Source organism: Doryrhamphus excisus, linkage group LG2 (assembly GCF_037039965.1).
Source record: "Doryrhamphus excisus strain RoL-2023G ecotype Guam linkage group LG2, RoL_Dexc_Guam_v1.1, whole genome shotgun sequence".
In the NCBI taxonomy this organism is placed as follows: Eukaryota; Metazoa; Chordata; class Actinopteri; order Syngnathiformes; family Syngnathidae; genus Doryrhamphus; species Doryrhamphus excisus.
This window is the reverse complement of record NC_136358.1, coordinates 19,511,950-19,652,340: the sequence shown is the minus strand read 5'-3', so window position 1 is coordinate 19,652,340 and position 140,391 is coordinate 19,511,950. Positions and strand designations below refer to the sequence as shown.

The 140,391-nt window shown below is 44.4% G+C and overlaps 10 protein-coding genes and 2 long non-coding RNA genes across 24 annotated transcripts in view; 7 read left to right on the top strand and 5 right to left on the bottom strand.

Moving 5' to 3' along the window:
* Positions 1-32,077, top strand: part of iqsec3a (IQ motif and Sec7 domain ArfGEF 3a) — a 48,173-nt gene extending 16,096 nt beyond the window's left edge. The window contains exons 1-13 of one of the 8 annotated variants that reach the window (XM_078787540.1): positions 4,918-4,961; positions 5,279-5,385; positions 9,871-11,039; positions 15,137-15,298; positions 17,241-17,363; positions 20,176-20,342; positions 20,496-20,635; positions 23,813-23,938; positions 24,991-25,090; positions 25,190-25,348; positions 26,722-26,811; positions 26,880-26,926; positions 28,213-32,076. In XM_078787540.1, coding sequence (XP_078643666.1) covers positions 9,877-11,039; positions 15,137-15,298; positions 17,241-17,363; positions 20,176-20,342; positions 20,496-20,635; positions 23,813-23,938; positions 24,991-25,090; positions 25,190-25,348; positions 26,722-26,811; positions 26,880-26,926; positions 28,213-28,779 — 2,844 coding nt within the window. In that variant the 5' untranslated portion in view covers positions 4,918-4,961; positions 5,279-5,385; positions 9,871-9,876 and the 3' untranslated portion in view covers positions 28,780-32,076. Of the gene's footprint in view, positions 1-4,456; positions 4,962-5,278; positions 5,386-9,870; positions 11,040-15,136; positions 15,299-17,240; positions 17,364-20,175; positions 20,343-20,495; positions 20,636-23,812; positions 23,939-24,990; positions 25,091-25,189; positions 25,349-26,721; positions 26,812-26,879; positions 26,927-28,212 lie in introns of those variants that run through there. The other 7 variants (XM_078787516.1, XM_078787508.1, XM_058077793.2 and 4 more) reach the window with 7 other exon arrangements.
* Positions 31,481-40,984, bottom strand: slc6a1l (solute carrier family 6 member 1, like). Its single transcript, XM_058077800.2, has 15 exons — positions 40,833-40,984; positions 38,418-38,742; positions 38,228-38,359; positions 36,779-36,879; positions 36,592-36,701; positions 36,388-36,520; positions 36,066-36,200; positions 35,033-35,136; positions 34,833-34,957; positions 34,652-34,764; positions 33,930-34,061; positions 33,767-33,869; positions 33,594-33,694; positions 32,551-32,718; positions 31,481-32,450 (listed from the first exon to the last, which is right to left on the bottom strand). Exons 2-15 carry the CDS (start codon positions 38,656-38,658, stop codon positions 32,361-32,363), a joined length of 1,788 nt encoding a protein of 595 aa, XP_057933783.2. The 5' UTR covers positions 38,659-38,742; positions 40,833-40,984; the 3' UTR covers positions 31,481-32,360.
* Positions 40,985-41,881: 897 nt separating this feature from the next.
* LOC131132296 (uncharacterized) lies at positions 41,882-55,960 on the top strand. Of its 4 annotated transcripts, XR_013625151.1 has the most exons (5): positions 41,882-41,906; positions 46,266-46,349; positions 49,386-49,485; positions 50,811-50,919; positions 53,847-55,960. It is a non-coding gene; the product is annotated as an uncharacterized LOC131132296 (long non-coding RNA). The 4 variants fall into 4 exon arrangements; XR_013625145.1 differs by lacking the exons at positions 41,882-41,906; positions 46,266-46,349 and having other exon boundaries at positions 49,320-49,485; XR_009130346.2 differs by lacking the exons at positions 41,882-41,906; positions 46,266-46,349 and having other exon boundaries at positions 49,320-49,485; positions 50,811-50,938.
* LOC131132292 (sodium- and chloride-dependent betaine transporter-like) lies at positions 43,768-56,636 on the bottom strand. The gene is made up of 16 exons (XM_058077798.2): positions 56,610-56,636; positions 56,250-56,445; positions 53,818-53,952; positions 53,351-53,491; positions 53,136-53,253; positions 52,816-52,869; positions 50,783-50,912; positions 49,381-49,515; positions 46,236-46,339; positions 46,035-46,159; positions 45,843-45,955; positions 45,635-45,772; positions 45,461-45,563; positions 45,286-45,386; positions 45,071-45,217; positions 43,768-44,994 (listed from the first exon to the last, which is right to left on the bottom strand). Exons 2-16 carry the CDS (start codon positions 56,440-56,442, stop codon positions 44,839-44,841), a joined length of 1,893 nt encoding a protein of 630 aa, XP_057933781.2. The 5' UTR covers positions 56,443-56,445; positions 56,610-56,636; the 3' UTR covers positions 43,768-44,838.
* Positions 56,637-58,397: 1,761 nt separating this feature from the next.
* parp11 (poly(ADP-ribose) polymerase family member 11) lies at positions 58,398-62,836 on the top strand. The gene is made up of 7 exons (XM_078787563.1): positions 58,398-59,051; positions 59,877-59,997; positions 60,067-60,142; positions 60,214-60,286; positions 60,360-60,487; positions 60,671-60,822; positions 62,018-62,836. Exons 1-7 carry the CDS (start codon positions 58,926-58,928, stop codon positions 62,332-62,334), a joined length of 993 nt encoding a protein of 330 aa, XP_078643689.1. The 5' UTR covers positions 58,398-58,925; the 3' UTR covers positions 62,335-62,836.
* A 1,713-nt stretch (positions 62,837-64,549) lies between these two features.
* LOC131132305 (protein O-mannosyl-transferase TMTC2) lies at positions 64,550-85,833 on the bottom strand. The gene is made up of 12 exons (XM_058077819.2): positions 85,422-85,833; positions 75,892-76,474; positions 70,525-71,335; positions 70,338-70,452; positions 70,083-70,168; positions 69,091-69,275; positions 68,950-69,028; positions 68,689-68,810; positions 66,844-66,925; positions 66,474-66,588; positions 66,342-66,405; positions 64,550-65,120 (listed from the first exon to the last, which is right to left on the bottom strand). Exons 1-12 carry the CDS (start codon positions 85,502-85,504, stop codon positions 64,929-64,931), a joined length of 2,517 nt encoding a protein of 838 aa, XP_057933802.2. The 5' UTR covers positions 85,505-85,833; the 3' UTR covers positions 64,550-64,928.
* LOC131132312 (uncharacterized) lies at positions 68,215-90,790 on the top strand. The gene is made up of 4 exons (XR_013625135.1): positions 68,215-69,267; positions 70,340-70,915; positions 70,995-71,488; positions 90,522-90,790. It is a non-coding gene; the product is annotated as an uncharacterized LOC131132312 (long non-coding RNA).
* mettl25 (methyltransferase like 25) lies at positions 88,934-94,479 on the bottom strand. Its single transcript, XM_078787471.1, has 11 exons — positions 94,208-94,479; positions 93,817-94,124; positions 93,278-93,772; positions 93,064-93,211; positions 92,341-92,435; positions 92,237-92,266; positions 91,862-91,935; positions 91,635-91,728; positions 90,823-90,897; positions 90,510-90,581; positions 88,934-90,076 (listed from the first exon to the last, which is right to left on the bottom strand). The coding sequence occupies exons 1-11, from the start codon at positions 94,419-94,421 to the stop codon at positions 89,948-89,950; spliced, it is 1,734 nt and encodes a 577-aa protein (XP_078643597.1). The 5' UTR covers positions 94,422-94,479; the 3' UTR covers positions 88,934-89,947.
* Positions 94,480-94,729: 250 nt separating this feature from the next.
* Positions 94,730-96,437, top strand: ccdc59 (coiled-coil domain containing 59). Its single transcript, XM_058077987.2, has 4 exons — positions 94,730-94,918; positions 95,114-95,459; positions 95,532-95,640; positions 95,824-96,437. The coding sequence occupies exons 1-4, from the start codon at positions 94,792-94,794 to the stop codon at positions 96,001-96,003; spliced, it is 762 nt and encodes a 253-aa protein (XP_057933970.2). The 5' UTR covers positions 94,730-94,791; the 3' UTR covers positions 96,004-96,437.
* A 116-nt stretch (positions 96,438-96,553) lies between these two features.
* cracr2ab (calcium release activated channel regulator 2Ab) lies at positions 96,554-105,891 on the top strand. 2 transcript variants are annotated; one of them, XM_058077824.2, is made up of 18 exons: positions 96,554-96,721; positions 97,467-97,699; positions 97,771-97,882; positions 97,971-98,157; positions 99,455-99,601; positions 99,882-99,972; positions 100,033-100,128; positions 100,203-100,390; positions 100,464-100,535; positions 100,599-100,647; positions 100,722-100,804; positions 101,023-101,473; positions 102,566-102,701; positions 103,917-103,998; positions 104,149-104,263; positions 104,340-104,441; positions 105,575-105,651; positions 105,714-105,891. In XM_058077824.2, exons 2-18 carry the CDS (start codon positions 97,553-97,555, stop codon positions 105,799-105,801), a joined length of 2,223 nt encoding a protein of 740 aa, XP_057933807.2. In that variant the 5' UTR covers positions 96,554-96,721; positions 97,467-97,552; the 3' UTR covers positions 105,802-105,891. The 2 variants fall into 2 exon arrangements, with proteins under 2 accessions (XP_057933807.2, XP_057933806.2); XM_058077823.2 differs by having other exon boundaries at positions 100,930-101,473.
* Positions 105,892-107,128: 1,237 nt separating this feature from the next.
* prmt8b (protein arginine methyltransferase 8b) lies at positions 107,129-114,802 on the bottom strand. The gene is made up of 10 exons (XM_058077827.2): positions 114,423-114,802; positions 112,597-112,800; positions 112,040-112,195; positions 111,859-111,922; positions 110,047-110,189; positions 109,874-109,961; positions 109,686-109,801; positions 109,257-109,407; positions 107,328-107,449; positions 107,129-107,251 (listed from the first exon to the last, which is right to left on the bottom strand). Exons 1-10 carry the CDS (start codon positions 114,489-114,491, stop codon positions 107,168-107,170), a joined length of 1,197 nt encoding a protein of 398 aa, XP_057933810.2. The 5' UTR covers positions 114,492-114,802; the 3' UTR covers positions 107,129-107,167.
* Positions 114,803-117,428: 2,626 nt separating this feature from the next.
* On the top strand, positions 117,429-127,690 carry tspan11 (tetraspanin 11). Of its 2 annotated transcripts, XM_078787463.1 has the most exons (9): positions 117,429-117,570; positions 118,755-118,849; positions 119,277-119,468; positions 121,999-122,073; positions 122,137-122,241; positions 122,305-122,463; positions 122,574-122,660; positions 123,711-123,793; positions 124,598-127,690. In XM_078787463.1, exons 2-8 carry the CDS (start codon positions 118,766-118,768, stop codon positions 123,786-123,788), a joined length of 780 nt encoding a protein of 259 aa, XP_078643589.1. In that variant the 5' UTR covers positions 117,429-117,570; positions 118,755-118,765; the 3' UTR covers positions 123,789-123,793; positions 124,598-127,690. The 2 variants fall into 2 exon arrangements, with proteins under 2 accessions (XP_078643589.1, XP_078643595.1); XM_078787469.1 differs by lacking the exon at positions 123,711-123,793.
* Positions 127,691-140,391: the final 12,701 nt, after the last annotated feature.

The following is a 140,391-nucleotide window of genomic DNA, read 5'->3' as shown; positions in this document are numbered from 1 at the left end:
ACTCTTCATCCTTGTATTTAGCAAACATCAACTGCTTGTATTGTTTCTTGAATTGGCTCATCGTTGTGCATTGTTTGAGGTCCTTACTCAATCCATTCCATAGTTTGATTCCACATACTGAAATGCTATGCTAACGCTAACGTAGTCCTAGCATAGAAGTGTTTCAAATGTACTTCTTCCCTGAGATCATATTTCTCCTCTCTTGTAGAGAAGTATTGGATGACATTTTTAGCTAATTGCTTATTTTTTTAGCCTTATGCATTATTTTAGCTGTTTGAAGATGAACTATATCAGCAAGTTGAAGTATTTGTCATTTTAGAAATAAGGAGTTGGTATGTTCTCTGTAGGCGGCATTATGAATTATCCTTACTGGCCTTTTTTGCAGTACATTTAGCCAGTGAAGATTGCTTTTATAGTTATTAGCCCATATTTCCACACAATAAATAAGATATGGTACAACCAGAGAGCAATAAAGAGTGTGGAGTGATTTCTGATTATTGAAATATTTCTGGCCATCTTATGTTGTATATTTGTAATATGAGGTTTCCAGCTCATATTTTCATCTATTGTGATCCCCAGAAATGTATTTTCCTTCACTCTTTCAATGTCTACACCGTCTATTTGTATTTGCTGGTACGTGTCCTTTCTGCTGTTAGCAAACAGCATGATTTTAGTTTTATTTAGGTTCAAGGACAATCTATTAAAAGCAAATAATACCAGCTTTAAGTCTTTCGTGACTTTGGAGATATCATTGATGTACAAGTTGAACAGTTTTGGTCTCAGTATTGACCCCTGGGGAACTCCGCACGTAATATATGAACTTGCAGTCACCATTACACTGCCATGATGCATTGTGTACACCGGATTGCACCTCTATTATGGTCTGCCAACGATAGCCTAAGTCACAACTGCTCGTATACGCTCCCACGGCAGGAAGCGCATGGAAATGGCATGCGTGCCGTGCTGAATTTCACGCTGCGGCTGACCTTCTTGTCAGACCACCTCGTCCTGGTTTTCTGCCTTCTGGTCTCTGCCTCTCGTCACATGACAGAAAGGTGAGCGAGCAAGCTTCATCAGCGCCGCCACGCTCTGATGGCGAATGCTGAGTCATGCTTGCGGTGTCATTATGTCACTCCCAGGTGTCGCTTCCGCTCTTGCTCAGCGCCCGGCCTGTCATGTTGAATTATCTTTTCAACAGGCGATGGGAGAAAGACCATCGGTGCAGGAGGAGAAGCCCAACTCATGTCATTAATGCCAGCTAGTTAGCGGAGTTGCCGGTGCTCGTTTGTCGGCGCTCTTTCTCTCTCCAGGCGTTGTTGTTCCTGCTCACTTTGGGCACACAAAAGCTTGCAGGTTGAAAATAGCATTTGTAGCGCTCGCGTGCGCCCGCGTGATGGGAGTATGCGGTAATCTAAGACGTGCTTATCCCGTACCGGGAGTACACAGGTGTTCAAACAAAGCAAACCGCAGGGTTTCCGCTGTTGATAATGTCTTATTCCTGCCAGATGATGCAAATGCACGGGTGGTTTTATGTGTTTTGTACCATCCTCGTGAAATATGTGTACAATCTGTGCCTGCTCGTGCCGGTGAAAAATGAACCGGCTTCTGGAGGCGATAGATTTCACATAAAAGCACTCATTTTATCCTTTTACGTCACATCTTCTGCTCTCGCTGCTAAATAGTGTTATTTATGAGGCCACCCGAGCGAATGCACGTTATCGATCGGCGTCTTCATAACCGAGTCATCATGTTATGATGAATCAGGCGATTTTGCACACTTTGCATGGTCCCAGCAAAGAACAGAACTTGAGCTAGGCGTCTTAAAGCTTCTTCTTCTGTAATGACGCACTATAGCGATTACTTCTTCTCCCCCACGCTTTTGGGTGCGCCACACACCTTTGACGTCGCAGGACGTGTCATCGAAATTGTGGATGTTGTAAACATACACTTCCTTGTCTTTCACCTCCAATCAGGCAGGAATTTGTAATTTGTCGCTAAAGAAATGCTCTTGAAAAGTCAGCAGAAATGCTGCAAATGTTTAATAGACAGTACGAATTGCCTGTGACGAAATACATGTCATAATAATGCATCATGCAGTATTAGGAATTTTGAATTTGTCACAAAAGAAATGCTCTTGAAAATCCAGCAGAAATGCTGCAAATGTTTAATAGACAGTACGCATTGCCTGTGAGAAAATACAAGTCATAATAATGCGGCATGCAGTATTAGGAATTTTGAATTTGTCACAAAAGAAATGCTCTTGAAAATCCAGCAGAAATGCAAGAAATGCTGCAAATGTTTTATAGACAGTACGAATTGCCTGTGAGAAAATACATGTCATAATAATGCGTCATGCAGTATTAGGAATTTGGAATTTATCGCAAAAGAAATGCTCCTGAAAATCCAGCAGAAATGCAAGAAATGCTGCAAATGTTTTATAGACAGTACAAATTGCCTGTGAGAAAATACATGTCATAATAATGCGCCATGCAGTATTAGGAATTTGGAATTTGTCACAAAAGAAATGCTCCTGAAATTCCAGCAGAAATGCAAGAAATGCTGCAAATGTTTTACAGACAGTACGAATTGCCTGTGAGAAAATACATGTCATAATCATGCGTCATGCAGTATTATGACGCATTATTCTTATATATTATCATGATTAGCGGCTTGTGTTCGTGGTTTATTTGGTATAGAAATCATAATCATAATATCCCTTTAGTGTCAATTTGTGTCGGTAAAGATGCTAATGCTATTTGACAAATGCATGGACTACAGTCTCTGCGTCAGTAGTGCTAACCTGGAGGACCATCTCTCCAGTAGATTGCTCAATTCCCAGCAAGCAATGCCATTCTTAATGACTACAAATCAACAGAAGGTTGGACGGTTGAGGCTGAGCCGTCATTCGTCGCCGTCCTTTTAGAAGACATCTTCTGATATATGACCCCCCCAACCCCCTTACGCCGTGTCTATTTTTTGCTCACCTGCAGCTAAGTGAAAACGCAGTGTGCGACCGTACTCCGCCATCTATTATTCATCACACGTACGTCCATTTTAGAGGCAGCAGATCGCACTCAAGCCCATTAAAGATACTTCCCAGCTTCCACGCCGCCGTGTGTGATGAGACCTTGCAGAAGCTCCTGCAGGAGCGAAGGAAAAGCAGATGGATTCTCGCCATCGTACATATTTAGAAACATATTTATGAGGCTCCATCCAAGTTCAGCAACGGCAGATTTGATGTTGCGCCGTGCGTAGGACGCACCAGCAGGCCCGCAGCGCTTGGAACGACGTTAGGGGAGTCGCCTCCACTGTGTCAAAATAGCAACAGTACCGTGTGAAGAAGGGCAGGTAGGAAGAAGTGAAAGCAGACACGGCACAGCAACGGGGGCATTCACCAGGATTTTAACCGTGGACCCCATCACCGTGGACCGTGGACGCTGGGACGCAACCTGTACCTGTCAAATCACCTCGGCTATTTGTGGATACGATGACACTAATAATAACTATTAACTAATAATATTATGGTGCTGCACGTTGGTCGAGTGGTTAGCGCGCAGACCTCACAGCTAGGAGACCCGAGTTCAATTCCACCCTCGGCCATCTCTGTGTGGAGTTTGCATGTTCTCCCATGTTCTTGTGGGTTTTCTCTGGTTGACTCCGGTTTCCTCCCACATTCCAAAAACATGCTAGGTTAATTGGCCACTCCAATTTGTATGAATGTGAGTGTGAATGGTTGTTTGTCTATATGTGCCCTGTGATTGGCTGGCCACCAGTCCAGGGTGTAACCCCACCTCTCGCCCGAAGACACGCTGGGATAGGCTCCAGCACCCCTGCAGTAGAAAAATATTTTTTATATTATTTTCACTTCCCACCTAGTGGCCGATGTCCAGTACTACATTCACAATGGAACACTTCTTCTGCCTTGTGTTTGTATTTTAGTTGATGTATACTACTTTGTGTAAATACTTCATTTAGGCCAAGAATAAGTCATTTAATATTTGTAGTAATGACAGACGAAACAATTCATTTTCATGGTGTAATTATACAGAAAGTTGTAATGTAATAATCTACTGTGTATATAGTAAGCGTGGCTTTATTAAGTATGTATATCATCTATATCCACACACACTTGTATGAGCTGCATGACTGTCCCATTGTGTGTGTGTGTGTGTGTGTGTGTGTGTCACGACTGGCAGTCAATTGTGTTAAATCTACATTCTTTTCTGAAGACGTTGCTGCTCTACCCCGTCCTGTCCCCAAATCCCCCCCCACCCACCCACCCAACGTTGTGCAGCTGTATATTTTCCACCTTGTCTTTGTCAAGTGCGTAGACCGACCGGTCAAAATAGTAAAACGCCGGTTGGCTTCTTACCACTGCATCCCTGGAGAAGAGGTCAGAGGTCATGGCGGATGCAAGCCAGCCACCTCACTCTGCGTTTTCTCCTCCTTTCTGCAGCGACGACCTTTCTCCAGACCCGTCAGTGGGGGAGGAAGGGAAGGGAGGAGAGGGGGAGCTGCAGAGTGAGGCCCAGTCACAACCACGGCCCCAGGAGACTCCGCCCCCGCAGCCTCAGTGCGAACCGCAACCGCAACAGCCGCCGCCTGAAACCGAACCGGAATCAAAACCCGAAGCGGAAGCCGAGCCGGAGCCCGAAGTTGAAGCCTCGGGCGGGGAGGAAGCGCCGGAAGTTGGATCCCCCCCCAGTGGCGGGGAGGAAGAGCGCACGAGCGAGGAGGAAGCAAAGGAAAAGCAGGAAGCAGAGGATGATCAGGATAAAGAAGTAGAAGAAGAAGAAGAAGAAGATGAGGAGGAGGAAGGGGGAGGAGCTAAAGGAGGCGGGACGGCGAGGAGGGCCAGCCTTCACCACACCGCCTCGCCTCTGAGGGTGCAACGCAACGGGGCCGGCTCCCACTCGGCCACTTCCGACTATGAGCTCTCGCTCGACCTCAAAAACAAGCAGGTAGGGATGAACCTTGACGCGTGTGTGTGTGTGTGCGCGCTTGATCGTTTGTCGGGAACGTTGAAGTTTTCCATGGACTGAACCGAACCATCACCATTATCATCACCATGCCATGTTCTCATCAGCTGCGTCCCGTCACCTCGTTGTCTCTCCAAGGTGTCCTGACCCGAGAAGGTCTTTCAATGTCTTTCAATTAGTCGTTCTCAGCGGAAGTGTCGCCATCTTGTTATTAAAGCGTTGATGATTGTCTTATGGAAAATGTGCACATGCATTCCCATGCTCTCACGTGTGTGTTTCTGTCAACGTTGTGCCATCAGGGAAATCACACAATAGTCCATCTCCATTCCCAAGGACCATCAGTCATTTGCCGTGCATTGTTTTTTCTCACCCGACTAACCCAACATCCTTGGAGATCTCCGTGCAGGTAAGGAAGCGGAATTAGTCACCTATGGTAGAATGATGTCAATTGCTTGTTGTAGATCTTCAATGTAACATAGCTGCTTTATGTCTTTCACCCATGGAGGGGGGGTCACACTACCGTAAACGTATAGCGTATTTAGAAAGTATTCATGGAGATACATAGGTCTTCCATCTTCGAGAAGATGGGATTGATGGATCAATGACGTAGTGATTGGAAGCGCAGTGTTTGGTTGCGGTGTAGCAACCTCACGATTAACTGTCAATATGTTTGATTCCTACACTGCGTGGGTTTTCTCCGGGTACTACGGTTTCCTCCCACATTCCAAGAAACATGCTAGGTTAATTAGCGACTCCAAATTGTCCATAGGTATGAATGTGAGTGTGAATGGTTGTCTATATGTGCCCTGTCATTGGCTGGCTGACCACCAGTCCAGAGTGGACCCCGCCTCTCGCCCGAAAACAGCTGGGGTAGGCTCCAGCATCCTCCGCGACCCTCGTGAGGATAATCGGTAGAAAATGAATGATTTAATGAATTTTTCTTCAAGAAAGTAATAATAATATCCATCCATCTTCTATACTGTTCATCCTAATTGGGTCGAAGGGGTGCTGGAGCCTATTACAGCTAGCTTTGGGAACGAGGCGGAGCACACCCTGGACTGGTTGCCACATATCGACAAATAAAGATTGACACCCGCATTCATACTGATGGATAATTTGGACATGCATGTTAGGTTAATTACACGGGGAGAAGATGCCAATCAAACCGGAGATGTCCACAGTGACCGGGACAAAGAGGCTGAATGCCTGACAGGAGGGTTCACTCGCTCCATGTTGAGACGGATGCGGAGTGAACCTTTTGTCATCCAAGAGGAGGGAAAAAAAATGCATGTGGAGATGAACGGATTGATTCGTCACCGTGACGGGCCCTAATGAAACCGTCCTTGCCATTCCAACTGGAAAATGAAGACTTTGCTTGGGAATGACACTTGGACTCGCTTATCACTATTCTAAGCGCTGATGGAGAGATGAATCCAGGGGGGATCCGATCGATTCTTCAAGGGCAAACAGGCCTCCCACAGCCGTGTGTATACAGCAAACGGTAAACACTCCTTTTTTCTGAAGGAGCATAAAAGGGACACGTGAATATCTTAAGAGACTTCAAAGCTGCTGGAGTGGAAGATAATTGTACGGAAAAAGCGAGGTGAAAGGAAGTTCAGCATGATTACGGACATTTTATGTGATGATCCCATTTGAAGCTCATTCCTAACTCCAGAAGCTCCGACTTATTCCGGACACCGGCTACTGATTGATGGACGGCTCCAAAAACACACCGGTCTAGTCTATGAGTCCACCGGTTTTCTACTAAAGACGCCAATCGCTCGCTACGACTGCGTGGCGTTGGCTACGCGCATCCAAGAGGATCAAGCCCCATGACTAGCGCTCGTGCTCATTCAGATATCTCACGGCAGAGAAACATCTGCTTGATTAATGAGCTGATTATGCAACGACAAAAGTGGGACACACACATACACACACACACACACGACTAAAGCAGCCAAGCTGAGACGATAATTAAAATACTTGACGTCACCGTTTCGCCCAGGAGCGTCCGTGACTACACTGGAATGATTTGCTTGCTTTGGGAATTAAATCAAATGCGGCGCCGTTTCCTACTCCGACGGCGGGAGTCAAGAACACGGCTGAAACCTGCGAGGATTTATCTTCTAACATCAACCTGCCACACAAAGGAGGCTTTCAACCTGTGACCTTGTTGAGTTTTTGACCTTGATTATTTTTATATTTTTAGGGTCGCGGGTGGGGGGGGGGGTTGCGAGAGGGGCGAGAGGCGGGGCCCAGCCAATCACAGGGCACATATAGACAAACAACCATTCACACTCACATTCATACCTATGGACAATTTGGAGTCGCCAATTAACCTAGCATGTTTTTGGAATGTGGGAGGAAACCGGAGTACCCGGAGAAAATCCACGCATGCACGGGGAGAACATGCAAACTCCACACAGAGATGGCCGAGGATGGGATTGAACTCGGGTCTCCTAGCGGTGAGGTTGCTAGGTTAATTGGCGACTCCAAATTGTCCATAGGTCCATTAGTTTGGGGAAAACGTTATATAATATAATAAAAGTCATAACTAGGAGACGAAGACAAGAATAAATTCATAAATTTTCTACCGCTTATCCTCACGTGGGGTGCTGGAGCCTATCCCAGCTGTCTTCAGGCAAGAGGCGGGGTACACCCCGGACTGGTGGCCAGCCAGCCAATCACAGGGCACATATAGACAAACAACCATTCACACTCACATTCATACCTATGGACAATTTGGAGTCGCTAATTAACCTAGCATGTTTTTGGAATGATAATATTGTTTATCGGTAAAATGTGTTATTGTGACAGGCCTGGGTTTAATCCGCTTCACTTCCTGTCTGACGGACACCATCCTCCAATGCATTCTCTACTGTTTTATTTGACACTTTGAGTTTTTTGTGGAATCATCTTTTGGAGGTCCTAACAAGGCCTGGCCTCCAAAATGATGATCACAATGTTCAGGTGGTTGCAGGCAATTTGTGTCCAGTTTGGACATTTTGGCCGCACAACAAGCATCTCTACCTTCCCCGATTGCCCCGTTATTTCCAACGTACGCGGCTTTGATAGTACATTGAGTACGTGGACGCAGTTATCTCCCCAAGCCAAACCCTCCTCCACTTGTAGCTGTAATGAGGTTCAGAGCAGGAACAGAAATATAATCGTCCATTAAGTCTGAACGAGGTGGGGGGGGGGGGGGGGATTTCAAAAGATGTGCACCGCACAATGTGACTGACCGAGATAAGAGCTCGCACTTGGGTGTTTCCAAAGATACGCCCCGATTGTTCCGGGAAGCGCGCGGGGGGGGGGGGGGGGGGGTTCATCAAGTGTTTGAGCGCACGCCAGACGAGGACGGCTCTATTGCGTCTGTATCTGTTTCCCACAGCCATTTTTCACGGGCCAGATTAATGGCGGCTTGGCTTTCAGACAGTTTCTGTGGAGGACTCCTCTGCGGAATTTGCGGAGATTAAGAGTTTTGTTTTGCCCGGGGAACGGGTAGTCCGAACGTTGGGAGTCAGCTCCTCTCTTTTTCACTGTGATGGTGCAGATATGGAAAACAATGACTTTGCGGCTTTTCCCCTTTCGTGACCTCACTGTTTATGTTCTTTTCCTTTTTGCTGCTTTTCACTGTCAAGTAGACAAGATCAGGCCTCTTGGGGGTGTCACAAGATCTCGTAAAATTAAAACGTGACAAGAGTTTCCGTTTAGAAATAAAAAGCACTAGGCATGGGACAAGAATGAATTCATTCACTTGACTTCCACGTCCGAACAAACAGCGTTGCTCTTAGCACTGTGGTTCTTTTGTTCTGTAGAACAACGGCATGAACGGAGTGAGACCTTTCGTCAGTCTCTTTGTCTCAGTGGGTGCAGGCGGGGCCGCTAGCGTCCACACAAAGTGCAGGAGAGAAATAAAATGAGTAGGTTACCGGGACATAATTCACCCCGGAATGATCGATATGGGGGCGGCACGGCCATCTACTGGTTAGCGCACAGCTAGGAGACCAGGGTTCAATTCCACCCTCGGCCCGTGGGTTTTCTCCGGGTACTCCGGTTTCCTCCCACATTCCAAAAACATGCTAGGTTAATTAGCCACTCCAAATTGTCCATAGGTATGAATGTGAGTGTGAATGGTTGTTTGTCTATATGTGCCCTGTGATTGGCTGGCGACCAGTCCAGGGTGTACCCTGCCTCTCGCCCATAGACAGCTGGGATAGGCTCCAGCACCCCCGCGACCCTCGTGAGGAAAAAGCGGTAGAAAATGAATGAATGAATGATCGATAATGGGAGGGGTTGCCACCCGGAGGGGTGGGCGCAAGGGACGGGTTTTTTTTTTCCGCTTCCTGTTGTGGTTGAGAGACGGGGCTTTCATGTCTCACGTAGCAAAGAGTGCAAGTTAATGTTTGCAAGAAAAATCAAGTTTTCTCCCAAATTAATTGGACACTCCGCCTCAGAGTCCAGTTCTTCGGCGCTTCGCCGGTGACCCCGACGTGATGACGTTTACCGCTTTAGCGGCCGTCGAGCTGCTCAACGAGAGTCGTCGTCATCCACGCCGCCGCCGCTGATTCCCAGAACTCTGGCAATTTTAAGGTGGCGTTGTTAGCCATGTTCGCTGTAGCTCCGAACACTTCGGGACTACTGTCAAATTTTTGGGGTACCTCGTCAGCGCGGACGGTTCGACGCCACTGCTGTCGAAAGTGTAGGCAATCAATAGGCAATATGTTGTCATATACGGTTTACCTTTCATTGTACTTTTCTTCAAAGTCACATTAAAATCTGGTAGAAGGAACCGTCTGTACTCTGTACCCTAAAAGAGTCGTTCGTGCCCTCGTTGACTAAAAGACTTGAAACTGAGTCATCACTTTGTCCTCTCTTTCATTCCTTCCAGATCGAAATGTTAGAGCACAAATACGGCGGCCACCTCATTTCCCGTCGCGCCGCCTGCAAGATCCAGACCGCCTTCCGCCAGTACCAGCTCAGCAAGAACTTTGAGAAGATCCGCAACTCCCTGCTGGAGAGTCGCCTGCCGCGCCGCATCTCTCTGCGCAAGGTGCGCGTGCAGAACACCGAGGGCTTCTCGGCTGAACGGGCCCTGGCAGAAGGCTGCAACGTGGCGGGCATCCCCCTGGTGAGGTCGCCGTCGCTGCCCACCACGGTGGGCGGCTCCCTCACCGACCTGGAAGACTCTTTCACCGAGCAGGTCCAGTCGCTGGCAAAGTCCATCGACGACGCGCTCAGCAACTGGAGCTTGAAGACCATGTGCTCGCTGCAAGAGGGCGGAGCTTATCAGTTCAACGCAGTCGCAGGGGGAGGCGAGGGAGAGTCGGGCGTTCATCAAGGCCCGGTGGACCCGAGCGATCTGTCAAAAAGTGCGAGCAAGCTCATGATGGCGTTCCGGGATGTGACGGTCCAGATCGACAGCCAGAACTTCCGGGTTTCGTCTTCCGTCGTGGAGTCGTCCACTTCCGTCACGCTGGGAAGCTGCACTCAGCAAGACGGAGCTTCCATCACAGCAAACTCCGCCCCCATTTCCGAGCCCTCACTCGAAACACTTGCCCCCCCAGCCGCCGACTCCATAGAGCCCCCGCCGCCCCCTCTAGAGAACCCGCCTCCCCCGGAAATAGACTCGGACACATGTGATCAGGACGTTGAGTTCCCCGCTCCGCCGCCGAGCGAGGAAGAGCTCACGGGGGACGACCTGCCGCCCTTGACCCCCGTGGAAAAAACAGCTCCCCAGCCGCTCGCCGACCAGGTCGTGGTGGCGGCGCCGCCCCCGTCGGAGACCCCGAAGCCCCCCCCGGCCGTCTCCGAGCCGCTGGAAGTCAAGCGGAGCGGCTCGGAGACGGCCGACAACAGCTCCGAACAGATGAGCAGCAGCAGCGCTTCCACGGAGGCCCGCTCCACGTCGGAGGCCTCCTCCAAGGAGGCGCTGCAGGCCATGATCCTCAGCCTGCCGCGCTACCACTGCGAGAACCCCGCCAGCTGCAAGTCGCCCACGCTGTCCACCGACGTCATGAGGAAACGCCTCTACCGCATCGGCCTCAACCTCTTCAACGTGTAAGTAACCGCAGAACGCGTCCGCCTGCTTCAGGGTAGATTGTGGCGCCGCCGGCTCGCAATTAGTCGGATTAAACAAGACATAAATCCAGCAAATAACGATCCGCAAAGGCTGAACTTGTCATTAGCGGCCTTCTGGCCTGGGGGGTAATTAGAGACCGCTTTAGTGTCGCATGGATCATCACCTCGGGAGCTGGGCTCAAAACGTCCTTAGTCTGTCAAAGCTCCCGTCACAATATGTCGAGATGCACGGGGGGGGGGGGGATCCTTTGGGAGCGAACAAGATTTTGTGGAGATATTGCCCCAATTACGGTTTCTCACGCAAATCTGGAAGTGTGCGGCAAAGCCGATTAGCTAGTGCTTGTGAGCGTGACGCTGGAAACAAGCAGGATGCTGCATGATGCTTTTTGTAACGTTCAAGGCTCTTTTAACGCTAACATGGCTAATAATGTTAAAATTTATGGAGGGAACAAATTCTGGCGATACTCAGTCATGCGATGCTCATAGCGCCTCGTACTTTGGTATGTGACAAAAAAAGAACTATATTAGGAAAGCAGGAAGTGAACAAAAAATTAAAAAAAATAAAAATTAAAAATTAAACTATATTAGTGACACATTTTTTTTAAACTATTAGGAAAGCAGGAAGTGAACAAATTTTTTAATTAAAAAATAAAAAATTAAAAAAAAAATTAAAAAACTATATTAGTGACAAGAAAATTAAACTTTTTAGGAAAGCAGGAAGTGAACAAATTTTTCTTTTAAGTAAAAAATAACAAATTTAACTATATTAGGAAAGCAGGAAGTGAACAAATTTTTTTAAAGTAAAAAATTAATTAAATTATATTAGGAAAGCAGGAAGTGAACAAATGTAACAGTTAGTGATTGTAAAAGTACCAGATGGAGGGGTAGGATTTAATAAGCTTTGCTTCTTCCTACTCCTTTTGGACATGTGGAACTGTGAACTGATTATGGGATGCATTCAATTGTAATCTGATGCATGTTCAAATGAAATTAAACCATTACCATTTTTTATTCCACATTGAGCGTCACTAAATAGCCTATTCTTTGCTATGAAAGCGGCCTGGATTATTTATTCTACTACACCATCTGAGTGGCAGCCGCATCATGTCCTGTTTGTACAGTTTATTAAAAAGGTCATCGGGAAGCGTCCACAGGGGTGATATTCCACGATGATGAAAATGCAGCGTGCGTTTAAGCGGAGTAAGGCGTGTTTGCGGTCTGCCTTTTTGCAAAGATAAGCAGACTTTTAATCAGGCGGCTGCAAAGGGAAGAGCTCCTCGGTGAAAACAGACAAACCAAGCTCCAGGCTGATGAGAGCCTCTAATAACCGCAACAATGTACGCGCTGCATCTCAAACAGGCCCGCTCGCCGCAGGTTGTGACCTTTATCAGGTGATGTAAGAGTGGAATTAAAGAAAAGATTGCGTGCATGTGGGAAAGCCATGCGAGGTAAAGCGCGGGGGTCGAGGCGGACAAAGGGTAGCGACGCAAGATCAAGTTTGCACCTTGAGCGTGGACGGCATGACAATGACGGCACGGCGGGGGAAGGCGGGGAGGGTGGGGGGCGTCAAGGACAGGCAAGGGGGAGATGTAGCGGTCGATGAGAGGAGGCAGGTTGTATGTGGGTTTATGTCAAGGCGACACGTTGCAGTGTGTGTGAGAGACGTGCGCTTGTTTTTTTTTTTCATTGGCATGGAGTTCAATCAACATCTGAGTGGGCTGTGATGAAGTTCTAAGGATGAGTCAGCGTTAAATAAAAGATGACGCACACATACAAAGCTTTGCAGGTGTTCGCAGTGCTCCTTTTGACATTGTAGCACAGTAAATACCCTCTTTTTCTCTCAAATAGTGGCCCAGATTGCATATTGACTCAACTGTAGCGTGCAGGGGAGGGCAGAATACGCCTTTATTTGTACCAATACATTTTTTTTAGTACTTTTGGATATATTTCTAGCATTGTTTTCAATGCTAAATTATTTTGTTGATAAAAAAATGCAGTGTTAGCATACATATATTTGACTATTTTTGTATTATTTACTTTATTCAGCTTCATTTTTGGGGCGGTTTCTGGCTATAGATGAATATAAAACCTTTTTATATCGAGTAGTAAGGATAATTCATGGTGTTCTACCATATCTTATTGTGTGGAAATATGGGCTAATAAGTATAAAAGCAATCTTTACTGGCTAAATGTATTGCAAAAAAAGGTCAGTAAGGATAATTCATAATGCCGCCTACAGAGAACATACTAACTCCTTATTTTTAAAATGACAAATACTTCAACTTGCTGATATAGTTCATCTTCAAACAGCTAAAATAATGCATAAGGCTAAAAATCAGTCATGATGTGCTATATATATATATATATATATATATATATCACTATATTGACGGTTACTATGGTACCCATTATGTCATTGTATGGTCATATCACATCGTACTTCGGTATGTGACCAAAAAAAAAAATTAAACTATATTAGGAAAGCAAGAAGTGAACAAAAAATATATATTTTTTAAAGTACAAAATAAAAAAATAAATAAATTAAACTATGTTAGGAAAGCAGGAAGTGAACAAAAAAATGTTTTCAAGTAAAAAAAAAAGTAGCTATATTAGGAAAGCAGGAAGTGAACAAAAATTTTTTTAAAGCAAAAAAACCCCAAATAAATTAAACTGTATTTGGAAAGCAGGAAGTAAACAAATGTAACAGTTACTGATTGTAAAAGTACCAGATGGAGGGGTAGGATTTAATAAGCTTTGCTTCTTCCTACTCCTTTTGGACATGTGGAACTGGGAACTGATTATGGGATGCATTCAATTGTAATCTGATGCATGTTCAAATGAAATCAAACCATTACCATTTTTTATTCCACATTGAACGTCACTAAATAGCCTATTCTCTGCTATGAAAGTGGCCTGGACTATTTATTCTACTACATAGGGAACCAACGATAAATTAGTTGGGGTGTCTCAAGATGGCGCAAGATTAAAACAATATTTATTATTTTTATTTTGCACCAGGCCTGGGACGGGCTTGAGGTTGGGATACACATGGACAGGACAGATTGTATTGATGGTAATACTCCAAATTACATTTGTGTCGAGTTGTACAGAATTCCCACATTTATAGGCAAAAACTTCGGGTGTCCCTTCTTTATTTTTGCAGAGGTTAGCAACCCTACATTTTTATTTGTCCCTGTGATTTTATTACCATTACGACAAACTGAGTTTGCCAACCCTCATGAACTCCTCCAGAGGAGACCAAGAAGGTTTGGACTTCATAGTATTTAGCAGTAATTTAGCAGGAAGTGCCAATATTTACTTAGCAGTGCATGCGCCTCCTTTTTTTTGCGTGTGCTCCTAAAATATGAAGGGGCCAGGGGCCAATGTGCTCCTCGTAAAAGTAAGTCTGGACCTCTGGTAGAACATTGGTAGCACAGCAAAGCTATGTTTTATGCACTCACACAAACCTTGCCTGCATCATCCCGCCCGCGGTGCTAAATGACCCGGCAAGTAATTGCGAGCGCCGACATCCAGATGGTGAACGGAGGAAGCACATTTTCTCACGAAACCCGACACAGGAACCATGGAGGCTCTTGGGGGGTTTAGTAGAATTGAGTCGACAAGTCAGGCATTTACGGGCCCGAGTTTTAAAAAAAACTGAAAAATTGTGGTATTACCTCTCCTCGTGGCGTCATCACAAACGCTAATCACCATGTGGGATCATCCATGTGTTGCTGGGAAAACATCGAGTCATCTGCCAAGTTCGCTCGGAGAGTGAGAGAGAGAGAGAGACGGTGCAGTCAGGAGAGTGGGCGAGCTTTGGAAGCCGAGCGCATCGCAGCAGATGCCCGCCTTGTTGTCTCGCACGATGCGGTCGCGCTGCCATTTGCTCACATCTGCTCTGTCTGGTCCTCCCCCCCTCGCCCTTTATCACCCGCCATCCATCCTCACCTAGCTAGGGGCCATTAGCCGCGACAGGCCAGGCGCTCCGTTATGTAAAAGAACACAGTGGGGTGTCCCGTGTAATAGCCTGACTATTTCACCCACCATTTCTTCTTCTCTCGTTGCCACCTCAGGAACCCCGACAAGGGACTCCAGTTCCTGATCTCGCGAGGCTTCATCCCCGACACCCCCATCGGCGTGGCCCACTTCCTGCTGCAGAGGAAAGGTCTGAGTCGGCAGATGATCGGGGAGTTCCTGGGCAACAGCAAGAAGCCCTTCAACAGGGACGTACTCGAGTAAGTTCAGGGATTGACTTGATGCTTCCATGCGGCCACAGAGAAGATAATTATTGCATGCTTGGATGTGTGTGAGAGACTTGCACGCAAATAATTCCATGGGAAGGCCAACCAAGCCCAAAGTTACATTTGTTCACTTCCTGCTTTCCTAATATAGTTTAAGTTATTTTTATTTTTATTTTTATTTTTATTTTTATTTTTATTTTTATTTTTATTTTTATTTTTATTTTTATTTTTATTTTTATTTTTATTTTTATTTTTTTAAAGTAATATAAGTAGTAATATAAGTTTTTATTTTTTATTTATTTTTAGTTTTATAAGAAGTAATATAAGCAAAAAAAACAAACAAATAAATGTAGCTATATTTGGAAAGCAGGAAGTGAACAAAAAATAATTAAAATAAATGAATAAATAAATTAATTAAACTGTGTCCCCTAGCTGTGCGTCGCTCTCCCCTTCCACATCTCCTTCTGCATAAACACGAAACGTTGAAATGTTAAAGTCAGTGAAACAAATGGTGCTCATGGATTTCCCTCGCAGAGCTCTCGGCTTAAAATGCGCCGGCGTCTGCCTCCATGTTGCTTAACGACCTCGTGTGGCGCCTGCCAAGGCCGCTTGGTGAAAACGTACGTTTTAAAGCCCGGCAGCTGCGTGCCGCCCTGCCAGGTTGTGTATACTGCCATGCTAGCAGCACAGCGGAGTGGAGGGGGGGGCAGCGGCACAGCATCTTGTCTGATGTCATGTAAACAAGGAGTGACAGAGGAGGAGAGGGTCCATCAAGTGGCGCTCACTGCATGGCTGCCATTGTGTCAGAACGCTGTGGTTCATAGCGAGCGTGTTGCATGGAGGATGGATGTCCAATAGGCTTTCAAACCTGCTTTCACCTGCTCTGGTTTCACCTCACTATGAACTCATCAGCTTGGTTTTAATTAAGGTAATTAAGATTGACTTGTCAGCTGTGGGGAGGATTTTCCGCTCAGAGGGATTGGCCCGCCTTTCTTGCCAGCTGCATCTTCATCCTCCTCAATGCTCCTCCATCCTCCTCCGTCCTCCTCAATGCTCCTCTGTCCTCCTCCATCCTTCTCCATCCTCCTCAATGCTCCTCCATCCTCCTCAATGCTCCTCCGTCCTCCTCCATTCTCCTCCGTCCTCATCCGTCCTCATCCGTCCTCGGTCCTTCTGCATCCTCCTCCATCCTCCATCCTCCATCCTCCTTCATGCTCCTCCATCCTCCTCCTTCATCCTCTTTCGTCCTCCTCCGTTCTCCTCCGTTCTTCTCCGTCCTCCTGCATCCTCCTCCCCCATCTTCCTGCGTCCTCTTCCGTTCTCCTCTGTCTTCCTGCATCCTCCTCCGTCCTCCTCCTCCAACCTCCTCCATCCTTCTGCATCCTCCTCCATCCTCCTCCACCCTCCTGCGTCATCCTCCGTCCTCCTCCATCCTCCTGCGTCATTCTCCGTCCTCCTCCGTCCTCCTCCGTCCTCCTCCATCCCTTCCATCCTCCTGCGTAATCCTCCGTCCTCCTCAATGCTCCTCCATCCTCCTCTGTCCTCCGCCATCCTCCCCCATCCTCCTGCGTCCTCCTCTGTCTTCCTCTATCCCCCTCCTCCTCCATTCTCCTCCGTTCTCCTCCGTTCTTCTCCGTCCTCCTGCATCCTCCGTCCTCCTCAATACTCTTCCATCCTCCTTCGTCCTCCTCCATCCTCCTCAATGCTCCTCCATCCTCCTCTGTCCTCCTGCGTCCTCCTCTGTCTTCCTCCGTCCTCCTCCGTTCTCCTCCGTTCTTCTCTGGCCTCCTCCGTGCTCCTGTGTCCTCCTGCGTCCATGTGTGTTGAATTAAAGGGCCGCTCTTATCTCGCCGTAGCCGCATGGATTCCCGGCACACTGATTACAATTTGGCTCAACCCCCACCCTCGCCCGCCCCCCCTTCCCTGTGTTCAACAGCTGCGTGGTGGACGAGATGGATTTTTCCGGCATGGAGCTGGACGACGCGCTGAGGAAGTTCCAGGCCCACATTCGAGTCCAGGGGGAGGCGCAGAAAGTGGAGCGTCTCATTGAGGCCTTCAGGTAATTAAGTCGTTCCGACTTTGGAGATGTAAGTCAAGTTTCCTTATAAATGACAGCTTATACCTGCAGTACATATAAGTATACATACGTACATGCAAGTATATATAGTACATACTATATACCACAGTACTGAGTCCTCACTGTCCATTGGTCGAGCGTTGGTCGGCCTTTCTCCCTTTTTGAACATTTGACCATGTCTGACTTCTAGCGGTGTCACATGATTTCGTGTCACATGACCTTGCAAGATTAAAACCTTTCCAATGCATTGAAATTGACAATAATGAGGAACCGGAACAGATCAAATTCAGACAATACCCAACCGTAGCCAAGGCTAAAAAAGCCCTCACGATCCAACAGTGTGAGTTAACTGACGGCCATGGCTTCAAACATTAGCTTGCTAGCGAGCAAACCAGTTAGAAGAAGCCAACAACGTACCACTTCCACATTGATTGTGAGGACAACTTTACATTACTGATGCCTAGTGGCCTGAATACTGCATGTAACTTGTCTTTAAATATCATTTGACCAATAATTTGTATCGTTTAATTTATGATTTCATAGCGAATGAACCATAATCGAACGCCGACGTTGCGTGCGACGACTGCGTATCTAAAACGTAAGCCAAGACAGGATATCAGCATCCCAAATGTCTTCTTTCTCTACACTCGCAAATCTTCCACTTGCCAAAATAAACATGAGTTGAAACTGTCTGGCATCTTGGATGAACGACCACCTGTCAGTGTCGCCCGAGGCGCACAACGAGGAGGTAAACACAACGGGCAGAGAGAGAGAGACCTTGGCAGAGCAGCAATGCCCGGGCAGCCGCGTGTGAGGAGGCGTGAGATAGGACACAAACCGACGGGGAAATGAAAAGGGCAGAAAAACACAAGGGAGGGTTTATAAATAACCAGCGTTGCGTAACAACGTCCACTCACGCTCCGTGTCGCACCCTCGTTCCCTCACAGCCCCCCTGCCGGGCTCGGATGCGTCTCCTAAAACACACTGGGGCAGGAAGGGAAGTGTGTGTGTGGGGGGGGGGGGTCGTTGCAAGCATCAGTCTCTCTATTCCTGCTGCGTGAGTCTGCATATTCGCTGGACATTTGCATTTTTTTTAGCTAACATCCAAATATTGAAATGCTGAAACACACACATACGCAAAAAAAAAAAAAAACCCCGGCTGTGTAGTAATCAAGGTGCGGCGTGTAGTACAAAGTCATTAATGCGTGTATTTGCTGTAATATGAGCCTGAAGTCCCACGGAGACGTCGGACCCCAATCATGCAGCTCAGTGGGCCTGTAAAACGGTGCCGCAACCTCCTGTGTGAAAATGATTACTGCTGGAATTAACTATTACACACACACACACACACACTCCACGATCCACGTTGTAGTGTTGTTTTATTGATGCTCCGCACAGGCCCTGGTCATACTTTATGCATCCGACTTGCAATAATCCCTCTCCGACGGAAGCACACCGCGGCTCCACAAATGTGCACACTAACTCTTCGCTTCAGATGTTGGTCGTGCTTATTCCAGTTTCACGTTGCTGATTTTTTATTTATTCTGTCCGGGCGCTTACATAAAAGGTTTGGCAGTTTAACTGCAGCCGAGGACGCTGCAGATTTCATCGCCGCACGGGGAGTCGCCCAAAAAAAAACAAATTGCGAATGAGGTGAAAGGAGCCGTGCAGAAAATAAACTTCTTCTTTATTGCACCAATCCGGGATTCACGGTGCGTTCAATTCCCGTGGGACATAAAGGAGACGTATCATGTCCAACATATTCACATGAAGTCAAATTAAAGCCATAAATCGAAGGTTGTATGCCGTCCCGAGACACTCAGTTCATGAGACGAGACAATGCACAAGACTGGCTCTATGGGAACGACGTTAAAGAAAGAATATTATTATATTCATTCATTCATTTTCTACCGCTTATCCTCATGAGGGTCGTGGGGGTGCTGGAGCCTATCCCAGCAGTCTTCAAGCGAGAGGCGGGGTACACCCTGGACTGGTCGCCAGCCAATCACAGGGTACATAAAGTCAAACAACCATTCACACTCACATTCATACCTATGGACAATTTGGAGTCTGCGCGCTAACCACTCGTCCACTCGCCCATTATTATATCATTCATTCATTCATTCATTCATTCATTTTCTACCGCTTTTCCTCACGAGGGTCGCGGGGGGTGCTGGAGCCTATCCCAGCTGTCTTCGGTCACATTCATACCTATGGACAATTTGGAGTCGCTAATTAACCTAGCATGTTTTAGGAATGGGGGAGGAAACCGGAGTACCCGGAGAAAACCTGCGCATGAACAGGGAGAACATGCAAACTCCACACAGAGATGAACGTGGAATTGAACCCGGGACTCCTAGCTGTGAGGTCTGCACGCTAACCACATGACCGCCATGCAGCCCATTATTATTATTATTATTATTGTTGTTGTTGTTACTGTTATTATTGTTATTATTGCTATTTGTTATTATATTATTATATTATGTAGGAGAGTGGAATTGAACTCGGGTCTCCTAGCTGTGAGGTCTGCGCGCAAACCACTCGACTGCCATGCAGCCCTAATAATATATAATAATATTATTATATTAATTAACATATATCATGCACTATGTGCCTTTTATTTCTACTACGATACACTCTTCTACACTCTGTGTGTATGCTAGCGGCCCCGCCTCCACCCACCCAGACAAAGAGCTCACTCCATTCTTGCCGTTGTTCTTTGGAACCAACGCACCAAGTAGTAAATCGAAGTAAATGGACCTGTCTTCTTCTGTGTCTCCATGCTCCCCGACAGCCAGCGCTACTGTATGTGCAACCCCGACGTGGTGCAGCAGTTCCACAACCCGGACACCATCTTCATCCTGGCTTTCGCCATCATCCTGCTCAACACGGACATGTACAGCCCCAACATCAAGCCCGACCGCAAGATGCTGTTGGAGGACTTCATACGCAACCTTCGAGGTACACTGGAAAAACAGGTGACGCTGAGGCGGTTTAACATCTTGGTTTGGTCCTCCAGGATGCTCTCTGCTGACGGAAATCTCTCATTGCGTTGACATAAATGGTACAATCCATCGCCATGACACGGATGTTTGGTCTTCTCTTCCCTCCAAGGCGTTGACGACGGAGCGGACATCCCTCGCGACATGGTGGTGGGCATCTACGAGAGGATACAGATGAGAGAGCTGCGCTCCAACGAGGACCACGTCACCTACGTCTCCAAGGTGGAGCAGTCCATTGTCGGCATGAAAACGGTGAGAATTTGTTGTTTCCAGTCCAATTGCGCTCATTCTTGGCCCAAATTAAGCATACTTGGCATCGGCGGAGAGGTTCTGGCCGACAGCAGCTCCTGTGTGAAGGTTCACCGAACCATTGCAGTAGTATTTGTAGATGCGGGTAAAAGTATTTAATGAGCAGCAAAATGAACCAATCCAGAGGTACAACATACAATACAACAAAGAAAGGAACTAAATAGCAACAAAAACTTTTGACACTTTTAAAAACACTTAAATACAGAAGAGACAGACAACAATATTTAAAGTTACTCAAGCGAGGAGAGTGAAGTCTCTTTTCGGGGGTCCCTACTACATGGTCGTGCAACTCTAAGTGTGGGGGGGGCATTTGCACAAGCTGTATTTGTTTGTCTATGTATGTGTGTGTGTGTGTGTGTGAGAGTAATTACTTTTATTTTATGAGTTCTTATCTTGACACATTCTTGCAGGATTAACATGAGCATCCGCAGGGTTGCTGTTGGCGCATCCAGGCACCTCCAGGACCCGGGGGTCGCTGGGGGGGTCTCTGATCAGGGTCACAGGAACATTCCAAGACTTTCAATTGTCTAAGCAAATGGATATAAGGGTGATAACTAACATTATATTCATTCTATTACATTTTATTCTAACAACGCACAAACAGAGAACAAAATAATGTTCCAAAATAAGAGCGCGCACTACGTGACGCATCGGGCTACGCTGTTGAGGATTTATTACGAGTGCCTGTACACACGTTCCCTGCCAAGTCGGTCATCATTCAAGGCCTTATCATGATCACCTAGCCTAAGCAGTGCGAGTGGAGCACATTTGTTATCCATTAAACGGCAACGAGCACCTCAGCTCGTTACGCCAGCGCCGTCAAGTCATTAAGCGGCGGCTGTTTCTCGCTCGGTTGAGGTGAAAAGTCGTAATCTTTAAGCTTCTGTGTTTGTTTTGTCGACTCTGTGAGGATGGCGGGAATATGTCCTCGGTCACATGACTGCACGAAGAGCGTCTTTCCTGAGGATTCTCACATCGGAGCCATCCATCCTGTCATTCATACGAGGCTCCGCCCCACATCTGGTCACGAATCCATCCGCTTTTTAATGCGTCGTGTATTCCAAGATCCCAAACCGGCTCGGTGGAAAAAAAAAAGAGTTCATCTCTGCGACTTTGTCATGACTCAGTGACATTGAGACTCTTGATTGCTGCCATCTTACTCACCCCCCCACCCCCTGCAGTGTCTTTGCCCTGCGCTCGTGAGTGTGTCAGTGATGGATGGGCAGTCACAGGATGACAGAAGGAGCCAAAACATGATGGATCGCCGGGACAGGAAGTCAGGCGTCCTGAGCTACAAAAACGCAAGAAGATGAATTTGGTGAAAGCAAATATTTTTACTCTCCCGTAATGGCTTCCTCTCTCATAGTCGCTAGGAATATTTGAAGACTGGATTATCAAATATTTGAGGTCAATATAGTCAGCGTGTGTTTTTGCCAATGAACATTTTATGCTAATGCAGTCGTTTTTCCCATTTGGGCTCCTGCGGGGAAGCCAGCAGAGAACATATTACCCCATCACTCTCCAAAGGCAATGCTGTGGTCCGAGGCGTCTGTTGGGATGAACCTCAGCACGACCCCTTTAATGGAGCATGATGACCGCCCGGAATCAACATGATAGGATTAAACAAAGGAAGAGGAAGTGGCGGAGGACGCTGCCTGCTCTAGCTTCATCTGGCTTTGTTGTGATGCATTGTTCTGGTACGGTACGCGATGGTCCATTTGTTTACTTCAAACATGCTTCAAACGCCACACCGAGGAACATTAGAACACCATTTGAACACCATTCAGGAGCGGCAAGAAGCAGCGCTTATTTAAAGCTACGGTTTTTCTGTAAGTCCACTCCTGATCAAAATGTTAAGACCAGTTGATGAATTTAGCACGGTTGGATTTGGGACATTTGGGGATGGATTTCCCAATACAGACATCAGTTCCAGATCGTTGATGCCCTGCGTAAAGCCATCTTCAGCACCTGGAGGAACATTCCCACTGGCCTCCTGGAAACACTGGAGGAACGTTTCCACTGGCCTCCTGGAAACACTGTAGGAACGCTCCCACTGGCCTCCTGAAAACACTGGAGGAACATTCCCACTGGAAGAACATTCCCACTGGTCTCCTGGAAACACTGGAGGAACATTCCGACTGACCTCCTGAAAACACTGGAGGAACATTCCCACTGGAGAAACATTCCCACTGACCTCCTGGAAACACTGGAGGAACATTCCCACTGGAGGAACATTCACACTGGCGTCCTGGAAACACTGGAGGAATGTTCCCACTGGCCTCCTGGAAACACTGGAGGAACATTCCCACTGGAGGAACATTTCCACTGGAGGAACATTCCCACTGGCCTCCTGAAAACACTGGAGGAACATTCCCACTGACCTCCTGGAAAACACTGGAGGAACATTCCCACTGACCTCCTGGAAAACACTGGAGGGACATTCCCACTGGAGAAACATTCCCACCGGAGAAACATTCCCACTGGCCTCCTGGAAACACTGGAGGAACATTCCCACTGGAGAAACATTCCAACTGGAGGAACGTTCCCACTGGCCTCCTGGAAACACTGGAGGAACGTTCCCACTGGCCTCCTGGAAACACTGGAGGAATGTTCCCACTGGCCTCCTGGAAACACTGGAGGAACATTCCCACTGGCTTCTTGGAAAAACTGGAGGAACGTTCCCACTGGCCTCCTGGAAACACTGGCATCAAACATCCTCCTTTCCGACTCAACATTTGTATTTTAGGAGGGTTTTAGTGTTTTTTTAGCAATGGTCTTCAACTTGTGATCATGTGATGACCAGCCCCTGTCAGTTTACTGCTTGTTTGCAATAAGTGGCTTCCTCACTCCCATTTCTTCTTTTAGCATTTTGAAGCCAGCCTACGCAGTGTAAAGGAAAATCAAGGATCTAAAGCAGGGATAAAACTCCAAGGAAAATGACACCAAACAGGAAAGCAGTAAGTTAGAATAAGGCGAGACGAGCGGAGTAAAACTGTCAGCACAGCAGTCTCGTCTTCAACTTGCGGGATGCTGCACAAGCAAGTCCTCAGCGGTGTTCGGTACGTGCGCGGGGATTGATTAGTTTGGCCTGAATGTGTCCTCCTCTCCCTCCCCCTGCAGGTTCTCTCGGTGCCTCACAGAAGACTGGTGTGCTGCAGTCGTCTCTTTGAGGTGACGGACGTCAGTAAGGCCCAGAAGCAGGCGGCGCACCAGCGAGAAGTCTTCCTCTTCAACGATCTCATTGTGGTACGGAACTTTTTTAAGACGCTCCGACTCCTCGTTCTCCGTCGACAGATGACAGTTTAAACCTCCCCTTGCGTCAAGTGCGGCGGGCGTTGAGCGTTAAAGCTGCTTATTTTGCTCGCGGCACCTCCAGCAACTGCTTTTAGTTCCGACATCCCTGCACCATTCCGAAGGAGCAGCCGGAAGGTGTTTGACTCGGGCGTACGCCACAAAACAAAGGCATCATGTCGGGCGTGATTAGGAATCTCATTAGAAGTCACGTGGTGGGTTATCTTGCCGGAGCGCTTCGGCGGCCATCATTATGTAAAATGCTGATCTCGCTCTTAAGTCCTGTGTCCCCTTTAATTGGGGGCTGCGGGAAAAGAGGGGAAAAGGCACAATGGGAGCAGAATTCATTTGACGCCTTTAAAAAGTACGGGGAATGTCACCGCGGAGTCAGGTTCACGGGAAAACGAAGCAGGGATCGATGGGCGATCCATTTGACAGCTGCAGCTATCTAGCTAATGTTATCTACCTAGACCAGTTGTCTCAAACTCAATTTACCTGGGGGCCACTGGAGCTAGGGTCTGGGCAAGGCTGGGCCACATCAGGTTTTCAAAAAAAAAAAAAAAACGCATTTATTAAAAACATAAAAATATACAAACTTCTTCAGTGCTTTGGTATTGCGCAACTGCAGGGTCTTGAGACACATGCTAACTCGCAAACTAGAGAGCTAGCGACCTAAACGGTAGCCTTCAAGTTATTTCCTTTAAACTTAAATAGCCAAAAACTTACCACTTCCACACAGATAGGGAGGATAACTATTAACAGTTATTTAACCTTTAACATGAACATTAATCAAACGTAATAATTTTTTCGGGGTACATGATACCATACAGCATCCATATCAAACTAACATTAACTTTCATATCAAGGCGGGGGCCTCAAACTAGTGTCCTGCGGGCCACATTTGGCCCGCGGGCCGCGTGGCTGTCACGTTCACAAGGAACCATTTATACCCCCCCCCCAAAGCAGATAATAGTTGCATCCCACTAAATGAAGTCAATGTCCTGCAGATACTGAAGCTTTGTCCAAAGAAGAAGAGTTCAGCAGCCTACACGTTCTGCAAAGCCCTGGGACTTCTTGGCATGCAGTTCCACCTGTTTGAGAATGAATGTGAGTCACCGGGTCGGAACTTTGACGCCGCTCAAGAGTGCGGAGGAAAGTGCAGAGTAAAATAGCTTTTCGCTTCTTCTTCTGTTCTTCTCCCGTCAGATTACCCTCACGGCATCACCATCCTCTCGCCGTTTGGCTCCGACAAGAAGCAGGTGCTCAACTTCTGCGCCCAAAGTGCAGAGGAGCTGCTCAAGTTCGTGGAAGACCTCAAGGAGTCCATCGCTGAGGTGTCGGAGATGGAGCAGATACGCATTGAGTGTGAGTCCCATTTTTGTTATGTTACATCAGATATACTTATGCAAATTAATTCATTCGCGGGGGTGCTGGAGCCTATCCCAGCTGTCTTCAGGCGAGAGGCGGGGTACACCCTGGACTGGTGGCCAGCCAATCACAGGGCACATATAGACAAACAACCATTCACACTCACATTCATACCTATGGACAATTTGGAGTGGCTAATTAACCTAGCATGTTTTTGCAATGTGGGAGGAAACCGGAGTACCCGCAGAAAACCCATGCATGCACGAGGAGAACATGCAAACTCCACACAGAGATGGCCGACTGTGGAATCAAACTCGGGTCTTCTAGCTGTGTGGCCTACGCGCTAACCACTTGTTCGCCGTGCAGCCGGATTCAATACTAATAAATGAAATATTTTCATACTTATGGCATAGACGTCTAAATATGACTTTCAAGATTATTAGAGCCCTGTAGACATGAAATAACACCCCTATATCACCTTTTTTTCTGGACAGAGATGGCCGAGGGTGGGATTGAACTCGGGTGTCCTAGCTGTGAGGTCAGCACACTAACCACTCGACCGCCGTGCAGCCCCCAAACAATATTAGCATGTTTATTAGCATTAGCATGTTTTTGGAATGTGGGAGGAAACCGGAGTACTTATGCAAATATGATTTTTTAATTTATTTTCTAATTTTTAATCCATTTGTTAACATTGTGTAAATTATTGTGTAATTATGGTGTGTTTTGTGTAGAATTTTGAGGGGGAAAAATGACTTAATTCCATTTTGGAATAAGGCTCATAAGAAAATGTGGAAAAATGAATACTTGTTATCCCTCGTTACGTCGGGATTTGAATATCGACCTCACACTATTGCGGTTTTTCCATGTGGGGCATCATATTCAGAAAGACTTAAGGCTGCCAAGGTTTGTCAACAAAGACTTATTTATAAAATATTTATGCAAATAATTAAAAATAAAAAAATAATAATAAAAAATAAATAAAATAATAACATAAATACTTATTTTAAAACACTTTTAAAACATTTTTAATGCATTAAAAAAATGCTCTTTATGTTATCATTATGGGATGTTCTGTGTAGAATGTTATTTATTCCATTTTGGAATAAGGCCGCCATGCAACAAAATGCGTAAAATGCATTCCCCTACACCCGGGCGGCGAGCCCGGCATCGACCAACCAACATTACCCAGTGGCGGTGATTGGAGGTGGCGTGCAATTACCATGGAGTGTGGGGGTTAATTAAGAGGATCACGGCGATTTGCATTCCGGCGTCGGAGGCGACGGCATGCGCGGTTGCGTGTCGAATGTGATCACGATGATGACGCCGGCCGTGGCGGCGCGTGTCTTGTTCTCTCTCTCTCTCTGCAGGGGAGCTGGAGAAGCAGCAGGGGTCCAAGGCGCACTCGATAAACAACGGCACACAACTGGAACTACGCGGCAAACATGGCGGCACGTCAAGTAGACGCATACTCAGTATATTAGGGATATGAATATGTCAAATATTTATTATTTTGTGTCTTTTCTAGCAGGAATCCAGGAAGGCGAGGACATCGGCGGACACAATGCAGTAGAGGTGAGTGCTTAGCGACAAGGCCATGCCCCCGCTACCGCAGGTAAGTGATCGGACTAGTCCACTGAAGCTGAAATAGGGTAGAAAAAAACGGCAGCGACGTCCCCTTTTAAGGATCACTCCAAGTGGAATCATCACCCATCTCCATCCCGAAATACCCAGGCGACATCAAGATGGCCCGCATCACCCAGGAGGCTGTGGTGATGACCTTCTCCCCCATGGCGCCCCCTGGAGGTAGAGTGGCCAATCACGCAGCCACACGGAGCTCCATTAGCTATCCAATAGAAACCACCATTGAAGGCAATATATTGCTTTTATCAGCGCAATTCCGACAACTCGGAAAACCGTCCCCCCACCCCTGCGCTGACGACACCCCAGGTCAGCTTCCCCCCCCCCCCCTCCCGCCGTAAATGTCAACGGCTGGTGGGAATGAAACGTTAGCTGTCAAAGCGCATTCGTGTCGGAACGCAAAGGAAAGAGGAAGCGGGGGGGGGGGGGGAGGAAGGGTCCGTCTTCGGGCATGTCTCCACCCATCCATCTGCAATAAGAAGGAAGTTCTCGTGCAAGGTTCCCAAAGTGCTGCCTTGATGAAGATCCGATCGGATGAGACAAGCGGTGACGGACGGCGACCTCCTCCAGCATATGGCGTCTTTTAAAATCAGCGGCGCTCTCGTGCTTACCCGGCAGCATGACATGGAACGATGATGCCACCTTTGACCCCGCCCCCCCCCCTCCCCCTCCGGGAATGTTGGATGGGATCCGGAGTAAAAATGAGGATTTCCTGGTAGATTAGGAGAGCGTAGCAATGTGACGTTTGCATTGTGACTTGTTGCTTGTGGGCGTCTGTGCTTGTCTGCTCACCTCCTCTTTTTTCCTGTGTCCCGGTTACCCACCACCCCCAAGTGTCCCCCTTGTCGGCTGTCCCCATAGCGCCACACAGTGGTTTGGAAGGGCGATACAGGTGCCCTCAGTGTCCCCTTTGGAACCACCGGGCTCACCCTCCCCCCCTCCACACACACACACACACACACACACACACAATCCCATTAGTGCCCCCCCCGTCCCCCCTGTCACCCCGACCCCAAATGGATGCTCCTCTTCACAGCACTCTGGAGAACGCCACAAAGTGTGTGTGGGTGCCTGTGCGTGTGTGTATCATGACCTCACCACCACCTTCACACCCACCCCCCCACACCCCCCAAAAATGAATAAGAGGGCTTGACGGACCTTAGAGGAGGAACCGGTTTGATAACATTTGATGCTGTTCTCTTGGCTGTTTTCTAAACTAGGTGTCAATTCACAACAGGCTTCAGACGTACCAGCTCAGCACGAGTCCCGAGAGCGCGGCCCTTCTTAACCACCGGGGGGAGCTGCTCTTCCACCCGGGGCTAACCCAGGGCCCGGCGGCGCCTCCACCTCAACATCTGCAGCTGCGCTCGGCGGCCAGCACCCCCGCCCACCGGCCATACCCCCAGCCGCCGCCGCCATTGCCGCATCCGCCGCCGGCTGCCAGCATGGCCGATCTGCGGCCCGAGACGCTCATCCAGTGTCAGCAGATCGTCAAGGTCATCATGCTGGACAACAGCGGCCACGCCCGCATGGAGGCCTTCCTCAGCCACGCGCCCGCCCACCCGCTCCACCACCACCACCTCCACCACCAGCATTACCAGCTCAGCCAGTCGGCCACGTCCACGCCGCTTCGCTCGCCCGACAACTCACATGGCGGCGGGGGTGACGGCCACCAGCCCCCGCTCCCCCCACCGCCGCCGCCGTACAACCACCCGCACCAGTACATCCCCCCTGACCCCCGCCTCAGTCTACATCGGACCCCGAGTGGCTCTCGGAGCATGGTGTAAATAGAATCACTGTCGATCATGTACATACAGATGATAGATAGATATATGGATGGATGGATGGATGAATGGGTAGATGGATGGATAGATGGATGGTTGAATGGATGGATGATGGATGGATGGACGGATAGATGGATGGTTGAATGGATGAATGATGGATGGATAGACGGATGGATGGATGGATAGATAGATGGATGGATGAATAGATGGACGGACGGATAGATGGATAGATGGATGGTTGAATGGATGTATGATGGAAGGATGGATGGATGGACGGACGGATGGATTGATGGATGGATAAACGGATGGATGTATAGATGGATAGATGAATGGATAGATGGATGGATAGTGGATGGATAGATGATCAATGGATGGATGATGGACGGATGGACGGAGAGATGGATGGATGGATAGATGGATGAATGGATAGATGGATGGTTGAATGGATGTATGATGGATGGATGGATGAACGGATGGATTGATGGATGGATAGACGGATAGATGAATGGATGGATGTATAGATGGATAGATGAATGGGTAGATGGATGGATGGATAGATGATGGATGGATAGACGGATGGATGAATGGATCGACGGAAGGATCGACGGAAGGATGGACGGATAGATGGATGAATGGGTAGATGGATGAATGGATAGATGGATGGATGGAAAATGGATGGATAGATGATGGACGGACGGACGGACGGATGGATGGATGAATGGATGGATATATGGATGGATGGACAAATCACACTTCTATGCTTCTATTTAGGCAGATACGCTTAGATGAACATTTTAAAGAAAGAAGAAGAAACATGGAGCAAATACATATAGGACTTTACTTGACTACACGTGGATTTTCAAAACACGTTTTTAGAACTATTTGCCACTTTTAACTCTCGCTTATTAAAAGGCAGCAAACCAGGATGCAGGAGAAGATAATAACACCATCCTCCCTTCCTTCCCTCCCTCTCTTCCTTCCTTCCTCCCTCTTTCCCTTCCTCCCTTCATCCTCATCGATGACTCTTGTGCCAAAAATATCAACAAAAAAAGCCTCCACTTAAATAAAAAAGAAAGCTTGATTGTCGCTAGGGCTCCAGAAGAGAAGACTATGTCCTTGCTCCTCAAGGGATGGATTTATTTATGACCAACGGATTGACAACCGTTTGCTTCCATGCAAATTCAGGAGGACAACACATCTCTCCAACACGCTTGCAGGAGGAACTTTGATCTTACGGAGACTCACTGTGGCCGCCACGTTTCTCTTGCTTTTCTTCTCCGGCTCTTTTTGGTTTTTTCTTTGCTGTCCACTTTTGTCTGCGTGTTATCTTCCCCAATCTGCAGCCGTGCTTAGCTTTTGGTCTGACATTCATCCCAAAAGCTTGGAAAAAATACCAACACCAGCTTGTTGCCGCAGCTCATCTATTTCTGTTTTGCCCAAGTGTAGATTGTAAATATCACAGGCCTCCTTTATCTAGCCTCTTGATAATCACACGGAAATGATCACTCCCTTCCAGACCCGACTCGTCAACTCAAATGACAGTTTGACATTGTTAGTAGTGTCATGAGTGTTCCAATTTGCTTAACCCCAACCAGAAAAGCAGCTTCCAGACCCAACTAGTCAACTTTATTTACATTATTACAAATGCGATGATTATTTCAGTCAATTTGCATAACCCCTCCCTCCTTATAAGCCGCTTCCAGACCCGACTGGTCAACTTAATTTTCATTATCAGAAATGTGATGATTATTTCAGTCAATTTGCATAACCCCTCCCTCCCGAAAAGCAGCTTCCAGACCCGACTAGTCAACTTAATTTACATGATCAGAAATGTGATGACTATTTCAGTCAATTTGCATAACCCTTCCCTTCCGAAAAGCAGCTTCCAGACCCGACTAGTCAACTTAATTTACATTATCAGAAATGTGATGACTATTTCAGTCAATTTGCATAACCCCTCCCTCCCGAAAAGCAGCTTCCAGGCCCGACTAGTCAACTTAATTTACATTATTATAACCCCTCCCTCCCGAAAAAGCAGCCTCCAGACCCGACTAGTCACCTTAATTTACATTATCAGAAATGTGATGACTATTTCAGTCAATTTGCATAACCCAACCCTCCCGAAAAGCAGCTTTCAGACCCGACTAGTCAACTTAATTGACATTATTAGTGATGACATTATTACAAATGTGTTGACTATTTCAGTGAATTTGCATAACCCCTCCCGAACCGAAAATCAGCTTGCAGACCTGACTAGTCAACTTAATTTACATTATTATAACCCCTCCCTCCCGAAAAGCAGCTTCCAGACCCGACTAGTCAACTCAATTTACATGATCAGAAATGTGATGACTATTTCAGTCAATTTGCATAACCCCTCCCTCCCGAAAAGCAGCTTCCAGACCTGACTAGTCAACTTAAATGACAGTTTGACGTGACTGGACACACCCGTCCTCCACCAGTCCTGTCCAGTTCATGTAAAACAACCAGTTGGAGCTATAAACACACCCCAAAAGTGAAAGCGTAGGCAGATGAATGGGATTTATTTGTACTTATTGGCTTGATAAACATTACAATATGAAGTTTGCTGGCTTTGCATGTTATCCCAGAGTATGTTTTTGTGCATGATTGAATCAAGTGTGAGCACATGAAGGCTGAGGCCATTTGAAAGAAAAGATATTATTATTCTACCCCCCCCCCCCCCCCCAGTCAAACAAATACACTGACAGTAGGATGCACAGTGACTAATATCTGCTTTTTTTCTCCCCCGTTCAGTCGCCTTTTTGCTTTTTTCCGGAAATGCTTTACTTGTGTGTGTATGTGTGCGTTGAGGGGACGTAAGCACGGCAACCAATGTAGCATTTCGGGAGTCCCGTGAGTGGCGGACCTTCACATACAGGACACTGACCAAAGGGCTGTCCCATACAAATGCACTGCTTCATGAATGACTCCAAAATGTTCGGGAATGTTGATGTAAAGGGAAAAAAACCAAAAAAACAAAAAACACATTCATGATAGGCAAGTGGGAAAAGGGAGTGTGAGAGAAATGAGCCATCACTTCCCACAGTCAAATTCCACCCTTTGACCTGTCTCTGCAGTATATCAACATGCTATTAAATAGGATTCCAGTCCATCCAGCGCTATGTTGTGTTGCTTTAAACGCCCCTTCCTGCAGCTTTAACACCACAAAGCATTCCCAGATGTTTTTTTTTTTTTACACACATTTTAGTTCATGCATATGCAGTACAAGGTACAGGAATAAAAATACCTTCTATGTTTTCATTCAAAGTACACTTGTTGCAGTTCTTGACGAAAAGACAACTTCAGAAAAAAATGCATTTTTTTTCACACTACTTCATTTATCGCTATTCCATGTTTGCTTTAAACAATATCCTTGCTAAAAATAATCAAAATATTATTTAGTAACACAGTATAAGCAGCACATATTTACATTTTTCTAATTAATTGTTTTTGTGTTTTGTTCATTATGTAAACAAAAATAAGACACATAACTGACACTTTTTTTTAACACTGAAAGATTAAACAGAGGTTAAAGGTGAATATTTTCCAGGAGGGTTGCGGTTCTAGACGGGAGCTTCGCCAACAATTTGAGTGAAAAGGTCATGACCTGATGGTTTGTCGTCCTGCTGGGATGTTGTCATCCTCTTCCAGCGCTGAAGGTAAAAAGATAAACGTATTTTTGTACCACCTGACATGACTTCTTTTTGTTTTTTCATTCATCGCCATGTACATGACGACGACGACGACGCTAACCTGCTTGACGCTACCCGGCGTTCTGCAGAACATGTAGATGACGTAGCCCGGGATGAGAACCATGGAGGACATCGCCATGAACCAGCCGATGGTTTGGCCCCACAGCGGGTACACGTACTTGCCCAGAGTCAGGGGCGTCATCTCCACGGCGCTGAAGGTAAACACGCCCTGAAAGAACCGTTCAGGTCTCTTTGAAAAGTAGAATAGCGTCAGGCTGCCTTCATTCCGTGTTATTGCTTACAAAGCAGTGTGGTGTCAACCAAGGCTTGGCTAAGCTAAGCTTGGCTAAGCTAAGCTGCCTTCATTCCGTGTTATTGCTAGCTTTCCTCACTTAAATAGCAGAAAATAAATATTTTATATATTGATTTGAACTTTTAATTAAACAAACTTGCCTTAAAAAGCAGTGAGGTGTCAACCAAGGCTAGGCTAAGCTAGGCTAGGCTAAGCTGCCTTCATTCCGTCCGTGTTATTGCTAGCTTTCCTTACTTAAATAGCGGAAAATAAACATTTTATATGTCTATTTGAACTTTTAATCAAACAAACTTGCCTTAAAAAGCAGTGTGGTGTCAACCAAGGCTTAGCTAAGCTAGGCTAGGCTAGGCTAAGCTGCCTTCATTCCGTGTTATTGCTAGCTTTCCTGACTTAAATAGCAGAAAATAAACATTTTATGTTTCTATTTGAACTTTTAATCAAACAAACTTGCCTTAATAAGCAGTGAGGTGTCAACCAATGTGAAATGGCTAGGCTAGGCTAAGCTAAGCTAGGCTAAACAGGCAAAGTTTGACTTAGTTCAATTTGTAATTTTCACCTACATTGTTAAACATTAAAAAAAACTCCATATTAATAATTACCGACACAGTGAGCTGCTAAGCTAAATGCTAACACTAGCTAACTATATGAATCAAGTATTTTAGCTTAGCTCTAGCATGCTAGCATCCTTAAATTTAGGCCCACATAGAAGGCAGCCATTTGACACCCCTGCACAACCGGTAAAGTATTTTAATGCAAAGTATTTTGGGGTATTCTCACGTATCCCGACCTACCAGACAGATGAGCGGTGTGAAAAACTTCCAACAAAGTTTCCACCAAGCGCAGGGTCGGTAGCCGATCATGTCCTCGATGTCCTTATAGAACCTCTCAGCTCCTGACGTGAAACGTAAACATTGCGATTGCGGCACAGAGACGAGCGGTCGTAACAAGCCGAGATGGTTCCTACCGTACAACCAAGCGATGGAGACCGTCTCGAAGAAGACCAGGAAGAGGAGACACATCCCGCTGGCTGAGTAGTAGTCGAAGAGCTTGAAGACGTACAGGCCGCCCTGGAAGACGCACGCCGCGTCAGTTTGTCATCACGTGTGTGACGGCAGATGCTGACACACCTGTGTGATGTTGGAGAACCCGATGATGAAGGAGATGAAGCAGACGATGAGGATGAAGCTCTTCTTCCTCTTCCTCAGCAGTAAGGGATACTCGTCCATGAGAGCTGTGATGAAGCCTTCCACCGTGCAGAACTGATTGGACAATCACAATGGCTTTGTCTGCAGAGCCAAGCTAGGCTAGGCTTGGCTAAGCTGCCTTGATTCCGTGTTATTGCTAGCTTTCCTTACTTAAATAGCAGAAAATAAACATTTTATATTTCTATTTTAACTTTTAATCAAACAAACTTGCCTTAAAAAGCAGTGAGGTGCTAAGCTAGGCTTGGCTAAACTAAGCTAGGCTAAGCTAAGCTGCCTTCATTCCGTGTTATCGCTAGCTTTCCTTACTTAAATAGCAGAAAATAAACATTTTATATTTCTTTTTGAACTTTTAATCAAACAAACTTGCCTTAAAAAGCAGTGAGGTGTCAACCAAGGCTAGGCTTGGCTAAGCTAGGCTAGGCTAAGCTGCCTTCATTCCGTGTTATTGCTAGCTTTCCTTACTTAAATAGCAGAAAATAAACATTTTATATTTCTATTTGAACTTTTAATCAAACAAACTTGCCTTAAAAAGCAGTGTGGTGTCAACCAAGGCTAGGCTAAGCTAGGCTAGGCTAAGCTGCTTTCATTCCGTGTTATTGCTAGCTTTCCTTTCCTGCGCTATGTGTGTGTGTGTGTTTGTGTACCTGACTATCTAAGCCCAGCATCATGAGCATAGAGAAGAAGAGGATGGCCCACAGAGACGACATGGGGAGCTGGGTGACGGCCTGAGGGTAAGCCAAGAACGCCAGACCAGGACCTGTGGGGTTCCAACATGGTCGACTTTCGTTCCTTTTCTTTCCAACACGGGATTATCGAATACTCCACCTGAAGCGGCCAGCTCCCGCACAGGCTTCTTGGTGATGTTGGACATGAATCCCACAATGGAGAAGATAACAAAGCCTGCAAACATGCTCGTGCAGGAGTTGATGCAACACACGATGATGGAGTCCCTGAAATGGCCAGCAAGGATCATGAGAAGAAGACTATCTCTACTATTATTTTTTTTTTTTACAAATGGGTCGTACTTGTAGACGTCGTTATTGTAGCTGTTGTAGCTCCCCAGCGCGATGAGAGAACCCAGGCCCAGGCCGTACGAGAAGAAGATCTGAGTGGCGGCGTCTAGCCACACCTGACACACAGCAGATACTACACGCATTGGAATAATACTCCATAATCCAATAATCCATAAAAAGCACGGAACGCCACTTTTTTCTACACAAAATGTTCCATAGCGCTTGTCCTGACTGGAATGGCGGCTAAGCTGGAGCCTACGGAATATTCAAGACCAACAAAGAGCATATGGAGATACCTGACAATATTTCTTTGATTTTGTTTCAAATTAATTAACTTTTTTTAAAGAACGTAAAAATCACATTTCAGGGCGGCACGGCGGTCAAGTGGTTCGCGTGCAGACCTCACAGCCAGGAGACCAGGGTTAAATTCCCCCCTCAGCCATCTCTACCGCTTATCCTCACAAGGGTCGCGGGGGTGCTGGAGCCTATCCCAGCTGTCTTCTTGGGGCGAGAGGCGGGGTGCACCCTGGACTGGTGGCCAGCCAATCACAGGGCACATATAGACAAACAACCATTCACACTCACATTCATACCTATGGACAATTTGGAGTGGCTAATTAACCTAGCATGTTTTTGGAATGTGGGAGGAAACCGGAGTACCCGGAGAAAACCCACGGGAAGAACATGCAAACCGAGGGTGGGATTGAACTTGGGTCTCCTAGCTGTGAGGTCTGCGCGCTAACCACTCAACCGCCGTGCAGCCCCCCCAAACAATATGATCCCTGTCAATTGAAGTTGAAGTCAATAAAGTTGACTTTGACTTGACTTTGACTAGTATTGATGACTAAAAAATAGAACAAAGAAATTTGATTTTTACGTTCTTTAAAAAAAGTTAATTAATTTTAAACAAAATCAAAGAAATATTGTCAGTTATCTCCAATTTTTTTTGGGTCGATGCTGTGGTTTTATCCAAGAAAATCTACATTTAAAAAAAAACCGATTTATTCTGCATTTGCTCCTCCGTCAGTGCTTCGATTATGCGTACCTCGGAGCTTGTCAGCTTGTTGAAGTTGGGCGTGATGTAGAAGCGGATGCCATCGATGGCCCCCGGCAGGGTGACGCCCCGGAAGAACAGGATGAAGAGCATGAAGTAGGGATAGGTGGCTGAGAAATACACCACCTGAATTTGGGAACACATGAAAATATCCATCCCATGTCGATTGCTTATGTCTGACTCTGGACTCTGAGACACTCGGCTGTTGTGGAGGCTTTGGGACCATTGGATCATTCCTCTAAATCCCAGACCTACATCTTGGAGAACCCCCATTTTAAGTACACAGCAAGTTAATCGCAGGAGAACGTCTGACCTTCCCGGTCCACTCCACTCCCTTCCAGATTGAGAAATAAACGAGAACCCAGGCCAGTGCCAGGGTGCCCACCAGTGGCCAACGAAGCTCTCCTGGTTCCTCCAGACCGCCGGACAGCTGGTGCATGTTCCGCCTGCGGATGAAACGGCAGATGAGCGCGGGAATACCAATGATCTTCTGACATCCAGCGTGGCTTCCACTCACTCCCAGAACTCGGTGACGGCGCTGGTGAGGTTGGTGGTGTCCGCCAGGCTGTAGTTGCTGAAACATTTATCCGTGTTCCAGGGATTGTTGCAGTTTTGCCAGGGAAGCTCCTGCACGGAGGACAGTAAAAATTCGGTACATGTTGGAAATCCAATGGCATCCATTTTGTAACTGGAGGCTGCAGTACCGAACCGAAGGAGTTGAACAAGTAGTAGAGCGCCCAGGCGATGATGATGATGTAGTAGATGTTGAGCCAGAAGGACAGCACCACTGCAGCCAGACCGACACCTGCAGCGAGTGAAGATGTTTGATCCACCTCCCAATCCCACCTTCCTACGCTTAGTGACCCAAAGGACAAGATGGCGGATGCTAGCAGCCGATATGAGTTTCCTCCTTAGGGGGGCTGGGCTCGCCCGTACAGATAAAGTGAAAGTACTGTCATCCGGGAGAAACTCAGAGCACAACCGTTGCTCCTCCGTTCCTCCTGATAGGAGCCAGATGAGGTGGCTTAGGCACCTGGTCAGGATGACTTCCGGACGCCTCCCTGGGGAGGGCATGTCCGACTGGTAGGGGGCCTCAGGAGGGGGCCTCAGGGAAGACCCTGGGAACATCTTGGTCTCCCTGCTTAGGCTGCTGCCCCCACGACCTGACCTTGGAAGGATGGATGGATGGATGGAAGCAAGGTTGGATGGATGGATGGAAGGACGGATGGAAGGAAGGTTGGATGGATGGAAGGAAGGTTAGATGATGGAAGGATGGATTGAAGGTAGGATGGATGGATGGATGGATGGAAGGAAGGATGGATGGCTGGATGGATAGAAGGTTGGATGGATGGATGGAAGGAAGGTTGGATGGATGGAAGGATGATGGATGAATGTAAGGAAGGATGGATGGATGGAAGGTTAGATGGATGGAAGGATGGACTGAAGGTTGGATGGATGGATGGATGGATGGAAGGAAGGATGGATGGCTGGATGGATAGAAGGATCGATGTAAGGTTAGATGGATGGATGGATGGATGGATGGATGGACGGATGGATGGAAGGAAGGTTGGATGGATGGAAGGAAGGAAGGATGGATGGATGGATGGCTGGTTGGATGATAGAAGGAAGGATGGATGGAAGGAAGGTTAGATGGATGGAAGGATGGACTGAAGGTTGGATGGATGGATGGAAGGAAGGAAAGAAGGATGGATGGCTGGTTGGATGATAGAAGGATGGATGGAAGGAAGGATGGATGGAAGGAAGGATGAAAGGCTGGATGGATGATGGATGGATGGATGGATGGATGGATAGATGGATGGATGGAAGGAAGGATGGATGGATGGAAGGATGAATGGAAGGAAGGATGAATGAAAGGATGGATGAAAGGATGAATGGAAGGATGGATGATCGATGTATGAAAGGATGAATGGAAGGATGGATGATCGATGGATGGATGGATGGATGGAAGGAAGGAAAAGGATTGATGGATGGAAGGATGGATGGATGGAAGGAAGGTTGGATGGATGGATGGAAGGATGAATGTAAGGATGGGTGATTGATGGAAGGATGATGGATGGAAGGATGGATGATCGATGGAAGGATGGATGGACGGAAGAATGGAAGGATGGATGGAAGGCCATTTATGTTCATACCTTTCATCATCGGCATGAGCTTCCAAACTCCCAAGCCCCCCACGGAGGTGAACTGTCCCAGGGACGTCTCCAGGAAGAACAGCGGTATTCCGGCAAACACCAGCGTCAGGAAGTATGGGATCAGGAAGGCTCCTTGAATGGAATGAATGAATGATTTTGTGTTGCGTCCGGAACGATCTGACTTTGTTACCTCCGCCGTTCTTCCCGCACAAATACGGGAACCTCCACACGTTCCCCAAGCCGATGGCGTACCCCACACATGACAGCAGGAAATCGAACTTGCCCTTCCAGCTTCCTCTATCGGGGGGCTCCTCTTTTTTCTCCTCCTGCTCCATAGGGGGCGTCACCTGGTCCAGTTCCTCAAAAGGAACCGCTTGTTTGACGTCAGACGGGGAGTTTAGGTCCACCGTACTCTGTCCGGTCTTCCCCATGGCGGATCGGAAGGGAATGCTTTGCGTTGTCTAGCGGTTGTCAGATTCAAGTGGACTCGTTGGAAAGGAGTGAGAGAAGGAAAGCTGGGAAAAAACAAGAGTTTACTCCTAAACCTCCTGGCACTCGTGCACCATTGGAGACATTGCATGACTTATTATAATAATTACCGAACTGCTTAATTCCTTATTTCATGTAACATGCTATGTCAAGGAGATGCCTGAACAGTTATATTTACCAGTTGTAGCACAGCTGCACCAGCACTCGTGCACTCATGCATTGTATATCTTACGTACCAACTGCATAATCCCTTATTTCATGTAACATCTTATAAATATATAAAGTAAAGTCGAGAGGATGCCTTAACAGTTATATTTGCCAATTCTAGCCCAGTCTTGACTCCACTGGCACTCGTGCACCATTGGAGACATTGCATGTCTTATTATAATAATTTCCAAACTGCTTAATCCCTTATTTTATTTTAACATGTTATAAATATGTAAAGTAAAGTAAAGTTGAGGAGATGACTTAACAGTTACATTTGCCAGTTCTAGCCCAGGGCACAGCTGTACCAGCACTCGTGCGCTCATGCCTTGTATGTCTTATGTCCCAACTGCATAATCCCTTATTTCATGTAACATGCTATAAATATGTAAAGTCGAGGAGATGCCTTAACAGTTATATTTGCCAGTTGTAGCACAGCTGCACCAGCACTCGTGCGCTCATGCATTGTATATCTTACGAACCAACTGCATAATCCCTTATTTCATGTAACATGCTATAAATATGTAAAGTAAAGTCGAGAGGATGCCTTAACAGTTATATTTGCCAGTTGTATCCCAGAGCACAGCTGCACCAGCACTCGTGCACTCATGCATTGTATGTTTTATGTCCCAGCCGCATAATCCCTTATTTCATCTAACGTGCTATAAATATGTAAAGTCGAGGAGATGCCTTAACAGTTATATTTGCCAATTCTAGCCCAGTCCTGGCTCTACTGGCACTCGTGCACCATTGGAGACATTGCATATCTTTATTATAATAATTACCAAACTGCTTAATCCCTTACTTCATGTAACATGCTATAAATATGTAATGTCAAGGAGATGCCTTAACAGTTATATTTGCCAGTTGTAGCACAGCTGCACCAGCACTCGTGCGCTCATGCCTTGTATGTCTTATGTAACAACTGCATAATTCCTTATTTCATGTAACATGCTATAAATATGTAAAGTCGAGGAGATGCCTTAACAGTTATATTTGCCAGTTGTAGCACCGCTGCACCAGCACTCGTGCGCTCATGCTTTGTATGTCTTATGTAACAACTGCATAATACCCTATTTCATGTAACATGCTATAAATATGTAAAGTTGAGGAGATGCCTTAACAGTTACATTTGCCAGTTCAAGCCCAGAGCACAGCTGCACCAGCACTCGTGCGCTCATGCATTGTATGCCTTATGTCCCAACTGCATAATCCCTTATTTCATGTAACATGCTATAAATATGTAAATTTGAGGAGATACCTTAACAGTTATATTTGCCCGTTGTAGCACAGCTGCACCAGCACTCGTGCGCTCATGCCTTGTACGTCCTGTGTCCCAACTGCATCATAACTTATTTCATGTAACGTGCTATAAATATGTTAAGTAAAGACCAAGAAGATGCTTCAAATTGGTGTAACGGCCGTATTTGTCAATTCCAACCCAGATCACGTCCGCATGTGCACTCACGCGCTTGTGTTAGTACGTTAGTTACCTGATTACACAATGCTACATTTGATGTCTGGATGACATCATAGGATCAGAGAAGGCTGGTACACCGAGAGGAAAGCATTGGAAATGATTGATCGGCCTGGAAAATGTTCACATTTGCCGCTTGTATTTGTAATTCCCGTTGTTTTATTTAGAAGATGAATTGTTACGTCATATACACACAGGTTATTAAGATATGCCTTTATTTATTATTTATACATATTTATACCTGTGTGTGCTCTGGATAGGCGATGCACTGTGTAAAATCATTTTTCATGTCCCAACAATATGAAACGATCCTGAGGTAAATTCCAACTGAAAGGTGACTTTTTGCATGATATTCCCCCCCGCCCCCGAATTAGTGTCACCCCTCATTAACATAAAAATGTTGTCCTTTTCAGCCCCGCGTGATTAACACCGTACCTTGAAAGACGTCCACCTCATCAGCTCTCTCCCGGGAGTGGATCCAAAAGGTAAACCAAATCCGTGTGGACTCCCTTAAGCTGCCTCCTCAGGCCCATCGGAGGCTCTCCCCTGCCAGGGACTCTCTGCGGTTGTCCTTGTTAGCCGCAACTATCGAGTGGCTGCTAATAAAGTTCGACCTATGTGCCCGCTTTGATCATAGCTCAGCACCCGGGCCCCCCCCCCCCGGGGGCCTTGGGGCCATGTGGGATATTATGCATCACACATGCGGTGGTGATGAAGTGTTGTGAGTGTGGAAAAATGACGTGAAGATGACCCAACTGGCAACACAAAAGCCAATAGAACGGGTCCTTGAAAGCAGCATTGTTCATGGCGTAAAAAAATCCTGCATTTTTACTGATTTGTAGCCATCTTGTCTTGCTTTTTTTTTTAAAGCTTGCGGACATCATATCTGCAGCTTCTGGTCTACTCGTGTCAACAACAAAGCCAGGTAGTCTGAACGTTTGAGTCAGCTGCCGTCCACTCATAAAGGTTCCTTATTTTAAGTGTGGGGGGTCAGCAAAAGGCTCCTTTCAATGGCCTGATTGATCACAAGTGTTGGCTGTGTGTGTGTGTGTGGCCACGCCCCCGGGAGTCACGCTTTGTTTCTGACTTGTTGTTTGGACATTCTTGCTACATAATGGCCCCCTATTATCCTAAGCCGCCGGTGCTGGGGAATCACCAGCTTTGACAAGCGGAATATGAAGTCATTTCATGCACATTTATTTATTTAAGTGTCCACACACACACACACACACACACAAGTCCCCCGGAGGGAATGTGTATTAGTCTCCAACCTAGATTTGGTTTTAATGAAGGGAATTGTACTGTGGAACCTCTGCTTTAAGCTCTGCTTCTTCCTATTCCTTTTCAGATATGCCAAACTCCAAGTGTAAACGTGTTGTTCTTTCAAGGTATTTCGATTAAATGAAGTAAATGACCAATAATGAATTGTTGTCTTCCATCTCTCAGGTAACAAAAGTACACAAAGTACACATGGCCCCACCACAGCGACAAGAAAATACGCTAATTCAAGTAAGTGCAGCTTCAGTTCCATCATTTCCCTCCAATGATCCTGTCCTTTATTGCCTTCACACCAGCATCTCGTTGTGTTGATGACAAGTCATATTCCTTAATCAAGATGGATGGATGGATATATGGATTGATGAATGGATGGAAGGATGACCCCGCGACCTGACCTTGGATGAGCGGAATAGGGTGGATGGATGGATGGGTGGGTGGGTGAAAGGATGGATGGATGGATGCCCCCGCGACCTGACCTTGGATGAGCAGAAGATGGTGGCTGGATAGATGGATGGGTGGGTGGAAGGATGGATGGATGGAAGGATGCCCCCGCGACCTGACCTTGGATGAGCGGAAGAGGGTGGATGGATGGATGGATGGAAGAATGCCCCCGCGACCTGACCTTGGAAGAGCGGAAGAGGGTGGATGGATGGATGGATGGATGGAAGGATGCCCCCGCGACCTGACCTTGGATGAGCGGAAGAGGGTGGGTGGATGGATGGATGGATGGAAGGATGCCCCCGCGACCTGACCTTGGAAGAGCGGAAGAGGGTGGATGGATGGATGGATGGATGGATGGATGGATGGAAGGATGCCCCCGCGACCTGACCTTGGATGAGTGGAAGAGGGTGGGTGGATGGATGGATGGATAGATGGATGGATGGATGGAAGGATGCCCCCGCGACCTGACCTTGGATGAGCAGATGGATGGATGGATGGATGAATATATGGAAGGATGGATGGATGGAAGGATGCCGCCACGACCTGACCTTGGAAGAGGGTGGATGGATGGATGGATGGATGGAAGGATGCCCCCGCGACCTGACCTTGGAAGAGCGGAAGAGGGTGGATGGATGGATGGATGAATGGAAGGATGCCCCCGCGACCTGACCTTGGAAGAGCGGAAGAGGGTGGATGGATGGATGGATGGATGGAAGGAAGGATGCCCCCGCGACCTGACCTTGGAAGAGTGGACGAGCGTGGATGGATGGATGGAAGGATGCCCCCGCGACCTGACCTTGGATGTGCGGAAGAGGGTGGATGGATGGATGGATGGAAGGATGCCCCCGCGACCTGACCTTGGATGAGCGGAAGAGGGTGGATGGATGGATGGAAGGATGCCCCCGCGACCTGACCTTGGAAGAGCGGAAGAGGGTGGATGGATGGATGGATGGATGGATGGATGGATGGATGGATGGATGGATGGATGGATGGATGGAAGGATGCCCCCGCGACCTGACCTTGGATGAGCGGAAGAGGGTGGATGGATGGATGGAAGGATGCCCCCACGACCTGACCTTGGATGAGTGGAAGAGGGTGGGTGGATGGATGGGTGGAAGGATGGATGGAAGGATGCCCCCGCAACCTGACCTTGGATGAGCGGAAGAGGATGGATGGATATATGGATATATGGATTGATGGATGGATGGAAGGATGAGTGGATGGCTATATGGATTGATGAATGGATGGAAGGATGCCCCTGCGACCTGACCTTGGATGAGCGGAAGAGGATGGATGGGTGGGTGGAAGGATGGGTGGATGGATGCATGCCCCCGCGACCTGACCTTGGATGAGCGGAAGAGGGTGGCTGGATGGATGGATGGATACATGGAAAGATGAATGGATGGGTGGAAGGATGGATGGATTGTTGGAAGAATGAATGGATGAATGGATGGATGCCCCCGCGACCTGACCTTGGATGAGCGGAAAAGGGTGGATGGATAGATGGATGGATGGACGGTTAGATGAAATAAGCCCCAGCATCAGCACCACAGATTTCGCTGTCGCTATGGAAACCCCCCAACAATGCCAGTCTAACCTTTTGTCATCTATTACGATCAAATAATCCCACATGACGACCAAGAATCCAAGTAAAGGTTATTTTATTGAGCTGGTACAATAAGTAGCATTCATACTAGCACACGGCGGCTGCTTTGTTGTCCTCCATCCTCACTGACCGTCCCTGCTGGATTTCCGAAAACGGGGGTCACTACCCGTGTGTGTGCGTGTGTGTGTGTTTATCTGCTGTAAAAAAAAAAAAGGGGACCGGAATCGCCCGTTAATTGAATGCCGCTTCGAATCACACACATGACCGATCTCGGCAGGACAGCCTCACAGTGTTTGTTGCTACGGCAACAATCATATGCCTGGGAAGTGATGATAGAGATTTCAAAAGTGTGTTTAGACATGCAGCTAGTGGTTTATACGCATTATACTGTGCATGAAAAATTCATCCAAATTCATCCAATGATCAGATCGTTTTTTCCGGGATGAGCTCAGAGTAGAGGCACTGCTCCTTCACATGGAGAGAGGAGCAGGTTAAGGTGGCTCGGGTGTCTCATCCGGACCTCCTGGTGAGGTGTTATGGGCATGCCCAGCCAGGAGAAGGCCCGGGGGGCAGACCTAGGACACGCTGGAGAGGCGTCTGGGATTCCTTACTGGGACTACTGCGACTGCGACCCGGACACGGATAAATGAAAATGAATGGATGGATTTTCTTTGTTGAAGCTTCAACATTTCAGGCCTTGAACGCACCATAGTTCTATGAGACGCAATCGGCCAAATAGACGAGAGGGATGAAAAACAAGAACTGAGCACACAAAAACCTTATCAGCACGGTTTGAAACTAAAGTCTGTGGCGTCCCACCTGCTGCTCGGAGCGTGCGCTCAAATACAGCGCACCCTGCCGGGCCACAGCAGGTGACTTCTGCTTCTCCTGATAGTCGTGATGTGGTCGTAATGTCAAGAACTTTGTTGTACTCCTTCTTACCTCCTGGTGTGCCCCAACTACAGTCAAAAATACACTTTAAAAAGTAATATATAAAAACGATATTGCTACAATATTGGTCTTGAAAAGCATAAAGTTATCGTTTTGAGAAAAAGATGTCGAATGGATGTATGGGATTGACGATAAAAATGATAATGATGTCATAGTCCTTGTCCATCAAACGCCGCTTGGCTCCTCCATTGCTGTTTTATTGTCCCTCCCGCCGGACGGCGTGGAAGCGCCGAAGACGACATGCCGACCCAACGTGAGAACCGGCTTGTGCGGCCGGGCCTGGCGCAGCTCGCTTGATGGCGCCGTCATGTTCTGAGGAGTCTGATTGAGCGAGACGCTAGGCGTGAAAACGAGGATGGAGAGGAAATTTTTGCCGACATTTTTGACAGACACTCACCCTGCACAGCGTAACGAGGATGAACGCCGGGATGCAGATGAGCGGCGTGAGCACCAGCAGCGAAGCCAAGGCGGAGGCCCACACGCCGGGCCGGTAGTCGTACACCATGAGGGAGTGCGTGTTAGCCAAGTCGTACAGCATCGTGAGCTGCAATGATGTCATCACGGTGACACGTACGACGACAAAGAAGAAGCGCCAAACGACGACGCACTCACCACGCAGAGAAACGGTGTAACGAACAACCAGCAGTACTTGAGCACCGGGAACGGCCGGTACCCGATCATGTCCTCTATGTTGTCATAGAACCGGTCGGCGCCTGAAAAAACCGTGACAAAAAATCTAAAACACCTCCAGGAATCGAAATGGTGCGCCCGGAGCGCCGCTTCCTACCGTAAACCCAGGACACGATAACGGTCTCAAAACAGGCGATGATGAGCAAACTGGTTCCGCTCGGCCCGTAGCTGTCAATCAACTGAAAGAGCACTATTCCTCCCTGAGATGTACAAATAACACGGGTCATTACAAAGTCAAGTCATAGAACCAAGGACGCCCCCTGCTGCTCACCTCCGTGATGAGCGGAAGGCCCAGCAGGAAGCAGACGACTGCAATAACCAGAACCAGAATCTCCCTGGCGCCGCGCCTCCTCAGCTGACGAGGGAACAAGTCGGTGATGGACGTTGCCAGGCTCTCCACGCATACAAACTGAGAAGAAAAGTCGTATTATCTGGACCAGATCTTTGGACTGACGCCGTGGGAGACCTGTTTGACATGCCTGAGTGTCCAGACCCAGGAGGAGGATCATGAGGAAGAAGAGCACGGTCCAAAACGTGGAGCCGGGTAGCATCGAAAGAGCTTTCGGGTAAGCGATGAAGGCCAAACCCGGACCTGACGAAGGGAGGGTGGGTTGGTTGGGGGGGGACACTTTCAACACACAAACAGGGTTTTTATTTCCAGGCAGACTCACCGCTATGAACTACGTCCATGACCGCCACGCCCAGGCTCTGCGCCATGAAGCCCAGCACGGAGAACACCACAAAGCCAGCAAAGATGCTGGTGGCGCTGTTGAGAAAGCACAGCGCCACACAATCCCTACGTGGGGCGCGTGGGGGGGGGTTAGTGTCACATGACATTGACGGTGTAGTACAGGGAGGGGCGTGGCGGGTACCTGTAACAGTTGTTGTTGTATTTGTTGTAGCTTCCCAGAGAGGTCAGGACTCCTTGGCATACGGCGTAGGAGAAGAAGACCTGAGTCCCGGCATCCAGCCATACCTGGATAAAGGTACGCACTTTTACCACCAAAATATCAATTATAATATACGGGAAAATATTTGTTATTGATTTATGCATTGACACATGACTGCATAACGATATTGTTATACAGGTTGCAGAAGCAGTATCGTGGGTCCAATATCGCTCCCACATTATATCACCAGTTTTCCCAAAATAATTCATTAATAATAATAATAATAATACTGTAATAATACTATTATTAGTCAAAACTACGGAAAGTTATGTGTTTTATTCTGCTCACAAGGCATCAGTCATGTTATAAGACATAATATGAGTCTGTGTGGAAGTGGTACAATTGTGTACAGCATGATGTAGGAGTGTAAAGGTGACTATAGGGGTGTTACTTCATGTCTAGAAGGCTCTAATAACGGCCCAAAAAACCTAACAGGTTTTCTAAATATTGAATTTAATAACATTGAATCCGGGCTGCACGGAGGTCGAGTGGTTAGCGCGCAGACCTCACAGCTAGGAGCCTCGAGTTCAATTCCACCCTCGGCCATCTCTGTGTGGAGTTTTCTCCGGGTACTCCGGTTTCCTCCCACATTCCAAAAACATGCTAGGTTAATTAGCGACTCCAAATTGTCCATAGGTATGAATGTGAGTGTGAATGGTTGCTTGTGTATATGTGCCCTGGGATTGGCTGGCCCCCGCCTCTCGCCCCAAGACAGCTGGGATAGGCTCCAGCACCCTCCGCAACCCTCATGAGGACAAGCGGTAGAAAATGAAGGAATGATTGAATACTGTAATAATACTATTATTAGTCAAAACTACAGGAAAACAAGTTATGTGTTGTATTCTGGCATCAGTAATGTTATAAGACATGATATGAGTCCGTGTGGAAGTGGTACAATTGTGCAATATGATGTAGGAGTGTAGAGGTGACTATAGGGGTGTTATTTCATGTCTCCAAGGCTCTAATAACGGCCCAAAAAAACTATTTAGAAAGTCAAACAAGTTTAATAACATTGAGTCCGGACTGCACGGCGGTCGTGTGGTTAGCGTGCAGACCTCACAGCTAGGAGACCCAAGTTCAATTCCACTCTGTGTGGAGTTTGTATGTTCTCCCTGTGCATGCGTGGGTTTTTTTTTTTCGGGTACTCCGGTTTCCTCCCACATTCCAAAAACATGCTAGGTTAATTAGCCACTCCAAATTGTCCATAGGTATGAATGTGAGTGTGAATGGTTGTTTGTCTATATGTGCCCTGTGATTGGCTGGCTGGCCACCAGTCCAGGGTGTACCCCGTCTCTCGCGCGAAGACGGCTGGGATAGGCTCCAGCACCCCCGTGACCCCAAAATGAATGAATGAATGAATGAATAACATTGAATCCTCCATCACAGACTTATTGTGTCCGGGTCTGGAACAGCGTACAGGTTTCCTTGGTATACTAATCCAGGACCACCAGCTAGTTGTAATTGAGACAACCACAAAAATGTCTACTTTGTCTAAAATGTCAACCCCCCCCCAGTTTGGGTCTCCGGTTGTCATTGAGGGCCGATGCCGTGTCCCGCAGCCAAACCAGCAGCCTATGGGCCGCATTCCTTGCATCCCACCAACACGTGGTTGCCTTTAAGAGACGACGACGCCCCTCTGGGGTCAGCCCGCAAAAAAAAAAAAAAAAAAAGTTGCAATTTATGGCGGCACATGGCGGCCTCGCGTTGCACCGCACACAGTAAAGGCTTATGTCCTCCGAGGTATTCTTTCATCCTCTTGGGCCCACAGATCGTCGGACAAAGGACGCGTATTCATTCGGGAAAACAGAACCTGCCAGATGTGAGCCACAGATCAGTTTTACACATCCTGCAAAAACAGGACTCTGGCATGCAGCTGATAAGAAACAGACTTTTGTCTTTGTTCGCTACACTTTACTCATTCATGGGGTTTTTGTGGCAAGATTAAAACGGTACGGTGCCTGAGTGGGGCAACACTACAAACACAGAAATGATCCAAAATCAAGTGGAATTGGACGTTGCTGCCGTCACATCAACGCTACAAGATTGAAAAAAAAAAAAAAGATGCGATTCTTTCCCGTCACCCGGCAAATGACTCTATTCTTCCATGAAAACCAAAACTGCAGGTGACCATGGTAACCATGGTAACCGTATCCAGGACACTGATGCCGTTTTGGGGGTTTGTGTCTTTCATCTTGCAACGTTTTGCCACCGCATGCGTTTTATGGTCATTTCAGGGGTAGACCATCTCCGGCCAAGACGGTGGCAGGAAGTGAACACCCCCGTCCCCCCCCTCCCCCGCCCCACACACACACACACACACACACACACGCAGTCTTGGCTGAGCTGCCTGAGGCGTGACCCCACACAGCGATGCTCTTTGACCCCTGCATCCTGCTGCAGTCCTACTGGGGACTGTCAAAGACAAGACAGAAGCAGACACGTGTGCTCCTATTGAGCTTAAGCAAGGGTGGGCAACATGCAGCACGGGGGCCACTCGTATCACACTGCACAATATAAAAATAAAATGGTTTAATTTAATTTTAACATGCATCAGATTACAATTGAGTGCATCCCATAATCATGCCCCCACCCCCCGGGGCCCCTTTACAATCCTGACATGGGACAGCATCCATGCTTGTTTCACTTCACACTAGAATGCAATCAAGGGGAATATGAGTTTTACTTCCTATTTCTTGGTTTGTTGTTGTTAAGAGACAGGAAGCCAGGGGACGGCCTGCATCATGTGCCCGTATGTGGAGCATGGCCTCATCGGCGAAGTGCAGCCGTGTAACACGACAAGGGGGGCCCTGAAGTAGCGCAAGTCAGCATACAAAGAGCACACTTGACTCCTGTTGTGAAACGATTGGACTCGCAAGGCACCGTTTCCAGCGTTTGTGGCCACGAGACACAATTGCCGACTGTGGCTGGACACGCTTTTTATCCCAGGGACAATACCGAGGGGCGGTCACGGGGTGGCGCCGTATTTGCAGACCACTTCCCCTAAAAGCACCGTGAAGTTACCACGACTGATATGAAATGTGTACTTTTGTGTGTGTTGATGTCTTACGTCAGGGTCGGCCAGCCTGCGGAAGTCGGGCATGAGGTAAAATTTGAGGCCTTCCCCGGCGCCAGGCAGCGTCACCCCGCGGAAGAAGAGGAGGAGGAGCATCAGGTAAGGGAAGGTGGCGGTGAAGTAGACCACCTGTGTTCATGCCAAAGGAAGACGTCAAGCACATACAAATACATTGGGAATGTGCGTTACTGCCACCTACAGGGTGCTGGTGGTTACTGTGCTGTGTAGTAGCAACACGGGTGCGTAGCCGTGTACTGTATGGAAGCCCGTATGTAAGAACATATACATACGTATATACCAATGCTAAGTCATCATGATGAGATGCAAACTGGACATTTGTCCACAGGTTCTATCTCAAATTCTTTTTTACACTTTTTTATTTATTATTATTATTTTATTTTTTTTTTAAATACCATTTCTTCTTATTTATCTCATCGGGACTGTCCCATATCACAATTTTGACATTTTATCTCATAATTATGACCTTTTGAATTAATATTTTCAATATTTATCTCATCATGGTGACTGGTCCTATCTCATAATAACAACTTTTCATCTCGCAATTGACTCTTTATCTCAAAAATTCAAAAAATTTATTAATTTCTTGCAATTTTGTATAATTTTTTTCACGTATTTTGACTTTATATGTCAAAACTATGCCATTTTATTGCATAATTTTGTCTTTTTATCTTGTGATTTTGACTTTTTATTACATAATTTAGACTTTGAATTTTTTTTCCAATATTTTGACTTTATATGTCAAAACTATGACTTTTTATTGCATAATTTAGACTTCTCAAAATTTTGAGAACATTTTTTTCCAACATTTTGACTTCATATGTCAAAACTATGACATTTTATTGCATAATTTAGACTTCTCAGAATTTTGAGACATTTTTTTCCAATATTTTGACTTAATATGTCAAAACTATCACAATTTATTGCATAATTTTGTCTTTTTATCTTGTGATTTTGACTTTTTATTACATAATTTAGACTTTGAATTTTTTTCCAATATTTTGACTTTATATATCAAAACTATGACGTTTTATTGCATAATTTAGACTTCTCAAAATTTTGAGAAAGTTTTTTTTTCAATATTTTGACTTTATATGTCAAAACTATGCCATTTTATTGCATAATTTTGTCTCTTTATCTTGTGATTTTGACTTTTTATCATATATTTAGATTTATGTCATAATTATGATTTTTTTTAATGTAATGATTTTGCCATGTGACAAAGGCGCCAGTGAAGAAGGGGGCACATGCACAGTTTATATTTGATAATGTTGCATTATATGACTTTTAATCTCATAATTTCACCTTTTCATGTGGTAATTGCGATGCAGTGTTTGATAGTTCCAGAGGTGGTACGGGAGAACCAGAGCATATTCACCTTGCCCGTGGTTTTGATCCCCTTCCAGATGCAGAAGTAGCAGATGACCCAGGCCAGCAGCAGGCACAGCGCCAGGTCCCAGTGCACCTTGCCCAGGGACATGGAGTCCGACATCCTCAACACTCGATTCCTGCGCGGTATGCATGCAAGAGGACGGTATGCATGAATCCGTTGTGGTACGTCGTATGCACGCATTTACAAACGAAAAGCAGCCATCATGCGGATGAAAGCCTTTCCTCCATGTGGAGAGAAGGCCAATGAGAAGGAAGCATAAACATCTGCAGCACATCTTGTCAGCGTTTAGATAACACTTTCTTTTTTCAAACGTATTTGTACACGACAGATGGATCGCATCAAAATATTTCAAAGCGAGGAACGCCGCGCAGCTTTCATCCGTGTTTGCAGTTGAAGTGGTTCCATATGCTTTGGAAGGAATACCCTCGCAAATTCACATCCACTTTTTTTTTGGTTTCATTGACCACAAGTCCATAATAATGATGAATTATGTGATGATACAGGATAAATACCAGCGTACCAGGGGCGTCACGAGGTTCTGAGGACGGGGGGGGGGCTTAGCTTAGGATATGAATAAATGTAGTAGACATTCAAAATAATCCAAAAATCCCAAAAACAAATAAGGAACAAGAAGCGGGATATAACTTTCCCACTTTTGGACAGATTTAGTAGAGATACTCAATTGTTTTAGGCCGCCATTAAATGTACACAAGTACACACAATCTATACTGCAAAACCATCTGTCCAGTGGACAGTGATCAATGATATAATAATCATTACTATATTATTAATTAGCCTATTATTATTACTATTATCATTATTCTTCTGATTATTACTACTACTACTACTAGGCTAGTATTAGCCTGCTTATTGGCTTGCTTATTCGCCTACTTTTGCCCTACTATATGAATTTTTTTTGTGTAAAAAATAAATAAATACAAAATTAATTAATTAATAATAATTAAAAATCAATAAAAATTATCAAATTATTTAGGGGGATGAATTATTTTTTTAATTATTATTAATACTACAAGCAGTAGTAGTAGTAAGCTAGTATTAGCCTGCTTATTGGCTTGCTTATTAGCCTGCTTTTGCCCTATTATATGAAATTTGTCTTTTTTTTGTAAAAAAAAAAAAAATTAATACAAAAAAAATCAAATTATTTAGGGGGCTTAAGAACATTTTCGGGGGTCTGAAGCCCCCCCTAAAATAGGCCTAATGACGCACCTGTAGCATACACAACATTCATTTTTATGTCTTTTAAGGTTTTCTTGAAGCGTTGAGATTTTGCACTTTCTGTAGCGGTCCTTAAACGCACCGTAGTTGCTGTGAGACGGCGGAGTGATAGCGATCCCTTGCTACGAAGTTTACGCCTTCATTCTATCACAGGTTTTCAAAGTTATGTAAATAAATCCTGCTGTTTCCTGGTTCAATACGTTCTATATTTTAATATAAAAATATGAAGCAAATATTGCAGCAAATTTTTTGTATTTTGTGCCTAAAAGAGCAGAAATGGCTATTCGCATTCAAACATGTTGTGATGACATGTTGTATCGCTAAGTATCAGTAATGTTGGGCGAGACACACAAGCACCATACTCGGTCGCCCGGACAACATGCTTTTATTTTGAAGGATCTCACAACAGGCACAATAATCCCTAACACCGGAACAGCAACATATGCTTTATTAATGTCATATTATCTCTACTATATTGGGCAATAGGCCTGTAAACGTGACTATAGGGGTGTTATTTCATGTCAAGAGAGCTCTAAAGTGTTTAAAACATGTAGAAGAATATTAGATCGTACGTGGTTAGTGGAATTTCTGTCGCATACGTTGATCGGAAATTTGAGGAGAACGCCAACGCCAAGCCAGCAGGGTGGCTTAAAGGGGAAGGAGCGAGCCGCGGGTCAGAAATACATGTTTTTATGTGCCGGTAGACGTGGCAAACAAGGTTCGATTGCGCTGGGGCAGCATTCGGCGTTACTTTACTGTTGACAAAAAAAAGGGTTCCTCACGTCCAGAATTCCTCCTCGGGGGACTTGACCATCAGGAAGGTGTCATTGAGTATCCTGCCGAAAACAAAACCAGCAAGTTAAGAAATCCAAGATGGCGGACGACCACAGTATATCCCGTTTTTTTTGTGTATAGATGCTGTGATTTTTATAGGATGTGGTTTGCTTTTAGTGATCCGATGGTTTGGCCTTCATGGAGATCCGGCCGGCATCATTCCTTTGTACGGATTTGGGAATTCTCCCAACAGCTGGAAAGCTTAAAAGATGATGAAATACGAGCTCTCTTCTGTCTAAAGATGAAGGCCGCAAGCAAGGCAACTCACATGTCCGTGGTGTTCTCGAAGTAGTCGTACGCGCTGATGTTGCTCATGAAGGTCCAGTTGGAATCGGGGTGGAAGAGATGGGGGTTGTGGAAAATGCCGGCACGGCCGTGACAGAAATCTACGGGGACGATAGAGAGGGAACGAGATGGATGAGAAGGTCTCCTCTGATGTCCGTGTGAGCCGCTAATGGCAAGCAGATGTTCTCTCTCTCTCACCGGTGTTCCACCAGTTTTCACACGTGGACCACGGCAGGGGGCTTTGGAAGGAGCTGAAGAGGTAGAAGAGAGCCCAGGCCAGGACCACGATGTAGTAGATGTTCAGGTAGATGACGATGATCAGGGAGGCGATTCCCACACCTAAGTTCCATATTTCTGGTGTTAATTCCCTCAGATGTTTGGCACAAAAGGGATAATAATGACCGAGTTCTTCAGCTGAGAAGTTCCTGAGAAGTTCCTCAGCTAACACGCTACATGTGTTTTTTTTATGTTGGGGATGTCACACGCTAGGAACAAATCTCCCTTGAGAACAAAAACCCTTTTAAATTGGCCCCCGCATGCACGTAACGACACGGACGGCGTTCTTCATTTGTTGCAGGAAACAAACCTCCTGCCTCGACGCCGCACATGAATCTCAGCCTTGTCTTTTTGCTTCCCGCCCGCGCCCCCGCATTCCCCTGTCTTACCCTGAAACATGGGGCATATCTTCCTCCAGGCGGTGACGGCTCCCTCGCTGGTGAACTGGCCCAACGCCGTCTCAAGGAAGAAGATGGGGATGCCGCCGAAGAAGAGGAAGATGAAGTAAGGGATGAGGAAGACACCTGAAGGCAGGTTTATCATTGGTGTTATTATTCAGGGCTGTTTTCAGCTGTTTAATCAAATGAATTAATCATGATTAATCACCATTTGCAATAACCGTAAATCACAGGTTTATCATTGGTGTTATTATTCAGGGCTGTTTTCAGCAGATTAATCAAATGAATTAATCATGATTAATCACCATTTGCAATGACCGTGAATCACAGGTTTATCATTGGTGTTATTATGCAGGGCTGTTTTCAGCTGTTTAATCAAATGAATTAATCATGATTAATCACCGTTTGCAATAACCGTAAATCACGGGTTTATCATTGGTGTTATTATTCAGGGCTGTTTTCAGCAGATTAATCAAATGAATTAATCATGATTAATCACCATTTGCAGTAACCGTGAATCACGGGTTTATCATTGGTGTTATTATTCAGGGCTGTTTTCAGCAGGGGAAGGGAAAGGCCGCCCACTGTGGGGGCATTCATATCGGATACGCTACCCCGTCTCCCGTCCACAGAGGTTGGCCTGGAGAGGCCGCCCACTGTGGCCGGGAAAAGACGCCCACTTTGGGGGCATTCATGTCGGATACGCTAACCCGTCTCCTGTCCACGGAGGTTGCCCGGGAGAGGCCGCCCACTCACATATAGTGATGGTTTCACAACCCTAATAAATAATGCTAATAAATATAACCATCCGAATGGTGATAAATAATAATAATAAAGATAAACATAACATAAGACGACCCGTTGAAGACTCTTAGCCCAACCTCACCTGCTTGTATTGTTTATTCACCTGCCTCATCCTTGTGCATTACGTTCCTTACTCAATCCGTTCCATAGTTTGATTCCACATCCTGAAGTGCTTGTCGAAAAGTTTGGAATAGCATTCTTTGGCATCCCACTTTTCTTCCTGAGGCTTTGCGTGCTGCGTGCGGGATGAAACTCCCCTCTTACATTTCTTTGGAGAAAAACGCTTAATGAAAACAGGGCAGCACATCTGGCCGTGACGTTGACGTAGTATGCTCAGCGCTCGATGCCGGCCTCTGTTGTCTACATATTACATTGCTGTGTCATGTTTCAGCATTTTATTTAAGACGCCATGAGTAAGAATAGTAGGCGGAGCTACCGTGCTGACGTTATCAAACATCCCTGAATATACGTTTAAAATGGAAACTCCAAATTGTCCATAGGTATGAATGTGAGTGTGAATGGTTGTTTGTCTATATGTGCCCTGTGATTGGCTGGCTGGCCACCAGTCCAGGGTGTACCCCGCCTCTCGCCCGAAGACAGCTGGGATAGGCTCCAGCACCCCCCTCCGCGACCCTCGTGAGGATAAGCGGTAGAAAACGAACGAACAAATGAAAAAAACTCTTAAAGCACTGCGATGACGTCAGCCTCCCGCTAGGCTCTAGGATCCTCTGGCTCTCTCTGGTGCACTGAGGGAGCATTGCAGCGGCATCTGCAATTCTCTATGCCGCTTGTCCATGTGGACCCGAATGACTTTTGTAGCGGAATTTAAAGTATTTCTGAAAAATGTCGATTTGTATTGAACTTTATTGAAATAACGATAAATGACAGGATTGGATTGTTTGAAAATGTACATTTAAATAAAGATAAAAGATACCACATCTGAAAATCTATTAGCACAACATTTAATCGTGTTATTATGGGGGTTGCGTTCAAAGACACCCCGTCATTCCAGTTGAATTCATATGTTTTGCATGTATTTTCTAGTATTTCCGAGTGTACTCAAATGCATCCGATTGTACTTCCGTATTAATCACTGCATGTGAGCGATAGGAATATCCACTTATTGTTGTTTTAGACCCCCACATGCACGTGTAATAAAGACGCCGTTGTGACTTTCGGTGTCCGTGAATGCATCTCACTGTCTAGCGACAATGAGGATGTGTCTTTCCTAGGAAGAGCAGACTAGAGTTGGAGATACTTAGTGTATTATAAAGTGTATTACACTGCTGTTATTGTATTCAGGTCGGAATTTATAAAAGAGCATCAGACTCTGTGGGGACGCCTGTGATTAATTACACTAAAAAGTGCTATTAATTAAAGCCGCTTCTGCAATAAATGTGCTATTTTGACATCCCTGTTATTATTGTAAGAATTTGTAAATTAAAAATACGGTACATTCAGTGGTCTAAACTACTGAGATGGAAAGGTGAGTTCCTTCAGGGATGCAATCAAACTAAATTGGCTTCGGCCCAACATCTTGAAGCAATTTTGGAGCGCAGTCGACATCGGCGTTTCCCTAACTTTCACACACATGCAGACAGGAACTGAACGTCCCTCACCTCCGCCGTTCTTGTAGCACAAATAAGGGAAGCGCCAAACATTTCCCAGGCCGATGATTTCTCCGGTCATGGAGAGCAAAAACTCCAACTTGTTGGCCCATTTCCCTCTGGCTGGACCTTCTTCATCGGGATCCACTTTGTTTGGATCACTCTGTCGCTCGCTGGGGATCCCTCCGCTTGTTTCTTCAGTCATGGTCTGGAGTGTGCACACATAACAAACATTGTTAAATCTTTACACAGCATCTTCACATGGAATCTCATCTGCAGGACATTGTTTTTTTTTTGTTTCCAATTCCAAAATAATGAACTGTTAATAAAAGCAAACAAATAGCGTCTCCAGTTCCCAAACATGCAACTCACCGGTGATCTTGCAGTGGATCCTGACTCCACAAATGAAGCACTGGAGCAAGGCTTTAAGAGAAAAAGCTTTTTCTCAAGTGGGGTGTGTCCATGGTGGATGCAGAAGAAGAAAAAAAAAAAAGAGAGAGAGAGAGAGAGAGATCCTAAAGAAATTGGAACGCATGCCACACTTGAGGACTTTTGTGCTCCTGAACCATATGATCCTCCATGAATCGGTGCCCTTGTGATACTTGAATGTGGTTATTGTGCCTCACCGTGAGCCCTGCGTGGGGGTTTAAGTTGAGCAGATAGGAATTATTATTTTCATACACTATTTCGGACGAAATAGTATGGAAGCCTGGTTCTGTCACTGAAAGAAAGAAATATGTGAAGTCATAATTAGGAGATAAAAAGTCCAAATTATGAGTTAAAGAGTCACAATTATGAGATCAAAATCTAAATGATGTAAAGGTAGAATTATCAGATGAAAAATCCAAAATACGAGATAAAAATCATGATTATGATATAAGGAAGTGGTAATTCTGACATAAAAAGTCCAAATCATGAGTTAAAGAGTCACAATTTAGAGATCAAAATCTAAATTAGGAGTTAAAGCTAGAATTATATGATGAAAAATCAAAACTACGAGATAAAAATCATGATTATGATATTAGGAAGTGATAATTCTGACATAAAAAGTCCAAATTATGAGTTAAAGGTAGAATTATGAGGTTAAAATCCAAATTACAAGCTAAAAATCATGATTATGATATAAGGAAGTGGTAATTCTGACATAAAAAGTCCAAATTATGAATTAAAGAGTCAAAATTATGAGATCAAAATCAAACTTATGAGTTAAAGGTAGAATTATCAGATGAAAAATCCAAATTACAAGATAAAAATCATGATTATGTTATAAGGAAGTGGTAATTCTGACATAAAAAGTCCCAATTATGAGATCAAAATCTAAATTAGGAGTTAAAGGTAGAATTATGAGGTGAAAAATCCAAATTACGAGATAAAAATCATGATTATGATATAAGGAAGTGGTAATTCTGACATAAAAAGTCCAAATTATGAGTTAAAGAGTCAAAATTATGAGATCAAAATCAAACTTATGAGTTAAAGGTAGAATTATCAGATGAAAAATCCAAATTACAAGATAAAAATCATGATTATGTTATAAGGAAGTGGTAATTCTGACATAAAAAGTCCCAATTATGAGATCAAAATCTAAATTAGGAGTTAAAGGTAGAATTATGAGGTGAAAAATCCAAATTACGAGATAAAAATCATGATTATGATATAAGGAAGTGGTAATTCTGACATAAAAAGTCCAAATTATGAGTTAAAGAGTCAAAATTATGAGATCAAAATCTAAATTATGAGTTAAAGGTAGAATTATGAGGTGAAAAATCCAAATTATGAGATAAAAATCATGATTATGATATAAGGAAGTGGTAATTCTGACATAAAAAGATTAAAAATTATTAGATACAAACTGCACAAAGGCTCCACATGCAAATTATTTAGATTCAAAATTCAAAATAAAATAACTTCCGCTTTTTATTTCATAATTATGACCTTCCTATCTTATAATTATGTATTTTTATCCCATAATTTCGACCGTTTATCTCATAATTACGACTAAATCTTATAATTTAGATTTTTTTTGTCCCATAATTCCGATTTTTAATCTCATAATTATGACTTTTTAATGTCATTTTGTCTCATCACTATGACTTTGCTGTCTCATAATTGACTCTTCATCTCATAATTTCGACATTGTATCTCATAATTATGACTCACCATTGCGATGTTTTTTTTCTTTCTGTGACGGAAACGGTCTTCCATAGGATTTAAATTGAATTTAAAGCTAGCAAATTAGCTTTCCCTTAAACATTTATTGTGTCTGTCAGAACAAAACCAGCGCAAAATTCGCCCTTTGTCCAAACCTGAACCCGTGCATGTGAAAATCAGGGCATAGTTAAAATTGCCACATCTGATTGGTGCGTTGCTTCGTGACGTAACACTGCGCCGCAAAAACAAGGAAATGACAATCAGCGTCGAAAGCGGCTGCTTTAACCTCGAAGTCTGCGGTTTATGACTTCCTGTGCGCGGCGCCGTCCGAGTCGCAACATTCCCCGGTGATGTAGCAGAATGTAGCTGCTAATTTTAATCCTCCGTGTTTGGACGGAGCTTTTGAAATAATGACTCGGCTCGGCGCTCGGGAAGCCTTGACTGAATCCAAAACACCGCCGCCGTGAGCCCATTGCGTCTGTCGTCTCGGTGGTCTGCTCCTCTGCTCCTCTTGCGGTGTCTTCTCAGCCTTTTTACATGTCAGCGATGCTTGCCACAAGATCAGCCGAGGATGAGCCCCATGAGGTGGAGGAGATGGACACACTGGAAGCCAACTGGTGCTGGTTCTACCTGGCCGAATGCGGGGTGTGGCACATGTTTGAGGTACAAGGCAGGGGCATTGTTTCCCTTTGGTTGTGGTGAATGAATGGAATCATATGCAAATACTAGGAACCCCAATAATATGGTAATGGTTTAATTTCATTTGAACATGCATCAGATTACAATTGAATGCATCCCATAATCAGTTCACAGTTCCACGTGTCCAAAAAGAGTAGGAAGAAGCAAAGCTTATTAAATCCTACCCCTCCATCTGGTACTTTTACAATCACTAACTGTTACATTTGTTCACTTCCTGCTTTCATAATATAGTTTAATTTATTTATTTTTATTTTATTTTTTTAATTGTTCACTTCCTGCTTTCCTAATATATTTTTTTCATTTTTTAATGTATTTTATTAATTTTTATTTGTTTTTTTTATTTTGTATTTATTTATTTATTTTTGTCACATGCCGAAGTAATGGTTTAATTTCATTTGAACATGCATCAGATTACAATTGAATGCATCCCATAATCAGTTCCCAGTTCCACATGTCCAAAAGGAGTAGGAAGAAGCAAAGCTTATTAAATCCTACCCCTCCATCTGGTACTTTTACAATCAGTAACTGTTACATTTGTTCACTTCCTGCTTTCCATAATACAGTTTAAGGTTTTTTTTTTTTTTTTTTTAATAATGTACCTCGTACCGAAGTACGAGGTGATATGACAAATGAAGTGAAACTTTTTTTATGACAAATTTGCTATTTTATTTTATAGAATTAACAGATTTCAAATAGGAAAATAAGCAATAATCACAAGGCTCTAGTGTTGGCAAGTTGGAACAATCACCCTGATTTCTAACTATTTTCCCTGAATTCTTCTCACTGGAGATTGATCCCAGCGCCGCCTGCTCGGTGACCAGCGCCCAGATCGAGCAGTGCTACAACCGGAACCAACGTGGCGTCATGGAGTTCTACACGGCCAAGTACACCTACAGGCTGGACTTCTCAGGTGCGACCACGACCACCACGCTGACGGCGACGATACCAGCATGTTTCATATTTCCTGTGTCTTTTCCAGTCATGCGGCAGATCAATCTCACCACAGGGAAGCAGCGGCCGATCAAACGCTCCCTCCACTCGGCCACCGGCTTCAGGTAAGGCGTCGTACGGGGAAAAAAAAAGCATTCCAAACATCTCATCGTCTGTGTCCTTGGCTCACCGTCAGGTTTATTTGCGACAACCTGGCCTTGCCCGTTCCGTGTCACTGGGAGAGGATCAACACGGACGAGCCTTACCAGGTAATTCAGAAGCTTCTACTACTATAAGTAGTAGAAGAAGAAGCAAGATGTCCTCCTTTGTGTTCCGTGACAGCTCATCCAGCTGGGCAGGGACACGTACGAGTTTAAAGAAGTGGCCAGGCTCTATGAGAGGACCATGGATCGACCCATCAAATCCATTCAGAGGATCCAGAACTTGGACTTGTGGGAGTTCTTCTGCAGGTATGTGTCAGCACTGAGAGTGGAAATTCCCCGCCTGGACCACGAGATCCTCCACATCGTTTCTTCTACCATGTAGCATACAGAGACGGATGAGGCGTGACAAATCCATTTTAAATGCAACACGGAATGTCGCTTTTTGTGTATGTGTGCTTTTTTTTTTTTTTTTCGTCCCCATCTCCGAAGGAAGAAAACGCAGCTGAGGAAGGTGAAGCGTACTCTGGATATAGAGGAGCGCATGTTGTTCCACGGCACGGGACACAACAACATCCAGGCTATCTGCATGTTCAATTTTGATTGGCGGCTCACAGGAAGCAACGGCGACGTCTATGGTAAAGGTACAGCCCCCTTTTTTTTGTTGTTTGGTCCCCCCCGCCCCCACAGGATGGAATCCATGTTGGTTTGGAGGGAGGGAAACAAATATGATTTCCTCTGTAGCTTCTTTGTTTCTTTATGTCACAAGCAAGATGGAGGCGGTACAGTGGTCCGATGCCATATCTCTGTTTTTCAGAAAATTAATAACTCAATTGCGGCTGTTTCATAATCGACTATGCTCTATTATTAATCAAAACATATGGAAATAGAAGTTATATGTAGTATTGGGGTCAATATGCATCATTCATAATACAAAACATTGAGACATTGCCTTAACACTGCATGTCTCCTCCCATTCCATGTGGAAGTGGTACATTTTTGGCTTCTTAAGCTTGCTAGCGGGCGGCACGGTGGTCGAGTGGTTAGCGCGCAGACCTCACAGCTAGGAGACCAGGGTTCAATTCCACCCTCGGCCATCTCTGTGTGGAGTTTGCATGCATGGGTTTTCTCCGGGTACTCAGATTTCCTCCCACATTCCAAAAACATGCTAGGTTAATTAGTGTTTTTTAGTGGAGTTAATTAGCCACGTCAAATTGTCCATCGGTATGAATGTGAGTGTGAATGGTTGCTTGTCTATATGTGCCCTGTGATTGGCTGGCCACCAGTCCAGAGTGTACCCCGCCTCTCGCCCGAAGACAGCTGGGATAGGCTCCAGCACCCCCGCGACCCTCATGAGCTTGCTAGCTCGCGGCTGTCTTTGATCACTGCAGCATAAGAGTTGCAATGTGGTGTAAATAATGAATAACATGAGTGTAAATGTGACTATAGGGGTGTTATTTCATGTATACAGGGCTCTAATAATGTTTTTTTTTTTTTTTAAAAACCTATTTAGACTACTCGCTAAATATAGCAACAAACATAGCAACGTTTCAAGCAGAGTTAAGTGTTACAATGCCATCTAGTGTACGTCGTTGGAAGGACACCCAATCATAAAGCGGCGTTTACGCTTGCACGTATTTTGCCTCTGCGTCGCTATGCTAGTATTTGCGATTTATTTATTTAAAGCAGGGAGACTAGCTAGCGCATCGTTTGCGTTCAGGTGCAAAGTGCCTGCAAGTGTAGAGGCTTAGACGTTAGCACCAGATCTATTTGTGGCGGTCCAAATGTATTAGTGGCGGTCCACTGATTTGTATTGATCATCAACATCCTTCCTCTCAGGGAGCTACTTCGCTCGGGACGCCAAATACTCAAGCAAGTACTGTCACAGCACGGGGAAGCACAACAACAATCTGCAGCGGCACGGACTCGCCCCGCCGATATTCGCCAGCGAGCCGTCCTACAAGAGCATGTTCCTGGCCAGGGTCCTGGTGGGCGAGTACACGCTTGGCCACGCCTTCTACTGCAGGCCACCCTCCAAGGACACCAGCCTGACCAACTTTTATGACAGCTGCGTGGACGACACGGCCAACCCCAAGATCTACGTCATCTTTGACAGCAATCAGATCTACCCCGAGTACCTGATCGAGTTCTACTGAGATTCGTCAGCGGGGACGGGCGCAGCTTCCCAGAAGAGAGAGGCGGTTCCAGGGATGTCGTGAGGATCCTGTGCCTAAGTAGAGCATGAATAATCTCAAGTGCCTTTTAAGGACAGCAACTCCGGAGGACAATGACAACTTTATACCGCACAGAAACAGGTCGCCGATGTCAGCTGGTGGACTTTTCCTGGTATAGATCTTAGTGGGTGTTTTGTGTACGTATATATGCAGAACATTGCCATTGTCTTAACACGTGTCACGGCTATTAACCACAGCGTTGCTATGTATGCATTGTAAATCATCTTGTTAAGATGTCGACATTTCTCTGGTTCTCATGAGGGAGGTGCCAAACGGGATCGCCACAAGGTGGTGCAATAGTACAAAATATTGGTTTCAGAGAAACTCAAGTCAATAAAGAGAAGCTTGTGTTGAGTCTCTATATAATTTGCACATTGTGAATTGTAATAATTTTACTTGTCACGTCACCTCAGAGTGAAGCTAAATAAACATATATTAGTTATGTTGTGTCTGGATTTATTACACGGTTATTTTAGCAAGAATAACCTACATCGTAGGCTCCAAAACATCCGGGTACTGTACGCGTTGTTTTTAAATAGAAACTTTATTGTTCATGTAGTATTGAACAATACATGTAAAACCAGCATTATATACATTATATATAGTAATACAAAGTCTTACAGAATAATAGAAATGTGACCAAAAAATACCCTATACGTTTTTAAAATAATGGAGGATTTGCTACGTGAAGGATCGAAATTATTTTCACCGAACAGGAAGACGGAAGTACTGAACATACCCGGATGTTAAAGGCCACAGGTGTCTTACGTTATGCTAATGTTCCAATCAAGACATTGACGGATATTTATATATATATTTATATGTGACCGTTTGCTAACAACTCGTGGAAAATGTCAGAAAAGTGTCTATTTCAGATGTTGAAGTCACACAGCTTTCTTCCACCACGATGACACGCTTACTGGTGAGACTATTCGAAGATTTTATGACTCTTCATAGTTTGTATTTGTAATTTATCCAAGTGTCCAAAAGAGGTCGCTGTTACTCTGAATACCGAACTGAACAATAGCTTAAGATGAATTGTAATTATCGCCATCATTTTCTTTAGAAATGTATACGCCATGGTTGATTTACAGTCATACTATACGATCTTTAAGTTACATATTATAATGTTACATAAACATACAGTACATGTGTTGCTGCGAAATACCGTGTACGCTGTAATTATACATTTACCGCTGTGGTTGGAAGATTTGCGATCTTTGCTAAGGAGGGACACACCCGGAAGCAAGATAATTTATTTATAAAAACAACATTCAACATATTTTTCTTTTTATTCTGGACAAAGGTTTCCTACAAAACATCCACACTTCGTATAAGTTAGACATCACAATCCATGAAATACATCTAATAACGTTTTGTGAGTACGGAACACTCCAGAGTGAGCTACAGCCTTTTTTTCCGGAAGTGTCGTACTCTTGAAAGTTCGTCATTTCAACCGCTGTCCACAAGATGGCGTTCTGACAAATATGGGTGACCTATTCACAATAGAAACATGGAAAAAGTTTGGCCTGCTATACAACAATCGCTAAAGTCACCATGGCTTTGACAAGGCAAACGTAAACAGCGTGATATTTATAAATAAAGTTTGATTGTGTGATCACATCCAAGACGACAAACAACATGAATACAGCGCCGTCGTCGTTGCGTAAGTCGTCACCGCCCTTTCTTGGTTTGAACACCTTACAGCCACATTCCAAATTGTATTCATGGAATTATTCCCACAGAAAATTCTACAAAAATATTTTTGCTAATTTAGTAAAAATGAAAGCATGTATTCTGAAGCCACCATGATTGTTTTTGTTGCTTTCTTTCTTTCTTTTTAGTACATTTGCATTTAGTGCATTTGTACCATAGAACAACGGCATGAAGACAGTGAGCCCTTTTGTTCTGTGTGAGTGGAGGCGGGGCCGCAAGCATGCACACAGTGCATGCAGAAGAGTTTAACAGTAAAAATGAAATTAGACAACTGCAATATATTGCCAATTACATGTTTTTTTCTTTTTTCATTGTACTTTTCTTAAAACTAACATTAAAATGTCTCATTCCCAAAAGGCCCGGTCGTCTGGTGAACCCCCCCCCCCGGGAATAGTCGAAAGGTAAGTGGAAAATGTCAAGGTTCTGTGAAAACGCATGCATTTTTAATATTTCAGGGTTTTTTTTTTGTTTTTTTTTTACCAAAGATTTAAAAAATATTTGATCCACTTTGACAAGTTTGAGAAAGGAAATGACTGGAATCCATTTTGGAATGCGGCCGTGAAGGTGGTGATTACTTCTGCAAGGCGCTGTATGATTTGAGTTCTGAGCGGGCACACACGGCGTACAAGCTTTGGCACCATGTTGTGTTTGTTGTGTCCACTTCGTGTTGTGGTCATGTGACGTGTTCCTTAGGAACACGTCACATGACTACATCACCAGCCATCACTTCATTCTTCACTTCAACACCTCATTGAGGTGGAGTTCACCACTTCATGAAAGCGGCGACGCAGGAAAGCTTGTTATGGAAGTTCTTCCGTCTTCCTGGTGGCCAGGCCTTGCCTCTCCATGATGTTCCACAGCTTGCGTAGGTTGGAGCGGGTGATGGCGTCGTCAGGTTTGAGCTGCAGGGCTCTCAGGTAGTTGGCCTCAGCTTCTGACAGTCTTCCGTTCAAGTGCAGGATGGCGCCGAGGTTCATGAGGGCAGCCGGGTACTGGGAAGGGCGAAGAGTGAAGAAGAAGAAGTCAGATGTGATAGATGATGTGGTCTTCTTACTACCTTCTCAATGTGCTTTTTACCATTATTAGAGCTCTCTATACAACAAATAACACCCCTATAGTCACATTTACACTCCTATTACCCTATATAGAAGCTACACGTAAGACAAAATGGGACATATAAAACTTGTTTACTACCTTCTCAATATGCTTTTTACCATTATTAGAGCCCTCTATTCAACAAATAACAACCCTATAGTCACCTTTACACTCCAATTACCCCATATGGAAGATACAATAAGAGGAAATGGGACATATAAACCTGTTTACTACCTTCTCAATATGCTTTTTACCATTATTAGAGCCCTCTATACAACAAATAACACCCCTATAGTCACTTTTACACTCATGTTACCCTATATAGAAGATAGAATAAGAGGAAATGAGACATATAAAACCTCTTTACTACCTACTCAATAGGCTTTTTACCATTATTAGAGCCCTCTATACAACAAATAACACCCCTATAGTCACTTTTACACTCATGTTACCCTATATAGAAGATACAATAAGAGGAAATGAGACATAAAACCTCTTTACTAACTACTCAATAGGCTTTTTACCATTATTAGAGCCCTTTATACAACAAATAACACCCCTATAGTCACCTTTACACTCATGTTACCCAATATAGTCGACATCATAGGAGGTTTTTTTTGCTCCTTTTCCAAGGTTTTTGTTTAGAGTTTATTCTCATAAAATGACAGCTGTTTATTTCCCATTTCAACTATTTTCTTGTAACTTTATTCCCAGAATATTTTCATTTTTTTCTCCTTAATATTTGAACTCTATGCTACGAAAATGATGTTTATTTTGGTAAAACTGCAAATACTTTCAGACATTTTTTCATATGTTTATTTGCCTGATTGAGTGATAGACCTGAGTCCAGCTACGTTTATGCTAACTGTTTGTTTGGTCGCCTCCCAAGCTAGGGCTTCTTTTATCTGTCCGGCTAACGGATAAGCAAGCGCTATCAGCGCTAACAGGGCAAGTGCACCAGACAGATAAATGGCGGTCGCGTCTCTTCTTCCTGCTGCTCTGTTACCCCCCCCCCCCCCCCCCCCCATCAAGATCAAACCTTGCCTTGAAGTGACCGATTCATTGAGAGCAAGGCAGGATGTCTCAGTGCCCTCAGTGCACCTCAGAGTCGTACTCACGTCCGGTCTGAGGGCGGCCGCCCGCCTGTACTGCCTCTCCGCCGCCTGGTTCAAGCTGGCCTGCCTGCCAAAGGAGCAGCACGTGGCGTGAAACCAACGCGGTGCGAACACGGCGGATGTTTCCTACCGAACCTGAGCATGTGTGCCGCGCTGAAGACGACGTCAAACTCCGAGCTCTCCAACTTGGCCGCTCTGTCCGCCATCTCCGCCGCCTCGGGGAGTCGCGAGTGCTCCAGGAGGAACTGCCCTGCGAATGGAGGACAGGTGGAGATGGTGAAAAAGACACAACCTCCTGTCCCTTCCGCTGTCTGCAGATGTTCGGAAGGGGAGAACGTGCCGCATGGAGGCTGGGAACAATGGAAGGAAGCGGCCGCTTGTCCTGACCATCTCTCTCTTCTAATGGAGATTACGGCCAGCCCAAATAAATATCACCTCATCCAAGATACGGGCCAGGACACAATGGTGCTTACTACAATATCCTGTATGACATCAGATGTCTCACCGTAGTGCATGTAGCAGTTCCCCCTCATGGGGTCCAGCTCGATGGCCCTCAGGTAGTACTTTTCTGCCTCCGTCTTTTCACCCTAGAAGAAAGAAGAAGTATGTTCTTAGGTAGACGCCCATAGGTTGCGTCCTGAGAGCCTTTTTAGGAGCACCAAACGCGAGAACCAATAATCTCCTTCACTTGTTTGAGTCACAGTCACTTTTCAGGTTCTTTGGAGTTGAAGGAAGGATATTTTATGGCCCTCTAGATACAGGGTTTAATTATTAGAGCCTTCTAGACATGAAATAACACCCCTATAGTCACCTTTACACTCCTATTACCCTATATAGAAGCTCCACGTAAGAAAAAATACGACCTATAAAACCTGTTTACTACCTTCTCAATATGATTTTTACCATTATTAGAGCCCTCTAGACATGAAATAACACCCCTATAGTCACCTTTACACTCATGTTACCCTAAATAGCAGATATAATAAGAGGAAATGGAAGATATAAAACCTGTTTACTACCTTCTCAATGTGATTTTTACCTTTATTAGAGCCCTCTAGACAAGAAGTAACAGCCCTATAGTCACTTTTACACTCCTATTACCCTATATAGAAGATGCAATAAGAGAAAATGGGACATATAAAACCTGTTTACTCCATTCTCAATACGCTTTTTATCATTATTAGAGCCCTCTAGACATGAAATAACACCCCTATAGTCACATTTACACTCCTATTACACTATATAGGAGCTATAATAAAAGGAAATGGGACATATAAAACCTGTTTACTACCTTCTCAATATGCTTTTTACCATTATTAGAGCCCTCTAGACAACAAATAACACCCCTATAGTCACCTTTAGACTCCTATTACCCTATATAGCAGATACAATCAGCGAAAACAGGACATATAAAACCTGTTTACTACCTTCTCAATATGCTTTTTATCATTATTAGAGACCTCTAGACAAGAAGTAACAGCCCTATAGTCACCTTTACACTCATATTACCCTATATAGAAGATACAATAAGAGACAATGGGACATATAAAACCTGTTTACAACCTTCTCAATATGATTTTTACCATTATTAGAGCCCTCTAGACAAGACGTAACAACCCTATAGTCACCTTTACACTCCAATTACCCTATATAGCAGATGCAATAAGAGGAAATGGGACATATAAAACCTGTTCACTACCTTCTCAATATGCTTTGTATCATTATTAGAGCCCTCCATACAAGGAATAACACCCCTATAGTCGCCTTTACACTCCTATTACCTGATATAGAAGATACAATAAGAGAAAATGGAACATATAAAACCTGTTTACTACTTTTTCAATATGCTTTTTACCATTATTAGAGCCCTCTAGACAACAAATAACACCCCCATAGTCACCATTACACTCGTTACCCAATATAGTCAACATAATAGGAGAAAACAAGCGTGTGGAGCCACACGCTCAAAGAGAGCTGCTTAGCATGAAAGCTACACGCACACAACCCCGGTTTAGCAAGTGTTAGATTTAGTCCCACGATTGTGAAACCTCCTTGGACGTATTTCAAATGGTTGCTAATGTGAGACGTTTGAGGAACGTCCGTGCTTTGGAGGTGAAACATAGTCCACGACGCCAGGCTGACCTCCCCTCCCCTGCGCCTGACTGCAGCCTACGTATGGACAACACATGTTGCTCATTTAATAAGGAAGCCCAGTAATTCCATTACGCATACGCCAGTCTCCGCACTGGTCCCACTGTCCGGGGTGCGTCCAATCTCCGTTGCCTTAAGCCCCTGCGGAGGAGCCGTCTGGCAGCATGCCTGGACTTTGTGGAGCGGTTCCAAGCCTCACCATGATGGACAGCAGTTTGCCGTAAGTCAGGTGGGCCGGGATGTGGTCCGGTTTGGCCCTGAGGGACTCCTTGTACCAGTGGCGCGCCTCCTCCAGCTTGTTTAGCCTCATGTAGGCTTCTCCTGGAGATGGAGAAGATGTTATTCTTCATGACCGAATGAATGCATGACATCACTTGGGTCCCTCCACCTGACTAAACACCCTCTTCCCGTCCTCAGTGAGACCTCAAGTGGACCCTCATGGAGCGTCTAAAGGGCGTACCCATCATGTTGAAGAGGCTGTGTGGGGCAAAGTGTCTGGGCATCCTCTGCACCGCCCGCTTGTAAACAGAAATGGCCTCCTGCGGTGGAGAGAAGGAGCCCTTTAGAGGAGAAAGGAGTCCTCGGCGCCGGCAAGCCTCACCTCCTGCTGGCCCTGCTCGTGCAGCATCTTCCCCAGGTTGTACAGGCAGCTGGTGACCGAGCTCTTGTGGGTGTGGGGGTCCTTCAGGTTCTCGTCGGGAATGTTGGCGCAAGTCACAAAGGTCCGCCTGGCCTCCTCCAGGCTCCCCCGGTTCATCAGGATGATGCCCGTGTTCAGGTAGGCCGCTGCAATACGGAGCCACTCGGTCAAAGCTTCCCAAAACGGCTGTACTCGTATTAGCAGGGTGGACCTACGTATGTTTGCACTTGAAGGGATTCGGACTAGCAACCTGAAGTATACATACGGCATATGTTCATGATGGTTTCTAGGTTTTGGTTGGATTGATTTAAAAATAGATATTATGAATAATATTAGGCCAAGATTTTTCTGATTAAAAACTCACACTCGAGGTCCTTTAGGATAAGAAATATCCACTTCCTGTTTCCAACGCCGCCATGTTTACACAACTCCACCTTTTTTACCACAACATCCTTACAAAAACAATGAAATAGTAATGGTTGTACTTGATTATTATCCTAATATTTATCATAGTTTTAGCCACCGCCATTACCAAACAGACATTAACAGTTTCCTTTGAGGCACCACATGTTGGTGACACTAAATAAAAGCCCTAAATGGTCCATTTCTGCATCACATGGTCTGCCAAGGAGGACATGTCTTCATTTCGAGGTCGGCCCAAACGGCTTGGAAGTCACCATCTCTTGAGGATATCCTAGCATGAGCATGGATATCTGCTAACTGCTAACTGCTATCTGATATCTATCTAACTGATATCTGTTATCCAACTGCTATCTGCTAACTGCTATCGAACTGCTATCTGCTATTTAACTGCTATATGCTAACTGCTATCTGATATCTAGCTCACTGCTAACCGCAAACTGCTATCTGATATCTGCTATCTAACTGATATCTGCTATATAACTGCTAACTTATATCGAACTGCTAACTGCTATCTGCTCACTGTTTCTTACATGCCAGCGTGGGCCGACTGCCGATGGCCTTTTTGTAATAGTGGAGGGCCTCCGAGAAGCTCTCCTTCTCCTGCAGCAGCAAACCCCTGGAAGACAGAAGACCAGAAGACGTGGAGGATGTGATCAGGGCTGGTTTTTCATATGGGGCCACATAAGCGTGAGGTGGGGGGGGGTCAGGGAACAAAAGATGCACGTTTGTGCTCCGCGGACAGGATATGTATCCATATAAACAAGGAAGTGCTCATTCTCACTCACAGGTTATACAGCATGTCGGCCATGTTGCTCCTGTGACGCAGGGCGTTCCTGTAGGCTTTCTCCGCCTCCGCCATCTTGCCTTGGCTCTTCAGCACATTGCCCAAGTTGCCCCAGGCTGCAGAAGACACACAAGCGTCATCAGACCGCCAACGAACCCGAAAGGCGCCGGACCACGTGGCAAGCGTACCTTTGGCCGGGTTGACGCTGATCCCGGACTTGTAGAGCTTCTCCTCGTTGCTCCAGTCCTTGTTCCTCTGAACGGTTCTCAGCCCGTTCAGCAGCACCAGGCCCAAACACAGAGCCAGCAGCAGAGCCTTCAGGCCTCTTCTCCTGAGTCTAACGTACAAAGTTCTCGCACCGGTGGCCACCAGCAAACAGAAGCCGACACTGGGGATGTAGAGAACCCTCTCGGCGATGACAAAGCCCACGTAAAAGAACAAGTTGGACGCCGGGATGAAAGGCAGCGACAGGAAGGCGAGTGAGAAGATAACGAGGTTTTCTGTCGGGGGGAGACACATCCGAGGAGGGTCGACGTGAAGACCCCCTGAGCCGTTGAGGGTGGCCTTTGGAGGACACAGGTGGGTGTTATGGTTGGTGTCCAGGGCGTGGTAGCCGTTCCCGTTGGTGACACATTCCCTGTTCTTCTTTCCTTTGGAGGTGGGCCCGTGAAAGCCGAACCAAGCCAGGAGCCCCAACGCGCCGTAGAAGCCGAGCGTGTGAAGGTTCCTCCAGTCGGCCAAGGATGTCACCAGGGGCACCGCGTCCATGGACCAATCAAAACTGAGCTTATCGGGACAGAGGAGCAGCCAGGCGTTGGCGGCAGGCAGGTGCAGGAAGGTCAGCGTCCGAGTGAGAAGATGCAGGGAGTCGGCGGCGGGGTTGTCCGAGTTGGAGAAGTTGGGAGGCTTGTTGCCCATCCAGTAGATACGACCTGACAGCAGGATGGCGCCCCAGCTTGCCAGAACGCTCAGGCTCAGGAGAAGCTTTGGGTTCTTCTTCTGGAAAGACAAAGCGTGCAGAGAATCAACCTCCAGCCAAGGGAAGATGGTCAGGATGCACACCGACAGGAAAGACGGTCAACTTGACCTTCTAAAGCACGGTGGAACCCCGCAAGAACCTGCAAAGTGGCCCATGTGGAACACACCATGCAGGTACCAAATACAAACGTCCTTCACCACTTCACTTTTTCATGTTAAAAATAGCATCTTTAGAAGGTCGTAAATTGTTTAGGATGTCCAATGTCTCTTAGCTTCGAATGTAAAGTCATTTAAAGCCGCAAGGACGTACGCTGTCCAGAAAAAAAGGTGATATAGGGGTGTTATTTCATGTCTAGAGGGCTTTAATAATTTTGAAAGTCATATTTAGACGTCTGCCATATGTATGAAAATTAATTAATATTAATACTGAATCCGGCTGCACGGTAGTTGAGTGGTTAGCGCGTAGGCCACACAGCTAGGAGACCCGAGTTCGATTCCACACTCGGCCATCTCTGTGTGGAGTTTGCATGTTCTCCCCGTGCATGCGTGGATTTTCTCCGGGTAATCCGGTTTCCTCCCACATTCCAAAAACATGCTAGGTTAATTAGCCACTCCAAATTGTCCATAGGTATGAATGTGAGTGTGAATGGTTGTTTGTCTATATGTGCCCTGTGATTGGCTGGCCACCAGTCCAGGGTGGACCCCGCCTCTCGCCCCGAAGACAGCTGGGATAGGCTCCAGCACCCCCGCGACCCTCGTGAAGATAAGCGGTAGAAAATGAATGAATGAATATTGAATCCGTCTGCACAATGAACAAGTGGTTAGTGTATAGGTCACACAGCTAGGAGAGTTCGATTCCACCCTCGCCCATCTCTGTGTGGAGTTTGTATGTTCTCCCTGTGCATGCATGGATTTTATCCAGTTTCCTTCCCCATTCCAAAAACATGCTAGGCTAATTAGCCACTCCAAATTGTCCATAGGTATGAATGTGAGTGGGAATGGTTGGGAATGGACCCCACCTCTCGGCTTGCTTCCCTGCCTTGGTACCATGGTGTAGTTGAGTTTCTCGGGCGGAGTGTGACCGCTAATCAGCTTAGAGGTCATTGTGTTGGCATGCAGATGCTGTTTACATCTCATAAGAGCATTAATCCCGTAAGGGGTCGCCTGTCACGCAACGCTTTCAACCCCCGGTTAGTTGTCTTCTTTAACGACATGGTGATGAGTTGGGACCGTGTTTGATGTCTGTTAAGTTTTCGGGTTTTCCGTGTAATCATGGTGCTGTGCAGACATACCACAGTGTAACGCAGGCCAGTACGGGTGCACACTCCAAGGACGGAAAACTAGTTGTCCGTAACAAAACCCACGTTTAGGATTATGGTAAGAGGTTTAGCTCCAGCTCCGTTGTTGATTCCTCCAGATGAGAAGTGGAAAAAAACATGGAAAGGTTCAACAGGGGCAGGCAAGACCCCCATTCCCCGCTCCCTAGCTCCAGGATGCTTTTAAAGGGAGCAGGTAGAGCAGAGTAGCTGCTGGCGTAGACGTAAAGGAGTCTTATTCAGGCCTTAACTGCTTTCCTTAAATTCTCCTTTAATTGCCATCGACATGTTTGATGATGATGCTACTGGCTTTCCGGCGTGACCGTGCATCCCGGCTCTAATCCGTTTGCAAGCAATTGGAAAATCAGCAGGAGCAAAACCGCGAGTGCCACTTTGATATGATGTCATCGATATGCTAACATGCTAACGTGTTTTAAATGCAGAATACTGCATCTCAGTTTTGGCCTTGTTTGATTGTTTTTTATTTTCCAAATATTGAGATATTAAGAATATAATATTAAGAATAATATTAAGAATCTTTGTTGAAAATTAATCGTAATTATGACTTATATTTATTATATTTTGACTTATGAATTATGATTCCATATTAGAACTTTTCCACCAACCTAATTGTCCAACAATTACAAATTAATTTTTTTCTCAGGATATTAAGACTTATTCTTGTAAAACTGCGACTTTTTTCTCTTTTTTTCAACTTTTTTTCATATTTTATCATCTTAAAATGACTCCTGATTTTTCCGTTGATGCTGTTTTTTTTACATTATTACATAATATTAATAATTAGGTGTTATTAATAATAATTATTTTTATTATTAAATATTTAATTACTATTTATTATTTTAAGTATGTGTGTGTTCAGTAGTGTCTGCTATTTTACTTGTCCTTGTCTGCTTCTTACATTTTTATTCCATATGCTGCTCTCTGTGTCCATTAAATTGCCCCTCGGGGATAAAGTGTTTTAAAAAAAAAAAAAAATCCTCAATGGCCCCCAGGCCGCACTTTGGAGACCGATGTTGCGGCATCTCCTCGCAGGTTTGGCATGCCAAGATGAAGTGACACGGCTCTGTCGGCACGAACCACATTGGTTCCTTAACGAGCAACATCAAATAGCGGGATGCAGTCACCTTCCACCAATTAGTGGTTGGAGTGGATGGCAGCTCAAATAAACACAGGGGGGGGTTCGGGGGTCGGGGGTGGTTAACCACAATAGATGATGCCGATAATTCATCAGCCTTACGTCAGAGTTGTGTTGGCGTGAAGTGAGTTTGACTTGGAGGGAGAGTTGAGCTGCTTCATATCTTCCAGGTTGCGTTATCGTTGTAGGACATGAACGGGCCTCCGCTGCCACGTCCGTTTTTGAACGCTCTCTGATGGAACCGTAATTCTCTCTCCTGTGGTCTTGTGAGTCCATATGTTGACTTCACACACGCTAAAGCTTGAGTTTTTTTAGTATCAATGAGGCCACCATGATGACCACTCAGATCTCCGTTTGGGCATCTCTAAGTTGCCCATGAATGTGATTGGTTGTTTGTCCCGCCCAAACTCGGCTGGGATAGGCTCCAGCATACCGCAACCCGAGTGATGACAATGGACGGACAGATGTGTTGAAACATTCCGAGTGCGTTATTATGCTCCGATATCTCCAGGATATATGGATGTCGCTTCATTACTGTATTCCCACTCAGGAAGCTAAACAGCTAGTCAACCAGTTGCGGAGAATTGTAGTCACGCTCATGAAACATTCATTCATTTTCTACCGCTTTTCCTCACAAGGGTTGCTGGAGCCTATCCCAGCTGTCTTTGGGCGAGAGGCGGGGTACACATATAGACAAACAACCATTCACGCTCACATTCATACCTATGGACAATTTGGAGTGGCTAATTAACCTAGCATGTTTTTGGAATGTGGGAGGAAACCGGAGTACCCGGAGAAAACCCACGCATGCACGGGGAGAACATGCAAACTCCACACAGAGATGGCCGAGGGTGGGGAAAGACAAAATAAGAAGCCAAAAAGTTACCACTTCCACACAAAATAGGAGAACTCATACATTCATTCATTTTCTACCGCTTTTCCTCACAAGGGTTGCAGGGGGTGCTGGAGCCTATCCCAGCTGTCTTTTGAGCGAGTGGCGGGGTACACCCTGGACTGGTGGCCAGCCAGCCAATCACAGGGCACATATAGACAAACAACCATTCACACTCACATTCATACCTATGGACAATTTGGAGTCGCTAATTAACCTAGCATGTTTTTGGAATGTGGGAGGAAACCGGAGTACCCGGAGAAAACCCACGCATGCACGGGGAGAACATGCAAACTCGAGGGTGGAATTGAACCCTGGTCTCCTAGCTGTGAGGTCTGCGCGCTAACCACTAGACCGCCGTGCCGCCCATCTAAAGCTTAAATCCAAGTAGTTTTGGGTACGGTTGGTGGGAACACGAGGCCGATGCCGACTGATGGGAAAATGGCGTTTAAATATACGTAGCAGGCAATCACGGAATAAGGGAGTTTTTTTTATTTTTCCTTGGAAGACTGCGGTGCCAACACCACACCCTCCTTTTGTCTCCATCGCTACCCCATCCTCCACCCTGCCGTCCTGCCGTTCCGAATTTGAAATCTCATCTCAGTGTGATTAGGGACGAAAATGGAATGAGGGATGGAACGCCGGCTGGAGCACATCTGTCGGCTCATTTGCATATCTTCACGTCGGTATAAACGGTTAGACGCTTGCAGCCTTCAAATCCCCATTCCCAAGACCGGGGACCAGATAAAGACGGGAAGGAGTGAGAGCATACTTTCCCCTCGCTTGCATCTTTCATCCCATTTTGTGTTCCCAAGCTTCACCTCTGGAGATGTCTGGCTCATTATCGAGGAAACAATTGTTCCCGCGGTCCGGCCCAGTCGAGTAACAAGCTCCCCTGTCAAGATAACCGTGACTGGGGGGGGGCCCGCACGGGCACTGGAGCCGTGATAAATGAGCCAGATGCGGGGAGGCGGTGGAACCTGGCAGCCTGGCACGGCTGCAATGAAGGATGAAATTTTCTGACAAAAGCGTAGGAAAACTTTCCAGATGATGTTTATCTTTTTGTCATCAACAACTGACTTGCAAAGATCCTCTATATGACAAAAGCGCTGCGCTGACGTACTCTTGCCTAATTGCGTCCCTCCGCAAAGGCAAACAAGCAATTTCCGCACAAGCAGCATGAAGTCGATGAGGCGCCGGAACGTTTATTTACCTTTCCGAGCGGGAGCAGCAGCGCCTGCCGGAATGTGAGCCTGTGGAAGACGAAGAGGTCGTAGACGGCGGACACAGCCAGCACCGTCAGCCCTTGCTCCTTCCACAGCATGCTGGCGGCCGCCCCCCACAGGCTGCCCAGCATCCACGCCCAGCAGCCCAGTCGGGTCTGGAGCGTCGCCCGCAGCCCGCAGTGCCTTGCGTAGCAGACGAGAGACAGCAAGAAAAACAAGGCGGCCCCCACGTCCGCCCTCCCCACCACGCCGGCCACCGCCTCCGTGTGCACCGGGTGAGTCGCGAACAGGAGCCCGGCCAGCAGACTCCACGGTCCTCCGCCCAGCAGGGGGCGACTGTAGGCGGTGAAGGCGGCCGTGACCAGGCCGTGCAGCACTACGTTGAGGAGGTGGTAGCCTCGGGGGTGCAGGCCGTGCAGGGCGTAGTTGAGGCGGAAGGAGAGGGTGCAGAGCGGGCGGAAGGACTTGTGGCTGCCGCTGTGGGTGAGCAGGGTCCCCCAGAAGTCGTCGTACAGGATGTTGGTCCACGGGGTCTCCGGGAGGAGGTCCTGGTTGGTCTTGATGGCTCGGCTATGGAAGGACGGGAAAATGTGGTTAATATTTAGTTAATTTGGCGCGTTGACTTGGCGAAAGCGCTTTTAAATTTGACATTTTAGCCAATGATTTGGAGCGCATGAAAAAGTGGAAGAAACCAGCGTAGAGGAAGAAATGTTTTTTAATAAAGTATAATGTATATGTGTATATATATATATATGTGTGTGTGTATATATACTATATATATACACGTGTACATAATAAATATGTAAAAAATATAATGTATAACATAATCAATATAACATAAAAAATATAGGTACATTATCAAAAATATGTATCGAAATCAGAAGAAAGATCAAAATGATAAAATGAAAAAGAACTGAAAATTAAAAAATAAATAAACAAATGAAATGAGCCAAAAACGGATTTCATGAAAGATGGAAGACATAAAGGCTGATGGGACAATAAATAATACGCTTGGCGTGTCCTGGGGGGGGCGAAAGTGCTTTTAAATTTGACATTTTAGCCAATGATTTGGAGTGCATGAGAAAGTGGAAGAAACCAGTGTAGAGGAAAAGTAAAAAATTATTATGAGTATTATATTGTAATAATAATAATTATATTATTATTATTTATTGTTAATTATTATTAATTATTAATAATTATTTTTTAGTAGTGGTTATTAAAAATTTGTAATAATTAAAAATAAAATAAAAAAAACATTTTTAAATGATTATAATAATTATTATTATATATTTTAGAATCAATATAACATATACAAATCTAGGTACATAAAAATTATCAGAAAATGTATACAATTTTATATACCAAAAATATGCATAGAAATAAGAAAAATCCAAATGATAAAATCCAAAAAAGACAAAAATGGAATTCATGAAAGATGGAAGACATAAAGGCTGATGGGACAATAAATAATAAGCTTGGCGTGTCCTGGGGGGGGGTTGACGATCATTAGCACACATTCTGTCTTTGTGCATGCATGGTGCACGGCATAGAGAGGAGGAGGCGGGGAGGGTAGGAGGAGTAGGAGGAGGAGGAGGAGGAGGAGGAGGAGACGGGTGGTCCTTTGTTTGGCGAGTGTACCTTTTTGGTGTGTGGAAAAAAGGAAAGGAGGACATCATGGTCCATGAATGTGGTGAATAGCTTCCCAAAGCAGGCTATGAGGCTGACAAGGCCAAGATGAAGCTAATTCCCAACATTGTTTTCCCGACAAAGCCTTTCTTTTTTAGGGCGGCGTCGTGGAGTTGACCGTTATGACATCATGTGGCGGACACACTGCCGTTGCTATTCCTGAAAAGATGCTTGTTGCTCATTTACATATCCAAACGGACAAAAGTAATCAGTAATCAGCGATGGCGTCACCGAGGCAGTGGAGTGGTCTCCCGTAGTGATCCCAGTTTGGGGGCGGGGGGTCTTTTGTATTCAGGCCAGGGCTGCTGGACTATTCAGTTTCAAAGTACACCATCGCTTTGGTCTTTTCAGGTTTAAGCTCCTAAAAAAAAAAAAGGAGTTTTTCCGAGGGACCTCACGTCGTCTGGTCTGGCTGAGAAAGCGATCATCCAGTCCATCTTAAAACGCCCTCTGCTATGCTTTGGAAAGACCTTCTGAGTGTCCCTGAGCACCATGGGAGAAAAATCTATCATTTCAGGGTTGAGGTTCAGGCTTCGCTACGCGTCTTAAAATGGAGTCCAGAGCTCGGCCAACTTATCCGTCAATCACGAGAGACTTCTTGGAGCCACACCCCTCTCGGCTCATTAGAATTAAACACATACTGCTCAATCCCAATCCCAAATCCCGGTCCTACATTTTTGGGGTCAGTCAGTCTGTGGACTAAATGGTCCTATGGCAAAAAAAATCAAAAATTCTTTGCTCCAGACGGTGATCCGGATCACCCCCAAAATGTAACCAGTTCTTCCAACAATTCCTGTTTCCGACAATTCCTGAACATTTCATCCGAATCCATTCAGATATTTTCTAATTATTTTGAATGCAAACTAAAAATAAATGCATAAAAGCAAAAACTTTCTAAATGCGGTTTTCAACCTTTTTAGGTCCATGTAGACCAGAAGACCATATGACCTATGACCTATGCATTGTTTACACCACATTGCATAACTCTTAAGCTGCAGGGACTCAGTCCGGTCCCAAGCTAGCCAGCTAACCAGTTGGCCTCAAATGTTTTTCTGTCTTATGTATTTTGCCAAAAAAAAAAGTACCACTTCCACCCGTTATGGGAGGAGAACTTATTTGATGCAGTTTGATAAGAATCGCTAACAATAATTCAAAGACGGCAATGACCATTTCCTCCTCTTTGTATGTACGCGCTGTTTATCTGATGGTCTGCTCAAACAGGAAGTGAGCGTGCGCACACACACACGCGGGTGTGTTCAAACATCAGTGGCACCACTAGCAGAACAATACTTCCACCAGAAGTATTGTTCCGGCTTTCCCACACTCCGGACCGTGAAGAAAAGTGTCCACACGGCATTGAACGTTTGGCGTGGGGTTAAATCCACGCTGAACCCAATTATAGTCCGCTTTATTCCCTCGTTTATCTTTAGCAGATTGATTTAAGGCTCATTGCGTTCTCCAGCGGCGATCGATCACTCGCACTAAACAGACGGCTACGCCCACATCAGCAGAAAAGGGCCGTTGCGACATTCCCTGAGTGAGGATGTCAGTAAATGAATCTTCGGGAATCAGTAAGGAATAATAAAAAGTCACGCTGACGGACCGCCCGCTGCGTTTGTTTCACGGACATCATCTTCATGGAAGACCACCGGGAACGGTTCATTAAGCTCCTTAGTAGCTTCTTAAGAACATCTCACCCAATAAACTCCTCTCATGTGCCGCATATGCGCGGCTTTACGGCTTTTTTTTTTTTCCCCCAACACTCCAGGAAAGCCCCTCCGGCTGGGAACGAGGGAAACAAATCAGCCAATCAGCCCACCGTCCAAACTCGCTGTTTAATTACCGCGCCTGACTTTGCGCAGCTAATTAGCCGTGCCTGCTTTCACCGTGATAAATGTGATTAAAATTGGAGCGCGGCCCGTTTGCCAAAAACGACAAAAAGCGGGAAAAAGGGCCAGCTGTGTACATGCTGGGGGGGCGTGGATGTGGGGGGGTATGAATAGGATGCTGCAGGTATAGTCGCTCAATGTGCTGCTCAATTTGGCATAAATGGCCATCACGAGGCGGCACGGTGGTTGAGTGGTTAGTGCGCAGACCTCACAGCTAGGAGACCAGGGTTCAATTCCACCCTCGGCCATCTCTGTGTGGAGTTTGCATGTTCTCCCCGTGCATGCGTGGGTTTTCTCCGGGTACTCCGGTTTCCTCCCACATTCCAAAAACATGCTAGGTTAATTAGCCACTCCAAATTGTCCATAGGTATGAATGTGAGTGTGAATGGTTGTTTGTCTATATGTGCCCTGTGATTGGCTGGCTGGCCACCAGTCCAGGGTGGACCCCGCCTCTCGCCCAAACACAGGCTGGGATAGGCTCCAGCACCCCCCGTGACCCTCGTGAGGATAAGCGGTAGAAAATGGATGGATGTTCATAGGGTCGTAAACCAGTTTTGTATGTCAAATATGTTTGTTATGTCTACTATATTGGGTAAAGGTGACTATAGGGGTGTTATTTCATGTCTGGAGGGCTCTGATAATGTTAAAAAGCGTATTTAGAGGGCCGTAAACCAGTTTTGTATGTGAAATATGTTGGTTATGTCCGTGATATTGGGTAGTGGGAGTGTAAAGGTGACTATAGGGGTGTTATTTCATGTCTGGAGGGCTCGGATAATGTTAAAAAGCGTATTTAGAGGGCCGTAAACCAGTTTTGTATGTGAAATATGTTTATGTCTACTATATTGGGTAATGGGAGTGTAAAGGTGACTATAGGGGTGTTATTTTCGTGTCTGGAGGACTCTGATAATGTTAAAAAGCCTATTTAGAGGGTCGTAAACCAGTTTTGTATTCAAATATGTTTGTTATGTCTACTATATTGGGTAATGGGAGTGTAAAGGTGACTATAGGGGTGTTATTTTCATGTCTGGAGGACTCTGATAATGTTAAAAAGCCTATTTAGAGGGTCGTAAACCAGTTTTGTATTCAAATATGTTTGTTATGTCTACTATATTGGGTAATGGGAGTGTAAAGGTGACTATAGGGGTGTTATTTTGTGTCTAGAGTGCTCCAATAATGTTAAAAAGCGTATTTAGAGGGTTGTAAACCGGTTTTGTATGTCAAATATGTTTGTTATGTCTACTATATTGGTTAATAGGAGTGTAAAGGTAACTATAGGGGTGTTATTTCATGTCTGGAGGGCTCTGATAATTTTAAAAAGCGTATTTAGAGGGTTGTAAACCGGTTTTGTATGTCAAATATGTTTGTTATGTCTACTATATTGGGTAATAGGACTGTAATGGTGGCTATAGGGGTGTTATTTCATGTCTAGAGTGCTCCAATAATGTTAAAAACAGGTTTTCTACGCTTTACCTGTATATATTACATTTATAAATAAGGAATCCTACTTTGGGTCTGGAACCAATGAACCATGATAAATAAGGGATTACTGCAGTTCCAAATTTGTACTGAATTTGATGTCTTTTACGTAGAAAAAGTTGTGCGTGTTATGCATTGTTATAAAATTTATGTCTTGCGGAAATGTGCACGCTGTACCGACTCAGGTGAGATATTGTTTGTGAAAAAGGTAAATTGTAACGAAGCAGATGATTGGGACATGCATAATTCAGTGACCTTCGGCGTGGTGCAGTCCATTAAAAAGGAAGACTCGGCTAAAACGGCTTGGAAAGCCATTTAAAAACAATTCCTTTTCCTGTCACACTCCACCGCCTGCCATCCATGAATATCAAACGCGTGCATCCTGCAGAGATGCTGCAATGTCCTATTTATCAACAAGGATTGCTACGTTTACTTCGGGAACGCCGCACCTGATATCTACTCGGTTCAGGCGGCCTGCAGAACCAGCCAGCTGGAATGTCGCTCTTTCCTTGGCCTTTCCACGTGTAATCGGCCAACGTTTAATAGCATCACGGTACAGCAAACAAGCAGCGACGCTATCACACTTCATACCACTTCCACACTAAGTACCCGGAAGTAAGCCCCATGCATTTTTACGAGGTGTGAAGCACCAAATCATTTTGCCTCCTCCCCAGCCAGCAAGGAAGGGTGTGGATGCATTTTCCGAGACTTAATTTTCCGTGAAACGCAGTCGGCAGCCAAGCTCACGGAGCAGAAACCAAAAACTTTCAGCTGTGCCGGACAACAAAACTTCACAGCTATTGATTACAAAAAGAATCAGCGTTGGGTTGGGTTTCCGATTACGCCGCCTGGTTGTTTTTAGAAGTAGCGCACCTCCACAAAGCGAAGGTCAAAGGCGTAATCCGACGCCGCAAACAGGAAGTCTTATTTGTTGCGGCGTAGAAGAAACCCAAGCTGCTGAGCATCATAGTGGATTTGGACAGATAGTTCCACCTAGATCTGGACTAGAACTAGACATCAACAGCGGGGTGGCCGGCAGTGAATAAAAAGCACATGTGGAAGCGTAAGCGGCGACACAACGGTGACACAATGGTTGACACGCCGTTCACGCCGTCTGCCTGTTTCTGCTTAAAAGGCAATCTCCTCGGAACAATGTTATTCATACCTATCCAAGATCCAAGGAACATTTTTCCTGGCGGACCCGACACACGCTGTCACCCGCCCCGAGCTGCCAAATATCGCTACACACGCAGGATATAAATACGTAACATTTGCTCACGCGTCTCTTTGGCCTACATTTTGCACTAATATTTATAGACTCTGTGAACATTGTGGAACTTAAACCCACAACATGTTCACATTAGAGAATTATTGCACTTATTACATTAGCGCATCGTGTCTTTATGTTAGTACCGCTTATCAGGGGCGTCACTCGGTTCTGAGGGCAAGGGGGTCTTAGCCCCCTGGAGACGCACAGGATATGAATGAATGTAGAAGACATTCAAAAAAAACAAATAATGAACAAGAAGCGGGATATAACTTTCCCACTTTTGGACAGATTTAGTAGAGATACTCAATAGTTTTAGACCGCCATTAAATGTACACAAGTACACACAATCTACACCACAAAAGCGCCTGTCCAGTGTCATTTTTATATTATTCATTAGCCTATTACTATGACTATCATCATTATTCTTCTTCTGATTATTACTAGTACTACTAGGCTGGTATTAGCCTGCTTAAATAAATTTAAATCAATAAAAAACTAAAGGGGGGCTGAATTATTTACTACTACTACTACTACTACTACTACTACTACTACTAGTAGTAGTAGTAGTAGGCTAGTATTGGCCTGCTTATTGGCTTGCTTATTGGCTTGCTTATTAGCCTGCTTTTGCCCTATTATATGAAATTTGTCAAAGATTTTTTTTGTAAAAAATGAAAAAAAAATAATCAATAAAAAAATATCAAATTACTTAGGGAGGCTGAATTATTCTTCTTCTGATTACTACTACTACTAGTAGTACTTGTAGTCGTAGTAGTATGCTAGTATTAGCCTGCTTTTACCCTATTATATAAAATTTGAGATTTTTTTGTAAAAAAAAAAACAAAAAAACAAATCAATAAAAAATATCAAATTATTTAGGGGGACTGAAAATGATTTTTTGTAAAAAAAAATCAATAAAAAATTTAAAAAAACTATTAAAAATGATTTTTCATTAAAAAAGTCAATTATAAATATCAAATTATTTAGGGGGGCTTGAGAACATTTTAGGGGGTGCTGAAGCCCCCCTAAAATAGGCCTAATGACACCACTGCAGCTTATCTTATGGGGCGGGGTCGACCCTGGACTGGTGGCCAACCAATGGCATGCAGGGCACATATAGACACGCTCATATCTGTGGACAAAGAACCTAAGGTAATATTCCTTTTTTTAATAAATGTATGATTTCTTCCCCAATTCGGCCCTCAAATTTTGTCGTGAAATTGAAATTAAAAATTTAAATTAAAATGTAAAAAAGCTTTTGTCAGTGCAATCCAAGGATGTAGTCAGTAGGGTATTTTCTAAGGGCGGTATCACATTGAAATAAAGCCAAGTTGCATTCAAGGACTGCCTGGGGATACAGGATTGCGGAGCGCCACTTTGGGTGCATTCCAGTCCACCATGCTGCCATATTTCATCTTGGGGTGTCGGTTGAATTACGCCCTGCAGGTTATTCGGCACTCGGGCCCGCTAGTCATGATGTCCTGCAGACGGCTCATTAGTTAAGCAGACATCGGCCCTCATGTAAACATCACATCCGTCATGGCATCGGGAATCGGGCTCACGGCTCCCGTAAAACACTCAATTGGAAAAGCAGAGAATTATCCGCCCGGCCATCTTGTCTGGCCTTTTCCTGACCGCATGTGACGAGTAAGGAGGATTTGATTAGCTAGCAGAGGTGGTGATAAGCTTAGCGGAGCGTAAAGACAACAACACGGCGAACGGCGACTCTTCGCTCGTAACTCTTCCAAGCCTCCCCCCGCCGACGAAGCCCGAGCCAGCCGGCACGCGACTCTTGACCCTGAGCGCCGTTTGATGGAGAGCCAGCGAGAGTCACGCCTCACGCTCTCTCATCCATCGTGGAAAAAAAAAAAAAAAACGACCGCGGTGACGTTGATCGATTGGAGGACGCTGAACTTTAGTGGCGAGGATGGAGTGTCGGGCTCGGTGATCTTTTGGGCACCCGCCGCCGTGAACGGACTAGACTGATGGATTAGCAAAGATGTGATAAATGACGCGACTGCATCCTTGGGAGAGGTTCTTGTCAGCGCTCGAGCCGCACGACGTCTGTGGCGCCCACTGTTGGTTGGGCTCACAATGATGAGTATCGTTGCATTAGTGTTGGATTGATGGCGGCCATGTTCTTTAACCACTGTTCCTCGGATTTCCCACACACGCTCCGTCCGACCCCTAAAGGGGTGTACCAACATTTGGTGGTGGTTGGGATAAACGACCTTTCCGGGAAAGTGTGAATATGAATCCATAAGTATGAATGTGAGTGTGAATGGTTGTTTGTCTATATGTGCCCTGTGATTGGCTGGCCACTAGTCCAGGGTGGACCCCGGCCCCCCTTAGTCAGCTGGGATAGGCTCCAGCACCCCCCCACCCTAGAGAATATAAGCGCTATAGAGAATGGATATATGGAAAAGGTTCTCCTCCCATTCCATGTGGAAGTGGTTTTTTATCTTGTACTTTTTTCCAAACTCTGCTTGACAAATCAATAAATTAGAGGCTAACTAGTTAGCTTAAGTTGGTAAATTAGAATGTTATAAGCTTTTCTATGCTTTAACTGTGAAAATAGTACATTTATTCATATATTCACTTTTCATGGTCGGGAACCAAATTTTCATGTACATGCAAAACATACTGATTTGTAACCCGCAAAACATGCCAGATAGCCTCCTGGTGCGGTCACATTGTGTGTTTCACGTCGTCGTTTGCACCCTCAGATCGAAACCCACCGACATCACTTCCTGTCCGCCCCCCCCCCCACACACACACAAGTATGAGTCTTTTATGTCTTAAATGTGTCATTTGTCTTGTAATAGGACTGTAAAGGTGACTATAGCGGTGCTATTTCATGTCGAGAGAGCTTGAATAATGTTAAAAGGCATATTTAGAAGGCCATACACAGGTTTGCTATGCTGAATATGTCTTATTTTGTGGTATTATTTACTATATTGTGTAAAAGCAGTATAAATACTATAGTCTAGAGGTAAATGAGTGATGACTTGTATTATTACATCCAACAAAAGTATTTAGAAAGGATGAACATGGTGGCTTTGGCTCAAATAAGACAAAGGTTTCATTGTATTCATAGGCGAGTCAAGTCCAGCAGTGATTGATAACGAGGCACAATAGCACATGCAAACAAGGAGCGTCGCCATGGTAACCACGGGTGCCGGTGGCAGACGACCCCTACCTGTCATCGTAGCAGAAGTCGGCGTCCAGCGTGTTCACGTACACACCCACGGCCACGGCGGTGCACAGCAGCTCCGTGATCATCTCTCATGGGGGGGTTGGGAGGGGTGGGGGGTTCCAATGCAAACAGGTCAGAAAGGATGATGATGATGATGATGATGAAGTAGTCTCTTATTGTGTGGAATTCAGCCGCTCGGCAACGCGGCTCGCCAGGGCTTCTCCCAACCCGCGTAAAGTGTGTCGCAGCCGGCCATGTTCCTTCCGGGTCTCCCCCACTCCACCCCGGTAACGGGTCAGAACCGCGGCCAGTGGTGAGGATCCATCGCTAGGTTCGATTCCGGTGCGCTGATGTCAGTTTGAGCATCGGTGGGTCGACAGCAGCCGAGGCAAGCACGCGTGTGGTTTTCAATAGAGAACCGCGCATGCGCATATGCGGCGAGATGGAGGAGGTGGAGGTGGGGGGGCTGTGCACCATCCAAAACCCGTCAACCGTCGATGCTAATAATTACATTCATCATATTTTATATATATATTATATATATTAAAGTAAAATGTGTGACAAGTAAAATAAACTAGAAATGACATTTATTGTGTTTTATTTAGTATACTCAAATATATTAAATATTTAAATAAAATAACAATATGGTGTTACTGTTAATAATAACATTTTATATTATTATATTATTAAGATATATTATATTATTAACATTCATCTAACATATATTGTGATTTATATTCATTTATATTAATATTAATAAATATTATTATTTTGTGCAGTTTTAACTGTACAAAAATATCTTCTTTACTAATCATAATTTTTCAGGATTTTTTTTTTATTTTTTTTTTTTAATTCACTCTGTAGGAAGTTGATGAAGTTTGAATATTGATTCATTTTGCTGTTGGCTTGCTGTCCCGTTTTTCTTTATTTTTCTCAAGCTGCAGGTCCTACCGCTTTGGAAGCCCTTCTTCCTTACGGGTTAAAACCGTACCAAAAATAATGTCAACTTGAACTCCGCCTTAATATTTAATATTCTTTCATTGGTGTTCATTTAACACCACGCCTTCTTTTGCCCTTGACAAGGTCAAAGCATTAGCAATGTTACGTGATGATATTTTTAAAGCGTCCCCTGCAGTTTGGGGGCGAGCGCGGCGGCGGTCCGCTCTATAAAGCATCTCGTTACCGTGCTGATTTATAGACAACCATCAGAAAGGCAGACAGGGGGCGTACACGTGAAAGCACGGCGTCCTATGGCGAGGGCACATATGGACGCCAGGCTGGTCCCGCTGACGACCAGCTGCACCGAAGCCTGGCCCGCTGTCAGAGGTTTTTGGGGAGGAACCTGAAGGCAGCACAAAGCAGATGGAGAAGGATGCACAGGGCCAGACGGGTTGAGGTTAGACGTGGTATCGGCATGAGGGTGACCGTGTTTTCATAGCGGCGTTCCTCTCCACGGCATCTCAAGATGAAAAGGACACCCTCATTTGGACCCGCTGGGGAACACCAGGGTGGGCCGCACCATGTCTCCCTGCCAGCACCAATGATGAAGGATTTGGAAGAGTAAGGAGTTCCTTACACGGACTTCTTCTTCTTCTTAATTTATTTCAGACATGAATACTATGTTACATTATTCTAAACTTCTAGACTTCCTTACTGACTGGGTACGCTAGCTTACTCTAGCTAGCTTACTCTAGTTAGCTTACTCTAGTTAGCTTACTCTAGCTAGCTTACTCTAGCTAGCTTACTCTAGTTAGCTTACTCTAGCTAGCTGACTCTAGCTAGCTGACTCTAGCCAGCTTAATCTAGTTACCTTACTCTAGCTAGCTTACTCTAGCTAGCTGACTCTAGTTAGCTTACTCTAGCCAGCTTACTCTAGCTAGCTGACTCTAGCTAGCTTAATCTAGTTACCTTACTCGAGCTAGCTTACTCGAGCTAGCTTACTCTAGCTAGCTTACTCCAGTTAGCTTACTCCAGTTCGCTTACTCTAGCTAGCTTACTCTAGCTAGCTTACACTAGCTAGCTTACTCCAGCTAGCTTACTCCAGCTAGCTTACTCCAGCTAGCTTACTCCTGTTCGCTGACTCCAGTTCGCTTACTCTAGCTAGCTTACTCTAGCTAGCTTACTCTCGTTAGCTTACTCCAGCTAGCTTACTCCAGTTAGCTTACTCTAGCTAGCTTACTCTAGCTAGCTTACGCTACAAAGGCCCACAATTAGCATCAATTCTCTCAGTGATGTTTCCACTTAGCATTTCATGGCTTCATATTTGGAAGCTTTTTATTGTTTCAGTAAATCAGAAAATAAAAATAATCAAAAAACATCCTTATCATATAAAATATTATTTTGTCCAACATTTGGGGATGAAACTGAGAACCTGCAGACGCGATGTAGCACTTTTAGTGCAGGAGGAACTTTGGTTGTATGCGGGCCTGCATCGGGCTCCGGATAATGTGTGACGGGCAGCGAGCGAGCGTTTGCGCCACGCTTCAAATGAGTGTTGGGCACACCGATATCACACTTGTATCTCCTCACCCCGGCTCAGAAGAGGGGGAGTCTCTTTGCAGCAGAGAGCATTTCCGTGTCTTTAAGGAGCCATTTCCTTTTCCTTTACGCTGTGAGGCCAAACATAGCGCCTCATTTCCCTGTCCTATTTACTCCGGAACCACTGCTTCTTCACCCCTGCAGATAAACATCACACAGGAAACTGATCATCATGGCTGGGGGGGTTGGGCACTGATGGTATTAATATTAGCCTGCAGATAGAAACCAACCCTGGGGTGTTATGCGGCCATTTTTATATTTCTTTCCTGGCCACACGTGTTAAGCGTTGTACTTTTATTTTGGGAAGCAACACAACAAGATGCTTGTGGTCACCCCAACTGCTGCATCTTGACACGACGTTCGATTCCATTCATAATTCATATGTCTGCCGGGCTGCAATATTTATTTCCACGCGTGTAAGACCGCCATGATTGATCGCCAGAGCGAGCAAAACAGCTGTAAGATCAAAGGATGGGGTCAAGGCGTCTCGCTCCGCCACTGGGGGAAACCGCAAAATGCTCTTTCCAGACCCCGACAGCCCAGCATAGGCCATCCGGGTCCACCTAAAGCACCCCCACAGGGCCCCCCGGCTGCCCCGACGTGTTCAAGCATAAAGAAAAAAAAAAGACATAATTCAGTCAGAAACAGGACGGTGATTTTTCCAGGTGTTTTCCAGCCATGTGGCGCATGACTTGGGCAGCAGAGTCAAACATCAACAAATTGGAGTGCATATATTTACCGTATAACCGCTGATTTATAGAGCAGCATGGTTTGTCATACACCGCCATCACTTCCTGTCCGATTTGGTCCGTTTTTTGATTTTACAACAAACAACGAAATCCTAGGATTGACTGGCAACGCATGTTGCATCCTGGCGACAGAAGTGGGTCATAAAGTGGTTATTAATTAATCCATATAAACGTACTGGAAGCTGCTGATTAATTTATTTTTGATTGTTTTATTATGGTAATGGTTTAATTTTATTTGAACATGCATCAGATTACAATTGAATGCATCCCATAATCAGTTCCCAGTTCCACATGTCCAAAAGGAGTAGGAAGAAGCAAAGCTTATTAAATCCTACCCCTCCATCTGGTACTTTTACAATCACTAACTGTTACATTTGTTCACTTCCTGCTTTCCTAATATAGTTTAATTTATTTTTTACTTTTTTTTTATATATATTTTTCGTTCACTTCCCGCTTTCCTAATATAGTTTAATTTCTTTTTAGCTGTTTGAAGATGAACTATATCAGCAAGTTGAAGTATTTGTGATTTTAGAAATAAGGAGTTAGTATGTTCTCTGTAGGCGGCATTATGAATTATCCTTACTGACCTTTTTTGCAGTACATTTAGCCAGTGAAGATTGCTTTTATAGTTATTAGCCATCATTATTACCCCACCCATCCATCATTGCCTGTCTCTCTGGATCAGTTTTTTTAATTGTACGACTTTATCAGGACAATCCATCTCTGTCATCATTAAAATCTCAATTTATTGGAAAAACAAATCCAAGGACTGACTAGCGTAACATCTTGGCGACAGAATTGGGTCAAAAACTTGCAACAGAGGATCCATCCTCCTGTAGAATAGATTTGTCCAACCTTTGGTTGATTAGTCCGCGGATTTACTCAGCTGAGTATTTGCTAGTGATGTCCGCAACGGGACGAACCATCTGATGGTCATCAGTAAAACCTCAATTTATTTTTTAAAAAAACCTAATAATGTCTGACTGGCATATATTTTGGTGACTTCCTGTTGCTGCAGTACTTAAGTCCTTGGTAGCGTAACATCTTGGCGACAGAAGTGGGTCATAAACTGGCGGCATGGGATCCAAACCATGCTCCTGTAGAATAGATTTGTCCAAAATGTCCAACCTTTGATGACTTAGTCCATGACCGAGTTTACCTTTGTGATATCAGCTAACTTCTTTGATGATATCATCAGTAAAAACTCCATTTATTAAAAAAAAAAATCATACGAAGCAAATCCTAGGAATGAGCGGCGGTAGATTTTGATGACTTCCTGCTCCGGCGGTCTTTCAGTCCCACGATAGCGTAACATCTTGGTGACAGAAGCGGGTCAAAAAGTTGCACCAACGCAGCCGAGAATCCTTCCTCCTGTCGGGAATAGGGAATATTCTCGATGATGTTTGTTTGTTTTTTTTATTTTTTTTATTTTTTTATTATTCAAAAAATATTATTAAAAAAAACCCTTTGGAAATAACAGAGGACGTTACTCAGTACAACATTCTGACTCATGGCGTCACGTTACAAAGAGCGCTAAATTCATCACACAGCACCTTAACACTATAAAGCTTTGTAAGAATTATACCAATTTTACAAGTACAAATTTTTCTGTGTCGACGCCCCTTTTCATCTCCAAAAGGGGGGGCGGTGCAAAAAAAAAAGGTTTGAGAACCACTGCTATAAATTGGCAATTCCACAGCATCACAGTCATTATGTGTACAGTATAGTCATGCAATACTCATTGTTTTAGTACCACTATCGGTTTAAATTAAACAAAGAATTTAAAAATTAATGATGTTTTTACCTGCTCCTGAAGGTAGCAGAGGCGATCCAGGAGGATGAGGCCTTCAATGCAGGGAGCCAGCGTCACCTTCAGCTGCATGGAGGTAGGTAGACTTTGGTTTTACACACATAAAAACATGGCGTCTCTACCCGCGGCCGAGAAGTCATTGAAGTGGTCCAATCCAATCCGTCCTGTATAATCATCTCTGCGTCACGCTATAATGAGGTCATTTATTGGCCGGCTTTACCACAACGGATGAAAGTCTTTTACCCGAAGTGGACCAAATGATGATGATGATGATGATGATGATGATGATGATGTGTGAGTAGCTCACCAGATTAAAAGCGTGCATTTCTGCCCGGCGCGGTCCGTAGGCATCATGGTAGCACTGGATGTCCGCGTCGGAAAGCTGTGATGAGCCAGACACGGAATATTCATTCGCTTTTCCTCACAAGGGGAGCTGGAGCCTATCCCAGCTGTTTTCAGGCGAGAGGTGGGGTACAGCCAATCATAGGTCACATATAGACAAACAACCATTCACACTCACAGTCATACCTATGGACAATTTGGAGTGGCTAATTAACCTAGCATGTTTTTGGAATGTGGGAGGAAACCGGAGTACCCGGAGAAAACCCACGCATGCACGGGGAGAACATGCAAACTCCACACAGAGATGGCCGAGGGTGGAATTGAACTCTTTAGTAGTCAGCAGTAGAACATAGGTTAGTTTCAGCTCCCCACTATAAAAGGGAGACTATACCAACATTCATTCATTCATTTATTTTCGACCGCTTATCCTCACGAAGGTTGGCGGGGGTGCTGGAGCCTATCCCAGCTCTCTTCAGGCGAGGGGCGGGGTACACCCTGGACTGGTGGCCAGCCAGCCAATCACAGGGCACATATAGACAAACAACCATTCATACTCACATTCATACCTATGGACAATTTGGAGTGGCTAATTAACCTAGCATGTTTTTGAAATGTGGGAGGAAACCGGAGTACCCGGAGAAAACCCACACAGAGATGACCGACGGTGGAATTGAACCCTGGTCTCCTAGCTGTGAGGTCTGCACGCACTCAACCACCGTGCAGCCACACGGAATATTAAAAAACACAAACGTTAAATTCAAATATTGTGCTTCCTACTTGTGAATCATCCAGGTCCAGTTTTCCGAGAGCTCGCCGAACGTAATCCACGAAGGATTTGGCCTTGGAGTAAACGTTCCCTACTCGCTTTTCACTGAAGAGGAAGAACCAAATCTTCATCTCAGTCAAATAATAACATCATTAATAACAAGAATTGATTGACAATTGGACAATTCCAAATCCTAAATGATGAAAATACAGTCTCACACAAAGCCACTTCCTGTTACCTTTTATGGGCGTGGTAGTGATCCCTGAGGATGACATGCAGCACTGCCCGGTAGAAGAGCGACTCCATTTGGATCTGAATGAAACGCAACAATAAGACTTGTTGGCTTCTCTTCAATCCAATCCCGTCTGTTTTGGCATTCCGGCTTCCCACGAGTGATATTATATATTATATATCATATTTATAAACATTCCATATTAATGGCGTCCACTGTCGCCAGCGCCGCTTCTCCCCCGACTGTGGCGGGCTCAGAAACAATGGCGTCTGGAGCGAGTGGCGCTGGAAATGATGTGGTTGATTTTTGTTTTGAATTCCCACAATGCATACTGATGACGATGATGATGATGATGATGTATCACATGACACGCTGACTCACCCCGTGTCCCACCGCAACTCTCTCCAGCGCCTGTTTGGGAAAAGTTAGCGCCTCATTAAACACGAGCTACACCGACAACACTGCGCTTGGACGTCAAGGCTCACCAAGCACGCCGACATGCGGGCGTTTCTGCCGCAGAACCACGAGAGGCGGCGGAGGTGCTGACTCAGGGGGAACCCGAACGCAGAACCCAAACACTCTGTGGAGGTCAAACAGGATTCATCAGCATGAAAGACGCGGAGAACCATGCTCGTGTGTAAAAAAAAGGTCTGTCAATTGATTCAAATTAATCGCAATTAACTACACTTTGTTCTTAGTTAACTCATAAATAATCACAATTAATCTCAAATAGAAATAAGTTTTTGTCTACAACTGGAGGTATCCAAGCATGATAGTGCAAATTTTTTCTGCCAATGTAATATTAATAAAAGTGGCTAAAAATACAGGTACACTACTGTTAGCATGCTAGCAATGCTAACATGTAAACTGTTAGCATGTTAACCATAATCATAGCATGATAGCACGCTACCCGGTAACCCAAACTCTTCACCATTTCCACAAATATTGGCGGTTTCGCCTTCAACGGTAAAAGAGACGAGGAAAAACTCATCAGATCCAAATCGGTTCCCAGCGACAGGAGCTAATATCGTCGTTCATTTTGAGCCGAATCGTTTGGAAGTTAGCTTCCTCTCACATCCCTAGAATGCATACGTGCTACACTGCTATTGTTTTTGCTCCAGTTAGCTTGTGAAGAGGTTTAGCTCTGAGCCGCAGGTCCTGTTTTGATTCGATTCTTGATGTTTCATCACAGACATGTCTTCAAATACCCCGCGCGTCGGGCTGAAACTCCTCAGAGAGCTGGTGGTAGCAGCACCCCACGCTGCAGACGGCCAGGAGCTCCGCTTTAGCCACAAACATCCTGAGGGTGCTAGCAGCCAGGTCGCCACAGGTGTGCAGACCCACCAGGACCGCGTGCTGCAAGAGACGGCAAACCGGTCAAAAGGTCCAAAGGTCCACCTGCTGAACATCTCGTTTGCTCACCTCCAGGTCCTGGATGAGCTCCCCGAGCTCCGTTTCCGCTGTAACGTAGGACATCAGTGGCGAGAAGACGTCTGAGCCGCTGCTCCTGTTCTGGGCTTTCCTCTCCAGGTTCTCCTTCTTCCTCCTCTGTCTCTCCTCATCAGTCAGCGAAGTAGAAGTTCTCCCAGGAGTTATCACGTCCAGTGACAAGGCGCTAAGAAAAAGCTCCTCCGTATTCTCTGCAGGGTCTGGTATCTGCAGCACCTCCTGTGACCCACCTTCATCTCCATCATCTCCAGCTTTTAGTTCTGCAACCTCTTCCGAGGGCTTTTCTTCCTCTTCCTTTTTAGCCTCCGTGCGTTTGTGGTACACCTTGGAGAACTTCTTCAGCTTGCGGTTTCTCTCCCGGGCACCGTGGGTGTTGATGCTGGACGAGTCGATGCCGAAGACCCGGAGGCCGTGCTGCAGGGACAAGAAGGCGCTCAGGTAGCCCTTCCCTGAACCCACGTCTATCACCTGCATGAACGACATGGAGCTCCATGAGTCTAAACAGTCTGAACAGCATAATATTCATATTTCATACTTTCCTGTTTGACTCCACAGTGCTTGGCCAAACAGTCCACCACCTCCGACATGGATCGGACCTCGTGGAATTTCTTTGTGCTCATAAACTCGTCCGACTCCACCTCAGCCGTGGAAGTATTGTCCGATTCCGACATGTTTCGTCTGAGGGCCTCCAGAAGCTCATCTTGGCTTATGCAGACTCTCAAACCAGGAAGTGAGTGGGCCTTGGCTGCTTGCAACAGTTCATTTATATCAACAAGCCGCTTTGTATCTTGGCAGAAGCCAAATGTGTTCCTGGATTTATCTGTTTAGGGTAAAAGTAAAATTAGTTGTTCATAATATTTAATTTTCATTTGATTACATCAATATTTTATAAATCGCAGTCACCTTGTTTTAGGACTTTTGTCTCCCCCTGGTGGCCACTTCTGTCAATGGCAGCCAGAACCTCTTCGGGTGAAACAGCCACGAAGCGGCTCCACACGTCGTGGGTGTAAAACTCGACAGTGTGGGCGTTGGCGATACACAGAGTTGCATCGAGAAACCGAGTGACTTCATTTATCCGTTGCCGAACCTCCGTAAGGCTGATGGAGAAGAGAATCATAATGAAATACTAAAAAAGCCAGGCAGACTCAAGTGAATCTAGTCGGCAGTCAACTTCCGATATACTCAAGGCATTAGTAGTTGAAAACACATCATCGATTTTTATTTTGGACGCCTCTGGGGCCTCTTCTGAAATTTTGCTCTACATAAAATAGTGTTAATACAAATTTAATGTAATATTTTAATGATTCCGTGTTAGTTGTTAAAAAAAGCGAACGGAGAAAGAAAATACCAATACCATATTGATCGAGTGATCTGAGATCGGTTATTCACGTTTCTTGTATACGTCATCAATCTGCGACTGTAAAGACACGCAGTACTAGCACGCATGTTTTTCTGTCCCACTAGTCTACATATCTACATATCAAAAAATGATGAAAAATACGCTCTCAAAGAAAGAAACAAACCGGAAGAAGTCAATCAAGCAAACCGATGACGTCAAAAAGAAGAAGATATGGGTTCCGGAGAACAAAGTATATCGAGGAAGCGTGAATGAAGGTACTGTATGTGTAAATTGTCTAGTCATTTCTATACGTATACCTTTTTATTCCATGTCAACTTGTTGTTTTGCAACTTACTGTACTGCAATTAAAGTCATATTACTACTGTTGTAAAAATCTCGCTACACAATAACAACGAACCATGAATAAGTGAATATGTGCTTTACAATATACCTTTATCACCACACTTCAGGTAAAGGTTTTGCCCTGAGGCGGAAGGAGAAAGTTCAGCATGAGTACAACAAGCTTCTACGGAAGGAGAAGAAGAAGAAAATGACCCCACAGACTGCATCGCTGTACCATGAGGCGTACCCTGAACACCTCAAACATTTATACATGGCCGAGGAAGAGAAGCTGAAGAGCGAAGCGTGGACGAACCGAGTGAACAGGTCCAAGCTGAGAATAACCGGACAGGGCAGGAAGGCAGAGACACAGTACGACGCTACACGAGCACCAGAACCTGTAACAGCTCCTGATCCAGAAGCCACGTCTGAGGCGGAAAGTAGCGCTATTGAGACGTCAACACCAGCACCACAATTGTAAGTATTTAACCAGGAAGCGTAGTTTCATCCTCTGGGAAAAATTAAAGCCACTTCCATATTCCCTTGAAGCCTTCCCATGAGCAACCGCATGAAGAAGAAGATGCTGAAGACGACGTCCTTACAGAGGTCCAAAGAGGAGTACGAAAAAGTCAAAGAGAAACGAAGGAAAAAGAAAGAGGTGAGTCTGCATTTCGGTGCTTGGATGTCATCTTCTAATCCAGGGGTTTCAAACCAAAGAAAGCAGAAGAAGAAAAAGTAAACAGGGATGCTGGAGCCTATCCCGGCTAAATATGAGATTCCCAGTCCCAGTGCTCCGTGCGGCCCAACCTCACCATCTTCTGAACCGTAACTGTCTTCTCAGGAGTACCTCATGAGCAAGCAGCGGCGAGAGGAGGCCATCCGGATGTACAAACAGAGGAAGATGCAGAAGTTTCAGATGCTGTGCAAAAAGACCAAGAAGGGACAACCGAACCTCAACCTTCAGATGGACTACTTGCTTCAGAAGATACAGAAAAACTCAGCAACGCCGTCCAAAAACTGAAGCACAGTCATAACTCGCTTCCGATATTGCTCCCTCGTTATATCTGGGTTTGTTAAAAAAAAAAAAATCACAGTTTTGTGGTTAAATCCGGTCTATTATTAGTCCAAACCACGGATTGCATTACTTTTGCCAAGGCTGGGATTGATAGGAAAAAAGTTCTCCTCTCATTTTGTGTGGAAGTGGTAAGTTTTTACTTCTTTGTGCTTCATCCCCTTTCACTTTAAGTGTGTTGGAGAGGCTAACTGCCCCTGAAGTGATCACAAAGCCTGGTAACGAAGAATAATGGGAGTGAAAAAGTGACTATGGGGGTGTTGAACAAATGACCACAATAGATGGGGGGGCGACTAAGTGCCTTTTACCACAAGGTGGCACTGTAAGATAAGCAGATACCGGATGTCGTATTTTGTCTTTTTAATCAATAAAATCCTCTCTTTAAGAGCGTATTTGCTTCATTTTTCCGTTGTCGGCTTTGGCACAATGCTCCTATTATGCCCTGTTTTTGCAGTTCCCAAGCAGTAACCAATGGACGCCTACTTGGCATGGAGGATTACCTCTCCCAGTGGTGTGGAGAGGCGGAACAAAAGCCCCCGGGGGGCCTGCTTCCTCACGACATCACATGGTTCCAGAATGACTTAGGAACTTTCATCAAACAGAGGCCGGACTTGCTAATAATGCGTCTTGGTTTCCTTCCACGCAGCGTGGCCATCGCTTATTCACGGTAAGACTTCGCTTTGATTATATATGCTCTGTGTTTCATAACGAGAAATTATTCAATGTTCTCCATACATGTTCAAGTCGTGTTCCAGCATTGTGGCGTCATGTGATGTGCATGGGCAGGTATTAAGCTAAGCAGGGCTAATGGCGCTTGGGTTGAGGAATGCTATACGGATAAAGTGCAGACATTTTACAGCTGGAAGCACTCCATTGATGTTTTTTATATGGATAATAATAATAATAGGCGGCACGGCGGTCGAGTGGTTAGCGCGCAGACCTCACAGCTAGGAGACCAGGGTTCAATTCCACCCTCGGCCATCTCTGTGTGGAGTTTGCATGTTCTCCCCGTGCATGCGTGGGTTTTCTCCGGGTACTCCGGTTTCCTCCCACATTCCAAAAACATGCTAGGTTAATTAGCCACTCCAAATTGTCCATAGGTATGAATGTGAGTGTGAATGGTTGTTTGTCTATATGTGGCCAGTGATTGGCTGGCCACCAGTCCAGGGTGTACCCCGCCTCTCGCCCGAAGACAGCTGGGATAGGCTCCTGCACCCTCCGCGACCCTCTTGAGGAAAAGCGGTAGAAAATGAATGAATGAATATACAATAATATCATTATTTTTATTAAATAAATCATAACATACATGTTATTTTGCAGTCCATTAAAGAGACGAGATGTTTAACAATGGGGTCCTGGTCTCCACTCTACTTGATCATACTCATTCCATTGTCGCCATGGCAACCGCACAGGCTCGGAGCGATTAGCGCTACCCAGTGAGGAGGCCCCCGCCGTCTGATTCCACACTGACCCACGTCTTTGCCGCCAAACACCAAACATGGACAAGCAGGAGGACCACAGAGGAACCAACGGAATCGGACGCAGGTCAGGCTGGGGTCACATCGCGCTGCTGGACAAGACTAAGGAGTTCTTCCAGACGTGCGACGTGGAGAGCAGAGGCTTCATCACGCGTACCGACATGAGGGTGAGATGGGCCGGGGACTTTGTTGTTTGTTTTTGCGGAGAAAGTATCTGAGGTTGCGGTGTTGATGCCAGAGGCTCCACGGGGAGCTGCCGCTGTCTGCTGAGGAGCTGGAGGACGTGTTTGACTCCCTGGACACGCAGCGCTCGGGATACCTCACCCTGGATGGCTTCTCCTCTGGATTCAGTACGTTTGACATCATCACCGCCATTTTTATTTGGACTTTATGGTGCGTTAACGTTAGCTTCGGTTCATCTCATGTGGCTTATCTCAGGTCAGTTCCTTCAAGGTCGGAGGATTTCGGTGTCCGACGAGCCAAGCCAGGCCCCCGGTTCAGGGTTGAGAACCAAAGAGGCCCTCTACCAAAGCCAATGGGACGCCAAGCTGTCGGGGGGCGAGGATGACGAGGAGCACTTCTGCATGTTGCTGGAGAGCTTAGGAGCAAGTCACGTTTTTGAAGAGTGAGTGACATCATCATCTTAGCACCCCTACAGGCACCTTTATGCTACTATTACCCAATCTAGCTATCACTAGCAGTAGTTTTTAACATTAGTAGAGCCCTCTATTACTCAATCTAGCCGTCACTAGCAGTAGTTTTTAACATTAGTAGAGCCCTCTTGGCAAGAAATAGCACCCCTACAGTCACCTTAATGCGCCTATTACCCAATCTAGCCGTCACTAGCAGTAGTTTTTAACATTAGTAGAGCCCTCTTGACAAGAAATAGCACCCCTACAGTCGCCTCAATGCTCTTATTACCCAATCTAGCCATCACTAGCAGTAGTTTTGAACATTAGTAGAGCCCTCTAGACAAGAAATAGCACCCCTACAGTCACCTTTATGCTACTATTACCCAATCTAGCTATCACTAGCAGTAGTTTTTAACATTAGTAGAGCCCTCTATTACTCAATCTAGCCGTCACTAGCAGTAATTTTTAACATTAGTAGAGCCCTCTTGGCAAGAAATAGCACCCCTACAGTCACCTTAATGCGCCTATTACCCAATCTAGCCGTCACTAGCAGTAGTTTTTAACATTAGTAGAGCCCTCTTGACAAGAAATAGCACCCCTACAGTCGCCTCAATGCTCTTATTACCCAATCTAGCCATCACTAGCAGTAGTTTTGAACATTAGTAGAGCCCTCTAGACAAGAAATAGCACCCCTACAGTCACCTTTATGCTACTATTACCCAATCTAGCTATCACTAGCAGTAGTTTTTAACATTAGTAGAGCCCTCTTGGCAAGAAATAGCACCCCTACAGTCACCTTTATGCTCCTATTGCCCAATCTGGCCGTCACTAGCAGTAGTTTTTAAAATTAGTAGAGCCCTCTTGACAAGAAATAGCACCCCTACAGTCGCCTCAATGCTCCTATTACCCAATCTAGCTATCACTAGCAGTAGTTTTGAACATTAGTAGAGCCCTCTAGACAAGAAATAGCACCCCTACAGTCACCTTTATGCTCCTATTACCCAATCTAGCTGTCACTAGCAGTAGTTTTTAACATTAGTAGAGCCCTCTTGACAAGAAATAGCACCCCTACAGTCACCTTTATGCTACTATTACCCAATCTAGCTATCACTAGCAGTAGTTTTTAACATTAGTAGAGCCCTCTAGACAAGAAATAGCACCCCTACAGTCGCCTTTATGCTGCCTTTATTACCTAATCTAGCCGTCACTAGCAGTGAGTGACATCATCATCTTCTCCGACTTCATGACTGACGATCTTTTGCGTCACCTGACCTTTCATGGGTCCTTCAGCCCCGACGAGGTGCGCAGCCTGTGGGCCCAGCTGAGGCGGGACGAGCCTCACCTGCTGTCCAACTTTGAGGAGTTCCTGGCCAGGGTCACCCATCAGATCAAGGAGGCCCACCAGGAGAAGCGGGAGATGGAGAGCGCCCTCCAGAGGTGAGAGGATGCACGCCGTCAGCTGACCTGCGCTTCGTTTACATGCGGATTCCTTGTGGAATAACACTTTAGCCGCGTCAGGTGACCGCTAATCTGCAGCCTTGGGGGGGCGGGGCATAAATCAATCCAACTTCTTACCTCATATATTATATTCATATTTATATTGACCTGCAATGGATGTTTTCTTAATATATTATATTCATATATACACTGACCCAACGTTAAGCTAGCAATGGACAACAATGGGCTGGGTATTATGGGATGGCGCTCTCCACTGCAGGAAGGCGGCGACGCACGACAACGAGATCCGACACCTCTACGAGGAGATGGAGGCGCAGATCAAAACGGAGAAAGACCGACTCCTGCTGAAGGTGCCAACCCCCGACAAGCCCCTCCCCCTTTCCCATGACCTTTGACTTTCTTTTCTGCAGGACTCGGAGCGCCTCCAGTCACGGAGCCAGGACTTGGAGCACCAGCTTTCTTCCAAGGAGAAGGAGCTGGAGCAGCTTTTCCAGAAGCAGACGAGGGTGAGTGGCGGGTTCTCCCGGTGGATTTGGGTGGCACCCCATGTTTGGTTTTGCGTCCCCCCCCCCCCCCCCAGTTGGAGCTGCAGTGCCGCGAGCTGAACAGCGAGAAGCAGGAGAGCCACGTGGAGAACGCCAAGCTGAAGACGACCAACGACGAGCTGTCTCGAGCGCTGGAGACCTCCAGCCAGGAGCTGCTGGTTGCCCAGGAGCAACTGGCCGTGCTGCAGGAGCAGGCGGCTCGACTGCACCAGGAGAAAGAGATGTGCGGCCATTTTTGTAGTTCATGAAGCGCTGCACACACAGGAAGCAAATACTTAAACGGAAAGTGATTTCAGGGAAATGTACCGAGTCACAGAAGGCCTCCAGAGGGAGAAGCAAAGCCTCATGAAGCAGCTTGACCTCCTCAGGTACATCCCACCCAGAAGATAGAGCCGCCAATGAATGATCTTCCATCTTCTCCATCTTCTCAGAGAGATGAACAAACACCTGAAGGACGAGCGGGACATACGCAGCGGAGTGGTAAGCATGCTTTTTCTTGAAGATCTCATTGCCTGACTGACGTTCGGCTCTGATGATGATCTCGTCTTCGACAGCCGAGAACATCCCTGAGAAAGAAGCAGAAGCAGAGAGCCGGCTTGGCCAACGTATTTGACGACAGGAACCAGCCTGCGGAAAGGTGATTCCTCCAGCTTTTCACAATAAATGAGGACAAACAGAGGATATCTGCCGTTTTGTAATCCTATCAGGTCACATTTTCATGGAGACCATCCTCTGTTTCTCCCGTTTCTCCTGTCTCCAAAGATCTCCTGTGGTGCTGGAGGGCTCCTACCAGTCCCTGGAGGCCTTGCCTGTAGAGCACCTTCAAATCGTGTTTGTTGCTTCCTCCTCCTGTAGTGATGACGACACCGCCGCCGCCGCCGTCGCTATCAAGAAGAGCGTGGAATTGTCCAGCAGCTACGTGGGCCCCGCCCCTCCTAAAGGTCACAATGTGCGGACCAAAGCCAAGAAGGCCATCGCCAGGTCCTCAAGCCTGAGGAGAAGCACCAAGGAGCGGGCCAAGAGGCCAGAGCTGGAGAGGAAAGGGGACACCGGGGATGAGGCATTGGACGCGCCCCCCGACGGGTGGCCCCTCAGGCGGGTCATCTCCATCGAAGAGGACCACCTGCCCCACCTCCTCCAAGGTGGGCCCCAACTGTTGCTGCACCAGCTCAGCGAGGAGGAAGACCTGGAGGAGGCGCGGAGCGATTTGGACTCGAGCGCGCAAACACGGAAGCTCGGGTTATTCCGGGCGAAAAAGACCCCCATGTCGCCACGGGGGCAGCCTGTGGGGAAGGAGACCCAGCATGTAGGTGACACTAGCACCTCCTCATTTTAAAAGTTATTTGTCCACACCTGGGGGGGGGCAGACGGACCGGAACAAATTAGTACTACTGTTGGTTTGTCCAAATCAAATATCATAACATTAGCACTACCACATCACGACTACCAGGAGAACCATAGCATGGAGGGGAGGGAGCCACCTGCTGTGGCCCAGCAAGGTGCACTATATTCGGATGCGGGCACTGAGCGGTCGGTATGACGCCATGGAGGTCTCAAAGGCCACAGTGCTGGCGTTTCAGGTGGCTGGTAGGGTTTTTTTTGTGCTTAAAAAACCTGTAGGGGTGCTATTTCTTGTCTAGAAGGCTCTACTAATGTTAAAAACTACTGCTAGTGACGGCTAGATTGGGTAATAGGAGCATAAAGATGACTGTAGGGGTGCTATTTCTTGTCAAGAGGGCCCTGCTCATATTAAAAACTACTGCTAGTGGTGGCTAAATTGGGTAATAGGAGCATAAAGGTGACTGTGGGGGAGCTATTTCTTGTCAAGAGGGCTCTACTCATGTTAAAAGCTACTGCTAGTGACGGCTAGATTGGGTAATAGTAGCATAAAGACGACTGTAGGGGTGCTATTTCTTGTCAAGAGGGCTCTACTATTGTTAAAAACTACTGCTAGTGACGGCTAGATTGGGTAATAGTAGCATAAAGACGACTGTAGGGGTGCTATTTCTTGTCAAGAGGGCTCTACTATTGTTAAAAACTACTGCTAGTGATAGCTAGATTGGGTAATAGGCGCATTAAGGTGACTGTAGGGGTGCTATTTCTTGTCAAGAGGGCTCTACTAATGTTAAAGACTACTGCTAGTGACGGCTAGATTGGGTAATAGGAGCATAAAGGTGACTGTAGGGGTGCTATTTCTTGTCATGAGGGCTCTACATTAGTAAAAAATTAGGAAAAATGGCCCCATCACTCAGCATTTAGTACAACTAGCATGCAAATTCCTCAGAAAGTGAGGAGAATTTTTTTTTTTTTATTGGATATTGGTGAGATTGAAACTTGGCGTTATTGTCACAATGGTGCCGCGGTCATGTTCATGTGCTGTATTTTCTCTCCTTAAAAGGCAGAAGAGACGCCCTTGCTCGGCCCAAGCCGCCTCTTTAAGGTGGTCCTGGTGGGGAACTCCAGCGTGGGCAAGACCTCGCTTCTGCGCTCCTTCTGCGAGGGACATTTCCACGCGTCCACTACGGCTACTGTGGGTGAGAAGCAAGTCCTCCTTTGGGATATTACTGCATCACATGGAAGGGCTTGTCCAGTCACATTGCTGAGGATTATGGGATTGTTTTTTGCTTTCATCTTTGCACGTTCTCATATACCCCCTCTGGTGGCTGTTGTGTATCACTACGTTGTAAGACCAGTAGACCAGGGGGTTTTCCATTGTGATATAGAGAGTGATATAGAGTGATATTGATAGACTTCCTTTATTGTCATCACAGACAAGAGATAGCATTTTTGTCACTTCTATGCTCCTGTTACCCATTCTAGCCATCACTAGCAGTAGTTTTTAACATTAGAGCCCTCCTGACAAGACATAGCACCCCTACAGTCACCTTTATACGCTTATTACCCAATCTAGCCATCACTAACAGTAGTTTTTAATATGACTAGAGCCCACTTGACAATATATAGCACCCCTACGGTCACCTTTATGCTCCTATTACCCAATCTAGCCGTGACTAGCAGCAGTTTTTAACATGAGTAGAACCCTCAAGACAGGAAATAGCACCCCTACAGTCACCTTAATACTCCTATTACCCAATCTAGTCATCACTAGCAGTTTTTAACATTAGTAGAGCCCTCTTGACAAGACATAGCACCCTTACAGTCACCTTTATGCTACTATTACCCAATCTAGTCGTCACTAGCAGTAGTTTTTAACATTAGTAGAGCCCTCTTGACAAGAAATAGCACCCCTACAGTCACCTTAATGCGCCTATTACCCAATCTAGCCGTCACTAGCAGTAGTTTTTAACATTAGTAGAGCCCTCTTGACAAGAAATAGCACCCCTACAGTCACCTTTATGCTGCTATTACCCAATCTAGCCGTCACTAGCAATAGTTTTTAACATTAGTAGAGCCCTCTTTGCAAGAAATAGCACCCCTACAGTCGCCTTTATGCTGCTATTACCCAATCTAGCCATCACTAGCAGTAGTTTTTAACATTAGTAGAGCCCTCTTGACAAGAAATAGCACCCCTACAGTTGCCTTTATGCTGCTATTACCTAATCTAGCCATCACTAGCAGTAGTTTTAACATTAGTAGAGCCCTCCTGACAATAAATAGCACCCCTACAGTCACCTTTATGCTACTATTAGCCAATCTAGCCATCACTAGCAGGCTAAATAAGATATTTAAGACAGAGATAAGACGTCCATGGTGTTTATGACTAATGCATCCATCTTGACTCTTGATAGGGATTGACTTCAGCGTGAAGACCCTAACCCTCAACAATATGCAGATTGCCATGCAGCTGTGGGACACTGCGGGTCAAGAGAGGTGAGCCATCTACCCCCCGCCCCCCCCCCCATCCCCCCCGAACGTGCAAGCTCAGCAGAGAGCGGAGATAAATCAGCAGACAGTTTTTTGGATTCTGCAGCTCTCTGGCAGCAGCCCCGCTTCTTCTTCTTCTTCTTCTTCTTGGCACAGGTACCGTAGCATCACCAAGCAGTTCTTCCGCAAGGCCGACGGCGTGGTGGTGATGTACGACGTCACGCTGGAGGAGAGCTTCAAGGCCGTGAGACCCTGGCTCGCCAACGTCAAGGTTTGACCTCCGTTCCTCACACAACCAAAAGTCGGACCAAAAGTGAGCGTTACTGGTCTGATACTGGTCTTGCTAGGATGCTGCAGGGGAAGGGGTCCAGATCCTGCTGCTAGGCAACAAGATGGACATGGACGGAGACAGGGAGGTGTCCTTCAAGGAGGCAGAACAACTGGCAAAGGTTGGTGTCCATAAATCTTCAGATCTTTTCTGCCAGACTTTATGAACGTGTTGAATGAAACAGACCTACTTTTAGTTGTCCACCAGATGGTGCTGTTTCTCCCCAATCAATGCATGGAGGACATGTGTTGCCCTGCACTGTATGTTGGCCTCAGTTATGTAAATATACTAGCTTTTAAAGTTAAAAACATACATGTACACGTGACGAAGGCTCCAGCAAAAACATCTTTTCTCATATTTTACATTTTTCTCTCAAATCTCAAATATTTTTTTATCTCATATTGATAACTTTGTCATAATTTAGACCTTTTATCTATCTTCTGATTCTGACCCATCTCAGAATTATGACTTTTTGTCTCAAAATTACTTTTTATCCATTGTGATGACTCTCATAACGATGTAATACTTTATAGACTTTTTATCTCACAATATGTCATTATTTTGACTTTTTTTAATCTCACAATTCATTTTTTTGTCTCAGAATTGACTTTTTAACTCATATTGATGACTTTATCTCATAAAGATGTAATATTTTGGAGTTTTTATCTCACAATTACATTTTTTCGTCTCAGAATTATGACTTTTATGTCCAAATTTTGACTTTTTAACTCATATTTAATACTATCTTATAATGATGTAATACTTTGGAGTTTTTATCTCACAATACATTTTTTTTATCTCAGAATTATAACTTTATTGTCCAGATTTTGACTTTTTATCTCATATTGATGACTTTATCTTATAATGATGTAATACTTTGGACTTTTTATCTCACAATTACATTTTTATGTCTCAAAATTATGACTTTTATGTCCAAATTTTGACTTTTTAACTCATATTTATGACTTTATCTCATAATGATGTAACACTTTGGAGTTTTTATCTCACAATTACATTTTTTTTGTCTCAGAATTATGACTTTTATGTCCAAATTTTGACTTTTTATCCCATATTGATGACTTTATCTCATGATTATGTCATATTAATTGTGCCTAATTGTGATTAGCATTAGGATATTTTTTCCTTCAGTGCCGTATTCTGGCTTTCATGATATTATTTAATGGATGGATGATGAGGCTACTTGAAGGTTGTCAGACGTCAGGTTCTCCTCATGGGTTGTTATTCCCTGCACAGGAAAAGAAGGTGATGTTCTACGAGGTCAGCGCCTACACGAGCAAGAACGTGACCGAGTCCCTCACCCACCTGGCCAGGTAGGATGACGATGCTAGCGTGTGGGTAGAGCCCGGTATGACGCTGTGGGTTGTCCATTTAGGGTGCTGATGGAGCAAGAGGACCGGGTGAGGGACACCACGGTCATCCTGAGCGCTCAGCCCCTGAAGAAGAAAGCCTGCTGCCAGTGAAGGCACCTTCATGGAGTCCATTACTCTTTTAGCAAGGACACTCGATTCGGATGACAGCAAGTTAGTATGCTGCCAAGTTCAGGTTCTCGCTCGTTTTTTTTGGGGGGGGGGGGTGGATACTAGTGTGAGACAGGACTTCACAGGAGGTGGGGCAGCTTCAGAAAAATCTACACTACCATGGAGATGCTTTTTCATTCCATGTATTTCATTCCCAATCATTTATTTTGTATATTAAATAAAAAAAAACTATTTTAAATACAATAAAAAAATTGACAAAAATAAATCAGAAAAATATTTTTAGAAACATAAATTTTTTGGAATTATACAAAAATGAAACTATTTTATATCATTTCCCCTCACCCTATATTCTTTATTTTTCTCAGGCTGCCGAAGTCCTGTCTCACAGTTGTCCAATAACAAATGCTATGATATGCTGTGATGTATTCCTCGCTGTCTTGATGAAATTGCAGAGTGGTGCTGTAGTTTGATTGCATAAAAAAAAAAGTATATATATACGTATATACAATACTCCCTCGTTTAACGCGCTTTTTGTTCCAGACCTGAACCACAATCAGTCCATTTGAGCCGAGTAGGATTCCGTATTCATCAATGGAATATTTTGGGAGTTATGATATGCATGGAAAACCTGTTCAGGATCTTCTAAAATAGGCTTTTTAACATTATTAGAGTCATCAAAATACTATAACACCCCTATAGTTGCCTTTACACTTGTATTACCCTAAAGACAATACGTGTTTCTTTCTGGACAGTGTACTTCTTAGCGGCTTTACACAATAAAACTCCTGGCCAGTGTAGAATGCAGTACTAGAGTCACAATTACAATGACTTTACTATTAGTATTACTTCTGGCTTGTATTTGATGTCATTTAGCTTGTTCATTTAGTGAAAGTATAACCGGCTTACATATTATATTTATACAAATAATCGGCCATACTCAACCATAAAACAGCGATTTATTGTTCACTATATTGGGAGGGGGCGGGGCGACTAATTAATGTTATATCATCTTCATTTTGCGATGAAATCATATTTTATAATGACGGCAGCAATATGAAGCTATTTTCATTTGCTAAACGGCACGCTGGAAAAGTGGCCTCGACTCTGCGTTGTTGTTGGGAATTTTATTCACCACTGCTCGACTTAACTTTTTACTCGTCAGCTTTCCGAAACCGAGCAAAAGGCCTTCCTGTCATGCAAGCAGTGTTACATTCATGGTTTTGTTATTGCTGACACTGAAGGCATCACGGAGGCAGGATAAGATGGCGTCCGGCGTGATGCTTGTCCTCGCCACAGGTCTCGCGGCGTGTTTGTTTGAGAGTAGTTACGCGTTGAGCCCGGCGGTCCCTTAACGCATCTTGTAGTCGTGGGAGATGGCGGCCTCGCAGAGCTGACCCTTGAAGTCCAGATCCAGGGTGAACTCCAAGTCCCGCTGCGGAGGTGCAAACGAGAAGACAAAGCATCAGCGGCGGGAGGACGCTTTTTCAGGTGCATTGACAGGTTTTTACCACATTCTTCTCATTGGGTCTGACGGCGATGCTGCCGAGTATCTCCTCGCCTTTCTTCACCGTCAAGTAGTCCTCCAAGTAGAAGACCGTCTGCTTCCAGTGCGTGCTGGCCGCGTCCGGAGCTGACATCAGGAGACCAAAGAAGAAGAGAGCTTGAGAGGACGTCACCCAGATGTTAGCTGCGGTCATCCTCAGCCTCGGGGCCCCCACGGCAGGAGCCAAACATAGAAGCTCCTCTACAGCGTATTATGTAAGCGTCAACGTGTGAACATCGGCTTACATAACGCCGCACTTCCTCTGCACGCCATGTTTGAGACACACGCGGCCCCGGCTAAAGTGTTGGCGATTTAGGCCACAACATTAGGTACACCTGCTGGTCTGTCTGGTAGAAACGTCCTCTTCTTCAGAGGCGGGGACTACACCTCAATCGGTTTGACCTTTGATATCGCTTACGTTACCTTAGCGTCATGCAGACGACGTCCACGGAGGCACCGCAGTTTGAGAAAATGGAAGAAAAAAACACGTTTTGGGGGTTTGGGTGAAAGCAGGAGGACATCAGGGCAGGTGCAGCAGCTTAAGAAAAATCAAGAAAACAACTAAGGGTGGAGTTAGGGTTCAACAACAGCTGTTCAAAGTGTGAGGCCACCAGGGGAGGTGCAGCAGCTTAAGAAAAATGAAGAACAACGTTAACTGAAAGAAGAACGGTGGTTTTGTAAAGAGACGGTGCAGCAGCTTGAGAAAAATGAAGAACGTTAATTGGCAGAAGAACAGTGGTTTTGTAAAGAGGAGACGGTGCAGCATCTTGACAAAAATGAAGAAAACCGCATTTTGTTTTTTGCGGGGTTAAAGGAGGGCTTCAAGGGAGGTTCAGCAGCTTAAAAAAATGAAGAAAACAACTGTGGGTGGTGTTAGGGTTCAACAACAGCTGTTCAAAGTGTGAGGCCATCAGAGGAGGTGCAGCAGCTTGAGAAAAATGAAGAACGTTAATTGGCAGAAGAACAGTGGTCTAGTAAAGAGGAGATGGTGCAGCAGCTTGAGAAAAATGAAGAAAACCGCATTTTGTGTTTTTTCGGGGTTAAAGGAGGGCTTCGAGGGATGTGCAGCAGCTTTAAAAAAAATGAAGAAAACAACTGAGGGTGGTGTTAGGGTTCAACAACAGCTATTCAAAGTGTGAGGCCATCAGGGGAGGTGCAGCAGCTTAAGAAAAATGAAGAACAACGTTGATTGGCAGAAGAACAGTGGACTGGTAAAGAGAAGACAATGTAGCAGCTTGACAAAAACAAAGAAAAACGCATTTTGTGTTTTTTGCAGGGTTAAAGGAGGGCTTCAAGGGAGGTGCCGCAACTTGAGAAAAACAAAGAAAAACGCATTTTGTGTTTTTTTCGGGGTTAAAGGAGGGCTTCGAGGGAGGTGCAGCAACTTGAGAAAAACAAAGAAAAACGCATTTTGTGTTTTTTTTCGGGGTTAAAGGAGGGCTTCGAGGGAGGTGCAGCAGCTTGAGAAAAACAGAAAACCGCATTTTGTGTTTTTTGCGGGGTTAAAGGAGGGCTTTGAGGGAGGTGCAGCAGCTTGAGAAAAACAAAGAAAAAACATTTTTTGTTGTGGGAAGAGGAAGAGTTTTTTTGTGGTGAAAAATAAAATATTTATTTAATATAATTTATTTAATATAATTTATTACATATTTATATAATATTTATATAATATTCATATAATATTTATTTAAAATAAAAACGTTTAAATGTCAACTATTTTTAATGCTTTGATGTATTTTTGCAGGTCAAATGTTCCGTGTCCCCCCTTGAAGGCGTCCCCCCGCCCCGCCCTTCCCCAACACCAAATGCTACGCTATGCTGTGATGCGTCCCGTTCAGCGGACGCCGCGGGCGTACCTAATGAGCCGTCTGGCGTGGCGTAGCGCCCCCCCCCTCACCTGTGGAGAAGCCCGTCTTCTTGTGACACTTGGTGAACTCGATGGTGAAGTAGGTGACCAACGCGTGCACGTAGTCGTTACGCTGGATCTGCAGGCGGAACGCCGACGTGAAGGAGAGGTCATCCGGCTTCACGGTGTAGATGTCCACTTCCTGTCACAGAAAAGAAAAGTGGGCCGTAGTCACCGCCCCCGCCATCACGCATGCACTCATGTACGTATAAGCGATGATTAGATATCGATGATGATTCTCTCGTGTGTGTGAAAGCCCACAGGTTGACTCACGGCTGGCCGAGGAGCGCCCGCTCACACGACACATGCTGAGTGGGCGTGTTCGGGATCACGGCAAGCTGTGCGCGTGTGTGTCACGCCGATATCGGTTCTGCCTTTACAGTCACATGACTAGCGCTCATTTTGGATGCTTTTTTTCACCTTCAGCAGGCAGGCGTTGGTGACCACCTGCTTGGGGTCCACCACGTCCACCAGGGGCTCCTTGATGGCCACGTTGCCAATGCAGCTCATGTCAAAGCCGTACACGTTCTCCCACCCTGTACACACACAAAGTACACACAAAGTACACTATTTGTATGAAAAAAAAACTACAAAAACGAAGAACTCACAGTGGATCTTGAAGTCCTTATACTGCCTGTCCTCGATGGCCACCACGTAAAGAGCGGCGCGGTCAGGGAACATCAAGCCTCCATGTTTCTGAGAACCACAAGAACTTCAGCACACAAAGGGTCAAAGGTCACCGCCCCCCCACCCTCGCCGTCCTCTTTTTGGCGTACCGTACCAGCCACTTGTCCCTAGCGAAGATGACGGTGTTGAGCATGGACTCGTAGAAGAGACAGTAGCCCATCCACTCGGAGATGATGATGTCCACCTTCTCCACGGGGAGCTCCACCTCCTCCACCTTGCCCTGGAAGATGGTGATGACTGCGTGCGGGAGGAGACGTAAAACTACAGGTGAGTCATTCATGTCACAATGGAAGAATGAAACCACATAAGGGGGCGTGGCTTGATGTTTGTCTTTCACGTTGCAGGACGATTCAGGCCTCTTGTCAATCAAAGTTTGGACGTGTCATGGCGTTAAAGGTCTTTTTTTTCCTGGTAAGTCAAAATGAAAAGATTCCTTGTTTGGGAAAAAACTGTTTTATGGGTACGAGGCCTGCTGGGATGATCAAGAATACTTGAAGGAATCGCACGGTTCATTTTCAGTCTATGAAATGCCCAGGGACTATTTTGTTCAATTTCATATCATTAAATGTTATGGCATATATTATGGCCATATAAATATATGATAAATTATTATTTATTTAATTTATAATTTATTTAAATTACTAATTATATATAAAAATATAAAATTATAAATTATAGATGATGATAAATTATAAATTAATTAATTAATTTATAAATAATAATAATGTAGAGAATAGATGACATCAAATATGAACAACAATGTACAGCATAAACAGTTTTTTTATTGCACAAATAATTTAAATAATTTTGAATAAATAATAATCTTGGAGGATGTTCATTCAGTTGTTTAATTTTGTAGAAAAAAAATGAGATTACAGAAATGCCACAAAACTAAAGTCATTTAAAAATGGCTTTAAGAAACACGAAAAAAATCAAGAAAAAAAAGTTGTGATCGTCAAAAATTAAATAATTATTTTTTAGATCAAGCAGTAGGAAAAAAAATATGGAATCACTCAATTCTTGATTTCTTTTATTCATTCAGCCTATCCCAGCTGTCTTCGGGCAAGAGGCGGGGTACACCCTGGACTGGTGGCCAGCCAGCCAATCACAGGGCACATATAGACAAACAACCATTCACACTCACATTCATACCTATGGACAATTTGGAATTAGCCAATTAACCTAGCATGTTTTTGGAATGTGGGAGGAAACCGGAGTACCCGGAGAAAACCCACGCATGCACGGGGAGAACATGCAATCTCCACACAGAGATGGCCGAGGGTGGAATTGAGCCCTGGTCTCCTAGCTGTGAGGTCTGCGCGCTAACCACTTGATCACCGTGCAGCCGTTGATTTCTTTTAGTGTTTCTTAAAGCCATTTTTAAATGACTTTAGTTTTGTGGCATTTCTGTCATAGTTTTATTATTATTATTATTAATTTATTTTTTTAAATTAAATTAACCAACTGAATGAACATCCTCATTTTTGCCAGGGGTTTTATTTTTTACCTTTTGCACAATAAAATCATAAAAGCAGCTATCATAGTATCATAGCATTCCGTCCCGTCATCTCCTATTCCACGTGTAACCACCAGGGGCGCCATGTCCACAGTGAATGTGTATCACTACACTATTCTCGTTCCCCTTCTATCACATATTCGTCACATTTTTGCAGCAATGGCGTTCTCTCCCTTCGAGCAAGCTGTACTAAATCAAACGACTATCGCTCCCGACGGTGTCAATGTTATTCCCGACTTCTCCTCCCATCTGTGCAGACGGCAGCTCTCAGCATCACAAGATGTCGCCGTCTTTTTGACGTATTAGGATGGATTCGCCCTCGAAGGCGTGACTCATGCGTTGACAGTAACGATAAAAATATGCAAATATTTAGTGGTTAGCGCTGCTTACCGTTGTGAAGGTGATTGGACTTGATGATCTTCTGGGAATATTCCGATATGCCGGAACATTCAATCTGCGTATGCAAGGTAAAAAGTAGCGTTGGTGTGTTGCTGTTTTAATGCATCGTGCGTCACTGTCACTGTACGCCAGGAATGCTGAGGTCACATGACCACACCGTGTCTCAACTCACCCCGTATACGTGCTTGGCGCCGGCGTTGGCGGCAAACATGGCCAAAATCCCCGTCCCGCTGCCGACGTCCAGCACGATCTTGTCCTTGAACACGTGCTTGTTGTGGTACATGGCGTTGCGGTAGGTGAGCGTGCGCACCTCGTCTTTCAGCATCTCCTGCACACGACGGGACAGACAGGAAGTTGTTTTTTTTTGTGCGGAATGTGGGTCAAAAGCCGCTGTCGGTGTCTTGAAATAGTCAGGAGCGTTTTTCCCAAATCCTAAGGGAGAAATACCGTCTTTATTACTTTGGCTAATCGGGGGCGCTCGCTTTGTGTGTGAGCTAGAGGCCTAATCTACGTGCTAAATTTGGACGCCGCTGGGAGAAAGAAAGATGTCCCGGTTTTATTTCTAACATGCACCTTTTTTCCTGTCAAAGTCATTCCTTAATTAGCTGCTAAGTTTTAATGTGTCGCTAAGGATGATTGCTAATGGAAATGTCCTCTCTTTTGCCAAAAAAAAAAAAAAAATGGCGGGAAATTGATATCTCGAGACGCCAAACTGGGATGGACGTTTACCTCATGGATGCCAAAGTGGGCGTAGGAGTCAAAGTAGTAGTCCCGCGACGTCATCTCCTCCGGGCTGATGAACCTGGCGCCCTTGCCGCGTGAGGAAGAGGCGGACAGCGAGGCCACGCGGGTCACATGGTGGGCGTTGTTGTTAGGCACTGGTTTGGGCAGCTGGGCGGACTGGGAGAAGTGGGATGTGACGGCTTGGTGACGCTAGTGAGGGGAAGAGGAGTCGCTTTCAGTTGTCTGTTCACATAATGATGTTCAAAGTGCGTCCCGGGGGCCTTTTGCGGCACACAGCAAATTTCTGTAATATTCCACGGTATATTGAAGTAATATTTGACAGCTAAATACTGCAGTAGTACTGCTGCTAGTGGCATTTATTTGTTCCGCAAGGTCTGACAAAACCCAAAGCAATTTTTGCTGTAGAAAAATAACGAATAGTGGTACCTTGGTTAACATCCGCCCTGGTTAGCACGTTTTTTGGTTTACATCCAACACGGTCATTTCAGAGGTGTGTAAATGTGACGTGGCTCCGTGATTGGCTGCGTCCGTAATCCGTAAACATAAACATCAACGTCCCATTTTCATCCATGACACTCATTTCAGGTTCAGTTATTTGACATGGGAAAATTTGCTTTGGTTAGAGTCCGTTTTGGTTTGAGTCGGACCTTCTGGAACAGATTCCAAGGCAGAACTATCAATCCAAGTCATCCGTTCCAAAAGTCAAAAATATGAACAAGGAATTGTTTTATAGACGATAATCAACGTTTTCCATGCAGATAGCAATGCTAAACAGTTATGAATAACAAATTAAATTGAATTGGATCATGTTTCTCGCAGCCATTTTGAAATTGCTAGGCACTCGCAACTTTCTTTTGGCCCCGTGGCGGGTTATTTAACAGTCGCATGGCCCCATGGCGGGTTATTTAACAGTCGCATGGCCCCATGGCGGGTTATTTAACAGTCGCATGGCCCCGTGGCGGGTTATTTAACAGTCGCATGGCCCCATGGTGGGTTATTTAACAGTCGCATGGCCCCATGGCGGGTTATTTAACAGTCACATGGCTCCGTGGCGGATTATTTAACAGTCGCATGGCGGGTTATTTCACAGTCACATGGCCCCGTGTCGGGTTATTTAACCGTCGCATGGCCCCATGGCGGGTTATTTAACAGTCGTATGGCGCTCCATTCTGTGGAATGATACTGTAAAGTGCCATCTTGTACTGTAACCCAAACACTGTATGAAAACCGAGACATGCCTAATAGTGATCGTTAGGAGGGCCACTTAATTAGGCACACCTGCGCCATCTGTCTTCATCCCAACAAGGGAATAAGAGGTGATCTGTTTCGCTTATTCTGGCTTCACTACTGTTCACCACCGGAGAGTCACGTGATTAAGAAACAGCTATGATCACATATGATGCAAGTGTACCTAATAAAGTGGCAGGCGTGCTTCCTTGAATGCAACACCACACAAAGTAGATGGCATCGTTGTTCTGGAGATTCTCTTCAACTTTCTTCCGGAAGTGTTCCTAATGTTTGGTCCCTTTTCATTGAAATGCACGTGACAAGCACAAATATATGAATTAATAATAATGACTATTTTGGATGGCATTTGTATATGCGCCTAATAATACGGAAAGTGGGCATAAAAAGACGCGCTGTTCGGTTTCAGCACCAAGGACAGCGGACGCAAGAGTTCGCGTATACTCGACATTTCCTGACCGTTTTGCCGCCTTACACAAGGGCTACGATACAATCCGTTATAACATGACGGGTGGGGGGTGGGGGGGGGGGTCATGCAGCGGGTGCAGGACACCCCAAGGTCCTACCTCGGTACCGTCCGCCTCCGCCATCTTCCGCCGTAGCAGCAAACACCGCGACGAATGCCCCAGTCCCATGAGAGGCGGCGAGATTTCCGCACCAACTCTGTGCAACTGTGCGGAGGATTCGATTCCCTATAAAAGCCGCTCACTCCGTACACGGCTTTGATGGTGTACAAAATACAGGTTCTTCAAACAAAAAAAGTTAATGCTGCCACGACAGGTAACCCACGCTGGGAGAGAGTAAGTCAGTGGGTGTGCGCGCAGGTGGGAGGTTGCGGATTCGATCCCCTCTCCCACCGTGCACATTTGAAATCCGAGAGAAAACGCTTTAAAGTCCACATGAGGAGACTCTTGTGTGGTCGTGAAGGCTCCCACGAAGTTTGTAGAGATTGTGCGCTCATGGACCTTTCACTGCCTCTCTCTCTCTCTCTCTCTCTCTCTTTTAGCCGAGGGGCGTTCAAATCTGCGGGGATAAATTGGAAATTTAAACATCCACCGTCACAATGTAGAAGGAATTCAATACAAAATCTCCATAGAAAAATATCAAATTTAAAACTATTTGCTGTTGTGCTTGTATTGTCGTTTTGGGTTAACTCTGACAAATATTTTACATTTAAGGTGTCAAAATATTACAAGCCACTTGCCGAAAGATCCAGTTCTGCTCAGCTAACAACAATAACAAACATTCTGCTATTAATTTAAAAAGATCATTATCATATTTGGAGAAGCAGATTTTTCTATGCAAATCTTGCATTGGCTCTCATTGATTGGATTCATCCATTGACTTTAATTCAGTTCTCACAATTATACTCCCACCCAGCTATCTCAACATCTGCCATGTAAACCTCCACTGTCAAGGTATAAGTACACCAGCCAATGGAATTCAATACAAAATCTCCATAGAGAAATATCACATAAAAAAAAACCTTTGTTATTGTGGATGTACAAATATTGTATATATATACACAAGGATGTCAAAGTAGTAGAAGCCGCTAAATAAACCAATTCTGCACAACAATCTACAATATCAAACACTCTGCTATTAAATGTACGTAAGTGATTATTATTATATTTGTAAATGCACATTTTAGATGCAAATCTTGCATTGGCTTGGATTTATCCGTTACTTTGCGCCCACCCAGCTGTCTCAACAGGCGCTGAAATCGGTCAGAATAAATTAGCAATTTAAACATCCATTAACACCATATTTGGTGTATAGCGTCTAATGGGATGCAATGCAAAACTCCATAGAAAAACATTGCCATTTTGTTTAGCTCAGGTGAATGAGTATGGAAATATTACGCGCTAACGATGGATCTGCGCGATCCATCGTTAGCGCTGTGCCCGAGACGGATCCATTGTTAGCGCACAAATCGATCGATTTCTGCGCTCGCGATGGATATAACAGCTTTGCGCTGGAAACTGATGCTTTGACACTGCGCTGACGATATAATGACAATCGTTGATCTGGTAATTGCATACAATGACAGGGTTAGGGTTAGGGGTTAGGGTTCACGCCCCCCCCCACCCCACCGAGAACGGTAACAAAGTGAACTGCTTGACAATTAATCAAAGATTTGAAATTTGCATTTGCAATTTTGGCTGCCATCTGTTGGCATCCAAACAAACTACACACATCCATCCCGGGCGCAATAATATACCATCGATCGTGAGCGCAGTAATCGATCGATTTGTGAGCTAACGACGGATCCATCTCCGGCGCAGCGCTATCGATCGATCGCGCAGATCCATCGTTAGTGCGTAACATATACACAAGCATGTCAAAGTATTAGAAGCCGCTAAATAAACCAAAAAACTACAATAACAAACACCCTGCTATTAAATGTAAGTGATTATTATTATATTTAGAAATGCACATTTTGGATGCAAATTTAGCATTGGCTTGGATTTATTTGTTACTTTACTTCGAACATTTCTCACAACTTTGCGCCCCCCCAGCTGTCTCAACCGGCGCTGAAATCGGTTGGAATAAATTAGCAATTTAAACATCCATTAACACCATATTTGGTGTATAACATCTAATGGGATGCAATACAAAACTCCATAGAAAAACATTGCCATTTTTTTAGCTCCATATGCAGCTCTACAAAACAATACAAACACACACACACACATGTAGTGAGCATCATTACATTTAGAAATCAATATAAGACAACATTTGTTATAGACAAGTCTTGCATGGCATCTCTGTCATCATTCTACTTTGCCCACCCAGCTGTCTCAACAGGCGAGTGTCCAACCGAGCAGATGTCAAAACTTGGCTACCGTATTGTGAATTTTAATGACACAATTTTTGGTTTCTAGATTATATTTTTCTCTATTTTTTGCTACCATTGTTGCTTCACTCCCAATAAGCGAGTGTTAAGCCCCAAGGCCGGAGAGCAGACAGCAGACTGAGCATACAAATGAGCTGGCAGTGGAGGAAACCACATTTTGTGCTTTTCTTACCAGATATGCAAATATGAGATATTGGAAACCAGATGAATACACAGAACATTAGTTCATTTAGTTGTTTTGTGTTCTTTTTGGATCTTAATTAGTTGGCGCCCTCTTGCAAGTGTTGTTTTTCTGATAGTCACAAACATTGAGTGAGTAATTTAATAGACTTACAAAATCCAACTATTGGTCTCGCCGGTATTTGCTCTTTTAACTCTTCTTCTCTTAAATGTATTGATTTTTTTCTGCACTACGGGCTGTGAAATTCTAAAAGAGGCTATGTGGTTTCCTTGTCAGCAGCTTTATTGACTTCTGTCGCCTCATTTTGACCCCGTGCACACGTTCACGGGACGCTTTCAAAGGCTCTCGGAAATGTGAAAGACGGGCAATCAAAGCAAGGTTTCACGTTGTAGATTATGACGTTTAAGGTACTCCAGACTTTTATTAAAATGTTTTGGTTTCCACACTCTTAAATGATTCAGTTATTAAATCAACGTGTGTTCGTCAATATCAGCTGAAATACTTTGAAGTTTCAAATTACAAGCTGTACCTAAAGGCATCATAAACCTCTGTCGGACAGCCCGCTAGCAACAAGCCTCTTGACTGCTGCGGTGATCCGCCCCCCCATCCCCTTTGCCCATATCCCATCAAAAATAACCACTATAGGGGTCATTTATCTTCACGTCACGTTTATTCAGTGAGTATGTTGTCCTCGATGACGCCAAACGTTGTTTTGTCGAGCTAACTGTCAGGCTATTTGTTTCAACTTTTGTGTAGCGCATCAGTGACGCAGGTGGGGAGGGTGTTTGGACTATGGACGCTTTGCTAACAACAAAACGACCGAATAGAAACAACATGAGGACAAACTTGCTGTTTTTTGGCGATTGGACCTGTTTTGGGACTGTTTTAAGCTTTTCGTTGTACCACTTGTTGGTATTAGCCAAAACATCCTGATTGATTAGTTAGCTACGTCATCGTTCCAGTTTACGTCACTTCATACAGTTTACGACAGCGTACGGTTCACTTTCACGTCGAAGTGCTTGTTTACGTCCATTCACGTCCATTTATGTTACAAAATGCTAGTTGGTGATGGGAATTCCGGCGTTTTTTAAAGAGCCGGTTCATTTAGCTCGGCTCACTAAAAAGAGCCAGTTCGTTCGGCTGTCATGTGGCTCCTCAGATTGTTTTTTTTATTTATTGCGTTTATTGTAGAATATAAATTACTAATTTAAAAAAAATAGGGTATATGAAGTGGATTTATTTAAATCCTCAATTAACAGCTACAACTATTACTCCCCCTGGTCAGTCTGGACACAGACTCCTCCATGTAACACATTCACCTTCAACAGAAAAAAAGATTAAAAAAAACTAATTGGCTCCCAACCATGCTTCATTTCAAAGAGCCGGCTCTTTGAGCAATAGCATCTTTGAGCAAATATTACCTCATTAGTCAAAGTAGTGTGTGTAATATCAATTGTTTACTACTATGATGAGCTATCTATGTACCTGTCTTCTTTTATGTACTGCAGTTGAGAATGTGTAGTACAGCAATTAGTAGATGAAGGTGTGCAGATGAATGTTTGATGTTCTCCACTGTAGGAAGTTGTTTATTTGCACAAAGTAATGATTCAGAGTTGTGAATAATTCATAAAATATCTGACGAAAACACCACAGGATGAGATGATTATGAGATGAAATTTTTTTTTTTGTATCCCCTAACAAACAGAGCTACAAATGTTCGCTTTGCGGTGACATTTGATTGGCAGCTGTCGCCTGCGGTGCGTCAACATGGCGGAAAATTGCAGTGCCTGCTGTATACGCGGCTGTGAAGTGGCAGAAGTTAGCGCTACTTTTTTTTTTAACCTTATTGTGTTTTGTCAGGAGGAAGGAAGATGTCGTCTGCGTACAAAGACGGCGAGGACTGGCTGACCGTGTGTCTCAAGTACCTGCTTTTCGTCTTCAACTCACTCTTTTGGGTAAGACATTGTCGCTCTTTGTTTTCTCCCAATTCTAGCCGATCATTTGCTTTAAACGTTTTCCCTACAAAGTGCTGCTAGAAGGCTAAAAGGATGGCGCCATGCTGGATTTAATGGACTTGGTCCATAAAGCCTCATAAATTTCCTTTAAGAGCTTGTCTCATGTTGGCACTAAACTCTTTGGGTACTTTTAAGGCATATTTAAAGTTTCATGTACACTTTGGGTGCAGTCCATGAGTCTTCTTAGCATAGGACGCTTCCTAAGGAAGGCAAAGGACACTGGCAGGAATTTCCTCTCTTGATTGTTATGCAGGAAGTCTGCCTCTGTGTTTTCCTCCTCTAGCTCGGCAGAAAAAAAATGTGCACTTCTCCATCTTTGTGGTCATAATGTATTTCCACGCTGACATAAAGTGGTCTTGTCACTGAGGTGGGAGGAGCAGGCGTTCTAGGTGTGGGCGTGTGGACGCTGGTGGAGAAGAGCGAGTTCCTGAGCCTGCTGGCCTCCAGCACCTTCACCGTCTCCGCCTACATCCTTATCTTGGCCGGGGGGCTGGTGGTGGTCACGGGCTTCCTGGGCTGCTGCGCCGTCATCCGAGAGCAGAGGAGCTGTCTGTCCACGGTAAAATGTGCGGGGTGGTTACTCCGGAGGCCTTGAAATGCTCACTATGAAATGCTGACTAATTATTAATTCTTCATTGTGAAGAAATTCAGCAGCATTAAATTTCACTTCCTGATAGAAACAGAAACGGTTAATGTTGGAATCACTCTTTTGTGTTTTTAGGCATGGCACCTTTATACCAACAATTATTTAACATTAATGATGCGTTAACGGAAGTTTCCTTAAATGGCAGCAATTTTTTGGACGCCATTTTGACCCTCGGCCCCCACCGTAGTTTGGTTGAAGCACGATAACTCTGTAGCCCACAAACTGGAACAAATATTGCTGGGAAATGGAGAAAGAAAGGAATATTTAGATTGGTAAAGTTAGCTTCAAAGCCCTGGCAGAAGGACCAAAGTTATTTGGATCTACTGTTGCCGTGTTTGACTTATCACGGATTCCATGGCCTGTGGTCTCGGGAGACCGGAGCAGTGAAGGTATTGTCTTTATTGTCATATACAGTGCTAACTTGGCATAAAAATGGCCCAACTAACCAGTACTTTTCACATTTTTACATCTCTCTGATGACATTTGCAATGAACTGCCAGCTAAATTGGAGTTTAAGCAGCCATTGACGTGATGACAATAGCGGAAGTCCAGTGTTTTGCTAGCGTTAGCCATTTAGCATGGAACTAGCTAGGGTAAAACATTACGTATATTTTAGCGATGTGATTGATACTATTTATGATGCATTGTATAAAACTACGACAGAAACAACATCAAATTAGAAGCACTAAATGAATACAGAGCCACAATTCATCTTGGTGGACTTTGTTTTTGAGACTTTTTTTGAGACGTTTTTTTCTTCGTACCACAATGACGCACATTAGCACTCAAAAGTCATCAAATCTTAAACCTTATGGGTTCCCACATAGTATCAGCATTCGGGAGCAAGTATGAGGTGAAAGAAAGAGGGAAAATATATCCAAATACATCCATACATCCCTCGGCATCGGAGAACGGTGCATGGGTGCGTTCAATGACCGTAAACAAAGTAGGAGAAATCGCAGCTTGCATGAAACATTCAAAAACTGGGGGATAGTTACAGTATTATAATAAAATAATATTTACAGTGATATAATGATGAATTTCAATGCATTTTAATGTGTTAAGAGAAATGAAATTACAGTTAGCAATGCTGAGTTAGCAATTTGGATAGTATATTAATTAATAGCATATGACATAAATATTATAATATAATATATCTGCAAACTGTATTTGTATATAACTCCGGGTAAGATTGTTGATTATTAATACTTGGGTTGTTTATATTGTTTATTTTTTTATAATGTGTATTTTGTACTTTGTACTGCTTAACTGATTCGGTACTCTTGCTGCTGTGCAATGCAAATTTCCCCACTGAGGGACGAATAAAGGCATATCTTATATATGCTACATTAATTACATGTTTTTTAATCATTGAAAAAATACAATAATAATTGAGAATGTAAAAGTGCCATGCCTATAAATACTCATTACATAATTTGTACATCTAAAGTTTGTGTATATATTGTGAGAACTGAATTGAGTTAGATCTGTTTTATAATTTACATAATAATAGAGTATATTCTAATTACTATACAAGTATATATTATATATTCATTATATATAAAGTATATTGTATTAAATCTGTCATTCTGTGGTGTGTTTATGCTCCAATTGCGAGGACAGACATTATTAGTGTTGAGGTTACACGTGAGCGACGGACACATTTACGAGGCAAAGTGTCGAACGGAACTTAAGTGTCGTCCTTATTTTATGCAGGCAGATAGCCAGCAGGTGAACCCTGGCTGCTGCAGGACTATTTATAGGATGTTGTTCATTGTAGTTGGAAAGCTCGGGCACACGGAGAAATAATATTCCTAGGTTAGGGAATCTTGTGTTGCATTCAGTCGTGCTCACTTGCTATTTATAGGCCACTTTTACCATCATGTGTAATATGTGCAGAAATGATGGCGCGTGTGTGTGTGGGCAGCAGGCGCACACACTGGTCCCGTTACCAATGGATACACAGCAGGGTTACATTGGTTTTGTGACGTGCTGCAGAAGTCAAAGCCCCGACATCTATGTTGCTGCAGGACGTCACCCACGCTTCACGACGAGCGCTTCAGGAGCTCTTTGCTCGTTTTATCAGAATGTGTGAGGTTGCGTTCAGCGGCACACGATGAATGAGACGAGTAGGCGGTTTGTTCACTTTGCAGCTTGCTTAATAACTCTGCTCGGGATTTCAAGTCTTTACTCACCATTAGAGACATGAAGTGTTTGTTTGCTTTGAGAGCTTCATCCCCCGGGATTGGGTAATTACACATGTTACTATTATTGCCTTTAGAAACCACAAGCAATGCTTCATTTGTGCCTTGAAGTTAATTATGACCCATAATGGAGCTGCTCGTCATGTCTTTCCTGTTTCCTCTTGCGCGGAGCGTCACGGGAAGAGGCCAGACCGATACAACAAGTTGAGAGTTTGAATCTCTTACTTCTTTGTCCACAGTATTTCTTCTGCCTGCTGCTGATTTTCCTAATCGAGCTGGTGGCTGGCGTGCTGGCGTATGTCTACTACCAGAGGGTGAGCGTTTAGGGCGAGCGTCCTAAAGGTGGAATTTTGATGCTTATTTTCGATTCTCGGCAGCTGAGCGAGGAGCTGAAGCAGCATCTGAAGCAGACCATGACGGACAACTACGCCCAACCAGGGAAGGAGGCCATCACGTTAGCCGTGGACAAGCTACAACAGGACGTATGTATGCATTTTTACGGATACTTTAGCGTTACAGGAAAGTCAACTTTTTGTCCTCGACAGTTCAAGTGCTGCGGTAGCGACAACCACCAAGACTGGACAACGAGCGTTTACATCACGTCAAAGCACGCCCGAGGCAGGCTGGTGCCCGACAGCTGCTGTAAGTCCATGATGCCCGACTGTGGCGTCAGGGACCACCCGTCAAACATCTACAACGTGGAGGCGAGCGTCTCATTATCATCATCATCATCATCATCATCATCATCATCACCATCATCATCAGCGGTTCTTGTTTGAGATGCTAACGCCTTGATTGACTCCTGGTGCTGCAGGGGGGCTGCATCACCAAGCTGGAGCAGTTTTTGGCCCAACACCTGTTGGTCATCGGAGCCGTGGGGGTCGGGGTGGCCTGTCTGCAGGTAGGTAGAAATATATATTTGAAAATTTAATAATACATTTAACTCATAGGCACAAAAATAAAGTAAGACAATTAATACCACGTTGATGAACAAAAACATTGTGCCATATCAGATGAACAGAATTTGTAAAGTAAAAATAGCATCCAACGTCAAACTGTTTATTTTAAAAACAAAATTAGGTCATGAGTAAAAATCAATACATAGCTAATGGAATTAGATTAGATTAGAATTCACTTCAAATAAACAAACAGCTATTCTTTCCCTTCTTTGTCTGCGAGCCTACTAAACACTCCTTTTATTATTATTATTTATTTCACATGGGAATATGTCTTTATGTGCCCCGCCCCGCTTTCAGCCTTGTTTTTAGCTATGAATGAATTTATGGATATTGTATTTGAATGCATCGTTTACTCTGTTTTTTATTTCTTTTTACTCAAAACGTGTTTGAGTACTCTGAAAAGCGCTACACAAATAAAATGTTCATTCATTCATTTTTCATTCACAAATAAAATGTATTATTATTATTTTTAATAATAATAAAATATTTATAATTTAATTTATAATAATTTATAATAATATTATTTTATTATACTTGTCTTTGAGTACTCTGAAAAGCGCTACACAAATAAAATGTTCAGTCATTTTTCATTTACAAATAAAATGTATTATTATTAATAATAATAATATTAATAACATATTTATAATAATTAATATAATTTAATTTATAATAATTTATAATAATTATTTTATTATAATTATTATTTATTGGTGTCTGGGACTGGGAGTTCAAAGTAAAAGTTGTCTTTTTTATTTATTTCGAACAATGCAACAAAAATGAGTACCTGTTGTTATTATTAGTAGTAGTAGTATTAGTAGTAGTAGTAGTAGTGAGTGAACCCATTCTGCTTACTTTGTCCATGTCTGTCCTTATACCCTCTTGTAGTTTTCCCCATATAATTAACACATTCAACTATGATGTGTGTACCACTAACCCATGTGTATACTGTGTGTGTGTATACTGTGTGTGTGTGTGTGTGTGTGTTGGCATAGCTGGCGGGTGCAGTGTTGACTGCCTGCTTTATCTATCTTCTCTATAAAGAAGAACTGGAGGACTCGGGTACATTGTGATGACGGTTAGCGGCGCTTTTCCCTCCGTTGTTGTTCATTCACCTGGCGAGTCCATGGTGGAAAATGTGACACGCATGTTTGTGTTTGTCATGTGACGCATGCGACTGCATGTGCAAACGGCGGCCTTCGCTAACGCTGCATTTGTTTTGATTTGATTTCTTCTATTCATTGTCACGCCTCCCAAAGGCTTTGCTCTTCATCTTGGGATCATCTGATCGTCTCAGTTGAACATTTTGATGAGTGTAGCTGCTGTGGTCGTAGGAGGGCACCCAAAGGGGCGGGGTTTGACTCATTGGCTGCGTTGCGTGTTGATTGGTTGTCACTTCCTGGATGTATTCCATTCTGGTCCTGTGTATTAATGTCATTTTCTCTTCTTTTTTTCCCTTCGTTTGAATTCATTCCCTGCAATGTATCCCCTGTGTTTCCCTTGGCACGCCTCCTGTGGGCTAAACATGTCCTCCGGGCTTTGTCACGGCTGCATGATGGCAGAAAAAACTGCAGATATTTGTGACGAGTCGATACAAGGCTTTTAGAAGCTGTTTGTCTTGTCAAGTCCGTCAATAACACTTTGCTGGCTGAGGAGCTTTCCTGTGGATCCGATGCTCCCATAATGACTCTGCATGGAAGAGATCTGGTAATATCCCAAGTAGTGATCGTGGACGCTTTTTCACCCCGCCGGCGCTTCAATGTGACCACTAACATCTCCCTTGTCCTCTGCACCTGGACCCCTGTTCAACTCCCCTGCTTTTTCACGCCAGTGGCGGCCGAGCATCGTCGTCATCGTCTAACGTGGCGATCCGTCTTTTCAGATCTGCGGGATGGTGCTCACCTGCTGCTTGTACAGGAGGATCAAGATGGAGCCTTACTGAGACCAGGTTTTAGCACCGCACGCCGCTGGATCCGTTTAAGCTGGTCTTGGGCCTGGTCTTCCAGGAGCAAGTCCTCATCTTTCCTCATCCTCATGCCTTTGTTTTAGCTGATTATCCCGCCTAAACGCTAACGAGAGGAGACGATGACTTCCATGACTTTCATCATATCATATCATATCATATAAATATAGAACTATTATTTATTACATTTATAGTTTTACATATTTATAATACATTATGAATTGGAATCAAAATAAAATCATATAAATATAGTAACTATGATTGTATTTTTAGCCTGAATTATATTTTATTTGATAAGGTATTATATGAATACACAGTGCGTGTGCTCTGAGTGTGTACCGCCACCTGGCGGTTGATGATGAAACTAGCATTCAGAACTAAACAGGGAAAAGTTAGTTAAGTGGAATCAAAATAATATTCAATCATATTAATATTGTAACTATTTTAACTTTGTATTTTTAGTCTGAATTATATTTAATTGATAAGGTATTATATGATATACACAGTGCGTGTGCTCTTGAGTGTGTACCGCCACCTGGTGGTAGATGATGAAACTAGCATTCAGCACCTAAACGGGGAAAAGTCTTTGTTGACTAGCTGTAGTCTGGCTTTTAAAAAAAAACACTTAAAAATGGCGGCTGCTTCCGTGTTGTCTTGTGATCAATTGCTCATCTCCAACTGTACTACAAAAACATTCAACTATTAAAGTGCATGAATTTTGTTGAAATAGCCCAAATTGTGTTTGGCCACCAGAGGGGGACAAAGCTTAGATTTGATTAGTTCTCTTTATGGCAGGCCTTTGGTAGTTTAGTGTGTAATATTTAATGCACAATAAGCATGTTGTCAAAGTTGGGGTCTCGGTCGGGACTTAGTTTCATGTCAATTACAAGCCAAAGTGCTGGTTAACTGAAGCCCCTCCTTCCGTCATGTCTCAGAACTTTGCCGTGGTCCCTTTTTCAGACCACATGCATCTCCTCATGAAGTGCTGATGTGGTTTTTGAGGGGTGGCATTGAAATGAAACTCTATACGAAGTACCTCTATGCCTTGCATATGAATTACTACAATCCTATTGTTAGGGCTGTATTGCTCCCATGTGACTTGTGCGTATTAGTCTTTGTTTTCTCCGCCCTCGGCTCTAGGGTTCTTACGACGCGGCGTGGAATGCGCCATCTCTGTCGACCTTTACAAAGGAAGGGGGTCTGGATGTTGTCCAACATTTCAGATGCTTCAGTGAAGATCCAAGAGGTTGCCAGGGTATCAAACGCGATGCAAAAAGTCTTGGTCGGCTGAGGTTTCAGGGTTCTGTGATAAGTCCAGGCCTCTTTTGTTCACAAAACATGAAAGCAGAAGTTGTGTTTGAGTCCTTTGCATGTCAGCACGCCATTACTCCGTGGATGTTGTTTCTGCGCTATGTTCTCGGCGAGTGCACCTGCATTCAATATGTGCAGCGCCTGGAGCGTAATGGGAACACTTTTACGTCCAGTGCTCGTCCGCACATCTGTGCCGAGACATCGAGGTCCAAGGTTTGTTTGGCAGAAGTTGATTAGCCGTGTCTGAAGTGATGTAAACACGTCACAGGGATTTGAACGCGAGTAAACCGTTACAGTGTCTGTTATTTTTCATGTGCCGGCAAGAAAAACACACCGTGGACTTTTATCTCGTGTTCTCTCACAGAACACCTTTAGTAGTCTTTTCACCCAGAAGCCACTGCAGCAGCGCCCTGCCCTGCCCTGCCAAGGCCCCGGGCATCCTGAAGGGCTCATTATGGGACAAAAAAAGATCTTCACTGAGGAATGCCTTGTCTCGCAAGAAGCACTCGAGCGCAGAAGTGTTAAGTGTCTGAGAGCAACCCAACAAACCTGGTGGGTTTTCATGCTTGCCAGCAAATGTAAACCTCAAACATGATGTGTAGTTTCCCACAGGACTGCAATCTAACCGTGGTGGCCATGGTTTGTAAATGTCCACTTTGCATAATTGCCAATGATTAGCAAAACAATTTGTCTGTGTTTTCCCCAAAGCAAGACCGAGCTGGTTCCTCTAAACTCAAGGGTTTCAAACAGAGTGGGGAAGAAGGTCAAAGTAAGAAGCCACAAAAGTACCACTTCCACAGGAAATGGGAGGAGAATGTCTGGTGTTTATCTCACTAAGTCATAAACTGTAAAAGCTTCCTAAAATATTGTGACAGGTCAATTACACTCAATAGGTTATTACTTAGGCCCATAAATATGTTTTTAATCGTGCAATAAATATTTTACAATAAAATAATTGTAAAAATAATATTTGCATAAATGAATAATTTGAATCGCGGCCTACACTTTGGGAATCACTGCTTTAAAGTATTAAAAAATGAAAAAAAACACATTCAAAAAACAAAAGTCACAAGTTAAATAAAAATGCAAAAAATAACAATGATAAAATAATAACAAACATAAAATAACAACGATAACAAGACAAAAAATAAGAAAAACTTAACAATGTAAACCAAAAAGCACTAGTAATTAAAACATTAAATGCCTACAAAGTGTAAATTAATATAAATTAAGTTAGAAATTCTATTGTAGTTATATTAAGTTATAAAAGTTATAAATTCATAAAAAACAAAAATAATACAATTAAAGAAAATAAAAACATTCTGTCAAAGGTCAAGGTCAAAGTAAGAAGCCGCAAACGTACCACTTCCACAGGAAATGGGAGGAGAACGTCTGGTACTCTGGTATATCTCACTAAGTACTGACACCTGGTGGCCGATATCGAGTACCACATTTGTTAGTAGAAAGGGGGTCTTATCGTGTATTTGTATGTTACACGGCGATCATGTATGAATGAATGCCCTCCCGGTCCAAACGGTCTGATCCTTCCCCAAATCAAGCTGCACCCCAAAGTTAGCAGCACCCATCCGTCCTGGTCCGTCGTCTTCTCTGGCAGACCAGGTACATTACGCCGTGTCAACAGGTAGCACCAAATCCAGATGTTGGTTTTTGGCGCCACTAACAAATGAACTATGGGAAACACTAGCAATTCTTTTAAAGGGGAGGGGGGGGGATAAAGTGGTACCCGCTTGGTTCTCAGAAGCGGTTTGAGAACTATGTGCGTGGGAGAGTCAACCCGGAGAGAAATAAATGTCAAAGTGTTTCAAGACGACTCCGTTAGATGCTGATGGTGATGGGGGGCGCTGATTGATGGCAAACAGATGGCGGCACGCGTAGTGCAGGTAGCCCGATGGTGCCCAGTTGGATCAGACTTCTTTGAACCCCCCCCAACCCCGACTTGTCTCTGTTGTGTCACAAAGTGATGGATCTCGTGTTGGCTTTCATGTGGATGCGGAATAGCACGCCACGCCGTATGTCAAGACAAGAGCTTTGGTGGCGTTAGCGGCGTAATTGATGTGGTTATGGGACCCATGTCCCCCCCCCCCCCCCCCCCCAAGTCTCAACTTTTACATCGTGGATGCATTTTCTTCAGCGCTGAAGGAAATGCAAAAATGGCTCTCAATGGCCGACACCAGATTTTTTCAAGTGGCGATGGGAAGGAATATCTGAATGATGGCAGTCTTTGGCAGTGAGGGACATTTTTGCCACTCTTGTTACTTTTTTAGTCACCTTGCGCCTCATTTCCTCCATAAAATACCCTCATAAATTCCTTTAAAATGCACCTTGTTAATGTCTAAGTAGATGGCCCTTTTAAAACACGTGCTTAGAGTACAAAATCTCAATAAACATTTAAAAGCAGAATTATAAAGTAAAAAAAAAAAACACTTAAGTGCAAAAAATACTAACAAGTAATAATAAAAATAATTCAAAAGTAAAATTGTTTTTTTAAATAAAAATCACTTAAAAGTGCAAAAAATACTAACAAGTAATAATAAAAATAATTCAAACGTAAAGTAAAATTGTTTTTTTTTTTAAATAAAAATCACTTAAAAGTGCAAAAAATACTAACAAGTAATAATAAAAATAATTCAAAAGTAGTAAAACAATAAAAATAAATACAAATAAAATATTCTTTAAAGCAGGGGTTCCAAAACTTTACCAACTCAGGGCCCACTTGAAAATCTAAAAACTGTCCGCGGCCCACCTTTACCCTATAAACAGTACATAGACGAAAAGCTGCATTTCCAGAGCACTTAAATTATTATTATTATTATTATTATTATTATTATTATTATTATTATAATAAAGATTCAGGATTGAAATGAAAGCAGGGGGATAAAGGAAGCCCAAACTTTTAATCTAATTAATTCTCATAATGGCATGATGACCAGAGAGCTACGTTCCAATCGTAAACTGTATAAGGTTTCTAAAATATTGTGACAGGTCAATAACACTCCATAGGTTATTACTTAGGCCGATAAATATTTGTTTTTAATCGTGCAATAAATATTTTACAATAAAAATATTTGCATAAATGAATCATTTGAATCGTGGCCCACACATTGGGAATCACTGCTTTAAAGTATTAAAAAATGAAAAAACACATAAAAAAAAACAAAAAACACGACTTAAATAAAAATGCAAAATATAATACCAATCATAAAATAATAACGATAACTAAGACAAAGAATAAGAATAACTTAAAAATGTAAAACCAAAAAGCACCAGCAATTAAAACATTAAATGCCTAAAAAGTGTAAATTAATTAATATAAATTAAGTTATAAATTATATTATAGTTATAAGTTAAAAAAGGTATACATTAATTAAAAAAATACAATAAAAAAATAAATAAAATTACTAAATGTGTAGAAAATAATATAAATTAACAATAAAAATGACGAAGTGGAAAAGAATCAAAATAAACATTACTTTAAAAAAGAAAATAAGTGTAAAAAGCATAATAAATAAAAATTACTTTAAAACTGGAAAAAACGTTACTTAAATAAAAGTAAAAGCATGAAAATAATGTAACTGAATAAAAATGTAAAATGGCAACATGACACAAACGTATATAAGTAATAATAAAATCAGGACTTACCAACCTTGTGGGTCCCCGGTGAAGACCGTTTGAGACCGGTCCTGTCTTACACTTCTCCATCCCAGCGAAGCCTACTGGCTACTGATTGACACTTGCTTTTTTGTCCCAGGCTTCCATACTTCCTTTCAGTAAGAGTAGAAGAGTCATATGAACGTTCCCATGCTACGCTTGCCTGCATGTTGGGGAATGGCGTGTTTATGGAAAATGAATATTTTAGTTGACACTTTTATCGTGACCAAATCCACATGCATGCGATTGCGGCAGTTTGCGAAGCTTTAATGCAGCTTTGCAGATGTAAACATAGTATTGTGTGTCACACGGCCATTTTCCTGCAGGATAGGAAGGCCGTAAGGTGCGCAGCTGTGGGGGCTTTTCCACGGCTGCTTACATCTGGAGCCTTTTTTCCACGCACACTGGCCATCATTCAAAGTGTGTACACATAATTCTGGATTCATCCAGTAAACACGAGTTGTGATGTCTCTGTGGCCCGGGCCTGAGAAACTGCTGGGCGCCATATGTACGGCTTTAGGGTGGCTGAGCGTGACGCGGCGGCGTTAACGCTTGTGAAGAGAAAGACGGTGTTGTCCAAGCCCCAAGAAGACAGAATTAGCATAAGCTACCGACATTAGGTCACATGATAGCTGTCCCTGCATGCTTGGCATGACTCCTGGCGTCTTCCTCGTGAATGTTTGCGTACATCAACGTCAAGGCTCGGTGACGTCTCTCTTACTCGGGCCTTGGACACCAACGTCCTGCTCCGACTCACAATTATGTTGCAAAATTCAAAAAATCTCATCCATTTCCAGTAATAACAGATTCCGCCCGTCTGGGAACACTTTTTGCAAGATGTTTCTGCAAGATGTTGAAAAGTGTTTGTGGGATTGTTTTGCTCAAGTCATGCAGATTTGTGTTTGATTCCGGAACGCAAGTGTGCACAATAGCACAGATGACGCAGCCAGGTGTTTATCACCCTTCTGTCCATATTTTATTCCTATTCGATTTTTATATTTTTTAATAATAGTCAATAATAATAATAGTAGTAATCCATAATGACAATAATAATAATCATAATAATAATAATACATAATAATAATCCACAATAATAATAACCCATAACAACAATAATAATAATAATCCATAATAACAATAATAATAATCCATAATAATAATAGTCCAAAATAATAATAATCCATAATAATAACCCATAATAACAATAATAATCAATAATAATAATCCATAATAATAATAACCCATAATAATAATAACAATACTTAATATTTATATATAATTATATATAATTCTAAAAATATAAAATATTTTTTAAAATAATGGTATTAATATATATTTAATATATAATTTAAAAATATTGAATAAATATAACATCATTATAAAATATATTAATTATATGATTATAATAAATAATAATAATAGTTATATATATATATATTACTATTTACATATTAATATTGTTTGGCCCTTCTTAATTTCTTATTTTTTGCACGTTTTATAACATCATACATTTACATATTAGTCAATGACAACATAACTAAGCAAAACAAACAACAAAATGCAGTTTTTAAAATAAACATTTTATTATTAATAAAGGAGCAAATAATCCAAACCTACAGTACATGACCTTGTATGAAAATGTGATTAATAAAACAAAACTGATATTAATTGATATCCATCAGTCTGCCAAAGGTTCTAAAGCCATTTATGAATTTTTGGGACTCTAGCCAACCACAGTGAGAGCCATTAGCCGCAAATGGTGAGGCTATGGAACAGTAGTACATCTTCCAGCCAACCAAATGACCCCAAGAGGGAAGCGACGACTCTTCTTAGAGGTCACAAAAGCGCCAAAAACAATTCTGCTAAATTTCTCCACAGCGCTGAAAGAGACTCATTGCAAGTCATCACAAACGCTTGATTGCAGTTGTTGCTGCAGAGGGTGGCCCAACCAGTGATTAGCTTTAGTTGTGTTGAGCTGACTAATATTTCCATTTGTTGGATGATCTGAAACATTTAAGGGTGACTAAAATACGTTCCTTTACTAGAATTGGGACAGTGCAGAGGTGCAGTTCTCATATCATCCACTAGATGGGCTCGGCGGTCCAACAGTTTCTTTTGGCATCTTGCGGTCAGATGCCTGCGTGCAACAATGACCCATCATTCCTGGTTCAAGGCCACCAATGTGCGTGAAGGTGCTTCCTGGCATTGTTGTCCACGGCGACGGTCGTCCTCTTGAGTCACTCGTGGAGAGAGGAACCAAGCGGCTGACGCAGATGCAAGGGGGGCAAGTTCACAGTGAAGCACTAAAACAATCACCATGGAGACCAGGATTCCAGCGTGTCTTCTGGTTGTTGTGATGCTTCCACAGAAGCAGGCCTGGCGTCTCTCTCTCTCTCTCTCGCTCTCTCTTCCATGCCACCATTTGGCAAGATGGACCTCGTCCGTCTCTGACCAACTGCTGTTGTGTGATGATAGCGGAAGACGAAGGAAAGAAGAGGCGAGGTGTTGCGTAGAGTCGGCGAGGCTTTTGATGGATGGCGTCCTTGTATCAGAACGCTTCTCAGATTCAGTAACCTCGGAGCGGTTTGTGTTGCTTATTACGCAATCCCCATCTTTCCCACAATTCCTCCAGGAAGAAGCACATGGCAAAGGAGCCCTAATGTCCACACAACCTGCGTCACCATTATTGTTCCTCCCTTGTGTGTATGTGTATGTGTGTGTGTGTCCTCCAGTACCTGCTGGCAGCAGCAGCAGGAGGGGGGAGCTGTACTGTGGGTCCAGGAGCGATGAGATAAGAATGAGACCATATGTGAGATTTTATTAGAGAGCGGTCCGCAGAGGGGAGTCGGAGGGAGGAAGTTAAACGGTCGCAAACGGCTTTTAGATGAGGAGGCCAGTTGGCTTCTTTCGTAGCCTTTTTCAAGCCAAAAGTTGTTAAGCGTTCCAGGTGAGCGGCCGGCATGGTGGCTTGGGTGGAGCAGGGGGGAGCATTTGAGGCTCTAATAATTCTTCAGTCACGCCCCCCCTCCCTTTCTTATTGAAGTTTTTCTTGTTTGGATTATTTCGTACACTTTTATTGAAGTCATTCAACATTTTGTTGATTTCTATTTTGGTGGTTTATTTTGTGTAATTTTGTGACGTCAATTATTTTGATTATTTTTAGAATTTTACATTATTCTTCTGTATTTATTTTACATTTTTAAGTCATTTTTATTTGTTTAGTTTTAATTTTCTTTTACACTTGCCATTTTTACTTTTATTTTTTTGTTTTTTTTGACACTTAAGTCATTTTAAATCTGTACTTATTTTTATTATGCTTTTATTTCTGTCATTTGTATTCATTTAATTTTTTTAATGGTTTCGTAAGTCATTTTTATTTTATTCATAATTTTTTTACATTTATTTGAAACATTTTTAAGTCTCTTAATTTCTATTTATTTATTTTTTATTGTGTTGTATTTTTTACATTATTCTTCTGTATTCAAGTTATTTCAATTTATTTTTATTTTCTTTGACACTTGCCATTTTTACTTTTATTTCTTTGTTGTTTTTTTTACACTTTTTAAGTCATTTTAATTCTGTAATTCGTGCTTATTTCTATTATGCTTTTATTTCTGTCATTTGTATTCATTTAATTTTTTTACGGTTTTGTAAGTCATTTTTATTTTCATAATTATTTACATTTATTTGAAACATTTTTAAGTCTTTTCATTTGTATTTATTTATTTTTTTGTTGTGTTGTTTTTTTAGACTTCTGAAGTGATGTTTAATTTGTATAGATTATTTTATTTATTTCTATATTGATTTTTATGCTTTTATGTCATTATGGGGGGGGGGGCGACGAGAATATTGTTCAATTTTACTTCCAAAGAAGTCACCCGTCAGACGTATATTCCATATTTTCTTTTAGGCTTTGGCTAGCTAGCTGCGAGCCACCCAGAAGGTAGACTTTAACCCACTTTGAACCCCCACCCACCAGTTGAGAACCACAGATTTGGGGGTCGTGTGAGTGCTCTGATCTGATTTTTAACATAGATTTTCAACAGCATTGATGAAATTTACCACGGTCCGGCTCTTTGACATCATTTCGGGGACTTGTCACTCATCTTGCTTGTCACCCCGACCTTCTTTCGCCGCCATTATCTGCCACATGTCAGTCATTCCCAGCGGGCGGCGGGTGCCACCCTGACAGCAGCTGCTCACGGCCATTTTAGATGGGAGTGTGAAATTGATCAGCTCCTCATTCAGGATGTTTACATATACAAAAAATTTTTTTTTTGCACAAACTGGCATCAAACTGTTTACTTGTGGACTGAAAAATGACAAAGGCGCTCAATGCTGGAAAGTGTGACATCATTCCTGCTGGAAGAGACTCATTGCAAGGGACTCATTGCAAGACTTGATTGCAGTTGTTGGCCCAACCACTTCTTAGCTTTTTCACTCTATGGAAATGCTCTGACTGAACTTTTGTCACCTTTTTTTGTCCGTCTTAATTGTGGCCCCCATTGTTCCTCCCAAAGTCATCCTAATCAATTTATCGCCACGCTGCTTTCTGCTTTCTTGCATATTCCGCGTCTTCTTTGTTCTCTTTATTGCAGTATCTGCATCCTTCATCTCGTCACTTGATTTCTGCTTTCTCACCTCCAAGTACTTTGCATAGCTGCTGTGTCGGCAACCATAATGTATCCCAAAAGACATCTTGTACTCCAGTAAAAAAAGGGATAGATTTGTCATCATCGCAGAGACCACATTAAACCAAAACCCCCGGTTCCAAATCAAAACTGACGTGCGTCCACATAAAAATGTCTACAGAATGTCTATGAATCCTTCAAAAATATTACACATCTTAATATCCCCCTCGGCCTCTTGTTTCCGACCTCCCTTCCTTCTCTTTATTCCCGCTTTTCATTGTCAAAGATCCAAGTCTTTGTGTGTGCTGACAGGCCTCTTCCTCCCATGTCGGGTGCGCTGAGCCACACTCCATAATGCTGCTGCTGCTGATGATGATGATGATTTTTTAAATTTATTGTTTCCCCGCTGGAGACCCTCGTCAGCCCCCTCCTTTCCTTTTTCCTTGCAATCCGGGTAACACTTTGTTGAAACAAAACGGGTTTGTGTCGGCGACGCACAGCATGGCGGCCTGCAGTGAAATCTTCATAGGTGAGCGGTTTTCCTCCACATGCTGTAAATGCTACATGTCTGTATGAAGCCATGGAGAATTATGCATTGTTATTGATCGCAAATAACCCAGAGCCACTCATCTGTTAAACTAGCGCCATTAAATATAAATAGGTTTTATAAAAAGGTTTTATACATGCAAACCAACGAGCCATATAGTATTTCTAGTTACAATTTCTGCACGTTTTTTACTGGATTTTTATCGCTAGACTGTATAATTATCTTAAAAGTGTATTTTCAAAGCTTTTTGTGAAATCTGAGCCGGGCAAAATAGCAGCATATTAAATTGATCCAATCAACAACATTAGCTATACGCTATCCTCATCTGCAGATGAAACAGTGTCGGGCAACACTGCAAGATTAACACAATAAGGTAGAGTCAATTGTAATACAGTGGTGCCTTGGTTAACATCATTCGTCTGTTCCGGAAGGTCCAAATCCCGGACCTTATATGGAAGTCGTGTGCAGGTTCTTGGTCTGAAAGCTTGGCGACCGCTGATCGTTAATAAATTATGAACAACTTTTGGTGAATTAGATCTTTTTTTGTGGGAAAAAAGCGGCCTATTTTCATAGAAAACTAAAAATCCGGGTCGTCTTATATTTGGTGACTCTGCTAATGCATGTATCACCAGGACTGCTGTCCTCAAAGTGGTCGCTTTTTGGTGAATGAGATCTTTTTTTTTGCAAAAAAAGAGCCTATTTTCAGCGAAAACTGAAGATCAGGGTCGTCTTATATTTGGTGACTCTGCTAATGCATGTATCACCAGGACTGCTGTCCTCAAAGTGGTCGCTTTTTGGTGAATGAGATCTTGTTCGTGGAAGAAAACGACCTATTTTCAGAGAAAACTAAAAATCAGGGTCGTCTTATATTTGGTGACTCTGCTCATGCATGTATCACCAGGACTACTGTCCTCAAAGTGGTCGCTTTTTGGTGAATAAGATCTTTTTCGTGGAAAAAAAACTGCCTATTTTCAGCAAAAACTAAAAATCAGGGTCGTCTTATATTTGGTGAATCTGGTAATGAATGTATCACCAGGACTGCTGTCCTCAAAGTGGTCGCTTTTCAGCAAAGGGTGCGAGCAAGGCGATCAGTCATGGATCCGAGCAGACCCGAAACATGCGCTTGCGCCCCCTCCACCCCCCGCGCCGCCTCGAGGCCCCGTTGTTCCCCAACACGATCAATCGCGGCCCGAGACTGCACAGTCAAGCTTCCATGCCTGCTTGTTAACGAATAACCGCAAGCTCTGCTGCTTCCCCCCCCCCCCCAAAACTGCAAGACCGCACCAAACAAATAGGACTTGAAACAGCAGCGAACGTTCCTCTCCTGACACCTCAACCCTTTGGCATGTTTTCTTAACACTCCGTCTTGCAGCAATGCAGCGGTTTGAGCCCCGACACATATCCACGCTCCCTCCGCTCGGCTGAGTCGCATATTCATCACGGCGAAGTCAATTCCATTTCCCCTGCGGACAGCTCCGTCGGGAGGGTTAATTAGATTGACAATGGAAATGATGTCTCTGCAAACACATTACAGTCTCGTTTTCGATGCTAATTGCGTCAAGTCGTGTCGTGCTACTTGGCAACGTGGAGCGTGTCAGACACGACCAGACGTATTGTTTCACCGCGCTTATACAGGAGACATGCAGTAAATACTTTTGTACTGCATTACGTATCACATTACTCACCCGAGAGAAAACGGGGAGCAATAAAGTCAAACGCACTAGCATATCATATCACAGCAACATGTAAATATTTTCATGCCGCCACGTTATTAATCTGTCTGGGAACAGGCAAACAATGCCGACAAAACAGCGACAAGACTTTAGAGAAGGCCAAGTTCAGCAGACCAGCGTCCATTCATGGCCGACAGGTGCCACAGTAACGCCGACTGTAGTCGCTAATGGGACCGCCGGGACGTCGACATCAATCAGTTGCGTTGCGCTCAACACACACACACGCGCCTCACTCAGCACAAAGCAGATGTCTGATTCACTGATCTCCCAGCGCACGTATAGATAACGCCAGATTCACGCTAATGATGTCGCCTTCAGGAACTCACATCTCCATTACGGTTAACTCACTTAATGAAACTCCTCCATGCTAATCATATTCGTTGTGATGGCGATGGCTTCCATGGAATGACGTCACATGAACGGAGTTACGAGTGAGCAGTTTGTCAGCATCGTGGCTTTTGACTTTTGGATTATTTGGTAATGATAACAGTTTAATTTCATTTGAACATGCATCAGATTACAATTGAATGCATCCCATAATCAGTTCACAGTTCCACATGTCCAAAAGGAGTAGGAAGAAGCAAAGCTTATTAAATCCTACCCCTCCATCTGGTACTTTTACAATCAGTAACTGTTACATTTGTTCACTTCCTGCTTTCATCATATAATTCAAGATTTTTATTTTATGTATTTTTTTTTTTAATGTAGTCCTAGCATAGAAGTGTTTCAAATGTACTTCTTCCCTGAGATCATATTTCTCCTCTCTTGTAGAGAAGTATTGGATGACATTTTTAGCTAATTGCTTAGTTTTAGCCTCATGCATTATTTTAGCTGTTTGAAGATGAACTATATCAGCCAGTTGAAGTATTTGTCATTTTAGAAATAAGGAGTTAGTATGTTCTCTGTAGGCGGCATTATGAATTATCCTTACTGACCTTTTTTGCGGTACATTTAGCCAGTGAAGATTGCTTTTATAGTTATTAGCCCATATTTCCACACAATAAGTAAGATATGGTAGAACCAGAGAGCAATAAAGAGTGTGCAGTGATTTCTGATTGAGAACAAATTTTGCTTTGTTCAATATAGAAATATTTCTGGCCACCTTATGTTGTATATTTGTAATATGAGGTTTCCAGTTCATATTTGTGAATATTTTGCTTGGAATTTTGTTGTCGTAACAGGTAACATTCAACTTGAAGACAAGTTTAGAAGCTGTGTAATGTTTTTCCGGCTCCATACTATTTAGTTTTTACTGGAAGAGGAGGCAAAACGGCTCCTTTGATGCTGAGGGTTTCTGCCCCCTGAAGGAGCCAAGTGATTGGTCCAGCGTGAGTACACCCTAGGTCTTATTTGGATATAGCTAGCTTACAGTAAACCACTGCAAATGTACCTGACAAGGCTGCTCAAAGGTGGTGTCAAGGCTTGAAAAAAATGACTCTTGACTTTCTTTCTCGTTGCGTGAGTGCTGAATCGAGAAGTACATCAGTCCTAACATGAGCAATATGCTTTTGGCAGCGTAGTCCATCTTGTTCCCAAAGCTGCTGAGACAGAGTAGAGATGCACTGATCCATGTCAGATAGATCTCTGGGGGGGGGTGGCAATAGTAACATAATAGTTTGGCAAAGTTTCAAGATTTCTCTCTGTTAAATTGCAGCAAACTCACCCCTTAACCTTTTCCAGAAAGAGATTTGTCCCCGCATACGTTGCCAAAGAGGCACTGGGTGCCCTCCCCCTGTGGGCTGTAATCACCCTCGAGAATGGAGTAATTAGGGCCAGTGTAGGGTAATTACCAGAGCCCGAGTTGTTTAATTACAGCCTTGCCCCCCAGCTGTCTGTTGTCAGTGACAGTGGAGTTGCTCTTTGCGGATTGACGAGTGATTTCCTTGACTGCGGAGCTTGAATAAATCGTGTTTTTGTTGTCGCTTCCATAAGCCGGCGGTCTGATGGTGTAGTTTTTTGTCGCGTCGTTGTTGTTGTTGTGGCCAGTACAACAGGTTCTTGTTTAAAGACATGTGAACCTGACTGGGAAAACCGGGTCTTTCTTTTTGTCTCGCCCAACGGAGCGTGACGGCCCATTGGCCCGTGGACTGTCATCATGGGCCTGCTACAGTAAATGACCTGTGGACCTGAGTATTTGTGGGCTAAAGGGCGCAAGGTCAAGCCCCCAAACTAGGTGAAAGGAATTCCGTCGGGCTGCCTGGGATTCTCACAACTGGGAAGATGACTCTGTTTGTACAGCATCCCCCAGAATAGTGTGGGTGAGAAGCTTCCCACTAGCCTTGCATTATGATTCCCAAACCCTAACCAGATGAGATTCGGTTCAAAATATTTAATTTCCATGGGTCGGTAAACCTTTTCAACCTGACGTCCATTGATGGACAGGCTCTTTTGACGGGCGCCATACGACCTTTTTAATCATCCTTTGGATTCCAGTGCGACGCATTTGAACCATGTTTCTTCCAGCAGTGCAGCAGAGATGCTCATAACTCAGAACGGAAGATGAAGACATCAAATATTTCTTGACAGATGTACCCTTTGACCTATAGACAAGCGAGACCACTCTCCCATATCTGGAATACCGTGTTTAGTGAAATGTGCATGGTGTCCGCACGATAAACAGATGTCGGACCGATGCGCTTGGAAGTCAGGGTCGCAGTGATCGACAGCGGGCTGAAACACCTGACTCTTTGAGACAGACTGTGACGTTTACTGGTTACGACAAGCATTTGTGTGAGTTCAGAAAACAAACATCAACGCTCTCGTGGTGGCTGTCACACAGCGTCCGTCCGTCCGGTGTAAAATGAGAAAGGCTCGTCAGGGGGACTCTATTTTCAGACCACGTCCCGTGGAAGTTGCTATGCAGGCTCAGTAGGGGACAATTAAAGCCACACTTTCCATGAAGTGGTACGGCACAAAAGCACTACCCTTGACAGTTTGGTGCTTTTTCACTTCATACAATGGGATCTTTATTAAATAGCGCTTAATTACTCCATATTATTGCTGTTTGTTCTTTGAGTGTACAATGTTGATAGGTATCGTCCAGTAACTTTCCTCAGTTTCTTGTATCGATTGTGATGGAATGGAATGGAATGGCCTTTATTGTCATACAAGATGTACAACGAGATTGGAGAGCTTCTTCTTTCAGTGCAGTAGTCAAGTTTAAATAAAAAAGTATACAAAAATTGAGTAAAAAAAGACAATTTAACAAGATATATATAAGCTATATACAAGATGCAGGAGCAGACATATTGCACATATATTAATTTTAGTGCAATGATAAATGGGTCATAGTGCAATAATGACTTTCAATGTCTACATCGTCTATTTTTCATTATTTGCTGGTGCGTGTCCTTTCTGCTGTTAGCAAACAGCATGATTTTAGTTTTATTTAAGTTCAAGGACAATCTATTATCATCACAGCATCTTTTTAATGTGACCATTTCCTCTCTGACCTTTCTAATGATTCCGTCTGTACTCCCTACGGAACAAAAAGCAGTGGTACGATCCGCAAATAATACTTGAAGTCTTTCATGACTTTGGAGATATCATTGATTTTGAGTCTTTGTGCTGGTGTGACGAGCAACCAGATTTCATTCGTTGTGTAACCAGAGGTGGATAGGAATGTGCTATATTTACTGAATTACTTTGGGAATAAATTGTACTTGTCATTTTGTAGCAACATACTTTTTTTTTTTTTTTACTTTCACTTGATTATTTTTGTCAGTAAGAAATGTTACTCTTACGACGCTACAGTGACTTATTTTCCATGAAATTTTACCTCCGTCAAGTGCAAGCATGGAGGTTATGTTTTTGCCAGTGTTT

What these genes read in the sequence shown, in the direction of transcription:
- slc6a1l (XM_058077800.2), bottom strand. Translation starts at nt 38,658, where the DNA reads ATGGGGAAGACCGGACAGAGTACGGTGGACCTAAACTCCCCGTCTGAC. An exon ending in GAGTGGAGTGGACCGGGAAG is followed by an intron (nt 36,201 to 36,387) that starts GTCAGACGTTCT and finishes TCCCAAATTCAG; the next exon opens with GTGGTGTATTTCTCAGCCAC. An exon ending in ACAAGCTGACAAGCTCCGAG is followed by an intron (nt 35,137 to 36,065) that starts GTACGCATAATC and finishes GCTGTGTGTCAG; the next exon opens with GTGTGGCTAGACGCCGCCAC.
- LOC131132292 (XM_058077798.2), bottom strand. Translation starts at nt 56,442, where the DNA reads ATGACTGAAGAAACAAGCGGAGGGATCCCCAGCGAGCGACAGAGTGAT. An exon ending in GTGCTACAAGAACGGCGGAG is followed by an intron (nt 53,953 to 56,249) that starts GTGAGGGACGTT and finishes ACCTGCCTTCAG; the next exon opens with GTGTCTTCCTCATCCCTTAC. An exon ending in TATCGTGTCCTGGGTTTACG is followed by an intron (nt 45,387 to 45,460) that starts GTAGGAAGCGGC and finishes CGGTTTTTTCAG; the next exon opens with GCGCCGACCGGTTCTATGAC.
- parp11 (XM_078787563.1), top strand. Translation starts at nt 58,926, where the DNA reads ATGTCAGCGATGCTTGCCACAAGATCAGCCGAGGATGAGCCCCATGAG. An exon ending in GGGTGTGGCACATGTTTGAG is followed by an intron (nt 59,052 to 59,876) that starts GTACAAGGCAGG and finishes TTCTCACTGGAG; the next exon opens with ATTGATCCCAGCGCCGCCTG. An exon ending in CACTCGGCCACCGGCTTCAG is followed by an intron (nt 60,143 to 60,213) that starts GTAAGGCGTCGT and finishes GCTCACCGTCAG; the next exon opens with GTTTATTTGCGACAACCTGG.
- LOC131132305 (XM_058077819.2), bottom strand. Translation starts at nt 85,504, where the DNA reads ATGATCACGGAGCTGCTGTGCACCGCCGTGGCCGTGGGTGTGTACGTG. An exon ending in TGCTGCTCCCGCTCGGAAAG is followed by an intron (nt 71,336 to 75,891) that starts GTAAATAAACGT and finishes TTGTCTTTCCAG; the next exon opens with AAGAAGAACCCAAAGCTTCT. An exon ending in GAACTGCTACATGCACTACG is followed by an intron (nt 66,589 to 66,843) that starts GTGAGACATCTG and finishes CTCCATTCGCAG; the next exon opens with GGCAGTTCCTCCTGGAGCAC.
- mettl25 (XM_078787471.1), bottom strand. Translation starts at nt 94,421, where the DNA reads ATGATTCTCTTCTCCATCAGCCTTACGGAGGTTCGGCAACGGATAAAT. An exon ending in CACTACCACGCCCATAAAAG is followed by an intron (nt 91,729 to 91,861) that starts GTAACAGGAAGT and finishes CTTCCTCTTCAG; the next exon opens with TGAAAAGCGAGTAGGGAACG. An exon ending in TGGACCTGGATGATTCACAA is followed by an intron (nt 90,898 to 91,634) that starts GTAGGAAGCACA and finishes GGCTCATCACAG; the next exon opens with CTTTCCGACGCGGACATCCA.
- ccdc59 (XM_058077987.2), top strand. Translation starts at nt 94,792, where the DNA reads ATGATGAAAAATACGCTCTCAAAGAAAGAAACAAACCGGAAGAAGTCA. An exon ending in TCGAGGAAGCGTGAATGAAG is followed by an intron (nt 94,919 to 95,113) that starts GTACTGTATGTG and finishes ACCACACTTCAG; the next exon opens with GTAAAGGTTTTGCCCTGAGG. An exon ending in TCAACACCAGCACCACAATT is followed by an intron (nt 95,460 to 95,531) that starts GTAAGTATTTAA and finishes ATTCCCTTGAAG; the next exon opens with CCTTCCCATGAGCAACCGCA.
- cracr2ab (XM_058077823.2), top strand. Translation starts at nt 97,553, where the DNA reads ATGGACAAGCAGGAGGACCACAGAGGAACCAACGGAATCGGACGCAGG. An exon ending in TGGCTTCTCCTCTGGATTCA is followed by an intron (nt 97,883 to 97,970) that starts GTACGTTTGACA and finishes GGCTTATCTCAG; the next exon opens with GTCAGTTCCTTCAAGGTCGG. An exon ending in GGGACATACGCAGCGGAGTG is followed by an intron (nt 100,648 to 100,721) that starts GTAAGCATGCTT and finishes CGTCTTCGACAG; the next exon opens with CCGAGAACATCCCTGAGAAA.
- prmt8b (XM_058077827.2), bottom strand. Translation starts at nt 114,491, where the DNA reads ATGGGACTGGGGCATTCGTCGCGGTGTTTGCTGCTACGGCGGAAGATG. An exon ending in CCAACGCCTGCCTGCTGAAG is followed by an intron (nt 109,408 to 109,685) that starts GTGAAAAAAAGC and finishes TTTCTGTGACAG; the next exon opens with GAAGTGGACATCTACACCGT. An exon ending in GACCCAATGAGAAGAATGTG is followed by an intron (nt 107,252 to 107,327) that starts GTAAAAACCTGT and finishes GCACCTCCGCAG; the next exon opens with CGGGACTTGGAGTTCACCCT.
- tspan11 (XM_078787463.1), top strand. Translation starts at nt 118,766, where the DNA reads ATGTCGTCTGCGTACAAAGACGGCGAGGACTGGCTGACCGTGTGTCTC. An exon ending in TCTTCAACTCACTCTTTTGG is followed by an intron (nt 118,850 to 119,276) that starts GTAAGACATTGT and finishes CTTGTCACTGAG; the next exon opens with GTGGGAGGAGCAGGCGTTCT. An exon ending in CGTATGTCTACTACCAGAGG is followed by an intron (nt 122,074 to 122,136) that starts GTGAGCGTTTAG and finishes GATTCTCGGCAG; the next exon opens with CTGAGCGAGGAGCTGAAGCA.